A 144,179-nucleotide genomic window follows, 5' to 3' on the forward strand; every position below is an offset into this window, starting at 1 on the left:
TATAGATAGATTACGATTTATTATACAGAATAAGATATTACGTCTTATTCTATCTTATTTTGTGCAGAAAAGTGCAGTATATACATTAAGTGGCCCTTTAGCCCTCCAGAACAGTTGAGGGTTCAACGTGAGATGGCTCAATGAAATATCGAAAGCGTGCTATACGGTTGCTGGTCCATCTTGAGTCAACTGCTTACCACTGTCATTAGAAATTAGATGGAAGCGGATCTCCACTCTGAAGGATCGTTCACTCTCCCCCCCCCCCCACCACCACCACCATTCATAGGTGCTCAAACGGATCGAAATCGAAATCATCACAGTAAGCTAAAGTCATTCTCACGTTCCTGGAGCCAATTTTGTAGACAGGTCTAACAAGTCCAATGGGACTCGTTAGACAAGGCAAGTTTTTGTAATCCGCCACTATCCAATGTTGACGTTCCTAATCCAGCTATAATCGGGTTTTTTTCCTAACAGGAGTGGAACCTTGTTCGTTAATCGGTTTAGATATCCCATCCATGACAAAGTATGACGAGTTGAGAGGTTCTAAAATGTTTGCTACTGTTGAATTGGGTTGTTATTTGACTGACTGTTGCCTTTTTGTTACCCTGAATGTCTTGTCAGCCTCCGTTGATCTCTCGCATCAACGAGGTGTTTCAACCACATGATTTCTGTTGGCTGGATGTTATTTTGGTTATTGGACCAATCTCGATAATTCGGTTATGGTACTAAATTAAAAACTATGGATTTCCTCCCTCCTATATGTGGCATACTGAGGGGCAACTTTATTAGGTGCACAACCCTTTTCATGAAATGGAGCAATCCTTCAATAATACATCACTTGTTCATACCGTGCAAAGAAATAAAACGCCTTCGAAATGCATACAGATTATCCTACCATATATGCAAATATTCTACGAAATACGCAAAACCTCTAAAAAAGAATCAACAATTGGCTAACCAGAGATTCATTTCAAGCGCGTGTGCCGAGCGACAAGCACACGAAAAGCTTACTCCAGCGGTTCCTAAACTGTGTTCCCCAGGGCGCCGCGGGATATTTTAAATTTTCGAGGGAAACACAGTGATACTCGACATCTGTCGGACCCCGCGCTAACTACTAGCTCGAGGTAGTTCACGGTTTCAACATTATCACAGTATCAGTATTACTTATTAAGTTAAACAACTTAATAAGTTGTCTAACTTAAGTTAAGGGCCAACTTAATAAACGGAACTTAGATATTTCTTTTGGCATAGGGGCGCCGTGAACCGAGAAAGTTTGGGAACCTCTGGCTTACTCCATTTCAGAGGGGAATGACAGTCAGATGTATGTTGGGAAAATGTGTGTGCATGCTTACTGTTCGATGATTAAACATTTCCAAGCTGACAACTGACAGTATTCTTTAGAAATGGAAGTGCAGATTCCATGAAACAGGTAGGAGCAAGATATTAGTATTACCCCAGGGGCTCACATCTGGTGAGTATGGGCTTGGCACACCCAGGGTCCTGAGCTGGATATCATCATTCGTCTTTTTCTTGGTGATTCCCTTCTACTTCTGATTCTTGTTTTCTCTCTCTCTCTCTCTCTCTCTCTCGCTCTCTCTCAGGGTAATTCAGAAATTTTTTTTAGCTGGTGCAGCATAAGCCTCAGGCTTCCTTGCGCCGTATGCTAATAATAATAATAATAATTAGTAACAGAAAATTATACAAAAAAAAACAAGCTGATACGTCATCGACAAAAAAAGAAACTCTTCTGATTTAACCCATTCATCCCTCTTATAACTTGTCTAGTTCTTCCTTAAATGTATTCAAACTATCCACTTCAACAACAGAAGGAAGTTTATTCCAGCAATCATCTACCTGCTGGTTGAAGGCAAACATCCGCAATCTGTTTTGTATCCTTCATCAATTTGAATTTATGCCCCCTCGCGTGCAGCCTTAGCAAGAGGAAGAATCCAACAGCATTTGAGCTTACACAGTCCATTCAAAACCTTAAACATCAGAATCAGATCATGTCGCAGGTGCTAATTTCCAGACGCTGCAACTTGAAGAAATGAAGCCTTTCTTGGTAAGAGCACTCATTTGTCCCGCTCACCAATCTCGTTACCCTTCTCTGTACCCATTTCAGCAGCTCTACATCCTTCCTAAAGTGAAGCCTCTATACCGGTATGCAGTATTCAATATGTGGCCCAACTATTGCCTTATACAATGGGAAAAACAATCTATCCTTGCCAGCAAAATTCTTGTATAACACTGAAAAAACCCCATGAGCTGTCCTGGCAACCTGTCTGCACAATTATCCTGTCTTTCTCATTTTCAAATACCCTGATAGTATTTGAAAATGAGAAGTGTAGTACCACACACAGTTGGTACGTTACTCTAGGAATACTGCAACCCATAGGCAGTACTTTGCATTAACTCCAATTGCCATTTCTCAGCCCGTCTGCCTAATTTTTCTAGATCTTGTTGCAATAGCATACCGTCATTACTATCATCAATCACCTTGCAAACTTAAACATTAAGACTGATATACCTTCAATATCATTTATAAACACAGAAAGCAACATGGGCCCAGCACCAAACCATAGAAATTCCATAACATTAGTCCACAAAAAGCAGTATCTATTGATTACCACTGTCTTCTCCCATTCAAAAATATCCATAGCAGTATGTTGCCCTTAATGTCACACAGCTCTAATTTGTACAGCAGTCCTTCATGTTCAACAGTATCAAAAGCTTAACTGAAATCCAAGTACGGGGAGGGGGGTTGATCATTTAATTCGCGGACTGGTGCAACGTATTATGTTTACCGCGCGAACTTTCCATAACGGCCGCTACAGGCGCTCTCCCTGATCGCTACTGAGCAGACTGTGTGCTCATGAAAGTACTTGTCGAGCTAGTGTTGCGTGAAGTTTTTTCAGCCACGTGTCACTGACGATTGTTCTGAAGCAAGTATCATGTTGGACATACAGATTGAACAGCGATATGTGATTCGTTATTGTGTCAGACAGGGCTTAAATGCATCGGAAACAATTAAAGAGATGAATGAAGCGTATGGTAATGGTGTCTTGGTAGGATGGACGTACTCCGGTAAGACCGAACTTTCTGGTGTGAAGTGGTTTCGCCATCAAGACAATGTCAAGCCCCATACGGCTAATATTGTGCAGGTATGTGTGCATACCATGGTGGTGAAAGTGTGTAAAGTTCAAGGGACAGTATTTTGAGGAAAAATCCACAGAAGATTCAGATGATGACAATTACGATAAGATCTTGCACCAGTACACGAATTAAATGATCACCCCTTGTATATGAATATCAAATTTTTTTTTTCAACCAGTTCCTTTGTGACTGCATCATACTATTGAATCACAAGATTTTCCTTTAACCTATGCTGTAAGTGAAGTATAACTGCTCTTCTGTCCAGATTGTCCTGCATTACTGCTTTAAATAGTGACTGTTATTTTGCTGGAACAAAAGTTAGGCTAACAGGTCTGTTAGCCTAACTCATGTCTTTCGTTTTTGACGTGAGGAATTTTTATGGGCCTTTTTCACAAAGTGGCAGAGTTACTTGGTCTCAGGCAATGGTAGCATGTTTTTTTCCTCCTGCAAACCGGGTTTTTCGTCCAGTAAGCAGAAAATCGACCGCAGAAAACAATTTTACAGACAATATACACTGAAAGGACAAAATTCATGGGACAGCTGGTACCTGGGCAACGCGACATTGTAATCTCTCTTGCTAGTGGATGAACCCACCACTTGGCAGGTCTGTGCATTCACATAGATGATAATTTGATAATACACCATTTCCGCAATAACATCTCATCGTGGACAATGCTGGGCAGATAAAGGTGGTGGATGATGTGGCTGTCGATGTCTGTCTCACATTGTTTCAGCCAACTGGAGAGTGACAGTACCACAAATCACCACTGACTTCAACGAGAGAGGTGCAAGAATGTCTCCACCAACAACCATCAGGCGATCATTAGCCGCAATAGGTTATGGGAGCCGCCAACCCACCAGAGTCCTATTGCTAACACCAGGACATAGGACTCTATGCCTCACCTGGCAGTCCTGTGAGAACATCGGCACTGGACCTTGGGTCTCCTGGTCCGATGAGTCCCATTTCCAGTTATTTTGAGTGAACGGCAGGGTGTGTATCTGGTGGAAACCGTGCAAAGCTATGCACCCGTCATGTCAAAAGGAACTGCTCAGGCAGGTAATGGTCTAGGTTCCGTTCAACTTGCACACTTTGGAATCTCTGGTATGTCTAGACACTGTAATCTCTCTCACTGGTGAATGAACCCACCGCTTGGCAGGTATATAGGTACACTGCATTCACACAGATGGTAATTTGATAATTCACCATTTCCAGAATAACATCTCATGGACAGTGCTGTGGGCCATTCAGAGACCCATCTCTGAATGGTTCAGGTTACGTGAACATCATTGCAGACCATCTGCATCCCTTCGTGCACTCATAAGTCAATGGACTCTTCCAGCAGGACAATGCATCTCCCCACAGAGCCATGGTGAGTAGAACATGGTTCGAAGAGCATTCTACAGATTTTACCATGGAATGGCCTCCCCATTCACTATACGTGAATCTTGTGGAGCATCTTTGGGATGCTGTGGAAAGGTCCATTCCAGCATTGGATCCTCTACCCAGCAAGGCGATGGAATTATGGTCAGTGGTACGGCAAGCATGGATGGAAATACCCATGGAAAACTTTTGTGAACTAGCAGACTCAATGCCTCACCATGTGACTGCCCTTATCCAGGCAAAAGTGGGCCTACCCATTAGTAGGTAGATATCCCATGATTTCCGTCCACTCAGTGTGTACAGCTTTAGTAGCTGACGTGCCTAAAATCCTACAACAAAAAAAATTTGTGTCACCCCTTGATCCTCCTTTGTGAATTGGGGTTACATTTGCTCAGCTTCAGTCCACAGGGATTTCCTCTGAATCCAAAGATGCTCTCATAATTATAATAAAAAAAAGGGTTTGGTTACTTCCTTTGTTCCTTCCCTTAACATAATTAAACATAAAGGTACATCCACCACATGTACCTGTTTAATTTCAACAATTTCTATTCCACTTTCCTTTCATTTATTACAAAATCCTTTATCAAACTGCTAGTTTGATAAACTTCTAGCATCCACCTCTCTAGAGAATTTCTCATTTGAATATAGGTGCAAAATATTTATCAGCAACCTGAGCAGGATCAACAGTTGAACCATTGATATCAAGTGGGCCAATGTGATTCATCCCCTTTCTTCTAGTGTTTATAGAGGGAAAGGAGGGTTTGCATCCTTTGCCAAAGATCTCATAATCTACCTTAGCTTGCCTAATCTCCTTTGTGACTTGATTACAGACTAGTTTATATCTACCGTATGCATCTCTATATCACCTGATAATTTATATGCATCGTTAATCAGAAATCTTTAGGTCTAAGCCTAGAACATTATTTGGAAGGACCCAATACTTCTTGAGGTGGACTGTTATTTTATCAACTCATTAACCCTCCAAAAAAACCTGAAATTTACAGCTTCGAGAAGCTACAGGAAAACGCAAATGTATCCACTCTTAGAGGTGAATGCCATGATTTTTATGAAGCTGCAGCTCACATGCCTTTGCATAACAAAAGCGCACACTACATTGACACAGCATAGGACACAATGAACCTGAACGATGGATTAATGGAATATGGTCCTGTGGAGTGAAAACTCACTGTTTTTTTGTTTGATTGACACGTGGGAGTGGAAAGTGCCTGATCATATATCATGCATGTTTTTTCAAAGAGAGGAAATATAAAATTTTCATGCATTATATCTCAGAAATCACACCCTTAATACAAAAATGCACTACCCTATTTGCCTTAATTTTCCTCAAGCATTGAGCCTGTTTTACTGCACACTAGCATGTTTTCTCATCATGTATATATAAAAAATTGATCTTTTATTTTTTTACAAGTTGTACTATTTGCGGTAAAAAAGAACCACTGGGTGAGTGATCACAATGTACTGCTGTGGGAATTACTTAAAAGATGTAACTACCATCAAGATTAAAGGGAAGGGCTTTTGCTTTCGTAAAAGCAAAAAGGGCCTTTGCTTTCTACAGTGGCCTCAGACAGTTTTTAAATTCTGTACAGTGAGATCAACTGATGATGTTACCAATGTTGAATTCTAAATGGTAAGCCTTCAGGGACTTAATTTTGGAGGCTACTAGGCTTTTCATTCCAACTAAGAAATACCGTTCAGGGTTTAGGCATAATTGGATGTCAGATGAATTAAAGAGGCTTGTGGCAGAGAAGAAAAATGTATGGAATGCATATAAATTATCAGGTGACACAGAAGCCAACAGAAGATATAAGATAGTCTGTAATCATCACAAGGGAGGTTAGGCAGATTATAAGAAATCTTTGGCAAAGGATGCAAAGAAAAACAGCAAAAAGATACTTATGTAAACTCTAGAAGGAAAGGGATGAATCGGATTGGACCACTTCACATAGATTGGTTGACTAATGATGATCATGTTGAGATAGCTGATAAATTGAATGAGTATTTTGCATCTACATTCACACATGAGGAGTTATTCAATGAGGGGAGTGCCAGAAGTTTATCAAATGCTAACAGGGAGCTAAGTGATTTATTAATAACTGAGAGTAAAGTGGAGTAGAAATTGTTGACGTTAAACATAAGGAAAGCACCCGGGGTTGACGGCATCTATCCAGTTATATTAAAGGAGGCAGCAAAGGAAGCAAGCAAACCCTTAGCCATAATCATGAGAGCTTCCTTGGACTCAGGGGAAGTCCCCATGGACTGGAGGTGTGCAAATGCATAACCAATTCAAGACTGCAGTAATAGTTAAGACACAGTATGGGTTTGTTAAAGGGAGGTCTTGTCTGACCAATTTGATTGGATACTATGATGTGGTCACAAAGGAACCGAATGCCAAAAATAATTTTGATACCATATACTTGGATTTCAGGAAAGCTGTTGATACTGTTGCACATGGAAGACTGCTCTACAAATTGGAGAGGTATGTCATTAAGGGAAAGTTGCTACAATGGATAAAGGGATGGTTAAGTGGGAGACGACAGAGAGTAGTAATCAATGGACACTGCTTTTCTTGGAAAAATGTTATTAGTAGAGTTCCCCAGGGTTCGGTGTTGGGCCCGTTGTTGTTTTGTATATTTATCAGTAATATTGATGAAGGTATATATCAGGTTTAATGTCCAAGTTTGCAGATGATACAAAGGTTGGCAGGGTTGTTAACAACAGTATGCTACTCCAACTGGATCTAGATAAGTTGGTCAAATGGGCTGAGAAGTGGCAACTGAAGTTTAACATTGACAAATGCAAAGTACTGCATATGGATAGCAAGAACCGAAGAGAAACATACCAACTGTGTGGTACTATACTCAGGGACGTGGAAAAGATCTGGGGGTAATTGTGCAGTGAAATATGAAGTTAGCTGAGCAGTGCAGATGGGCAGGTCATGGAGCCTTGTCAATGATATATAGGAATTTTGCTAGCAGGGACAGGGAAGTGATTGTCCCGTTATACAAGGCAATGGTCAGGCCACAAGTAGAGTACTGTGTACAGGTCTGGAGGCCTCATTTTAAGAAGGATGTAGAGTTGCTAAAATGAGTACAAAGAAGGGCAACAAAGATTGGTGAGGGGAACAAAGGGGTGCTCTTACCAAGAAAGGCTTAAGTTCTGTAAATTGCAGCACCTGGAGAGTGGGCACCTGCGTGGTGATCTGATTGAGGTGTATAAGGCCTTGAATGGGTTGAGCAAGCTGAATGCTGATGGGATTCTTTCTCTTGCTCAGATTAAGAACCCGAGGGGGCAGTTTCAAATTGAGGAAAGACAGTTGTAGAATAGATGTACAGAAATTTGCCTTATCCAGCAGGTAGTTGATTGGTGGAACAAACTTCCATCTTTTGTTGTGGAAGTTGATAGCCTAAATAAATTTAAGGCTGAGCTGGACAGGCATTTGAAATGAACGGAGGGGTGAAATGGGCAGGATTTTTTTTTGGCTGATGCTGCTTTCTTGCATTGTATGCCTCTGCTAATGTTAACTTTGTTTATACTGTGAGTCTTACTGAAATTAATTCAACATACAAATGGCTAAATGTGACAAGATATACAATTTAGGACAGGATGGCAAGTGTGACATGAAAATGTGAAGCCCTTACAGTCCTGCTTACCTTCTGAGGTTCATAAATATACAATTACATAAAACAATATTAAAATAGTTCTTGGATGTAAAATTTTAATTCCAGTGGCTGTTTGGTATCTAAAGAACCACAAAAATATTCACATGGTAACCTATTCTCTTCATAGCCATGCTCAATGTAAATTTTAAGGAGTAAATAAGAGATTGCTGAGAAAAAAACACAATCCACAGAAGAAATGGACTTAAAATTACTTTTATAAATGTCAGAAGTGATGGCTCTAATTTTCTTCACATAGTAATTATACACAGTGATTATAGGGCACTCAATGTAATGTGTTTGTCAACATATAGTCCACTGAATGCTAAATTCCAACCTCCATCTTTTACAGTGAATGAGAGTGATTTTAGTAGTGTACATTAAAAGTCTCCATGAAAAGGTATTAACACCAAAAAGGGATGCAAGTGGCATGAGAATCTCAATTATTTTGCTTAAACATGTTTCATGAAGCAGCTCATTTGTTGAGAAATATTTCATAAATATCTGCTTTACAGCAACATAATGCTGAATGTTTTTGTTTTGTTAAAGAAAGAGCTTTTTGTTTTTATATTGCACATCAGATCACAACCTTTCAGGTTTGCAGAGAGAGAGAGAGAGAGAGATTGAAAGATTTCATCAGAACTGTGTTGCCCATATGCAAGAGTTCTGAGAATGTATACATCCAAGTAAAACTGATTCTTCTGTATAGAACCAATCAGCCAAGTTCTCAGCATTGTGTTCCACAGAACCACAAGCAATACTGGAAACAGCATGTGGTCTTGTGGCAGCAATTCCTATACTACCATCACTTTATATGGATACAAGCAAAATGTTTTCCAGAGCACTTTATGAGCTGAGCTGACAGATATACCATTCCATCCTGGAATGAAGGCTTTCATTACAGATTACTTTTAGTTCGTAATTGCCATAGCATGAATGTACAACTCTCATGTTTGTAAGCATTTTTGGTATTCCAGTTCTGTAATGCATATTATGATACCTCCAGTTTTTTGTAAATTGATTGTACAGGTATTTGTGGTAGATTTTTTTTGAGTATATTCATTGTTGTATTTCTCTACAAACTGTTATTTGGAGTGATAATTCTAACTTCTTATGTACTTCTCCAAATTGGAATGTGCGGAAGTTTGCCTTTAGCCAGCATGTGGTTGATTGCTGGAACAAACTTCCATCTGTCGTAGTTGATAGCTTAAATAGATTCAAGCCAGACTAGACAAAATTTGGAGCGAGTGGATGGGTAAAATTAGATTTTTTTTTTTTTTTTTTTTTGGCTGATGCTATATAAGCTTGCTTTCTTGCATTATGTGCCTTTACTAATGCTAAAATGGATGTGTTGTAGGATGTACACCAATGGGATGTGGTTCTTTTCGAGCACACTGTAGTGTCATTAAAACAGTGGCATCAGTCAAGTGAGAAATTTAATGTTTAGATGAGTCAGCGCATTACTTGAATTTATTTATTTGGTGAATATGACTCTGTGCATATATATATTGAATGCATACAGTTAAAATAATTTTCTATGATGAATATGATGTGATAAATTATTTTATGATAAATGATAATGGCTATGATAAATTTTTTAATGACTTTTAAAAAGTAATTTTTGTTCGTTTGTAGAAAATGCTGAATGGCATTTATTTAAAATCACTTGTAATGTTGATGTCTGTGATACTACTGGTTCAGACTGGGTGTTTTCTAGTAAGATACTATTATGTCAGAAACTGTGGGTAAGCAATTAATTAAGCTTTAGTATCAATTTAAAAATACCCACTTCTCAAAGTAAACCTAGCTTTTCTAATATGAAAATTATCAAATCAAGGTAAAGCTCAGTGCTGATAGATAAACATCTGATTAACAAGTACATACAGTTTTGGCAAAACATGTAACTAGATAAAATTAAATTTAAATTTCTCATTAGGATTCATATTTTATATTATGTAATTGACTCACATGTGCTGACCAATGTAAAGGCTACAAATGTGAAACTTAAGTCCACCCAAGCAAAATTTCTGGATGTGGAACTGCTTAGGTGTAGATGGAAGGCTTGAAATTATGTAACTGAGCTATACTCCATTGTTTGTGTAGTACTGTACTGCATATTGGTTTCTCCACAAATAATGCCTCAAATATGGAATCATGTTTACTATAAGAAACAGTCAAAAGTTTATTTTTTGAGAACTTGAAGAGTAAACCTGAACTATGCAGTATGTGTAATTTAATGCATAAACAGACCATGTGTGAAAACTGCACAATACTAGTGAAATGCAATAAACTATACTATAACATTTGTTTTCTTTTGTTTTAAATGTACTTTTACTCTTTGTTTTGTTTAACTCTTCACTGGACCTTTACAGTTTGTAAGTAGTCACTGTCACTATAGTCAAAAATATGTGATAACATGATGCAAAGGAAACAAGTGCTGCTACTGAATGGCCAACTCAGAATACACTGTATATCTGCCACACACCAATTTAATTAATTTATTCATTTTTCATTTAATTTTTTTTATCTAGGTTATGATGCTATGTGCAGCAAAATTATAAAATATCACCTTCATGGTAATATTTTTTAAATTATATTGTAACCTAACTGATTGCACTAGCTCAGTGTGGGCCTCAATGTTCCAAAATTCATAATGGAACTCTAAGTGGACGTGGTTCATGGAAAAAAAGCCTTTTAAAAATATTTGTTGAGTCATCCCAAATTTCATTAAAATCAGAAAATTATACAAATAAAAAAAAAAAAAAAAAAAGAAATTCATAAAGTGAATATAGGTTTTTAATGCCATACTATTTTAAACAGCCTATGCACATTTTTAATGTATTGCTATGTAAGACTAATGAATGTGGTATTACCTGTGAAGAGATACATATAGAGAGAAAAGAGACAGAATAGGAAAAGAGTAATATTACACAGTTAAAATTAAATTAAACTGCTAACTTTAGAGAATATAAAATTATAGTTTTAAGTGTTCTATACTCTTTAATAGAACACTTTTGTAATTTAAGTAAAATAATCTTATTAATTAAATAAGGAGATAACTACACAGGTAACCATCTTATAACATGGTAGGGTAGTTAGTTCCTATAAAATTTCATGTAGTGCAAAACCATGTTATACGGGACTAAGAAACAGTACAAAGGGGGGGGGGGTTATGTTCTTATAAACAAAGGTTAGCAATACATACCTAGAAAAATTTGAAACGTAAGATCACTCATCGGTGAAGAGAGGATATTAGAGCTGGAAAAGGAATTAGAAAATGTGAATTGGAATATCATCGGTTTGGCTGAAACAAGAAGAAGAAATGAATCACTTATAAGTTTATCAAGTGGAAATCTGCTGTACACCAATGAAAACAGTGAAAGGAGTGAAGGTGGAGTTGGGTTTCTGGTCCATAAAGATTTTAAAAACAACATTTTGGAATTCAAAAGTACATCACCAAGGGTATCAAGACTAATACTCAAGATTTCTAAGAGGTACAAGCTAAAGATTATAATGATATATGCACCAACATCGAGCCATGATGATGAAGACGTTGAAGAAATGTACACCGAATTGAGTCTTCTAGATGAGCAGAAAACCCACTACACTATTGTTATGGGGGACTTCAATGTTAAGGTTGGAAAAAGGCAAAACAGTGCAGAAAGAGGAACTATAGGGAATTTTGGAATTGGTGAAAGAAATAAGAGGTGAAAGACTTGTGGAATTTGCAGAATCTCAAGGACTGTCAGTAATGAACACTTTTTTCCACAAAAGGGTGGACAGAAAGTGGACATGGAAGAGTCCAAATGGATTAACAACTAATGAAATCAACTTCATCCTCACTAACAGAAGATATATTGTGAATGATGTTACCGCCCTGAATAAGGTAAATGTTGGAAGTGATCACAGAATGGTAAGATGTACACTTGATATAGATGTAGGAAAGGAAAAAACTGACTCGAGTAAATAATACAAAAGTCTTTGAGATAACAGAGGAGGAGAAAAAGCAGTATGTACTGGAACTTAAGAACAAGTTTGAGCTTCTGCAGACTGCTCAGGACCAAGATATCGACGAGGAATACTACAACTTTCTGAAAGTGATGAAGCCCAAGAAACCTATAGGGAAAAAGAAATTCAAAGAAGAAAAAATTAGTCAAGAAACACTTGTCATGATGAACCGAAGACAACAAATGAAGAGCAAGAAAAACACTGACAGGGAGAAAATTGAGTATACTGAGTTATGCAAAGCCATTAGAAAGAGACTCAGAGAGGACATAAGAAAAGTAGAACAAACATTAAGGGAAAAAAAAGGATTTAAATTAGCAGCCATAAGCAGTAATACAGAAAGACAAATGATACTGAAATTGAAGAATAGCGATGGTGTACTTATAAACAGCAGAGAAGGCATAATTCAAATAGCAGAAGACTACTGTAGAGAATTATACAAGGAGCGAGGGAATGATGCCAGCAGTGGGGAAGATGAATTGCAAAGTAGCAACACATACGACATACCCGATATTCTTCCTGATGAGGTAGAACATGCAATGAAGAAAATGAAGAATCGGAAAGCCCTGGGGAAGATGAAGTTACTGTAGAGTTGTTAAAGTTGGGAGGAAGAGACATAACACAAAAACTGGCAAGGCTCTTCACAAAGTGCATTAGAAAAGGTGTGACGCCTAAGAAGTGGAATAATGCAATCATAGTTTTGCTGCATAAGAAAGGAGATAAATTAGAAATTATAGACCAATTAGCTTGTTATCCCACATCTACAAGTTGTTCAAAAGGGTCATTACTAACAGATTAGAAAGAATACTTGATGAGAATCAACCGAAAGAGCAAGCTGGCTTTAGGACAGGATTCTCAACTATGGATCACCTTCACGTAATATCACAGCTAATGGAGATAGCAAATGAATATAAAACACCATTATGCCTGGCATTTGTGGATTATGAAAAGGCATTTGACTCCATACAGCATAAGGCAATGTTTCGGGCACTGGAAAGACAAGGCATAGATACCCCATATATTATGATTTTGAAGAAAATATATGAGAGTGCTACCTCCTTTATTAGACTAGACAAAGACAGTAGCAAATTTAAAATCGAGAAAGGAGTTCGACAAGGAGACACAATATCTCCGAAGCTGTTTACTGCTGCCCTTGAGTTTGTGTGTTTGTTTGTTTGTTTGGTTTTATTGGCACATTAGCAGCTAAGGCTATAATGCGCCAAACTCAGGTGATATATAAAAAATTTTAATTTAAATTTACATTTTCACTGACCTAATTACTTAGATCACCATCTCAGTATATAAAATAACAAAAGGTATAAAATGTAGAAAAAATAAATCAATAAAGAAATAACAACATGTAAATATTAAATGCAAGTAAAAACCTTTATTGATTTAAAATAACTAAAAATAGCAGACACATTGTCATTGTCAGATAAAATCTGACTGAGTGTATACGGCTCAGTCAGATGATTAAAAGCGGTAAAACGGATATTGTTAAAATCTGGACAGTCGATTAAAAGGTGTCTGATAGTTAAAATTGTGCCACAGGACTCACACATAGGAGGGTCATCAGCCCTCAGCAAAAACGAATGAGTCAAATGACTATGTCCTATGCGGGTCCGGGCAAGAACAACTTCCTCCTTACGATTCCTGCGCAGACTAGACTGCCACGGTTCAGTTACAGGCTTGATATGATATAATTTATTCGCAGTCTGTCTATTCCACGAATCCTGCCATTGGGAATGAATCTTTTTATGTATTATTTGCCTGTAGTCTGTATAGGGGACTAACAGGCAGCAGTTACTATTGGGAATTGCTGATTTGGCTGCAGCGTCAGCCAAATCATTTCCCCTAATCCCAATGTGGCTGGGAATCCAGCAGAAGCGGATATTGTATTCGCATTCATGGAGAACGTGAATCTTCTGCTGAATGCTAGACAGGACTGGATGAGAATTATATCTCACAGATATTAAAGCCTGTAACACGCTGAGAGCGTCGGAATATAAAATGAACCGTTGGTATTGGCAGTTACTAATGTGTTCCAAGGCTAACTCTATAGCGTGCAGCTCTGCAGTAAATATGCTGCATTCAGAGGGAATCTGCTCCGATGTAGTGCTGTCTGTAAAGACAGCAGCAGATCCCACATATGACTCCGACTTCGAACCGTCTGTGTAGACTGGCACGAAGACAGAATATTCAGTTCGGTGTGCTGAATGAAGCTGCAGGTAGACAGATGATGGAGTGTCCGACTTTCCCCAATTTCTAAGGGAAAGGTCACATGCCGGGACATGAGCATGCCAGGGTGGAAGGGATTGCTTTGGTGTTTGGGCAACCTTGTCTACCTTGATATTAAATTCTTTGAGTAGCTCTTGGAGACGAATACCAAAAGGACGATTGGCAGTCTTACGGGTGTTATACAAATTTTCCCATCGTGGCTCAAAAACGAATGGCCACGTAGGATGGTCTGGCAGGGATTTCAGTTTTAAAGCGTACTTTAGAGACAACTGCTTACGTCGAAGGAATAACGGCGGTTCATTTGCTTCGACGTATAAGCTCTGGACAGGAGATGTTCGAAATGCTCCAATAGCGGTACGGAGAGCCTGATGATGGACAGGGTCCAGCCAACGAAGGACACTGTCTCTGGCTGAGGAATATACCTGGGACCCATAATCTAATTTGGATCGCACAAGTGCACGGTAAAGCCGTAGAAGGGTGCATCGATCTGCTCCCCAAGATGTAGAGGAGAGCGAGCGGAGAATATTAAGCCCTCGAGTGCACTTTGTGCGGAGTTGACGAATGTGAACCAGAAAGGTCAGTTTTTTATCAAATATAAGTCCCAAGAATTTTGTGTCCGCTGCTACTGAAATAGCATTTTGTCCGAGTCTTAATTCAGGTTCAGGATGAAGATTACGCTTACGACAAAAGTGTACGCAAACAGTCTTCTCCGGCGAGAACCTGAAGCCATTAGCAAGTGCCCAGGAATTAAGGCGATCAATGGCTTTCTGCAGTTGTCTTTCAATAACCCTCATGTTGCATGACTGACAAAATATGCTAAAGTCATCAACATAGAGGGCACTGTTTACAGTTGGAGGAAGTTGTTCTGTGATGGAATTTATTTTGATGGCGAAAAGCGTGACACTTAATACTGATCCGTGTGGTACTCCCTCCTCTTGGCTGAAGGAACGAGAGAGTGAGGATCCCACACGAACTTGGAAAGAGCGATTGGCTAAAAAGTTTTGAATAAAAAAGGCGAGATGCCCTCTAAGGCCTAGGCTATGCAAATCTTTTAAGATGCCAAATCTCCAAGTTGTGTCATACGCTTTCTCCATGTCAAAAAACACTGACACCAAGTGTTCGCGTTTTAGGAAAGCATCCCGGATGGATGTTTCCAGTCTAATAAGATGGTCCAACGTAGACTGGTTCCTTCGGAAGCCGCACTGGATGTTGGAGAGAAGGTCATTTGATTCTAAATACCATATTAAAAGAAAATTAACCATTCTCTCCAGAATTTTGCACATACAGCTAGTCAGAGCAATAGGATGGTAATTAGTAGCGATTTTTGGATCCTTTCCTGGCTTAGGAAAGGCTAGAACGATTGCCTTGCGCCAGGAATCCGGAAACTGCCCTTCAGTAAAAATTCTGTTATTATAGAAGGAGCAGATAATCCATAGATTTTGGTGAAAGATGCTTAATCATTTCATAGCTGCCCTTAAAAGCTTTCAGACGATTAGACTGGGTGCAGAAAGGAGTCAATGTGAACGGAGAGTACCTAAACCATTTACGATTTGCAGATGACATTGTGATCATAAGCCACGATCCCAAAGAATTAGAGGAAAATCTTAATCAGTTATGCACAGTTAGTAAGGATTTTGGACTAAAGATGAATATGGCTAAAACAAAAGTAATGATGAACAAGCATGCCACAGAAAGGGAAATAATGATTGAAGGAGCAGTAATTGAAAAGGTGGAGTCATATACTTATCTGGGACAAGTTATTAGCTGTAATAATGATAAATGGCTGGAAGTCAAGAGAAGAATAAATTTTGGATGGATAGCATTCAGGGAATATAGTCACATACTGAAGAGCAATATCCCAGTTTGTCTGAAACGTAAAATAATGAACCAATGTATACTCCCCACCATGACTTATGGAAGTGAAACTTGGGCACTCACCAAAAGAATGGAAGAGAAGCTGAGAACTACACAGCGAAGAATGGAACGAATTATATTGGGAATCAATATAATTGACTGTTAGATAAGAAGAGAAACACATGGAATAGGCAGCAAACTCAAGTAAAGGACATTCTTATCAAAACTAAAGAACTAAAATGGTCTTGGGCAGGACATATAGCTCGAAGACATGATGACAGATGGACTAAGAAAATAACAGAATGGTACCCAAGAGGAGCTAGAAGAAAACCTGGAAAACAAAGGCGGAGATGGATAGATGAAATTCATGAGTTTTTGGGTAGTAAATGGATGGCCAGTGCTCAAAACAGAAGGAACTGGAAAGTTGCTGGAGAGGCCTTCATCCTGCCGTGGATTGAAAATGGCTGATGATGATGACCTAGAAAAATTTATAAACGATCAAATAAAACCATAACCTTACAAAAACCTTAAAGTCACGAACTGCACACTTCGAAGGCACATTTTTTTGTGGTCTTAAAACATGCACAAGTTCAATAGCACAGAACCTAACACTGGAATTTCCCAACAAAATCAAATATGGGGATTTTATTTTTTCCAAAAAATTCCCAATAATTTTTTTTTGCATAACAATTAGTGAGTCAACATTGGGGATTCACAAAAAAGAATGGAAATGTTGAAAAATTACATCCAACATAACAACAAACAGCCCCGCACAAAAGCTCAAAAATACCATGTTATGCGAGGTTTGGCACAATTCTCTAATCATGTGAGTGAAACTGTGTTATGCAAGGATTGCTGCAATTTATCAATCACGTCAGAGTGAAACTTTTCACTTTTATTAATCACAGAAAAGAAAAGTTTTCTTTTCTGTGAAAAAAAATTGAATGCACCTGAAATATAATGTACTGTGTACATTAACTGACTTTTTTCTCTTGTTTCTCAATGCCTATTGGGACACCATAAGATAATTGAGTCCCAATAGGCATTGAGAGTGTTGGGCTGAATCATACCAGAAATTGGAGTTATTCTTAAAGAACTCTTAAATAAGGGCTGTAGTTAGCCAACCTCAGCTGGTGCATACAAGCTTGGACAGAGATAACACATGCCAAACATTATCAAATGGAGTACTAAGAACTAGATCAATTAGTCAATGCACCCAAAATTATCAAAGATAAGCATCTGCATCATAAACTGAAGAGGAATTGCATTAAATTGACAAGGAAGATAGGTCTTCCAAGCCACGTTAAAAGATTTCCTGTGAGGAGTGCAAATATTTCCAGTGAAACTTGCCAAAACCTAGTGGAAAGTTTACTGCTTATGCTAACTGTTGCATTCAAGAAAAAGATGAATTACACTACATTAAAAATTTATCTTTTTAAAATAATTTATTCAAAAGTTATTGTTGCTAAAATAGTCTTCCATACACTGCACATTTTTAAATCCATTCCTATTTTTCAAACATATCATCTGCACTAATGGGAAGGGTTTTAACATACAAACATCCATAACAGAGGTATTGATAAAATTGTTATAATGAGTATTTACATTTGTTGTAAATACTCATTATAAAGTTTATTGCTGACATTTGTATGTCAACAATAAACTTTACTTAATTTCAACAACTTCTTCAGCTAATCTGGAATTACTCCCACCCTGAAAATAGCAAAAATTATTCAAGATTTATGGACATGATCCTTTTGATGAATGTTTCTACTGCTCTAAAATTTTTATTATGTAGCACATTTCATTTATCTTGTAAGAAAATGCAACTGATGTCCAAAAATGTGTGATAACCAAATAATATTAGCATATATAGATTATAATTGTATATAATTTTTAAATGAAAAGCATAATGTACAGGGTTGTTAAAATTAAAGTATCGCTATGTAGAGGACTCTGGAGCGAGTTCTTAAGGCTCGTCCTGAAGAGAAATTTAGACAACAGGTACAACAAAGAATGTGCTTGCCATTTATTGGGAAAAAAAAAAATATATATATAGTTACAAAATTTGTCACTATATGGCGCTGTGGCAATACAAATCACTTGAACAAGCAGTACATTTGTTCATTGTGTCCTCCATTTTGGTCAACAGCAGTTTCCATTCGAAGAACAGCATTTTCTACAGTAGAACTTAACATGTCGACTGGAATAGTCAGCACATGACATCTAATGCCGTCCTTTAGATCTGCCAGAGTTTTGACATCCTTCCTGATACACCTGGTTCTTCAAAAACCCACTACCAGAAGTCGCATGGGGTGGCCAAGATGTCTGGAAACAACGGCTGATGGTGCACCATCTTGCATGAATATGGTATCCTGAAGGCACCTACGTTGTTGCAGCTCTGGTATTGCGAAATTTGCCAACATTTCATATCACTGCCCAGTGATGGAACAGGTGTGGAGGTCCAGTCGGTGTTATATGTTCAAAAAAATATGGCCCAATCATGAATGTTGCCGTACATCCACACCACACTGCCACTTTTGGAGAATGCAATGGGACCTCTTGGATAACTCAAGGGTTTTCTGTTGCCCAAATGCAACAGTTGTACGTATTCACTTCTTCATTTAAGCAGAAGTGGGCTTCATCACCCTGAAGGGTGTTCCATAGCCAAGTGATATCCATTGTCATTCATGCCGGAAACTGAAGTGCCTACATATGCAAAACGAATATCTGCATCACCATGCTTTAGCTGCTGTAGCATATGCATCTTGTAAGGACAGTACCGCAACACCTGATGCATTACTAACCTTACAGTGGAATACAGCATGTCCACTTCATGAGAAACAGCTGGCACACTTGCGCTACCACATGGAGCTTGACTTGATAAATCCATGACAGCCATAGCCACATCTTCAACACGAGAAGAGTCCACTTGTTTTGACCTCTACCTGGTTGAACACCAAGGTGTCCTGTCGCTTCAAATTTTACAATCATTTTGCAGACAGCACAAAACGGTCATAGGTCCATGACTTATGCACTTCTGACGCTGGAATTCTCGGATAGCCACAGCTGCACTGTTGCTGTTCCGATAGTACAGCTTCACTAATAGCACCTTTTCTAGCAATATTGTTGGAATTGCTGCTGTAGTGCAGGCAAACATCTACTGTATGATTTTGAAGAGACTGCTTTGCTTTTATACAGTACAGTAGAGCTGTGGCAATAACTTACGATTATGTAAATAACATAAGTTATTTGCATTATCATAACTAAGATAGTTATGTACCATACAGTGACAAATTTTGTGACTAATTTTTTTTTTTTCCCAATAAATGGCAAGCGCATTCTTTATTGTATCTGTTGTCCAAATTTCTCTTCAGTGTGAGCCTTAGAACTTGCTCCAGAGCCCTCTACATAGGGATACTTTAATTTTAACAACCCTGTATATCTTCATCTGTGATGATTTTTGTTTTTTCTTGTAACTGCAATGAAAAAAAAAAAAAAAAAAACCAAATAAATAAAAACCCAGATATAAAATCAAATTAAACTTGCCCAAAAAGTTGAATATGGCTTAATGTGCTAATTTAGTTGCACAGGGATATTATTATAACCCAACATGCAACAATTTAACAACTCTGATATATGCTGTAAACATAAATCACAATAATATTAACTGATGTAGATTTACACACATACACACACACAAAAAAAAAAAAAAAACCCTTTAAATAATATGCAGAACTGTTACAATTTATAGATCACAAATGGTTTATGGGTAACAGTGGATAAGAAGTACAAATTATTCTTTCTCAAATTGCCAATATGATGTAGCCAGCTTTAGAAAGCCTAATTATTATTATTTTTTTTTGTTAGTTGTTGGCGCATCAGCTTCTGTGGCCATAATGCACCTCCCAAGGTTTTTGCATTTTACTGTGATCCAAGTCCGAGGCAAGATTCAAACCCGTGACCTTTGGGTTGCCAGGTAGGCACATTACCTACCTGGCTAGCCCAGTCGGCTAGAAAGCCTAATAAAGACTTCATTAAACCCAAACATGCACTTTTGTTTTTCCATTTTTAGTCCCTTTGTAACATAGCTATGATATGGAAGTTTCTCATTAATATTATGTTCCTGCTATGTGCTATGTAAAATTAAAGTATCAATTGATTAGTGACACTTTTTTTTTTTCTTATCTATATGGTTATTTTTGTTAATTAAAAAAAAAAAAAAAAGGTAAAGTGCAGCCATTATCAACCCACTGCAGGTTGGAAGCCTCCTCAACAATTCATGCTGAGGGAAATGGACCATAATCTGCCACGCTGGTCCAGTGCGGGTTGGCAGATCGACCGTATTCAGCAGTCAGAGGCTTGAACCCCGGTCTACTCAAGGAGCGTGTGCTACTGCACTCCCGCTCCTGACCACTTGGCTATGGAGGCCGTTTTGTTAATTATTGCACTCCAATTTTAAAAATTTCTAATGCCACAGCAGAGTTTCTATCAAAAAAAAAAAAAAACAAACCCCAATAATTTTAATGAAAATTTTGCCATGACAAAAATATTTCCAGGACCCAGATTACTTCCCTTATTAGTTGTGCTTTGAAAATTTTCAGTAAAACAAATTATTTTCCACATCTACTCAAGCATGAAATGCAATGATTTAACAAAAAAAAAAAAAAAAAAAAAAAAAAAACCAGCAAATCTTCCTTTTTAGTGCATAAATTCTAGTTTGATTTAATCAGCTGTATCTGAAGGCATAGAGTCAAAATAGATATTTTTGTATTAGCTATACAGTACAAGAAAGCCATAGACATCTTTTCATTTTTGCTGCATCAGCCAAAAAATGATAATAATAAAAATTAAATATATATATAAAAAGAGAAAAACCTATGTTATTCCATCCTCAGTAGGTAACTATTCAGCTGACCTCTGAATTTCTCTAAATTGTCAGCCTCAACATGGAGTAAACTTACTACAGTAATTAATAAAAAAAAAAAAAAAAAAAAAAAGCTAAAAGAAAAATTTCCCAAAACTACACCAAACCTCTTTTTATTCTGTAAATTGATCCTCTGCCCTTCCTTCCAGTTCTAAAACCACTTATATTCAAATAAAATAAACTGGAAATTGCTACTTCTGTATATTAGTAAAGCACAATAGAACTTACATGAACAAGTAAAAGTAATGGTTCTTTTAAAATAATTTTGGTTAATATTCATTAGAACTTGATATGTACAATAAAATAATTCATGTTTTCCTGAAAAGTTAGTTGTAACAGGATTTTACTGTACTATAAATAATAAAATATATTTTATAAAAACAATGTTATTTTCGTTTTTAATTTGTGAAAAGTGTATTTCACATTTATATATTATGTTTCTTTTAATATATCCAATTACACATCCAATTTAATAAATTAAACAAACACCTACTATATCTGTAAAAACCTTTCCTTCACCCGATGTCTTGGTATGGAACATTAATTTGCAAAAATAAAACAAATTATTTTATTTTATAAATAATGATCTGAATTCCACTTCGTTCTTTCTAACAAAACTGAAAAATGTACTCATATTTTGTATTACTGTGAGGAACATTTAGGATAGACAAAATTTTAGATTTCTGTCACTTAAATTCCATATATTCTACACAAACACCTAATAACCGAGTCTAATTTAGCATTAATGCTGTCTTCTAATAAATAAAAAGTCATTCATCTGATTAGTTGCAAACTGCTTTTGAATTCAGAACTTCTGCTTATGAATTCTTTCACACATTAAAGAATTATTTATACGGAAGTAGGGTCCTGTTAGCTAATACTTTTGGTGGAACCATACTCAGAGGAAATAAATCAAGTTGTTGAATGTGTGAACAAAATCTGCAATTCATAGAGTATCAATTCAATATTCATAACCTTGAAATATATATTTAATTTCATTAATATACATAATTTTTTTTTCTCTGAAGACAGGGCTACATAACTCTGCTATTTCCAAAATACAAATAAATATAAAAGAACCAATATACAATAACATCAAATTTTAAATGGAAAGAATTTATCCAGAAATCAAAATACATTAAATTTTGTATATACAAAACACTTTCATTCTCTTTCATCTTATACACAGTTTTTCAGTAACAGGTTTCTACCACTGATGTAATCCTCCTCATCGATGTAAACCATCAGTTTCACTTCATCACTACCAACTCTTTGCCTGAGTGACTCATTGATAAAAATACCTGAAAGAATCAATAAAAAGCAATTAATCAAAGAATCTCCTCTTTATACACAGTGTGCCAATTAAATAAGGAGACTGTGTGTGTTCTGCATTTAGTTTGTTGTTGTTTGTTGTTTTGGTTTTTAGGAGCATTAGCAACTAAGGCCATATTGCTCGGGGATATGGGGTGGTCATTCCCTGACCTTTTCGCATCTTTCGTATTTGGTGGTGATGGGTTCGAACCCCGGTCTAATCAAGAAGCGTGTGCTAGGCACTGCTGCTCCTTCCCACCTGGCTACGGAGGCGCCTCTGCGTTTAGTATTAACATAAGAGACCAAAATAGTACATAATTAGGTCCGTTAGAGTGTGCACTTTCCAACGAATACAAGTTGAAACTTGTCTGGGCAATAGTTTGTGATTTATGATGGAAAGAGTAATAGTAGTTTTGTGCATGTCGTCAGAAAATTGAAAATGGAGCAAAGCAGTTATCAAATTTTATTGTAAATTGGGAAAAAGTGCTACGGAAACGTCTGACGATTTAAAAAAAGTTTATGCTGATGAATGTTTGAATGGTTTGCTCATTTTCTTAAAGGACATGAGTTGTTAGAGGATGATCCCTGGCCTAGCTGACCGATCTCTGTTCGAACACCAGAGGTTGTCACAAAGGTTACAAAAATGGTGATTCCAGTCATCAAACACCCCTCATATTCTCCACATTTGACTCCTGTAGATTACTTTTTGTTCCCCAAAATCACAACAGCCACGAAAGGAATGCGATACAGGACATCCAGGCTACAGTGACCGACTAGTTGAAAGCAGTATCAGAAGAGGAGTTCCAGAAGTGTTTTCAAAACTTGTATAAAAGATGTAAACAGTGTGTAGGCATCGGAGGTGATTACTTAGAAAATATATAACCTTACTTTGCCATTAGTGTTAATCTTTTTGTTGCAGTAGCATCAGTCTCTTTATTTAATTGGCACACTGTGTATACTTCTAAAACTTCAGAAATGTAATTTGTACTTTAAACTACTTTTTGCTTGAGTTCAGTTGCTTTAAACCGGGGGTGGGGGGTGACCAATCCATGGCACACATGGAACTTGTGGTTCATGCAGCTCTTGTCAGTGTTCTACCTCCCAGTGTGTAAAATGCAACGTAAACAAAATATACAACCACTTTAAAAAAGTCAGAAATTAAGATAAACACATATAGCAGAGCTTTCCAAATTGCACTACTTCATATATAAAATGGTGTTACCAAATTCTGGCATCATATCAAGCACTGCTCATTCTGTTATTTACTTTCACTACATATATTAATCAATAGATAAGTTTATATTATTTCTTCATATGCTACATAATTGGAGGTTGGTGAGTACCGAATACATTCTCTTTGAAAGCTAAAAATCAACTCAGTCGATTTCAAATACAAAGGAAGTTGTACCATCCAAACTTTGCATGTTGACATAAACAAAGTTTGGAAACACTGACAAACAGTTTAAATTCCCCTTTTATTACCAGTACAGTTGTGCCCCCATATCCACTGATTCAGGTAACTACTCGCGTGTACAATGCGATGTACACAACATTCTGCCAGTGTAACATGTACTACTCGCGTGTCCAATGCGATGCTTCCCTTTATTTATTTAGAGATGCACTGTTTTCAAACTTTTGAATAAGTTGAAGTTTTTGTTTAATTTGAAAGCACAACTCTTACGTTTGCCCATCATTTTTGTGATTTCTAAACAAAAAAAAAAAAAAAAAAAAAAAAAAAATTAGTTACTATAAAAAAAAAAAATTCCGAAATCCCTGACATAAATAACGAAACAAAATTTGTCCTGTCGCACCAAGGTAACACAACAATCGACGCAACGCACTAAATCAAACTAAACATTTGGTCTTGAAGTGTCCCAGTTAATAAATCGAGAGTCTGCTGTACTTTATTATTACCGTATTTAATGTTGGTAATGTTTTACTGTGTGTTTAATTTATCAATTAAACTTTATTATACGTATGTATGTACAAGAAAAGCACGTTATATATGGGGTCAGCAGGTGTTTGCTTATATGCAGGTTTCAGCCATCCACAGTAGGTCTTGGATCATGATTACATGAGTACAGCAAGACCCCCCCCCCCGTGGATACAGGGGGTCTTACTGTACTCATGATTTAGATTGTGGCACGACAGGAACCTTATTTACTGCCTTTAGTTCTGATTTAGTGGGGGTGCTATTGAGTTTCCCATGATATTGATTCTGCAAAGATAAACATTTATTTGCTAATCTATATTAAATCTATTTTATAAACAATTTTTTTTATTATTTTTTTTTTATTACAAGCCCTTAACATAAAATTAAACTGCAAAAACATTCAATAGTACCAGGCACTGATCAGTGGGAAGCAAATATTGATTCCAGTAGCTTCTGGATCCATCCACCCTTAGGTGTCCAATTATGCTTTTTAAACTTATGTGGCATGCTGCAGGAAAGCTCAGACCATCTTCGGTTGGCAACAATGACTGTTTACATTTCCTATGAATATTATATTATCTGAATTATTCTATTTTATGAAAAAACTTGCTGTGTGTATGCCATATCCAGAAATTTCAATAATTCATACATGTACCTTTCCCTCTCTACTTTTATATTATCCATTCACTGCACTATGAATGGTCAAACTAATGGAACAAACTTATTTGTAAAAAGATTTAAATCTCCTAATAACTTCCTTGATCATTTCATAAATATATATGGCCTTAGTTGCAAACTCAATGATGTCAGTTGTTACTTACAATCTGCCAAGCTCCATTTATTATTTCTGATAGAATTATAATATAATTCTATCATAATTACACAGGCCAATAAGTACCTTCATTGGGGAAAGTAGACCAGATAAATTTTTGGACAATGATTCCATTGTTTTCTTTTAGCATGTCTAGTTTTTGTGATGAGACTGATTACACGAACATAACAAGACTGATTATACCACTCACGCCCATTCAGCCAACCTAAATAAATATAATTATTATTTATTTATTATTACTTTTTATACATTCATATTTATGTAACTGTTTGAATTGTCCTTGTTATTTCATAATTTATTTGATTATAAATTGTTTCAAGTAAGATCTGGTGAATTACTGAAACATATTCAGTGTCATGCATTGAAAGTTGTGGTGATTTTTACACTTTCAAGTGTAAAAATCACAACATTCTGCCAGTGTATGCAGCTCTTCCCTACAAAATCACAATGGAGTACAAGCTCATGCTTGTCTAAACCGATAAATTACTGTGACGTTATTGTGTGGTAGTTAGCTGCAAGAGATAACCTTAACTTTAGTAAGGCATCCAACACAGTCCCTCATGAACAATTATTGTTCATGAGGAAATGCACATGCTGAGATTACAGGCAGGATTTTCATGAAGATCAAAGGAGAGTTCAACTATTGGAGACAGAGAATAATTAACCAAATGCTTCACAAATAGTCAAACTAAGAGAACAAACTTATATGTGAAAAGATCTAACCCTCATACAGCTTATTCATTTACCTACCAGAATGCCAGATAATCCTAACTACACACTCAACACTCTTGATCTTTTTCTCATCAACAATCCTTCAAAGTACACATCCAATGCCAGTGGTCCTTTTGGCACCACAGATCACAACTTGGTGATGTTTTCTTCTCCAATGGAATTTCTCTCTCATAGCTATTCTCAGCCATTTAGCATTATATGAATGTAAGATGAGAAGATCTGCATGATTTCTAATGCTCTTTTCATCGGTTGGATTATTGTTTTAAATTTTCCAATCCCAATATTTGCTCAGATCATGTCAGTGAAATTATTCTTGTAAAGATGAAATATACCTTATTCCACATTCCAACTTTATTTTGTCCATTATCTAAACCCTGGTTTTCCAATAAATGCGGTAAGGTTTAACAAGATAAGAATGTAGCATACCACAACTGGCTTGTATCCAAACCTCCAGCTTCATTTTCTGGCTACACTAAAGCTCACGACAATTGTAAAAAAAATTATTAATCAATCCAAACTTGATTCTGAACAGACTAAGAGTAGAAACCTTGCTTCTTGTTCGAATGGTTGTTGAGCACTGTGGTCTCTTGAAAAAGCTATTGGCCATAACTTCTGTCCATTTATATTCTCATCTCTATTACAACCTGATTGTTGTATGACATTGTCAGCTAAAGATAGAGCTGCTTCAGCACCCTAGTTTTCTTCTAACTCTTGCATTGATGATCATGGCAGATTACTTCCTACTGTACCAAATATACCCTGCTCGATGCCTCCTAAGACCTGACAAAAGCAGGTTAGAATTCTGAACACTCTTGATGCCAAGAAAGGTCCTGTTGCCATTTCTCCACCTGTTATTCAAACCTATGCTTCTGAACTTGCTTCTGTGTTCTGTGTGGTCTTTATTAAACTTCAATATTCCACTAACATTTTTCTTCTTGAAAATTTTCTCATATTCAAACAGTTCCTAAATGGAGTGCATTGCATTTATCTCTGCTCTTTCCAAAGTAATAAAGAAATCCAACAACTGCCAACTCCCTAACTATTGTGAAACCTTCCATCTGATCAATGACTAGAAATATGTATTTCTTTGGTGTCAATCTTCAAGTGATATAAGAGAACCGGTATGAAAGTAATGCCACCGGTAGCTTTCAGATGGACAAAGAAAACTTAGTTAACTTCAATCTGCAGAAACATGGTCTACAGAAATTAAACTCTTATGCCAACAAGTATCTTATATCTTCTCAGGTCTAAGCACAAGTACTAAGTACAGTAGAGCATCGATAATCCAAACTATTGGGATCGGTGGTAGTTCAGACTTCTGATTTCTTCGGCTTTTTGAGCTATCAAAAATACTGTTCTCGAGACTAAAAAAAAAATAAAGGTTTAGTAAGTTTAGAAATAAAAACACTAAGTTGTACTTACATATTCATAGGTAACAAAACAAATGGAACTTTCAGCCACAATAACATATCTATAGGCCTTTAACAAACATAATTACTTATTTTTTGCTGTACCATTTTTGAACTTTGTTTCTTTGTTGCCAGATCTCTTTTTTCAGCAAGAGTAGTTGAGAGTTGAATAGCATTCGGTTTGTTGATCGTTTGTCGAATCAGTTTGTAATTTTCACATATCATTTAATTTTGTTAATTGGCAAGGTAATAAAAATGTAAATTTGTGCTTTATATCTTCATTTTTATAGCCTGGGGATAATATTCCTCCGATTTTCACTTATTAGAATTGCCATTTAATAGAATCAAAATTGAATTCACAAACACGATCAAAATAACCGGTGCTTACTGTAATTGTTTTATGGAACAAACATAAAAAAAATAAATAAATGCTGGCTCGTTTGGATTATTGGCATTTCAAATTATTCACATTTGGATTTTCGACACTCTACTGTACTATAAGTTCTAATATCTCTCATGTGTGGGGTTTTCACAAAATAATAAAATAAAATAAATAAAAAAAATTATAAATGGACATTCTTCAGAGTCCACCAGAATCACAAGTGGGCAGTTACTCAGGGATGAGTAATGGAAGACCTGTGAGTTTCTAATTTTCTTAAAAGACATTTATGAAGGCATTGTCAAAGTTGCAAATGACGTAAAAGGAGAGAATTGTAATCTACCACAACTAGACAATGGTTATCTCAATAAATTTATTTCTTCTCCTTTTTATTGTTACTAGTCTTTCTTTTTTTTTTTATTTCAAAACCATCCGGACTGGCTGCTTACACTAAAGGCCAGAAAGATGACATTTACTATTTATTTCTGCAGCTACAAATTACACCCTGCACTTGAAGAATAATGATACAAGGAACACTTATAGAACAGGAAGAGAGAAATTAAAGGCAATAAATGTAGACTTGGGGGGGGGGGCGGTAATGCTAGAGGCAGACACCAAATTCCCCATGTAATACAAAAATGTGGCCAGAAGGTACACAGTATCTTACCAATCATTAATGGACCTCTTTGTTGTATTAAAGGTTGGGAGGAAGGAAATACAGTAGACTCTCGATTTTCTGGGACGGATAGTAAAAAGAAATTGCCGGATAATCGATTTCCCAGTTAATCCAAAAATACAGTAAGCCCCCGACATACGTAAGAGATACGTTTCAGGACTTCTAACATAAGTCGAAATTTACGTAACTCTGGAATGACTAATAAAATATTGCTGCTATATCCCTAATATGCCAAAATTACAAAATCCACAATGTCCTCAGAAGAATGAAGAAAAATAGTTATATATTTATATATTTTTAATTAGTTCAATTAACAACTTTATATGGGGGCAGCGGTGAAGTAGCCAGAGTGGCATATAAGAAAAGAAAACATAAAAGGAAGAAAAAACGCGCCTGTTACTGTACTGTAAAAACTGATATGTATTTCGTAGCCTTCGTTATTACAGTTGACCTTCATTGGTGCCGATCGCTTCACCGCTTCTCATATTCTGTCTTTCTCCTTTATTGTGTTCACCACTGCCACTTACAAATCTGAATTCCGCGTGATACTTGTTAATGTTATAATTTGTTATAATAACTTGTTATAATTTTCTGATCCAAATCGATCGCTTTCCTTTTAATTGGTAGATTTACTAGTACCGCTGTCACTTATTCTCTTAGTAGGCACCATGATAATGATCAAAATTAAATTTTCTGAAAGGAACTTCACAAGGTTATCACCCCACGCGAGCTCACATTTTACTAAAGCACATTTCTGGAGGTCACTGCCAGAAAACAATAAAAACAAATTGTACTTTCCGGTTTGGGCTTGTCTGTAGTGTAACCAATTATAAACGGGTAGTAAACTCAATATTATTGCATTCGCTATAGACAGATAGCTGGAATTCTGTGGGCTTTTACATTATTATGGTGAAATGTGTGTCCCCTTCACTGAAATCTTCAGCCATATAAGTCTGAATCTACATAAGCTGGGGACTTACTGTATTGAAAAATGTTCAGCAACCTATGTAAAATGTATGGCGATAGATAAAAAACGAAAAAAACTTACCATGCACTACTTGCGTGTCCAATGCGTACTACTCGTGTATTGGACACGTATTTAAGTTTTACGTCTAAATTTTGAATAATTTCAAGTTTCTGTTTAATTGAAAGCACAACTCTTGCATTTGCCCATCATTTTCGTGATTTCTAAACAAAAAAAAAAAAAAAAAAAAAAAAATACTATATAAAAAAATTGATATCTCTGACATGAATAAAGAAACAAAATTTGTCCTTTTGCGGTGCGACGGAACACAACAATCGACGTGATTCACTAAATCAAACAACATTTGGTCGTTTTTTTTTTGAGCAGCAGGTGTGAAGACAGCGGGGATTGCAAGAAAATAGGTACACTAATCTCCTAATGACGACTTGTAACGCCATTTATTATTTGAATTTTATGATTTCTGGTTGATCTGTTTTTTTTTTGAGTCTTGAAGTGTCCTGGTTAATCCGATCCCGGTAAATCGAGAGTCTGCTGTATTATCTAGGAATTAAGACACTGAAGTGGATGGGAAAAATGAAAAAGGGTAGCATATTTTCACTGGTATGCTAACAAGAATCACAAATACAAACGGAAGGGGAAATCCAACAGACTGGATCTCACCAAATTTAGCAAAAAAAAAAAAAAAAGGAGGGGGGGGGCCCTCCATTGAAATAAATTACTTGCCAGATGCCAGAGTTGATGAAGTTGAGAGCTTGGGGAAAATTAATCCTTGAACTTTCCCCAAGCTACCAAGCACTGCATTTGGCAGATAGAGCAAAATCTTATCTCTTTTGAATAATTTGGCTATTCTAATACTAATATACAATAACACCACCTTAAGGGGATTGCCTGAAATGCAGTGCTTAAATTACAGATACATGTACAGTTTTAGTAACTTGGACCCAGATATTTTATTAAATGAAAAATATAAACACATCTCAATATAATTCTCAGTTAAACATTCCATTTATTTATTTTTTTTTTTTTGCAAAAAAATTTGAGTTGAGATTTTTCATTGTTATTTTGAACAATTTTTCTAATTTGATAATTGAGGAGAAAAAGAGACCTAATGTACTGTGTGAAAGACTATGTGGGATGAACACTCAAATAAAGAAAAACTGCTTGAAAATTATTCAATATTGAATGATTTATTGAATCCCTAAAGTAGAAATTAATTATACAAAAGACTTCAACCAACCTATTTATTGAGGGGGAGAAGACAGAGAGTGGTAATCAATGGACACTGCTCATCGTGGACTAATGTTATTAGTGGAGTCCCTCAGGGCTCAGTGTTGGGTCCATTATTGTTTTCTGTATTTATAAATGATATTGATGATGGTATATCAAGCTTAATGTCCAAGTTTGCAGATGATACAAAGGTTGGCAGGGTTGTCAAGGACACTACTGACACTATGCTGCTGCAACAGGATCTGGAAAGGTTGAGCAGATGGGCTGAGAGGTGGCAAATGAAGTTTAACATTGACAAATGTAAAGTACTACACATGGGAAACAGCAACCCCAGAGCAACGTATCAACTCTGTGGTACTACACTGACAGTGGTAGAGAATGAAAGGGACTTGGGGGTGATTGTGCAGGCAGATATGAAGTTCTCTGAGCAGTGCAGACGGGCTGCAAGAGTAGCTCATGGAGTATTGTCAATGATATACAGGAATTTTTCCAGCAGGGATAAGGAGGTGATTATTCCATTGTATAAGGCAATGGTTAGGCCACACCTAGAGTACTGTATACAGGTCTGGAGGCCTCATTTCAAGAAGGATGTAGAGCTGCTGGAACGAGTACAGAGAAGGGCAACAAGATTAGTGAATGGAACAAAGGGGTGCTCTTACGAAGAAAGGCTTAAGTTTTGCAAATTACAGTGTCTGGAGACTAGGCACCAGCGAGGTGATCTGATAGAGGTGTATAAAGCCTTGAATGGTTTAAGCATGCTCAATGCTGATGGGATTCTTCCTCTAGCTCAGAAAAATCACCTGAGAGGGCATAAATTCAAATTGAGAAAAGACAGATGTAGGATAGACGTGCGGAAATTTGCCTTTAGCCAGCGGGTGGTTGGTTGGTGGAACAGACTGCCATCCCTTGTGGTGGAGGTTGATAGCCTAAATAAGTTTAAGGCTCAGCTGGACAGGTATTTTGAACGAACAGAGGGGTGAAGTGGAAGTGGGTTTTTTTTTTTTTTTTTTTGGCTGATGCTGCATAAGCTTGCTTTCTTGCATCAAATGCCTCTACTAATGCTAATTTCCTACCAAAAGGGAAAGCCAATATACCAAAGAATACTGCATATTTCAACATTTTGGATCCAAATTTGGGTATCTGTTATCAAGACAAAGTTAAGCAGGTAACAGGATTCTTCAAGTTTGCATACTATGAGGTGTGCCAAAAAAGTTACTGGGCTGGTGCTGTTACGGCCATCCTTGACAAATCTAAAAAATAAACAGGAGCAGTATGTTTTAGTTCAAACCTCCCTCCAACAGATGGTAGTACAGATTGTCCAGTGGGCTGATAGATTGCAAGTAGCAACCAGTTTCACCAGATTAATGTTGCATCACAATTTTGCAATGAACAAATATCAAATGTTGCTTTAAACTGCAAAATACTGCAACATAAATGTTAAAAATTGTTTACAGTGATGCAACGTTAAGTCATACCAGCGTGTTCAAATGGTATAAGTGCTTCAAAAATGTATGTTTGGCTGTTCACAATGACCCAAGAAGTGGGCATCTATCAATCTCTTGAAATGAGGACAGAGTTGCAAAGGTTTGGGAGGTTGCAGATAAAGGTCACTGTTTGACCTTCAGAATGATGGCCGATGAGCTGGAAATGAATAAGGAAATGATTCATCAAATTCTGCATGAAGATTTAAGGAAAAGGAAGGTCAGTGCAAAATTTGTGCTGCATAGCTTCCCAGATAAGCAGAAGCAACAAAGAGTGTTATCACGAGAAGGCGTCATCCAACCTTATCAAGACAATCCTAATTTCCTCAACTGTACTGTTACTGGAAATAAATACTGGGTGTTTCATTATGACCCAGAGACAAAGCGTCAGAGCATGCAGTGGACTTCAAAATCACCACCAAGGCCCAAAAAGTTTAATTTACAGAAGCCCAGAATCAAGACTATGCGGATCATATTTCTTGACAAATACAGTACAATGTGATTTACAAAGGGATTTGTAACTGAAGGGAAGAGAGTCAATGTTGTTATATGTACATATATTCAAAGGCTAATGAAGGCATTACCCAGTGAGACACAATTTTGAGAGAAAGGCAGCTAGTTCTTGTTGCATGATAATGTAATAAGAACCAGCTTTTGGATGCCTATGGATGGCTTTTCAGAAAGTTTTAGCCGTAATACAGTAGACTGTCGAAATAATGACACATTTGAGATTGGATGCATACATACAGTGCAGATGTCTTGCGGTGTCAAAAAAAAGAAAACGGGAAGTCATATGATTACTGTTACTGTATTGTTTACTTTTGCAATTTTGAAAGTGAATTCTCTGTGTATAATCTGTATAATCTGTGATATCTATTGATATCACAGATTATACTGTTGTTTTACATTTATTTTAAATTAAAAACCCTCACTATGGCTCCTAAAGTTAGTAAACCTCATACAAAGAAGAAAAGAAGAACATTAAAGCTTAGCGACAAACTTGATATAATCCAAACTATTACATTAGGGTCACCCGGAATGTTAATTCATTTACCAATATGTATTGTGTCTGTAAATTGTGTGTTCTCTGCTCGATTTGCCTGCTTTGCTACACAAAAAACCCTCAGTTTCTGGGGGAAAAAAAACCTTGCTATCTATGCCTGAGACCCACTAACTCAGTCACTGAGTGAAAAAATGCTATAAAAGTTCCTCACGTCATCCGAACCTGGGCCTTTTCCATCTGGTGTGGAGTGGAGAGTGACAATACCACTGTGCTACCAGCACACACTAAACTTGTTGTAATAAAGAAAACAGAAAGGCACGTAAGCAGAAGTGTATTAATGGCAGAATATAACATTGGATTGTCAACATGTTTATTTTTTTTATGTGCAGTTTAATACAATTGCATTCTTAATCTCTCTATTTCTGCATTAAATACATTAAAAATTAAACTTTCTAGATAACGGAAAAATCAAAATAATGGCACCGTCGGGGATTCAAGGTCTACTGTACATGCATTCAATCAGGTGGTGATTACTTTTAATAAAAATAAAACCATTTTTGAGCTCCTTCAACTTTGTCTTCTTTTTAATTGCACCAGTCCAGGAACTTTATTGTATACGCAAACTTGGAGGAGCAAACTTTTCATAATTTTGAAAAGGCAAAAATAGCATAACTTATTTTACAGTTTCAAAATATAAAGATGTTACTACACTCCTTTAAGGAAAAGCTCATGAAAAACAAAAACACAAAGACAATACACCACTTTTATTGATACATGTATAATTGTCGTTTACAATTAATAAAATTTTCTGTTTATATCCAACAATAGTCACATAGAGCACAGTTTGCAGTTGAGCAATTTCTTAAGCAGTAAATATTACTTAATTTGAAATGGTGTGTATTCTCTATAAGAAATTGAAAATTTTCAAACCTTATTTTAAAAAAAAAAATTTTTCTTTTTTGTAGTATTTTTTTTTTTTTTTTTTTGATTTGGTAGTTGTTGGCGCATCGGCTTCTGTGGCCATATTGCACCTCCCAAGGTTTTTGCAGTACTTTGATCCAAGCCCGAGGTGGGAATCGAACTCGCGACCTTTGGGTTGCCGGGCAGGTACTTTACCCACTCGGCTAGCCCGGTCGGCTTTTGTAGTATTACAATCAGAGTACTGATGAGAATAATCAAAATAACGGATTACAGTCAATAATCAAAATAATCAATTATTGGTCAGAATCAATTAAGATATTTTGAGATATATACATATACCTCAAGAGGTCATAAATAAAATAATCAATTCTGGCTAATAACTGTTGTTATTATTTTGGTTTTTAGGAGCATTAGCAACTAAGGCGATATTGCTCTTGGGATATGTGATGGTCATTCCCTGACCTTTCCGCATCCTCCATATTTGGTGGTCACGGGCTCGAACCCCGGTCTAATCAAGCAAGTGCTACACACTGCGGGCGCCTCCGTAGCCAGGTGGGAAGGAGCAGCAGTGCGTAGCACACGCTTCTTGATTAGACCGGGGTTCGAGCCCGTCTCCACCAAATACGGAGCATGCGGAAAGGTCAGGGAATGACCACCGCACCGGAGCAATATGGCCTTAGTTGTTAATGCTCCTAAAAACCAAATAACAACAATAACAACAACAACAGCTACACACTGCTGCTCCTGCCCACCTGGCTACGGAGGTGCCGGCTAATAACTGAGATGATTATCTTGATTATGGGCCTTAATCAATTATTAGAGAGAGATTGTCCGAGTATCATAAGACATTGCAGGCCTATTATTATGTTTAATACCACTCTATATTACTATATTACAGGGTTCACAAAGTGTGGTCTGTGGCCCAGTACTGGTCCACTAAAAGAAAATACCAGTCCGCAAGCAACTTACAGTCAGTCCTCGTATAACACGTGTTTACACTACACGAATTTGATCATACACGATTTATAAATAGGGGAACGATATCTTATACAACACGAACCGAATTTGCTTATGCACGATTCGCCTTTGTGTTTACAAGAAATGGCAGTCGAACACGGAATCACCCCAACTGAACGCAACACGATAGGAATGAAGAGAAGATTTTGAAAATGTATTTATGTTTTTTTATATTGAAGGGGAAACACATTTCACCATAATAATGTAAAAACCAACACAATTCCAGCTATCGGTATATTTGCAAATGCAATTAGATCGAGTTTACTACCAGTTTATAACAGATTCCACTAGCAGAAACGCAACTGGAAATTGTTTTTATTGTTTTATGGTAGTAACCCCTAGAAATGTGCTTTAGTAAAATGTGAGGTGTTAATAGTGTATCTCTGCCTTTACAGTGTTGTTTATTCAGTTGCTACACGTGCGCAGCAATTGTGCTTTATTAATGTAATTGTGCTTCATTAATGTAGTAATTGTGCCCTACAAATGAGTAAAATACTCAAAAGGTGTGAAAAGGAAGCGTCCTGGTGAAGACACTGCAGATTCAGAGAGAAAAAGAAAAGCAATTTCAATAAACAGAGGCGGACTGGGTCAAAATTTCTTACCCAGGAAAATATATAGTGGCTTATGGCCAAAATCACACCGGCCACCGGCCCACCGGGGTTTCCCCGGTAAGGCTTATGGCCAGTCCGCCTCTGTCGAAAGAGAAAAAATATGAAATTGTGAAATGCTTTGAGCGAAATGAAAGACCATGTGAAATTGCACGTGCTACAGACCTAAATGAGGCAACGCCGAGAATTACAAAGAATGCAGAGAAAATAAAAAACTTTCATAGCAGGAACAACTCAAAGTGTAATTAAAATCCATTAGATTAAGACACAAAGAATTGGAAGAGATGGAACGGCTGTCATCTGTTTGGATAGAAAATCAAACAAAAAACAAGTTTGCTTACGATAGAAGCAAAAGCATTAGCAATATTTTATTACGTAATAGTCGTACTAAAATACGTATTTTATTCATAAAAAATATTTACGTATTTTTTATTATTTTATTTTTTATTATTTATTATATTATAATAAAATATAATATAATAATAAAAAATATTATAAAAAGTATAATATTATTTTTATTACGTATTTTAATCGTTAAAAAATATGTAAGTATTTTATTTATTGTGTTTGGTAATTTTTTGGTTACCAATGTGTGTTCAATCTTTGGTGGTCGGCACCTAACCCTATTTTTCCCATAGGGCCTGTTGTTTATATTGCACGATTTTGCATTGCACGAGGGTTTCTAGGAACACAACTATCGTGCTATACGAGGACTGACTGTATTTGAAATATACCTACATAAAACTATAAGAAAATTTCCTCTCCTAAAATATGTCAATTTTATATAAACTTCTGATAATAAACCAAGAAATGAATTACCCATCTTTTATTTATATTTACTGATGTTAATGAATACCTAATTGCATTATTACTGGCATGTTAAATGTCCTAATGGTAGTGTCATTATTTCCTGAACCTACAAGTATAATTATTAAAAATATATTAATTTGTAGCTATAGGTAGGCTGCAGAAAAAAAAATCTGCAAACACCGGTTTGCACTTGAAAAAGTTTGGGAAACCCTGCTATATTACATTACAGGACTTCAGCTCTAGTTTTGGTAGCATCAGTTCAAATTCTTCAACTGTCATTTCTTTCTTTTTCTAACATTATGAATCAGTCATTAACAATGACTGATTTGCATAATCAATTATTGAAATAATGGATTGTAGAAATCATTTGGTTAATTCCCATCACTAGTTTAGAGTACTGCACTGAATTATACATTTAATTTCTCTGTAAGTAACATCTCATTTGGAAGTGTGTAATCTCTATAAGAATGTGAAATTTTTGAAAGTTTCCTTTCTTTGGTAGTACAGTACTGCCATTTAATATTTTCATGTTAAAGAAAGTGTCGGCAAACCCTCAACATTTAAATTAGTGTGTTAACTCTATTTGTTAGGAAATATGAGGCAATAAAAAATCACTACTTAAGTTTTTTGTTTTATAATATTTCAGTATAAAAATAGTTATTATATACTCTTTGATGAACTTTTCTTGAATAATTGGCAACTATATTAGTATTAAGAATGACAAAATTATGCAAGAAGCTTATATACAGCATCAGCTAAAATCTCCCATTATAAGACATTCTGATTTACTGGCCCACTATTTCTCCATACAGTTGTTTGTTGTACTCATCACAGTCATTTGGCCTATAACACACTCCTACTCTTAAATAATGTCACACCAAACTGACTGAACACTCATGTCAACTGGACATGAGTGGCCAGTGGACTTTATGTGCTTCTCAACTAAGAGCATAACTCCTCCTATCCTGTCTGTCATTTCCTGTATGCAGAGTTGGGAGATCCCTGGTGCCACTTTAAACCTACAATCTGCATTTGATGACTTGACCAGCACTTCATATTCACCAACTGTATTTACAATGCTCCTAACATTGGTGTACATGCAAGTATACCTAAACTTGCTCTTACTCTTAGTTACCCGAACACGGCCCATGTAAATAAATAAATAAATTCTTTATTGCTAATAAGTACAGGACATGTACTAGAGACAATAATACTCAACACGGCGACATGGCCAGGAGTTTTACATTATAAATGAAATTAATTGGCAAAAAGGAAAAAATTATCGTTACATGGAAATTATGAGTTACAAACATGTAAATTATAATAATGAAAAAATGATGGAGGAAATTATCCCAGTTCCACAGATGTAATCCACTCGAGGAGCATGTGACGGTATTTGTAGTCGGTAGCTAATTTCTGAAGGTCGACTCCAAGACGGAGCAGTGCCTGAATTTTGGGGAGTGCCTGGGCAGGTAGGGAACGACTACACAGTTTCAACCGGTTGTATTTGAGGATTAGTGTGGGCTCTGACCTTAAGGATGGCGTAGGATTGTGCCACTGACAGAAATCCCAGATGTTTGGGGCGTTTATCACTCCTGTGTACATTTTTACTGAAGTCATTAAACGCCTGCTGTCAATTAACCTCGGGAGCCTGGGTACATTTAGCTGCTCAGCCATGTCAGTTGTTCTCAATTGAGGGGGTCGGCGATGCTTATTTGTGGCCCATTTCAGGGTCCAGTATTCACACGAGAACACCTGTTTTTGAAGTGAAGGCGACGCAGATGCCCAAATTTCAGCAGCGTATAAAATAGCCGGATAAACAATGGTTCGAAGATATCTGGTAGTGGTTGCGGCATCGTTGGAATGAAGTAAGTGTTGTTTCGCTCTCCAACGTAGGGTGTTAAAACGCTTCCAGAGGTATTCTGTGTGATCATTAAATTTCAGCTTCGGATCAAAAAAGACCCCGAGATCTTTATGGCAGGTAACTACTGGAATTAGAGTACCTAAAACTGAAGGTTGAATTATTGTTGGTTGCTGTTTCAATGAGTAAGTCATTATTGCAGATTTTGACGGGTTAAGGTTTAATCCAAACATCTTCAAGTAAGTTGAAAGAGTGGTCAAGTTCTCTGTGATGGAAGACGTAATTGCCATTGGGTATGCAGACGGTGGGATTAAGGTAAGAAACTTTATATCGTCGGCATATATTAGAGCATCATCACGAGGACTCATGAAAGGAATCAGAATGGCTGAGAAGAGAAGGCCAGACAGGACACCACCTTGTGGGACTCCTGCATTGATTTTTCTTGTAAAGTGGGTTTTATTCAAAGTGAGGTGGACACTTCTATTCCTCAATAAGGCGGTGAGGAGTTCCTTGTCCCATGCTGGCTCGCTGAAATCAGAAATACTTGGCTTTCTGAGCTGCTGCATGTTCTAATAGAAGCACTGCAAGAATCACTTTCACAAATTCCTGTGGCTACTGTTAATCTATTAATTTGTATATCCCCTCCCCCACAAGCTAGCAGTTTTCTGAACCACTTAACAGTGCCTCGATAGCATCAGCAAATATTCTTGCACCCTTTCTATTTAAGTGTATCCCATCGTCATAACAGTCTCTCCTGTTAAAGCACAGACCACACTGTGAAATATTCTACCCCATGAGCTTTGCCCAATCTCTCCAGAGCTGAACTGATTGACAATGCTCCCATGTACTCCCTCCTATCGTTTCTGGGCAGAATTGCAGACACTTTCATATTTAACCCTAACTCACAACGTTTTTTCAACACTGCTTTGTACTTGTTAAGGAAGTCCTAAAATTTCCTATTGTTAATGTCAATAGTACCAACATATATAACATCACCATTTTTGCCCTTAAAAGACTATTCCTGCTCTATAATGTCATCAACTTTTTCTCCTAAATCACATACCCTGGTCCTAATCCACTTGTCATTTTTGCACAATATAATCCCTATTTCCCTGACAATAGTCACTGTCAATAGCCACCCCCAATTGGACCAGCACATTCTGCCTAGGCAGTTGCTATGTTGCTTGATGTGCTAGTGCAAGCAGTGGCATTGAGGTGAGCAGCTGAGACCTTAATGCCCCCCCCCCCCACAATTTAAATGCTTTGAGGGCATCCACCCTCTTCTTCAAGTCAATAACAATTCCAAGATGATGACAAATATCCTGGCATCAAACACACACAAAGATATCCCCCCTAGGCAGTGCTATGTTTTTTGTTTTTTTTTTTAAGAAAATCCCAAACACGAGAGGTATTAGAACCTATAGTAATTAGTACTATGCTTGAGTTGGAGGTTGAGAAGACGAGAGAAGATATTTGTTGACACTAGACTTGAACTTCTGTACACTGTAATTATCAGCAAAGACATATGAAGGAAGGTTGTTCCAGAAAACGGCAGTTGAATGAAACGAGGAAGATGAAAAGTTGGTTCTCTGAGTTTGAAGTTGGACAGTAAATAGATGTTGGCTGGTGGTGGAATGTGATTGGACTGTTTTGAAAGAGAGAGCAGGAATTAGAGAAGCAAATTCAGAAGAACAGTAGAAAAGAAAATATGTAGAAAAGGTATGCAGCAGGAACAGTAAATCTATGAGACAGCGAGTGGAGAGACTCTGTTAGAGATGAGTTATTAATTAACCTAACTGTCATCTTTTGAACGGAATCTAGAAGCCTGAGAGAGGTTTTGGGGGCACTGCCCCAGATGTGAGAACAATATTCCACGGTAGGGCAGATTTGCTATTTGTACAGAGTGAACAGCTATTTGGAAGAAAAGTAACCCTGAGAGCGAAAGAGAAAACCAAATTTTTTAGATGCAGAGGAAACAAAATTTGTAATGTGCTTGTGCCAAGAGAGATTAGAAGTCAGGGTAATCCCCAAAAGTGATATATCAACTTGACTAGAAATTGGAGTGTTACCAAAGATAAGCATAGGAGCAGAAGAATCCTTTTTGCGAGTTATAAGACAAGACTGAGTTTTAGAAGGATCGAAATCAACTAAGTTGTCTTTGCCCCACTGGAGAATTACCTCAAGATCGGAATTTCAGGAATTGGTAGCTGATATTCGAGAAGTTGAAGCTGATTGAGCAGGGCAAGGTTTCTCAAAATGAAAAGTGGAATGCAATGTGCTATTGTCGGCAAAACTATGGATAGGATTTCCAGTTAATGGAAGAAGGTCGTTAATATACAAGAGGAAAAGAGTGGGGGAAAGAACTGAACCTTGGGGAACACCGGCATTAGTGGAGAAGTTAGAAGACAGAGAAACCATCTACCCTCACCCTCAGTGAGCGATCAGAGAGAAAACTGGATAACCGATTACAAAAAACAGTTGGGAAACCATAAGATGGAAGCTTGTTTAGAAGACCTTTATGCCAAACACAATCGAAAGCCACTGAGATGTCAAGAGCAACTGCTTTTGTGTTTCACCGAACCTTTCCATTGAATTAGTGCATAAATAAGCCAGTATATCACAATGGATCAACACTGATGGAATCCATAGTGGCACTCGTTGATCAGACAGAAGGTTTCTAGGTAGTTTAACAGTTGGTGGTTAATTGATTTCTCAATTACTTTAGAAAGAGTAGAAGTAATTGCAATGGGACAATAATTGGATGGAAGGGATTTGTCACCCTTTTAGGAACTAACTGGATATGAACAAATTTCCAAGCAGAAGGAAAAACGCCTTTGGAATAAGAAAGTGAGAAAAGGCAGCAAAGAACAGGAGTAAGTTCAGGAGCACTGGTTTTGAGAACAAGTGGAGAAATACCATTGGGACCCGGAGCTTTCTTACCATCAAGATTCGTCAAAATCCTTCTGACATCCTTTTGACGGAAGGCCACTGTAGGCATTCAATGGAGCATGTTGGGAATGATGGGAGGTGTTTAATCATTAATACATGAGTTGGAAGAAAAATGGAATGCTAGCAGGTCAGCTTTATCCTTGGCCGAAGTGACAACAGAACCATCTGGTTTTGAGAGAGGTGGGAGCAGAGATGGGCAAAAGTTGTGGCCAATAGCTTTGGCAAGAGACCAGAATGCTCAGCTACCATTACGGCAAGAAGCAAGTTTTCTAATCGTAGCCTGTTCAAAATCTAGTTTGGACTGATAACTGCTTTACAACTGTTGCAAGCTTTGGTGTAGGCAGAAAATGAAACTGAAGATTTGAAAACAAGCCAATTACGATATGCAACATTATTCTCCTCAACGGCCTTACCTGATTTATTGGAAAACCAAGGTTTAGATAAAGGACGAGATTTTAAAGTGGTGTGTGGGATAAAGGAAGTTGGACAGTAAATAGATTCGTACAAGAATAATTTCACTGACATGATCTGAGCAAACATTGACATCAGAAGTTTTGAAACAGTAGTCCGACCGAGGAAAAGAAATCTCTCAGGTCATCCCATTTTGCATTCTTGTAATGCCAAACAACACGAGGTTGGGAATAGCCATGACATAAAGGCTCCATTGGAGAAGAGACAATGACCAAGTTGTGATCTGAGGTGCCTAAAGGACTACTCACTTTAACCGTGTACTTAGAAAGGTTGTTTGTGAGAAAACGACCAAGTGTTTTGGCTGTATGGTTAGAATTGTTCCGGTATTCTTGTAGATAAATGAACAATCTGTGTAAGGTCATTAGTAATTGCACAAGCCTCAGCATCTTGGCCAGCTGGGTCGGTGTGACTAGAAAACGGAAGCCAGCTAGAGTTGTGAACATCAAAATCACCAAGGAAAATTACCTCACTGTTAGGAAAGTTGGACTGGAGAAAGTTGCAAAGAGAGGAAGTCGAAGAGCTCCAAGTGATTAGTGGAGTTAGCATTAGTAGGCATATGATGAGTTGGAAGAAAAACATGATGCAAGAAAGTAAAGCTTATGCAGAAGCAGCAAAAAAGAAAAAAAAAAACTGCTCCCATTTCACCCCTCAGCTCATTCCAAATACCTGTCCAGCTCAAGCTTAAATTTATTTAGGCGATCAACTACCACAACGAAAGAAGGAAGTCTGTTCCACCAATCAACTACCCGCTGGCTAAAGGCAAACATCTGCACATCTATCCTGCAACTGTCTTTCCTCAATTTGAACTTATGCCCTCTCAGGTGATTATTCTGAGCAAGAGAAAGAATCCCATCAGCATTGAGCATGCTCAAACAATTCAAGGCTTTATACACCTCAATCAGATCACCTTGAATGTGCTTAGTCTCCATACACAGTAATCTGCAAAACTTAAGCCTTTCTTCTAAGAGGAGTTAGTTAGTTAGTTATTTTGGTTTTTAGGAGCATTAGCAACTAAGGCTATATTGCTCCGGGATATGCGGTGGTCATTCCCCGACCTTTCCGCATCCTCCATATTTGGTGGTGATGGGCTCGAACACCGGTCTAATCAAGAAGCGTGTGCTACGCGCTGCTGCTCCTTCCCACCTGGCTACGGAGGCGCCCTTCTAAGAGGAACCCTTCGTTCCATTCACTAATCTTGTTGCCCTTCCCTGTACTCGTTCTAACAGCTCTACATCCTTCTTAAAATGAGGTCTTCAGACCTGTATACAGTACTCAAGGTGTGGCCTGTAGCGGCCGCCTCCGTAGCCAGGTGGGCAGGAGCAGCAGTGCGTAGCACATGCTTCTTGATTAGACCGGGGTTCGAGCCCATGACCACCAAATACGGAGGATGCGGAAAGGTCAAGGAATGACCACCGCATATCCCCGGAGCAATATGGCCTTAGTTGCTAATGCTCCTATAAACAACAACAACAGTGTGGCCTGACCATTGCCAACAAGGGGATAATCACCTCTCCTTATCCCTGCTAGAAAAATTCCTGTATATCATTGACAAGACACCATGAGCTACTCTTGCAGACCATCTGCAGTGCTCAGAAAAGTTCATATCTACCTGTACAACTCTGCCTGAGTTTGGAGAATGGTAGAGACAACAGATGAATTTGACAGAATGAGGTAGAGAGATTTTAAGCCAGATAAGATCGAAAAGAGGAGATTCCAAATTACCAAGAGTCTGACAGGGAATATCGGAACGGACATATGCACAAAGTACCACCTTTGAGGCGAAAGGAATCATACACCAAATAATTTGGGCAACTTGATATGAGCAGTAGTTGAATCAACTGATAACTGAGATTCTGCCAGAAAAAGTACATGGGGTTTGGCAGACTGCAAGTGGAAATGGACATCATTGAGATTAGAATTGAGACCACATATATTTGTGAAATGAACTAGGAAGTGTACCTCTCCAGGCAGATCTACAAACGTCAAGCAAGCAGTACACTTTGTAAGGCACTGACATGGAGAACAACTGTATATACTCATTCATTCTGTCTACATAGAATAAATGTGTAGATACATGAGTGCTTGAATATAAGCCATTTAACTTACTTGCAGCATGAGCAAAAGCCCTATCACATACTTGGATTTCAGGAAAGATTTTGATACTGTTGCACATGGAAGACTACTGTACAAATTGGAGCAGTATGGCATTAAGGACAAGTTGCTACAATGGAAAAATATATGGTTGATGGGAGAAGACAGAGAGTGGTAGTCAATGGACAGTGCTCTTCGTGGACTAATGCTAATGCTAAATAGAATTTCTCTATAGCTTTTAGCTTAAAGATAAAAAGATACCGGCTGATAAAACTGACTGTTGATTTTTTCTTATAAAGTCATGAATATGTTATCACTTGCTGACACATGCTGTTAGGGACAACTTTCAAGTTATTATCTAAATTGAAACTGGCAGGTTAAAGAGGAAAAAACTTGCATTAATTTAAGTGATATCTTAATTTGGTTACCCTTTTAACTCAAGGAAATTACAGAACAATTTATTCAACATATTTTCCCTTTACTTACACTGAGAAGTTGCTTAACAAAATGCAAGTGTTACTTCCATAGTGTGAAAATTATCACTGTGTTGAGTGCTGTTGTTGTTATTTGGTTTTTAGGAGCATTAGTAACTAAGGCCATATTGCTCCGGGGATATGCGGTGGTCATTCCCTGAACTTTCCGCATCCTCCGCATTTGGTGGTCACGGGCTCGAACCATGGTCTAATCAAGAAGCATGGGCTACGGAGTCGCCGTGTTGAGTGCAAGTTCAATTAAATTGAATAAGAGTCAATTTCCATCAGGTCAAGAGAAGAATACAATAAAGTCTTAGCCTTTTAACATTTATGTTAAAAAAAAGTATTTCTTAAAACTACAGTAACATTACATTTATCATTAAAATGCTAACCTATTTAGCTGGCTGAAATCAAAATAAAGTTTTAAAAATGTATGGAATTTGCTTACAATAAAATGTGTGAGATGAGATGAGATGAGATGATATGTGAGAGATGAGATGAGATGACTATATATGAAAGGTAGGTCAGTGTTTTTACAGTGTATAAGTAAGGGGGACTTAACACATGATATAAATCTATCACTAACAGAAGATAGCACAGTATGGAGAACTGTGATGTTCCTCATACACTGCACCATTCTGTGAATCTCATGTTTCTGCTGTTAGAAACTGAATTATACCGAAACACTCCTTTATGTGTGGCACAAGTATGCATGCACACAACTTCAAAAATTAAGCTTTAATTGTTACGTGTACATGTCAGTTGTTATTGCGAAAGTATATCCTAAAAAGCAAAAGTAAACTACTGTTGTCCTAAAAAGCAAAAAGTAAAACTGCTGTATTCTTGTTTGAAATACACTCAACTACAGAGTACATTTTTATAAACACCAGGAATTATCAAGGTTAACTACTGTAGATTTTCAATTTCTTTACCACCTCACTTCAACTAGATTTAAAAAATATCAGTGAAGCATGTATTTCACATAGGAACTTGCTACTGCAGTTACAGAGTAAATATTTTATAAACAGCAGCACTTGACATCCTTTCTTGGACTATGAAATGCTATTTCATAGTCCAGGAAAGCAAACACTGCAAATGGTTTAACACAGACAAAGTGGTACATGAACTGATTAACCACTTTACATTCTGAAAGTCTGCTACTGGCTACAGTTCGTATTGATTTATAAAACAATTATGCATTGGCTTCATTTATAAAACAATTAACATTTAATATTAGAATGTGTTTCAGTAAACTTTAGATTAAATAATCAAACAATTACAATCAGTAAGTTACCTTTAAGAGCATCAGCTAAAGAGCCATCTAAATAATCTCGCCAAAAGGCATCCAAGTGAGAAGCTTCAGAAAATTTAATGCTGCACACAACGTAGCCAAGGTCTCGAGATCGTAAAATAGCATTAGCTTGACCAAAGCGTTCCAACTGGGATTCCAATGGATCAGGCTTGTTAGAAAACACTGTGCCATTAAGGGCATTTTCCGGATTAATATATTCTGCTCTCACTTGTAGTCGAACATCTGTAAATGTGTATAAATATGAGTTATTTTATAAACTTCACGTACAATAGTCAGAAAGTAGTGGCTGATAGTGCTTTTTATTGTAACTACAACACAGAAGACAAATATATATATATTATTTTTTGTCAAACTGTCCCTCTTTTTGAACAAAATTCACAGTCTATAGGCTTTGGAATATTCTGACATGGTGGGCATATTTGTAAATACTGGACCCAAGGGCAGCACAATTTTCAATCTGTGTTTGTATTTTCAATACAGGCCTCTCCCCATTTATGCCCATCAAGTGCCACACTTTCTGACACTTGCTGGTCATGATGGGGATTTGAAATGCAATGGCGTAGGAGAAAACCATTTCCCAAATGCCTGCATTTTTTATTGATTTCTGGGAAAACATCCACATATGCATTACCAGAAACTGGTATATCTGGGAAAAAGGTACACAAAAATATTCCCAAAACCATCCTAGAAGAATGTATACATTTTTTTAAATTTTTTTATTATTTATTTTTTTTAGCAAATGGCTGAAAAAAAAAGCCTTACTAATTTTTGGTAATTAGCTTGTGGAATGGTTCCATTGTTTTTGACTGTGCTTTTGTACTTGCCACTCTGTGTAACTGAGAAGACACGGGAAATCATATTTTCACTAGGAGAACACTGTGTTTCCATTTGATTGGCATTCAATTCCTTGAACACTCATCTGGGAGATACTTTTGACATCTTCAGGCAGTCATGTAGGATTTCACATGCTAGAATCTTGTGAGATACCAAGAGCTTCTGAAAGGTTCTTAACCGTTGAATGCCTCTCCAACATGACAAGAACTTGCCCATGTTGCACATTATCAAATCACTGGCCTGCTAGAATGTGCTTTATCATTAACACTCCATGGCCCAACTTGAAATTATTCACTCAATAAAGCAGAGGTTTCTCTACACTAATTCATGGTGAATATCAGCAGCAAACTTTCTCACGCAAACAACAAACCTGATCACAGCATGCTGTTCATTTCTATCCTACATCTACCATTCTCTTTAGTATCACAGATGTCATCTGATGAAAAAAGCAGAAAACAAATCACAATGATGTAGAAATTTTGGAATGCTTTCTGCAGGTGTATGGAGGCATCTGCCTGCAAACTAATTGTCTGGTTTCATTCTCTTGCTGCTAGTTTAGGAACAGTTGGCTGCTGATCACTACTTTGACTGAACCTTGTAGTGTAGGAAATGGTTCAACATGATAATGCAAAAGGGTTTCTCATTCATATTTCTTATCTACCATTAATAACCCTTGTTCTAACTTCCAAAAACTACTTTGCTTGCTTTCTTTCTACAATTTTTTTTTACCCTGCCTCTCTAAGTTATTTAAATTAATTTTGTTTCATGTGCAGCACTTGGCAACCATAAAATCCATTCCTGTCAAAAAGAAAAAAATATAATAACTGGAGATTCCAAATCTGGAGAGAAAAGGGGATAAAATGTTATTACCTTTGATAGAAAGATTGAAATATCAATGTTTGAAATAAAACCTCTAAGTGCAATTACTGCGAAAGGCTGATGAATATGCCCTTCATATGTTGCCTGATTCCATATGTCTGGACAAAATCAATTATTGTTTCCTAGAGGAAATTATTTATTCCTTCAAAATTATTTGGTCGCATTGTAGATTAAAATTTTAAGCTACAATGAAAATGAGGACAAAAATATTGCTTACTTTTAAACTGTTCCTTTTTTTTAAATGAAAACCCAAGGCATGAAAGGTATTAGAAACTATGGTACTTAGTACTATAGGTTCTCATAGCACTTAGTACCGTGTAGGGGCTGAAGGTTGAGAAGATGAAAAAAGATACTTCTTAACATTAGACGTGAATTTCTGTAGATTGTAATTTTTAGGAAAACCATTCCAGAAAATGGATTACAGTGTTTGAAGACTACAATGCAGATTACAGTGTTTGGAGACTAGGCACCTGCAAGGTGATCTGATTGAGGTATATAAAGCTTTGAACGATTTGAGCATGCTCAATGCTGATGGGATTCTTTCTCTTGCTCAGAATAATCACCTGAGAGGGCATAAATTCAAATTGAGGCAGTTGTAAGATATATGTGCGGAAGTTTGCCTTTAGCCAGCGGGTAGTTGATTGGTGGAACAGACTTCCACCTTTTGTTGTGGAAGTTGATAGCCTAAATAAATTTAAGGCTGAGCTGGACAGGTATCTGGGATGAACGGAGGGGTGAAATTGGAGCGTTTTTTTTTTTTTTTTTTGGCTGAGGCTGCAGAAGCTTGCTTTCTTGCATCGTATGCCTCTACTAATGCTAATGCTAAAGTCAAATGGCAAAAGGACTATACTGTCATGAAGAGAATGCAGTCCACCCCTCACCCCCACTTCATTATAATGAGAAATAGAGAGCTTATTTGTGTACAACTACTGAAACCCCCCAAAATCTGAAATCCAACATTTGGCACCATCCACCATTTTTTGGCTATACAGTAAACCCCCGCTATTCGCGGTCGCTGATTTAATATAAAATGAAACCTAAAAAAATGTGAATTTTAAATCGCCATGAACATTTTCCGCCATAAAAAAACATGGGCGTGGCTAAAATCATCTTTCCCGGTCAAAACAGCACTCAGTGGGTGGGGGAGGAGAGGGGTGACAAAATCGTGAGCGTGGATGTTTCTCTCTAATCCTTGTTCAGTATGTGTTATGCGCTTGTCATGGAATGTTTTGTCATTTGCTTTTAATTTTATAAATTGATATGCTTACAAAAGTGAAAAATCTACCGTTTTGCAGTGTGTTAGTGTAAACAGACTTTTTTGAGTGTGTTAACGGAAAAAAGTGACTTTATTATGGACAAGTTCTTTTCTAACCCCTACAAAAATATGGCTAGGAATAACAAGGGAATTGTGAAAAAATCAAAGAAGGTGATGACATTAGCGAGTAAAATTCAGTTATTAGACAAAATTTTTAATGGTGAAAGTGTCTCCTCAGTGGAAAAACATTATAAAATCAATTAGTCAACGGTACAATCAATCAAGAAATCGGAAGAAAAAATCCGCCGTAGTGTCCGTGAAAACACGCTAATTGCTTCAAAAATTTGCTCTGTAAGTTGTGATGTTAAATTAGAAAAATGGAAAAAGTTTTAAATCTGTGGATAGAAGACCGAACTCAAAGTAAAATTCCGTTAAGTTCACTCATCATTCGTGAAAAGGCAAAACTCCTTTATCAACACTTTAGCGAAACTGGTGATAGCACTGGCGGTATAAGTTTTTTAGCTATAGCAAAGGCGCTGGATTGAAAGATTTGTTTGAAATTTCTAATAAATATTAGATTTAATATTAAATCGTTTCTTATTTCCATTTTGATGCCTTATGCTTGCATTTCACTATGTACTGTCTATGTACATAGTTATTATGAAGGTACATATAATACATAGACAAAATTTTAGACTAGTTTTTCTTATATATTTCATACTTTGGAACGGAACCCCTTTATTACTATGGGAGCCATAACTCAGTATTCGCGTCATTTCTCAGGAACGTAACCCCTGCGAATAGTGGGGTTTACTGTATTTAGGAAAGTAAGCGAATCTGGCATATAACCTGAGAATTAGCAAATTTTGTTAGATTAGCAATTTCACCATGTCTTAGAGCTGAATGTGCAGTGCCAAGATTTCACTTCAGAACCCAGTTTTTACTGTTCTCCAACTACACAGAAAAATTTATTAGGTTATGGAATTGTCTATTGGTGAACAAGATTAGTGACTCTGATAATAAGCAATGGTTCATTCGGTTTCTCAGTTTCACAATTTGTATAGAAAACATCAGAATGAGGTAACAAGTTACTACATGTAAATGTTTCAGAACTTTGAGAATACCTTTAGCAAGCAACACTGACATAACTTTCTCATATTTGCCATAAGCCACCTTAAAGAAAATTATGTAGTCCAAAGAACTGTGGTTTTTCAAAATACATACACAAGCCTTTACCTATTGGAATTATGACTGTATTGTCTAAAGCATTTTGTTATTCCCTTTAAAAATACATCACACATATATGGTATATTTTGGAAGGAATTTTTTTACCCTTTATTTTTTTCCCTCCGTATATTTGCATGTTATCTTTCTCTCAGGTGGGGTGGGGGTTGAAACTACACTTGTACAGTACTGTGCACAATGAGCTGTAGTATATTTTTTATGATAATAATATGAACACCCAAAATCTGGAAAATTTCAAGATCCAGTAAGGATCAAGTCCAAAAGTTACAAGATTTCAGAGGTTTAACTGTATTAATGTACATAGTATTGCTAATAACATATTCAGATTAGATTTGAACATACAACTGATATTAATTTTTCTTGTTATTTCACATTATAGTCATAGTGTTAATTAACACGTATACCCAAACAACACAGTAATAAAAACAATTACATAAATTGTTTATTCATTAGAAGGCCATAGCCAGAAGAGTATACAGTAAACCCCCGCTATTCGCGGGGGTTACGTTCCTGAGAAATGCCGTGAATACCGAAAACGCGAATACTGAGTTATGGCTCCCATAGTAATAAAGGGGTTCCGTTCCAAAGTAGGAAATATATAAGAAAAACTAGTGTAAAATTTTATCTATGTATGTATTATACGTACCTTCATAATATGACTATGTACATAGACAGTACATAGTGAAATGCAAGCATATGATCGAAATGAAAATAAGAAACAATTTAATATTAAATGTAATATTTATTAGAAATTTCAAACAAATCTTTCAAACCAGAGCCTTTGCTAGCTTATCCCGCCAGTGCTATCACCAGTTTCGCTAAAGTGTTGATAAAGGAATTTTGCCTTTTCACGAATTATGAGGGAACTTTACGGAATTTTATTTTGAGTTCGGTCTTCTATCCACAGATTTAAAGCTTTTTCCATTTTTTCTAATTTAACATCACGAGTTACAGAGCAAATTTTTGAAGCAATTAGCGCGTTTTCACGGACACTACGGCGGATTTTTTCTTCCGATTTCTTGTTTGATCGTACCGTTGACTCATTGATTTTATAATGTTTTGCCACTGAGGAGACACTTTCACCATTAGAAATTTTATCAAATAACTCAATTTTATTCGCTAATGTCATCACCTTCTTTGATCTTTTCACATTTCCCTTGTTATTCGTAGCCATATTTTTGTAGGGGTTAGAAAGAACTTGTCCACAATAAAGTCACTTTCTTCCGTTAACACACTCGAAAAAGTCTGTTTTACACTGCAAAACGGTAGATTTATCACTTTTGTAAGCATATCAGTTTATAAATTGATATGCTTACAAAATCAATTTATCAGTTTATAAATTGATAAATTTATTCAATTTATAAGCATATAAATCAAAAAGCAAACGACGAAACCTTCCATGACAAGCGCGTAACACATACTGAACAAGGATTAGCGAGAAACATCCACGCTCGCGATTTTGTCACCCCTCTCCCCCGACCCACTGAGCGCTGTTTTGACCGGGAAAGATAATTTTAGCCACGCCATGTTTTTTTATGGCGGAAAATGTTCACGGCATTTTAAAATTCACATTTTTTAGGTTTCATTTTATATTAAATCTGCGACCGCGAATACAGATACCGCGAATAGCGGGGGTTTACTGTATATTCATTATGACTGAATGTATATTGAATTTGTGGTGTCCACACCTTAAGCAGTGCCATGATTCACAATGTGCTATGCATTTCTTATGGAAGTGTATGGATTTGAACCTACATACTTGTGACCTTACAAAGACCACAGGAAAGACCTTATAGAGACCACAGTTAACCAAGCTGACTCAAATAATTAACAAAAATTGAATATTATTTTTAAAATTAGAACTTTAAATTATTTACTTAGTGAGGCTCTCACATCAGTAAATGTTTAGAAAAAACAACCCTACAGAACTTAATTTATAAACATTCACAGTTAAATCACAAGTTGCAACATAAGAATAAATGGAAAAGTTACTCTTACATGCTGTTTACTATTTTCTTAAAAATCAGTTTCAGTTTTAAGGAATAATAATATTAACTACTGCCACAAACAAATCAGAATAAAACTATTATATAAAAATTAAGCATTCTGTTACTGAGAAATATCATCTTACCACATGAATATTGAATCTTGTTGTTAAAAGGATTGGAATCCCTAGCGTTTGAAGAATGATTCTGTGCATTTCGTGAACCACTTCTTAATCGTTTTGCAAGAGGCTCCCCAGAATCTTGCTGTCCTTCCCTAAATAAATTATCTGCATTAGCTCTAGAATCCAAAAATCTGCCGTGGGATCTAGAACCTGACGGAATGTTGGCATAGTTACCCTCTTCCAATGTTACATTCTCAACACTGACTTCGTTATGGTGTTCTAAAGAATCAACTTGTGCTGAAACAAAAAGGCACAAAAAGATTTAAATATTTTAATTAAAATTTTTTACAAATATCAAAGGAGGTAACCAACTTTTCATGCAAACTACTTATAAACATTCATTGTTTTCCCTTTTTAATCTTAATAATTAAAACGTCGCAAACATTTGAATAATTGCTTTTTGAACTGAAAGGCAGATTATTATATGAAGTGCAATGACTGCACCAACAAGTCTGTAGCAGATAACTCATCTGCTTTCAAGTGCTTAAATAATCATTATAAGTTGGAAAATGCACCCTAAAAAAAAAAAAAAAAATTTCTGGTGATGTGCATAACCTGAGCTGTTAGAATTTAATGCATTTGCCTAATATCCTATCCCACATGAAATAATTTAAGTGCACTACAGAAGTCTGAATGCCAATCTGAGAAATAAAATATCAGAAACCTAATGCTTGACTGCAATATAAGGTTTACAACTAGTAATATGCAATCGGGAGGGCTACAAAGTGTGTGCACACATGATTCATGACAATAACATATGGCACATGTACTTAACTTCAATTTTAAAATTTTCAAAATAATATATTCAAACAAAATTAAGTTAAAAATATATGTGTACTGTTTAAAGATGAAAGCTATATCCAGAGCCAAATGTTTTTCTCAAAATGTGATTTATTAAGTTAATAATAATAAATAATGGTAAATAAAATTTCAGTCAAGTTTATTTAAAGTAGATAGAAGTAAAATTTGTTACTCTGATGCATAAGTTAAGTGAAGAATGCTAATATACTGTATTTTGAGATATTATTTGAAACTTGCAGAATATGGAAAAATATAAAATTTTATGAAATCTGATGCATTTGCCCATATCTCTGCAAGAATTTGTATCAGAGGAGAGCAGAGTTCATACCTGTGTATTGAAGCAAGTCTCATCAATGTAGATGTGGGACTCCTTGTTCAGGTGCTTATGAAGTTGGCTAACAGATGAGTGATGGATGATATTGCAGAAGACATTTTGGTGAAGTACTGGAGTAAAAGCTTCCTTTCTGATTAATGTGCAGATATGAATACAAAGTTAACAAGTAAACTCTAATAATAATAATTGTTGTTAGGTTGAATTTTAATGTGTAAAAGAAGCAAATTGGTTCAAAAATTTGACACTAAAATGCTGAAGGAATACAATATAAGAAATAATTTAATTTTAGATGATGAAATAATGAATTTCTCAGTTCCTTTTCTTTCTTTGTTTCTTTTCTTTTTTTTTTTTTTTTTTTTGGATTTTTAAACATGATTTTTTGTCAAGTTGTGAGCATTAAAACTTGAAATTAACTAATAAGTGTAGATTCTCTGCAATACTCAAAAGCAGATACTGAAAAAATACTGTCACTCTGAAATAACTTTATAAATAATTAAAATATATGCTATTCATTATTTCTACAAATAAATTGGAGTCATCTTCCATTCTTGTGGTTTGTTTTATTTGCAATCCTCTGCTGGATAGCAGTGAAGGAAAGCACTTAATATTTTCAGCCACTGAAAAAAAGAAAGCATTGAAGAGCCACTTTTAGAAAACTGATAAATATCAAAATGCATAATTTAGCAAAGAGGTGGTATTTTTAACATGCAAGAAAAAATACAAAAAAAAAAAAAAAAAAAATCTTTGCAGTACTTTTAAAGGATCACAAAACTTAGAACTCACTATTTTTCCATTACAGTTCACTTATGATTTATGAATACTGTGATGAAACCAAAAACTTTAAGAGTTTTCTTTGTAGAACCTTCCAGTATCTGTATTGTGAAATTCTCCAAAGGAATCAGCATCTACTGTGATGAACACAGTGAAAAACTTTGATAAAAAGCTATTAAAAAAAATTTATGAAGTCAGTGTATCAATTTTCTTCTATGAACTTTGCATTCAGACTTGATGTTGCATTTGGTTTCCTAAATTTCTCATATTCTTGTATACCATTACACTGTTTCTGCAGGAGTTACCTAAAAGTAAATAACTATGATAGTAACTATATAATGTGGACTAGAGTGAAAAATATAAATTATGAAATTTTCCATGTACATCTTTGCAAAACTGAACATATTAAAGTGCAATACCAAATTTAAGAATATTTTAAACTCTTGGCCTGTATTCAGTTAGTTATTTAAAGTACAAGATGGATATTTTGCAAGCAGAATCTTCTGCTTCAAAACTTTATAGACACCATGTTAAAGATATTATGGGAAAAAAAAAACATTTAATCAAAATAACCTTACCAAAACCTAAGCTCTCATTTTCAGAAGTTTTGTATATCCATTTCATTATCTGAGTGACCTCCAAATTTTGTTTTTTATGGAGTACATAAGCAATAAATAGCTTTATCATTACACCGCTATCACATGAGGAATTCTGAACTGCCTCAAAAACAAAACTAATGCTTTAAAATTTAAATGTTTGATATGCAACAAGAAATAAACAGCACATTTATTATATTTCAGCTTTTCCTCTCCTCTTTGAAAATGTGAAGAGTTTGAATTTGTTACCAAATCTTCCATACTCCATTGAAAGCAATTAATGCAATGAGAACTGATGTAGCCAAGGTTAAATTCTGTATATTCCAATGTATAAGTTAATTCAACATACAAGTAGACTTCTATTTTTAGCTTTGAAGATTCTGCCTATCATATATTCGCCATATAAATCAATCCCTTTTTACAGTCATCTTTCAAATCTTACATATGTTACAGTAAAACCTGCATTAAGAACCACTGCTCTTTCTTTTAAGAGTTTACACTGCGATATTTTATTATACTGTACAGAAAGTGGTAAGCATATACAATATTCCCTTACTTAACTTTTCTTTGTTCTTTTGCCGATTTTATGATTTATTAATAGAATATCCTTTCAAAATAACACTTGTTTTTCTCATTCCCATGGTGGTTCCTATAAAGTGTTTCAACTGTATATGTCACATACAAAGGTAGTTATAATTAGGCTTCAGCTGCTTTGATTCTGATTTCTGAGCAGCAAGTGTCACACTGCACTTATACCCAAACAGATAAAGTACCCAAATTGTAACAATTATTATGCAAAAAAATAATGATGTGAAAGGCATTCACACAGATTATAATAATTATGAGAGAACATAACACTCGTAGAACTTCATTATTTGATTTTACTAGAACTAAATTTAAAGAAAATTCAAAACTTTCTTTATTTTAATTTCCAGTAAAATAAAATTAAAAGTTGTAAGTAGTAGTGTGTTTTCCTATAACAAAAATAATATCCACTGCTCTCCCTCTTGGATAGCTGAATTTATCAGAAAGAATTTACGTGGCAGAGACTACATCAATATCATCATATTTTATGGATTTGAAATTTGAAGAAAACGTGCGGATAACTTCTCACTATCAAACAGACACCACGATCTTGCTATCTATACCCAAGATCATATCTCTGCATCAATAAATGGATCCACACATTTCTAGACACCTCTCACACAATCTTAAAACTGGTTGAATATTTTGCATTTTACTCTGGTAATTAAAGCACAAAAATTATCTTAATTCATCTTTTACACCAAGCAGGCAAGCAGATGGCACCAAGGCTTTTAAAGCATCTGAATATTATTATCATGGTATCTGTATATATTATTATCAGCAAGGAGTTTAGTAAATAAATTTGATGAATTTGAAGTGCTGGTCAAAACATCAAAGGCAAATATTGTTGGGATATCAGAGAAGCAGTGTCACACAGATATAAGGAATGTGGAATTGGAAATTGGGGAATACGATGTGTACAGAAAGGATAGACAGGACATGAAGGGAGGAGGGATTATGCTCTTAGTTAAGAAACACAAAATTTAAGGAAGTATATCCAGTTGACGTAGGTAGATAGTGCAATGTTGAGTCAGTTTAGTGTGACATAAGCACTGGAAACGCAAAATTGAGAGTAGAGGTTTGTTATAGGCCTAATGACTCTGATGAGTACAATGAACAATTATACAGAGAGTGGGCCAGTAAATTAGTGTCTTATAATGGGGGATTTTAACTTCCCAGATATAGACTGGAACTTGTGGGTTGGCCACTCACACACTAGCAAGTCTTTTGTGGATTTATTGGATGATTGTTTTCTACATCAGCATGTTCGGGAGCAACTAGAGGGAGTAATACTCTTGATTTGATTATTAGTAGTGATTCTTCATGCATTAAGATAAAGGAACCACTAGGTGGAGGTGACCACAGTGCGCTGATGTGGGATTTACTCAAAGATGTAACTACAATCGGGGGTAACGGAAAGGGCTTTTGCTTTCGTAAAGGTGACTACAGTGGTCTCAGACAGTTTTTAACTTCTATACAGTGAGACCAACTGATGACGTTACCAACAGCAAATTCTAAATGGGAAGCATTCAAGGAGGTAATCTACTAGATTTTTGTTCCAAATAAGAAATATTGTTCAAGGTTTAGGCCTAAATGGATGTCAGATGAACTAATGAGACTTGTGGCAAAGAAGAAAAATGCATGAGATGCATATAAACTAACAAGTGACGCAGAAGCCTATGGTAGATATAAGCTGGTCTGTATTTAAGTCACAAAGGAAGTTAGATAGGCGAAGGCAGATTAAGAGAGATCCTTGGCAAGAGATGCAAAGAGTTCTTTACTTATATAAACCATAGAAGGAAGGTAATGAATCAGATTGGTCCATTTGATATCGATAGTTCGACTGCTGATGATCCTGCTCAGGTAGCTGACAAAACTGAATGAGTATTTTGCATCTACATTCACACATGAGGAGATATTCTGGGAGGTGAATGCCAGAAGTTTATCAAACTCTGGCACACAGCTAAATAATTTTGTAATAAATGAGAGCAAAGCGGAGGAAAAATTGTTGAAGTTAAACACAAGAAAGGTACCTGGGATGGATGGGATCTATCGAGTTATACTGAGGGAGGCTGCAAAGGAACTAAGCAAATCCTTAGCCATAATTATGAGAGCATCCTTGTATTCAGGGGAGGTCCTCACAGATAGGAGATGTGCAAATGTATCCCCAACTTACAAAGGGTGACAAGTAATTACAGACCTGTTAGTTTAACTTCTGTTCCGGGAAAATAATGGAGTCACCGGTTAAAGAAGCTTTGCAGGATCATCTGGACAAGACTGCAGTAATAAGTCATACGGGATTGGTTTGTTAACCTTATTTTTTTTATGTGAACCCCAAACACGAGAGGTATTAGAACCTATAGTACTTAGTACCATGCTTGGGTTTGAGGTTAAGAAGACGAAAGAAGATATTTGTTGACATTGGACTTGAACTTCTGTAGATTGTAATTTTCAGGAAATACGTATGAAGGTTGTTCCAGAAAACGGCAGTTGAATGAATAAATGAGGAAGATGAAAAGATGAAAAAAGGCGGCAAAGAATAGGAGTAAGTTCAGGAGCACAGGTTTTGAGAACAAGTGGAGAAATACCATCAGGACCTGGAGCTTTCTTAGCATCAAGATTCATCAAAATCCTTCTGATATCCTTTTGACGGAAGACCACAGGAGGCATTGAATGGAGCGTGTTGGGAATGGTGGGAGGTGTTTTACCAAGATCATTAATACATGAGCTGGAAGAAAAATGGAATGCTAGCAGGTCAGCTTTATCCTTGGCTGAAGTGGCAACAGAACCATCTGGTTTGGACAGAGGTGGGAGCAAAGATGGGCAAAAGTTGCAGCCAATAGCTTTGGCAAGAGACCAGAATGCTCGGCTACCATTAGGGCAAGAAGCAAGTTTTCTACTCTTAGCCTGTTCAAACTCTAGTTTGGACTGATTAATAACTGCTTTACAACTGTTGCGAGCTTTGGTGTAGGAAGAAAATGAAACTGAAGAATTAGAAACAAGCCAATTACGATATGCAACATTCTTCTCTTGGACAGCTTTAGCACATTTATTGGAAAACCAAGGTTTAGATAAATTACGAGATTTTAAAGTGGAGTGTGGGATAAGGGATTCCATTCCTGCAAGAATAATTTCACTGACACGATCTGAGCAAACGTTGACATCAGAAGTTTTGAAACAGTAATCCGACCAAGGAAAAGAAGTCTCGCAGGTCATCCCATTTTGCATTCTTGTAATGCCAAACAACACGTGGTTGGGAATAGCCATGAGATAAAGGTTCCATTTAACTGGTTACACTGTGATGTGGTCACAAAGGAACTGGATGTAAAAAATAATTTTGATGTCAAATACTTGGATTTTAGAAAAGCTTTTGATACTGTTGTACATGGAAGACTACTGTACAAATTAGAGCAGTATGGCATTAAGGGCAAGTTGCTGCTATAGTTAGAGCTGTTTGAGTGGAATAAGACAGAGTGGTAATCAACGGACACTGCTCTTTGTGGACCAATGTTATTAGTGGAGCCCCCCCCAGGGTTTGTTGTTGGGCCCACTGTTGTTTTCTGTATTTATTAATGATACTGCTGAAAGCATATCAGGTTTAATTTCCAAGTTTGCAGATGATACAAAGGTTGGCAGTGTTGTTAATGACAGTAGCTACTAAAACAGAATCTAGAAATATTGAGCAGATGTGCTGAGAGGTGGCAACTGAATTTTAACATTGACAGCATATGGATAGCAGTAACCCCATATCAACTGTGTAGTAGAGAATTAAAAAGACCTGGGGGTAATTATGCAGTCTCATATGAAGTTTTCTGAGCAGTGCAGACAATCTGCAAGAGTAGCTCATGGTGTCTTGTCAATGATATAAGGGATTTGATTTTTCTAAAAGGGATATGGAGGTGATTATCCCCTTGTATAAGGCAATGGTCAGGCCACACCTTGAGTACTGTATACAGGTGTGGAGGCCTCATTATAGGAAGGATGTAGAGCTGCTGGAAAGAGTACAGAGAAGGGCAATGAGATTGGTGAATGGAACAAAGGGTTGCTGTTACAAAGAAAGGCTTAAGCTCTGCAAACTACGGTTGCACCTCAATCAGATCCCCTTGCACCTGCAAGGGGATCTGATTGAGGTGCATAAGGCCTTGAATGGTTTGAGCAAGGTCAATGCTGATGGGATTTTTTCTCTTGCGCAGATTAATCGCCTGATGGGACATCAAACTGAGGAAAAACAGTTGTCGAACAGATGTGTGGAAATTTGCCTTTAGCAAGCGGGTGGCTGATTACTGGGACAAACTTCCATCTGTTGTTTTAGAAGATGACAGCTTAAATAACTAGAAAAACATTTAGAGCGAATTGATGGGTGAAATGGGAAGGGTTTCTTTTTGTTTTCTTTTGCCCGATGCTGTATAAGCTTGCTTTCTTGCATCATATGTCTCTACTAATGCTAATGATTTATATCAGCATATTTCCATCTAAGGCCAAACTCCACTGTGTAAAATGTTTGTATAACAGTGTTCGTGGGTCAATTTGCATGTTTTGAAGGTTAAAAATGTGGAATAACTCACAAAGAAAAACCATGCTTTCTCTCTCTCTCTCTCTCTCTCTGCCCAAAATTGGCTGACTAAAGGAGCCTCTATAGCTGGATATGGTCACATTGCCTGCAAGAAATATAATTTATATGCAGAAGTATATTGCACAAATATAGTGTTTAATAAAATAAATTTTCTATTTATACATTGGAATGGCCACATAGGTCAAGAGATATTCACAACTTTAATTCCTGGGTGGGGGGGGAGATAGTACAAGAATACTGCATTTAGCAATCTTGCAGACCAGAACTACGGTAAACTAAAAACCCATGTACTACTGTAGCTTCATGTTTAACCTGTTACACCACAGTATTAGACAGCAGCCTCAAACATCCAAAGCAGTTTATTATAGTGGCAACACACTGACCACATGTAAATTTTCTGAGGTTCAGTCCATCAGTCCCTGTTCAACAGTTTATATTTATGCTCCTTGGTCATTTTGTCCCATTTCAATGTGAAAATTCCACCATCACTTAATTCGCTCTCCTCTCAATCCTTATGCATCTCAGTCAGATCCACTCCCCCCCACGAAATATCTTGCTTCCAATCTCTGTAACACACACCTTTGTGATCTCCCCTCATGCGGATGCTCCTTTGCTATTGACACTAGACAAGTTGCTCATCATTGACCATTTCAAGAAGCTCAGTGTCTTTTCTCAGGTATGGTCTCAAAACGAACACAATATTCCAAATGCAGTCTCACTGTTGACTTAGATAATGGACTGCAACCTCATTTTCTGAGAGAAGTTTCTGTAACCAACAACAAAGCACCATGCTTGATTCTAGCTGCCTTCAGCTCTATATCGCACATAGTGGGATATAGAGCTGAAGGGCATAAATGAGGAAAGAGATGGTTCACAGAGCTGAAGGGCATAAATATCCTAAATGTAAAACCTTACATTTGGCAGCAACACAATGTTCAAATAAACAGAGTTTAAAAAATGATTTCTTTTGACAAGCAACTGATATCCATAGTAAATATCTGCTTTATATTGATAAAACAGATACCAAGTGATGATGGTAAGAATAATTTTTAAACAGATATATATATTTGCTCGCCTTTCAAAGCCCACAATTTTTTTTTACCTTCTTCAAGGAGCATCACTAAGAGCAACATAATGCAGTCCCAAAACCTGTGCTTACAGGTTTTGGGACTGCATCATATTGCTCTCTGTTAGTAAAATAAACCTGTGCTTACAGGTTTTATGACCTTCAGCATACTGTATACACTTACAGCTTCCTTAACCATTTATTCAGAACTGTAATAAAATTACAGTAAAATAAACTTTTAAAAGAAAGAGCAAAAATATAAGAATAAAACATATACAGTGGTTCTTAAAGTAAATTTTATTGATACATGAGATGCAAAAGATAACTATAAAGCAGGGAGGGTTGACCTATGCAAAGAATATATGAATTTAAGACAAAAAACAGGTGACAATATGCTGGTTTATATACTATGTCTATACAAGGGTATGTTCACAGAACAATTTGCATTTGCATAAACTGAAAAACCTGAAGTAACTCAGGAGAAACCCTACTCTCTCACCTGAGATCAGGTATTGCAGTGCCTTTGGGAAATACTCCAGACCCCAAACAGGATTCAAACCAAGACCATTCCAAAGAAGTAATAAGTAGTTCACCACTTGTCACTTCTTGGAGAGGTCTGGGTTGGAATCCTGTTTACTGTCATAGAGGACTTCTTCAGTAGTGAAAACTTGCATGCCATGCCAGGTCCTTGTATCACACATGCACATTACAGTATAACACAGCAGGTCAGACATGTCACCATCTAATCACTTACAGCATTTTTTTAAAAGGCTTTGGTTTTGTTTTAATCTTTCTCTTTCCCTCTCTCACACACACACCCCTAAGAACCAAAACGGATAACTGAAAAATAAAAACGGTAGCAAAAAAATATAGTAAGTAGATGTCTTGCATGGAGTAGCAGAGGAGAAAAAAATAAAAAATAAAAAAATAAAAAAAATATATAAATATATATATATACACACACACACACATAGTCGAACCTCTATATAACGAAATATGACCTTTCCAATAATGAAAAATACTGTAATTCAACATTCAGAAATATAGTAAAAGATGGGAAATAAACGGGAATGAATAAATTTTAAAACAATTAATTTATTAATAGATATATATTAAGAAATGACTACTTACACTGATGTGCACAATATATTAGTATGCTTTTAAAAATTATTTCATAAAATATTCGGTTACTTTTTGTTGTACACTGGATTTTCCTGTACAATGTTCATAAAAATGTTCACATTTGTTTAAACACTCAAATATATTTTCTGACATTTTTTTCACACTGAAGGCCTCGATGCAGTTTCAAATGCTGCCAACATTTCATGTTTGGAAGATTTAACGTTGTCCTCATTGCTCTCATTTCCATCCAACTCATCATTGATATTGTCACTAGTTCTTTGAATACTCTCCAAAATGTTGGAGTCACTCAGATATTCAGCTACTGACATTATCAAATCCTAAACATTTGTCAAGAACAATTTCTCCACTGATCAAACCTCTTGGAATTCTTCCCAATTGCTCGATATCATGTAGTAATTCATCCCTCTCATTGGCATTTCAGCAAAACCTGCTTTTGTGAACAATTTATAATTGTTGTCACATCTTGACTCCACGCTTTTGCCAACTCTGATATGCACATCCACAAATCTATAACAGAATCTATACGTTGGTTGATTTCTATCCTCAGTATAATTTTTTTTCAGATGCACCTTTGGTAGTGCATTTTCAAATTATTGTAACGCCTTGGTCCATTGGCTGCAATTTAGACTAGGTATTCGGAGGGAAGAAAACAAGCTTCACACTTGTAAGTTTAGAAATTACTGAGTGAAGGTGGGCAGGGTAGTTGTCGGCAATCAATGTGATTTTTCTGTTTTCTTTTGTCATCTTTCTATCAAAATTTAAAATCCACCGTTCAAAAATTTCACTTGTCATTCAACTCTAACAACTTTACTCCTTTAAAACATCAGGGTTGTTTACTTTTGCCTATTACCAAATGCTTCAGATTTTCATTACCAGCCATATTTGCACCAATCAAGACTAATTTTCTCCACACTATTTTTTACCACCTAAACATTTATCACTTTTAAAAGTCAGTGTCTCATTCGGCAAACATTAAAAAAATGGACCAGTTTCATCAACGCTGAAAATGTCTTTGGGTACAGTCTAGTTTGCTTACAATTTCACTTTCACCAGAAATAACTTTTTCTAGTAGGCCAAGGCGGTTTTTAAATCTGTCCAGCCAACCAAAACTGACTTGGAATGTATTATGCCCCAGAAAAGATACGTATTCCATAGCTACTTCTTTTATTAATGGTCCTGATATCGGCATGTTTTGGTCTCGAATCAACTTCACCCACTTAAAAACAGCTTCATCTACATCTTCATACAGGCATAATTTTTCACACTTCTGAATGGGTCCCGTTTCCTCAAACAGTTTGAGAATTGAAACATGGTTTTTCAGAATGGTCAGCACACTACTGGCAGGAATACCAAATTTTAAAGTGATTTCTTGTTTTTTAATGCCCTGATGTACACTATTAAGCAGTTCCACTTTTTCCACTACACTCAAGGATTTTAGGATTAATGTTATTTGCATGGCAGCTAAAACAAAACTGATTTAGGGGCCACTTTGTACTTATGTAAACAGAGACAAGTGAAATTTAGTGAAAGTGTGGATGACTCATTTCTGTAAAACAACAGATGAATTTCTGGGATAAAGGAAAATCACTCTATCCTAATTCTCTAATAGGGTGCTTATAGTAGAAAACAGGCTGACCAGAGCCAATGTCCATGTTAGAAATATGCCTTAATCTTTGCCAATGACTGTGGACACATAGATAGCACTTGACCTGTGCGCTCGGTACAGTATAGGCAATTCTATAGGTTTTACGGGGACCACTAAATTGCAGAATGTTTTAGCTCTTAATTCATGCTTTCTACAGCATCAGCTCTATTGCCTAAAAGTCAGAGGTGCAAACAATGCATATCCAGGTCTCTCGAAATCAGTTTATTATATGGAAATTTTCTTTGCTACACAGAAACTAATTTCAATGTAATAACCAAAGGGAAATCAAAAAATTTCACTATATGGAAGTTCGTTAAAGAGAGGTCCGACTGTATATTATTATTTTTATAGTTTTTAAATCAATATATTTTAATTATTAACCAATAAATTTTAATTACTGTTATTAAATATTATTTTGTGCCTGTTTGCACACTGTCAAAACAACAATTTTCCATTGACTTGTTCCCAATCTGATGACTTTCCAGTGTATTCCCATATAAAGGTGACTTGCTTTAACCAGAGATGGTACAGACTTGAGTTTCTGATGGCAGACAGAAGAGGGCTTCATATAAAGTCAACTTCAGAAGTCATATGCTTTTCAATAAATACAACATGGAAACCTAATTGAGAAACCTGATTAATTATGCATATCAAAAGTCAATGAAATTTAACATTTGCATCAGTACTGATCTGAAGTCCCAAATGGGAAAGGCAAACACTGAGGTCACAATGGCAGTAGGCAAATATCAGTTATGAAAAGAACACAATAACCTCAGGTTTATCAGACTTGCAATACAGATACAAAATGTAAAACCAAAGTATGGCAAGATTCATTAAATACTAAGGTACATATGAGGGTCAGTCAAAATGTTATCTACCTTGGTAATAAAGACACAACATAGCCTATTTTTTATTTCCAAAATATCTGTAAAAAGAAAAAAAAAAAATTTTTGTTCAGGTTTTTCAGAAAGCCATCTGCTGATTCCTTGAGATCATCACCTGAAAATGATGCAAGTGTTTCTTCAGATTTCTGAAGAGAAAATAATCACTGTGAGCCAGATTTGGACTATAGGACAGGTGGTTTAATTTCTGTAATCTGTAATCTCTTAAGTCAGCAACTGGTTTATGAGACTTGTATACAAAAACACTTTCATGAAGAAGCACGATATCATGTGTCAATATATCTCTCTTACTGTTCCTTTATGGCCCCCCTCCTTAAATTTTTGATTGTTTTTTTAATGCGGCATATAGTCTATTAAAAGAATTCATTCCATATGCCAAATATATGGTGGCCAATTTCACTGTGAGGAAGATTTGCAGTCAGTGGCAGAAAATGTATTTAACTGCTTAGACCAAAATTTTATCTGATATTCAAAAAAGGACAATATCACCAACTGCAATTTTCATGCATTAATTACTTATATTCATTCCCTCCTTTTGCCAAAATTCTGATGGCTCTGTGCTCCAATTTTCCTACTTTAATTCTCTTGTGTTCTTCCATGCTTCCTTCATCATTATAGTGTACTATACCAGCACATTAATGAGAATATGTTAAAAACTAAGTTTCCCTCATATTGAATCCTAATACATTGAAATAGAAAACTTCCTTATACATGGACAAGGACTTCTTTTCTTTTTTTTTTTTTTTTCAACACATAAGTCACTATGTCACCAAGGGGCAGTTCTTATTTTAACAACTTAACAGTCTTGCATCAGTGGTGCCAAGTTTTGGTTTTTATATTTTATGTTTGTAATGTGAGTGGTAATGCTGGGATTATGACATTCATTTCACAATTACCATTTCAGAGGTAAATGTTACACTGGCCATATACATTCTCATCTTGGTTACGGTATGGTAACCCTTTACTGTGTAAATGTCTCTCAACTAGGACAACTGGATATCAAAAACACAACAAACTAGTAATCTATTTATTAACTTACCCTGAAATCTCAACGATGCATTCATCACAAAATATCGTTTTGTGATGAATGCATCACAAAATGATATTTTGTGATGAATGCATCACAAAATGATATTTTGTGATGAATTGCTCTCAAAATTCCAATTCTTTCACTGCCAAGGCTTCCATAATTCCATTGTGACCACAACCACTTTTGTGCCATTCATAAATATGCACATTTTATCAGTATAACTAAAAATATCATGGAATGTGATTCCAAGCAACTGAATGGTACAGTCCATTGGTGGCTGTTTCAAACCACTTTCAAATATATTTCTAGCCTCTCTGTTGCAAGGAAGCATATATATATATCACTTGTCTATCTGATGAATTCTTCCTTGAATTTATTCGAATAATAAATTATATGAAAGCTTATTTTTTTTCAATGTTTGTGTGTTGGATATCATCATTAATGGGAAACATAAAAATATTAATGAGTTTTGAAAATTGAAATAAGGTGGATGAATGTGAAACCCAACTTCACTTTAATTCATTCTAAGTCTGGTACAACTGTAATTATAATATGCCTTTTTTTTGGATAAATACTGCTGTAAACAGAAGTTAATTTCTTAAAATAAAAAAAAAAAAATGTTGATTGTACTAATTAATTCATGCACTTAATACTAATATATTAAATTAGAAAACCTGTAAGTAAACCAGGGCTCTTTTTGTTACTACATATAACATGTCCACTTAAGCAAGTCATTTAATGGGAGGTAACTAATTAGAGAATCCCCACATCTCCCTCCAAACTCAATGATGGCAAGGTTCTGAGTTCAGGAGATATTTCAAGAAAGTAGCATAGGTGAACTATGAATGCAGAGAAGAGTAGCACTGATGATTTCTAAAATTTATATTAGGAATTGTGGTATGCTATAGTTAGATTAGGTAGTTAAAAATAAGTGAGCAGATAAGCAGCTTATCAGAATTGGGTCAATTCTGATAAGCCGCTTGTTATCAATTCTTGACATGTCTCCTTAAATTGATTTCACATACTCCTATGTGATTTTTCCCATTTCATGTTATAATTTTTGGTTTAATATCTAAGTATTAACTGTCAAATATAACCACAACTGCAGCCTCAGCACATTAAGATTTGTTTCTATAGATGTCACATGGTGAATCACTGTCATGCCAACCAAAACTTTACTGTAAAATTTGTTTAAAACACTAAACTATTTCTTTCCAACACTATTATTGTTACTATGCAGGGAAATCCTGATAGAGATACGCAAATTAGTAATTCATACATAACTGACTACAAAACTAAAGGTAACTGATCTACTGAAATTTATAGGAGTAATTGTTCATTATTATACAGAGTGGCACTAATTTGGATCAACTGCTAAAACATACCTTCACTTACTAAAGTCAACTTGCTACACTGCTGCTGCTCATCTACAAAATAGCAATTGCCTGCTGAATGGAAAGGTCCAAAATTCATCCTTTCAGTCATTATCAATAATTACAAAATTCTTTTTTTAAAACTTCCCAACTTCAGTATACTTATAGCTCAAAAGGTCTCAAGTAAAAGAAGGGTTTTATCCAACCATGCAAGACATAAAATGCTTCAAATATTTACCTTACCTAACCTAACCATCAAATATTATCTAATTATTAAAATTAATTCTTCTTTGTTTGAAACCCATGGTTCAAAATAAATATGTTCATGTTAATGGAATTTTCCAGTATATAAGATGCAACCATATTTAAGCTATGCTCATTATTATCAAGGTGGAAAAACAGTTGTACTTACTAGAAATTATTTCTTTTTAATTATATACATTAAGTAGAAAATCATTTTCTATTTTTAAAGTTGTGATACTGGACTAGCATATAATATATGCACCATTGCTAAAACAATTTGAGAGGCAATTTAATGTGATCTAGTAGGCCCTTACTACAGTTCAGTATATCCACCATATGAAAATGGTCATCGATTTTCACAAGCCTTGGCTTGCGTAATCAGATGGCTACACTGTCCACTGAGCATGAAAGAATGCCTCAGGAAATGACCTAATTCACTTCTCAGATAGTGTTCTTCAATTATCAACAGTTGTTGGCTTTTATGCTGTAAATGTTTTCCTCTGCCCATCTCCAGCAAGCCCATTGTGAAGTAGGGCAACAGAATGGATGCAGGGTGAAATTGGACTTTCGATGGCCACTCTGTTTGTCCACATCTGTCTAACCATTTGTTGGGAAAAGTAACATCCAGTCATATGTGTACAAAGCAATTTAAAGTGAGGTGCGCACAATGTCTAACCATTTGTTGGGAAAAGTAACATCCATTCATGTGTACAAAGGAATGTAAAGTCAGGTGGGAGCAGTCATGCACTTCTCAGATAGTGTTCTTCAATTATCAACAGTTGTTGGCTTTTATGCTGTAAATGTTTTCCTCTGCCCATCTCCAGCAAACCCATTGTGAAGTAGGGCAACAGAATGGATGCAGGGTGAAACTAGACTCTTAGCTGGCCACTCTGTTTGTCCACATCAGTCTAACCATTTGTTGGGAAAAGTAACATCCAGCCATATGTGTACAACGGAATGTAAAGTGAGTTGGGTGCAAGCATGCACAATGTAAAGCTGCTGTAAATTTGGCCAATTTCTCACAGAAAACAAACGTCTATACTATACAGTGGGGAGAAACCATCACTGAGGGAGACCCAACAGCCAGTTTGTTAATGGTTGTTGAAGATCACATGGGGTGCTTGGAATTCTGGCGGGGAATGACCAGAATTTTTAGTTTTGCTACTGGTAGTATATCAAGATATCTTTCAACGTATCATGCAAAATGAATGGTCCAATTACTCAGAAGTCATTCCACACAACAGTGTAATTTTTTGGACAACTCAAGACTTTTTTCAACTGTTTTCTTCAGATTGTGCAGATCCCAGTAATAGCTGATGTGGAATGACTAGTCTTCTATCCATCCAAGCATACCATCACTAAACTCCAATCCTCTATCACAGTTCTGTATTGTCAGTTCCTGGATGTAATGTGGTTTCAAATGTTTTTTGGTTCTAATATTTCACATCCACACTTTTGCAACGACCCCAAACTGCATTTTACATTAGAACATTCTGCATGGCTTTATTCCACTTTCCAGAACACATCATTATGGATTTTCTAGGGCTTTGTCCAACTTGCCTTGACTCTTTAACTGCCTGAATATTTTATGTGGATAGGCTTCCACTATGCTCAGCATCAATGACTGTTCCTGTTGCCATTAATTACTTGAAACATATCTTAATGGTTTTTGGTTCTAATGTTTCATACCATCCACACTTTTGCAAATCTGTGTAGTTACCACAGAATCCTACACCTCATGCCTTGCTACAACTTCGATTATATCATTTATTTTCAGTTTATTTGGCATTATTTATCTGGATTGAAAGAGAAAAGGGAGTTAGCATTGTACTGTATAGCATAAAATTCCCTTTTTTAATGCATATTCAATGATGGTTATATACCCCGTATACTAATTAAAGTTTCAACAGAAGTGACCCAATCTGTACCATAGCTGAATCACCATACATAATAAAAGGAGCGCACAGAAAAAAAAAAAAAAAAAAAAACTTTCCAACTTAATTTTTTGTTAAAATCTGCACAAATTTTAGCATCTTGACATTTTCTGAGATTATAAAATATTATAAGCTAATTAACTACTATATTAGGTTCAGATCTGAGAAAATTTTCCCTAAAATGTATTTCAGTTTATATTATGGAAGTACTGTATACATAAAAGCATGTTTCACTTAATTTGTAACTTTTTCTGGAACAAAGTGGATTTAGGTCAGGTTGGTCTTGTATGGACAATGTTTGTTCTACAACAGCTAGCGCAGAAAAGAAAAGCAAGGAATAAAGTTGGGAATACTTTATCTAACCCAATCTATACAACAAAGGGACTGAGACAAGGATGTAGCCTATCATCTTTATTGTTTAATGCTTCCTTGGAATGTGCTTTACAAGAATGGAAAAGAAGCAGTTATGGAATGGGAGTACCAATTAATGACAGATATCTTTGGAGTCTAAATTTTGCCGATGATCATTGCACAAGAAGCTAATGAATACATGTTGAGAAAATTGCATCTTACATATGACCAATGGGGCTTCAATATCAATTTTACAAAGGCAGAATACCTATTCACAGCAGAACATCCTGATGAATTGGAAGTTACACAGTCTATACATTTAAAACCCATTGACTTTTTCAAATAACTTGAATGTAGATTAATTAAGGAAGGACTGGGGAAAGAGGAAGTTTACACACGAATTCATCAAAGTATGAAGATTCTTACTGCCCTCAACTCTATATGGTAGGACAACAATATTTCCTGTAGAACTAAAAAACATACTGGACAGTGTTTAGTGGAACCGGTACTTTGCTACAGCTGTGGACACTGAAAGAGTCCACAGCTGTAGCAAACATGGACAACCTATCCACATAAAAGAGGATGAAAGAGGGTGACAAAAAGAAGATTAGGGCCCTAGAGATGGACTACCTACACTAGGGTTTCTAGGCTAGAGTTGATAATGAATGAGGATATAGGATGTATGCACACAGATGAGGAATGAATACAAAATAGGACATTGAGATGGTTTGGACATCCTGCTGTGCATGAATGAAGAGAGATGGCCTTAAATATTATACCAGTGGATAACCCCAAGAGAAGAGAAGGTAAGGATGCCTTAGAAAAAAATGGAAGGAAGGTGCACTATAAGCCATGAGAAAGAGAAAATTGAAAGCTGAAGATGCCCAGGTCTGGCAATTTTGAAAAAAAGGGAACAACAAGCTGGCAATCTGCTGATAAAGTTGAACATAGAAAGACTCTGATAAAGTTGAACATAGAAAGACTTTTAGCATTAGCATTAGTAGAGACATATGATGCAAGAAAGCAAGCTTATTCAACATTAGGAAAAAAAAAAAAAAAAAAAAACACAACCACTACTCCCATTTCACCCCTCCGTTCGTTCGAAATACCTGTCCAGCTGAGCCTTAAATTTGTTTAGGCTATCAACTTCAACAACAAGTGATGGAAGTCTATTCCACAAACCAACTGCCCGCTGGCTAAAGGCAAATTTCCGCACATCTATCCGACATCCGTCCTTCCTCAATTTGAATTTATGCCCTCTCAGGTGATTATTCTGAGCAAGAGAAAGAATCCCATCGGCATTGAGCATGCTCAAGCCATTCAAAGACTTATACACCTCTATCAGATCACCTCGCCGATGCCTAGTCTCCAGACTCTGTAATTTGCAAAACTTAAGCCTTTCTTCGTAAGAGCAACCCTTTGTTCCATTCACTAATCTTGTAGTAGTAGTAGTAGTAGTGGCATGTGATGCAAGAAAACAAATGTATGAGCTTATGCAGCATCAGCCAAAAAAAAAAAAAAAAAAAAAAAAATCACACCATTCCCTCCAAATGCCTGTCCAGTTCCTCCTTAAATTTATTCAACCTATCAACTTCCACAACGACAGATGGAAGTTTGTTCCAGCAATTAACCACCCGCTGGCTAAAGGCAAATTTCCGCACATCTATTCTACATCTGTCTTTTCTTAATTTGAATTTATGCCCCCTTAGGTTCGTAACCTGAACAAGTGGAAGGATCCCATCAGAATTCAGCGTGCTCAACCCATTCAAGGCCTTATATACCTCAATCAGATCACCGCGCAGGTGCCTAATCTCCAGCCACTGCAATTGTTGCCCTTCTCTGTACTCGTTCCAGCAGCTCTACATCCTTCTTGAAATGAGGCCTCCAGACCTGTATACAGTACTCAAGGTGTGGCCTGACCAATGCCTTATACAAGGGAATAATCACATCCCTGTCCCTGCTAGAAAAATTCCTGTATATCATTGACAAGACACCATGAGCTACTCTTGCAGCTCGTCTGCACTGCTCAGAGAACTTCATATCTGCCTGCACAATTACCCCCAGGTCCTTTTCATTCTCTACCACTGTCAGCGTAGTACCACAGAGTTGAAAAGTTGATCTGGGGTTACTGTTTCCCATATGTAGTACTTTACATTTGTCAATGTTAAACTTCATTTGCCACCTCTCAGCCCATCTGCTCAACCTTTCCAGATCCTGTTGCAGCAGCACAGCATCAGTAGTGTCCTTAACAACCCTGCCAACCTTTGTATCGTCTGCAAACTTGGACATTCAGCTTGATATACCATCATCAATATCATTTATAAATACAGAAAACAACAATGGACCCAACACTGAACCCTGAGGAACTCCACTAATAACATTAGTCCACGTTGAGCAGTGTCCATTGATTACCACTCTCTGTCTTCTGCCACTCAACCATCCCTTTAACCATAGCAGAAATTTGCCTCCAATGCCACACTGCTCCAATTTGTGCAGCAGTCTTCCATGTGCAACAGTATCAAAAGCCTTTCTAAGATCCAATATAATATCAAAGTTATTCCCTGCATCCAGTTCTTTTGTGACTACATCATAGTATCCAATCAAATTGGTCAGACAAGACCTGCCCTTAACAAAACCATGCTGTGTCTGAGCTATAACTGAATTCTTGTCCAGATGATCCTGCAGTGCTTCTTTAACCAATGCTTCCATTAATTTTCCTGGAACCGAAGTTAAACTAACAGGTCTATAATTACTTGTGTCAGCCTTTGATCCTCCTTTGTGAATTGGGGTTACATTTGCACATCTCCAGTCTATGGGTACCTCCCCTGAGTCCAAAGAAGCTCTCATAATTATGGCTAGGGGTTTGCTTACTTCCTTTGCTGCCTCCTTTAATATAACTGGATAGATCCCATCCACCCCGGGTGCCTTTTTTATGTTTATCCTCAACAATTTCTCCTCCACTTTCCTCTCAGTTATTAGAAAATCATCTAGCTCACTGCCAATGTTTACTTCACCTACGACATTCCCCTTCCTGAATAACTCATGTGTAAATGTAGATGCAAAATACTCGTTTAGATTGTTAGCCACCTGAGCAGGATCCTCAACTGTTGAACCATCAACATCCAGTGGACCAATCTGATTCATCCCTTTCCTTCTTGAGTTTAAATAGGTAAAGAACTCTTTTCTGTTTTTCTTCGCATCCTTTGCCAAGGATTTCTCATAATCTGCCTTTGCCTGCCTAATCTCCTTTGTGACTTGGTTACAGACCAACTTATATCTATCATAGGCTTCCATATCACCCATTACTTTGTATGCATCCCATGCATTTTTCTTCTCTGCCATATGTCTCATTAGTTCATCTGACAACCATTTAGGCCTGAACCTTGAACAATATTTCTTGGTTGGTATGTAAAGCCTGGTAGCTTCCAAGATTAGTTCCTTGAATGCTTCCCATTTTGAATTTGCTGTTGGTAACATCATCAGTTGGTCCCACTGTATAGAATTTAAATACTGTCTCAGACCATCATAGTCGCCTTTACGAAATCAAAAACCCTTCCCTTTACCTCTGATGGTAGTTACCTCCTTGAGTAAATCCCACTTCAGCACACTGTGATCACTGCCACCTAGTGGTTCCTTTATCTGCAGATTCTTAATGCATGAAGAATCACTACTGATAATCAGATCAAGAGTATTACTCCCTCTAGTTGCCTCCCGAACATGCTGGTGTAGAAAACAATCATCCAATAAATCCACAAAAGCCTTGCTAGTGTGTGAGTGACCAACCCACAAATTCCAGTCAATATCTGGGAAATTAAAATCCCCCATTATAAGACTCTCTGATTTACTGGCCCATTCTATTTCCCTGTACAGTATCTTATTATACTCATCAGAGTCATTAGGCCTATAGCACACTCCTACTCTCAATTTTGATTTACCTATGCTTATGTCACACCAAACTGACTCGACACTGCCCTGTCCATCGATGTCAACTGGCTTCACTTCCTTGGATTTTATGCGTTTTTTTTAACTAATAGCATAACCCCTCCTCCCTTCCTATCCTGTCTATCCTTTCTGTAGACGTTGTACTCCCCAAATTCCAGTTCTGCATTCCTTATATCTGTGTGACACCACGTCTCTGATATCCCAACAATATCTGCCTTCTGATACAACACTTCTGATACATTATGTGAGATACAACCGTTTATTGCATGAATGCCCATATTACTGAATTAACTAGGTAAGCTCCCTTCCTCCCACCTTGTTTAACCTTGAACATCTGTTAGATGAGCTGCAGTAAAATTTTAGGATCTGTTTTTAACCCATTTCTGTGAGAAATAAGAAAATAGAAAAAGTAAGAGACAAGAGTGAAGGAAAGAAGGAAGGAATTAGCAAGGCAAGCTTATATAGCATCAGCCAACAAAAAAAAAAAAAAAAACCCTTATTTCACCAATCCACTCGCTCCAAATGTTTGTCTGCCTTGAATCTATTTAAGCTATCAACTTCTACAATGACAGATGGAAGTTTGTTCCGGCAATCAACCACCCGCTGGCTAAAGGCAAACTTCCGTACATCTATCCTACAACCGTCTTTCCTCAATTTGAATTTATGCCCTCTCAGGTGATTATTCTGAGCAAGAGGAAGAATCCCATCAGCATTGAGCATGCTCAAACCATTCAAGGCTTTATTATTATACACCTCAATCAGATCACCTGTCTCCAGACACTGTAATTTGCAAAACTTAAGCCTTCTTTGTAAGAGCAACCCTTTTCCATTCACTAATCTTGTTGCCCTTCTCTGTACTCGTTCCAACAGCTCTACATCCTTCTTAAAATGAGGACTCCAGACCTGTATACAGTACTCAAGGTGTGGTCTGACCATTGCCTTATACAAGGGGATAATCACCTCCTTATCCCTGCTAGAAAAATTCCTGTATATCATTGACAAGACACCATGAGCTACTCTTGCAGATTATCTGCACTGCTCAGAAAACTTCATATCTGCCTGCACAAGTACCCCCAGGTCCTTTTCATTCTCTACCATTGTCAGTGTGGTAACACAAAGTAGAAATGTTACCCTGGGATTACTGCTTCCCATATGTAGTACTTTACATTTATCGATGTTTCATTCACGAATGTAAATTTGTCAATTTACATTTGTGAATGAAAATGAATGAAAGAATAATCATGGACTAGGTCTAATGATAAACAAAGAAGCCCAAACAACATGAGTATTAGTCAGTTAACAAGGATGGAATAGATTATAGCGAGAGGAACACACACACACACACACACACACACACACACACACACACACACACACACACACACACACAAATGGTATTATCCTAAAGAAAAAGATACTGTTGCATAATTAACCTTGTGTTTCTTTTCAAGAATTAATCACCAAAATTGTAAGAAAAAACAGCAATATTAAGCCACTGTCTCTGTTTCGGACATAAAAGTACAAGCCAAAAAAGGTTTTAGTTAAAAAAAATAAATAAAACTATATGACAAAAATAATTTAGAATTTATATATAAAATAAAAGTAAGGGGGGGGGATTATGTATTGTTGTGTGGATTTTAACTGGCTCTACAAAAACCTTAAAAACATGATAAAAGACAAGAACTTACTGGTACTATACCATAAACCATTAATACTAAACATGGCTAAGCAAGTAATGGAATATAACAAAAACTCATAATGTAAGAATGTAAGAATATAAAATTACAAGAAATTGCACCAGACAGAATTTGAAACCAAAAGTAAATACTACACCAGCTAGGGTCATCTAGAAAGAAGAGGAGAAAGAGTTAAATTCGAGATTCATACAGCTCAGCATAGGAAAGGAATCATATAAAACTAAACAAAGTAGTCAGAAAGAGGGGGCTGTGTAGGTAAATAAAAAAAGTAAATATAGGAAGAATATAGCATCTTGTTACATGTTTGGTAACCTAATGGCTCGTGAAACATAAGAGTAAAAAAAAAAAAAAAGGACAGACAACAAAATGGAAAGGAAAAATAGAAAATTAGTGATGCTCAGGTATTTCAAGTTTATAAATCCTGGTCCTATAAAGAGGACAGAGTTCTGAGCTCATGAATCACAAATTTAAAGAAAGAATGCAGTAAAATACAGAGACCTTAAAAACAAGGTAAAAAAAAAAGAAAACATGAGAACTTACTAGTACCATAAAGTGCTAATACTAAATTAAAATATTAGAATGCAAGATATAAAACTGTTACAAGAGAGTACACCAGACAGAATTAGAAACCAAAATTATACCCTACAGCAGCTAGCTTCATCTAGTAGCTTCTAGAAACAAGAGGAGAAAGAATTCAATTAGTTTTTTTTTCCTATTTAGTTCCTCTTATGTCCATGAGCCATTAATTTATCAAACTTCCTATATTTACTTTTTTTGCCTACACAAAAGGTTTTAGCCTCCATTTCTAGCTACTTTGTTTAGTTTAGCTTCATAATTCCTTTCCTATGGTGTACTATATGTATCTCAAATGAATTCTCTCTCCTCTTCTTCTTTCTAGATGATACTAGCTGGTGTAGTGTTTACTTTTGGTTTCAAATACTGTGTGGTGCAAATCCTTGTAACATTTTACATTCTTATATATGGTTTTTTTTTACATTCCATTACTTGCTTTGCTGTGTTTAGTTTGTTATTTGGTTTTTAGGAGCATTAGCAACTAAGGCCACATTGCTCTGGGGATATGCGGTGGTCATTCCCTGACCTTTCCGCATCCTCCGTATTTGGTGGTCACGGGCTCGAACCCCGGTCTAATCAAGAAGCGTGTGCTACGCACTGCCACTCTTGCCCACCTGGCTACGGAGGCGCCGCTGTGTTTGGTACTAGCACTTTATGGTACTAGTAAGTTCTCATCTTGTCTTGTCTTGTCTTTTATTTTGTTTATAAGATCTTTGTAGAGCCAATTATAATCTACAAGCCAATAACATAATTTACTCCCTTTTTTCTTACTTTTGGTTTACACCTTTTTATATATATCTATATATACACATTTTAAATTATTTTTGTTATATAGTTGGTTTTCTTAAAATAAAACCTTTTTTTGGCTTGTACTTTATGTTCGAAACAGACAAGTGGCTAGATATTGCTATTTTTTCCTTGCAACTTTGGTGATTGAGAAGACATCAAGGTTGTTTGTTATGCAACAATAGCTTTTTCTTTGGGATAACATCATTGTCCTCCCCCCCCTCTCTCTCTCTCTCTCTCTCTCTCTCTCTCTCTCTCTCTCTCTCTCTCTCTCTCTCTCTCTCATCTACTCCATCCTTATTACCTTGCTAACAAACTAATATATATAGGTTTTTTTAAGATTGTTTCAAATAAATAAACAAATTTTCTGTTCTTTATTTCTATTTCTATAAAGAAATCTCCTGGATAGGCACAATAGGTCAGAGAAGTTCACAGGGTAGGAAGAATAAAAGAATGTCACCATATTTAGCAGTTAAAATCAAGTGATATATAAATGGACATAGAGGATGGCATTACATCAAAAATGAAGTAAAAATGAGTTTTTCCACAATTTTTTTTTCAAATTCAAATTTTTTGATGTTTTAAGAATTTTGATCTAATACTGGGCAGCAAACAAAATAAGAACAAATTAAATTAAGTTAAAAGAATTACAGATAAAGTTTATGGAAACACAGGAAATGCTCTAAAAACATTAAATAGGAAAAATAATAAGATACATTATTATGGTGCATCCCTAGTTAAGAAAGAGCTCAAATTACTGTTCATCCATTGGTAGAATCAAGGAAAATGAGTAGTCATTTCCTAACATACATCAACAAGAGCATATAAATCAGAACTGTTGAAAGATTAAAACTTGTAATGAGTTTTATTTACAAATAACTAGATGATTAAAATTACAACATGCAGGAAAACCTATGAAACAACTGATTGATATAAATTAATTTCCATGCAACTTTCTGATGTATTCTTATTTGTCATCACAATTTCAGTGTTGATGTTGTTCATATCATTCTCCCCACTATACTTCACACATTTTGCTGCTTAAGCAAAATAATATGTGAAGCAATATTTGTCTGTCTTGACATTAAAATAAATATATCTACTTATAAATACCTTATGCATGTGTGAGTTAAAGTTACTCTTCGATAATTCCCTGTATACATAGTTATATGCAGTAATATCAAATGTATTAATATCATGATTCAGTAATGAATAAATTTTGCAGTTTATAATAATAAAGACATGTAGGTTAAATTTTTTTTATTACAAAATCAGTTGAATAGCGTGAGACAAGAAAAAAGTGACGACACAGAACATATTGTACAACTAACAATATTACAATCTGGAATTTTTTTTTTTTTTTTTTTTTTGTTTATCTGACAAAATAAATTTTCAACAAGTCGAACTTCATGAAAAAATTTGTATATTACAAGAAAAAAATATGATCCAGATTAATATCTTGAATACTTTTTTCAATATTTTTCAGTATATTATAAAATACAGGCATCCCATATTCATGTTCCAAGAAAGAAGACAACATCTAACCACATTCCAAAGCATTTCGTTTTACTTCATGCTGAATATAAATAGCATACATACTTTTTCTATTAATTAAATGTTCCCATAAGTTTATATTGCTGCTGTTTCATTATCCTAATCTCAATATTATCTGTTATAATACCATAATGAAATTACACAGGAACTGTTAACTCCAGAATTAACATAGCATAACATTACATGATACCAAATTACTAATGTGATGTTTCAAGAATTACATTTCTGATAATATATTTATTCACAATTTATATTTATTTATTTATAATCTACATCATGATGCTTGAAGCAATAATTCATCAAAATAGCTATCCCACATAACACATACCGTGTGAATTTTTAAAGTTAATTACTCAATATTACAAAACTGTTTTTTTTTTTGTTTTTTTTTGCTTTATGAAAATACACCGATGAGCCAAAACACCATGACCACCTACCTAATATGATGTTGGTCCTCCACATGCAACCAAAACAGCTCGTACCCGGAGAGGCATAAATGCTACAAGATTTCTAAATGTGTCTTGTGGTATCTGGTATCAACATGTAACCGGCTGATCCTTTAACTCCTGTAAGGTCCGTAAGATCGGAGTTGCTGTTCCAACACAAACTCCGATCTGCATTCCACAGATGCTCGATGAGATTGATGTCTGGGGAATTTGGAGGCCAGGGCAATACCTGGAAGTCTTTCTCATGTTCCACGAACCAGTATTGTACAATAAGGGCAGTGTGGCATGGCGCATTATCCTGCTGAAAGACGGCACGGCAAGAAGGTTGTTGTTGTTATTTGGTTTTTAGGAGCATTAGCAACTAAGGCCATATTGCTCCGGGGATATGCGGTGGTCATTCCCTGACCTTTCCGCATCCTCTGTATTTGGTGGTCACGGGCTCGAACCCCAGTCTAATCAAGAAGCGTGTGCTACGCACTGCCACTCCTGCCCACCTGGCTACGGAGGTGCCAAAGCAAGAAGGGAAGACCGTTGCCACGAAAGGGTGTACCTGGTCAGCAATGTTTAGGCAGGGGGGTAGACATCGGAGTGCCTGACACATGGATGACTGGACCCAGGGTATCCCACCAGAACATCGCCCAAAGCATGATGCTGCCGCCACTGGCTTTTTTTCGTCCCACGGTGCATCTAGGTGCCATCACTTCCCCAGGTAAACGACGCACACGTACCCGGCCATCCACATGGTGCAACAGGAAACATGATTCTTCAGACCTGTGGTTAGCATGGGCACTCAGAGCAGCCTGTGGCTACGCAGCCCCATTATCAGCAGGGTTCGATGTAGTGTGTTGTGACACATTACTCCCACCACCACCATTCCAATTACTGGCGAGTTGCGCCACAGTCACCCTTCTGTTGCCACATACCATCTGGGAGAGCCTTCACTCACCTCGAGCATTGATGAGCTGTGGTCGTCCAACACCTTGCCAGCAGTTCGTGGGTTTTCCCTCCTCAGACCACTTTTGGTATATACTAACCACAGCTGACCGTGAGCACGCCACCAGCCGTGCTGTTTCGGATATGCTCTGACCCAGTCGTCTGGCCATTACAATTTGGCCTTTGTCAAACTCGCTTAAGCCTTTTCCATCTAAAGAACAAGAGTAACACTGATTAACAGAGCTCAGTATCAGGTGTTTTTTATACATCCCGATCCGCGCTGTAGTTCACCTGCAGTTGCTTCGATTTGCATAACAACTCGCTGGTCATAATGTTTTGGCTCATCGGTGTATAGTTTACCTCGGTGTACATAATTGCAAACTATCAACATTAGCAGTTCACATATCCAATGAATGTGAACATGATGGACAGGGATGGCTTTTTTACAAGCAAATGATAATCCTGATTAATGTCTTGAAAATACTTTTTTCAATAAATACCTTTCCATATATTACAAAATACAGGAATCCCATATTCATGTTCCAAGAATGAAGGCAACACCTAACCACATTCCAAAGAATTTCCTTTCACTTTGTGCTGAATATAAACAGCATACATACATAATTTTCCATGTAATTAAATGTTCATAAGTATTTGTTCATTGGGGTGGGGGGGGGGAGAGATAACAACTAATGCAAAATTTTATGAAATGATATCATACATACTTGTCACACACTCAATTTGTGATACTACAGAATACATTTATATTTGAATATATCTAATTATAAATGAGAAGACAAACTCTGCAACATATGTGCATACAGGCTGTTTCTTCTCCCCACCCCCCCACCCAAGAAGGGAAAGGTTCTGCTGCCACTGTAAATAAATATTCAGAGATAACAATTTACTAAATAATTCAATAAAAAATATATTTTTTAAAAATTATATACTGCATTATCCAAAAGTCAACTGTCATTTAGCAGAATTGCTTAAAACATGCAATGTGTAATTTTTCATTCAGATGCCAGTATATAATAAACACTCAAAATAAAATGAGTAGAGTTTGTGTTGCTTTGTGGTAGAACCCAAACGATAACAAAGGTTTCTGTGAAAGAGGTGTAATCTGTGACACAGTGAATTGAAAGACTGAATTAGTGCAATTACTCCTTCAATATACTGGCAGTAATCTAAGATGAACTTAACATAGGTGAAGAATTGTAGAACAGTTAAGGGAAGGTCTATAAGCATCTCTGCTAATTCACATTTGGCAACCAATTTTTGGAATGCATGGTATACATAAATGACTAAAAATACGGAAGCACAGTAAAATAAACAAACTTAAATTGGTATTCAAATAACAAACTTAAATTGGTATTCTCAAAATAAAATAAAAATCAGATGTACAAATAAAATGAAACAATTGAATACAATACATTACAATTGGCTTCTGAAATTCAGGAACTTCTAACAAAATATTTACAATTCACAGATAACATATATCAGTGTCCAAATTATAATCCCTACACTACGAGTCTATTGCATTACTGCATAAGCAGGCTTAGAGTTTTCAGTAGGGCAAGTGCACTGATAAAAATATTTAATAACGACCATGTTTATTGTGCATGCATATAGTTGAACTGTTAACGTCTTTACAAGCTGTGTGCTGATCACGAAAACAAAATCTGTTACAAGTGTAGCAAAATTACATATGACAGAATTTATCTAAAACAAAAGGTGCATTCATTGAATACAACACTGCAACACGTTTTTTTTAAACATTTCTGATTACATGCATACAAGATTTGAACTAGACATCAGTTTAAATCTTGTATGCATGCAATCATAACTGGGGGATTTGCTATCCTATACCAAATCACAGTAAGGATGGCCTAGCACAGGTATGAACAAAATGATTTTTACAATGACTACAAGCTGATGTTCTAACAAGTCACAATCCATATCAGCAGTAACATTCATTGGCTTAGCAGCACAATATGGCTCAAAGAACTCACATTATGCTTAGAAACATGAGGTGAAGTCTTAAGATCGATGTGTGATGTATCATAAAATGCAATGGGATCAAAAGGCTGCTTAATTAATGGCGAAAACCAATATGCCTCCTAGAATTTCCAGAGTTTCTTCCCAATCTATGGAAAGTCAACACTTCGCTAATATTATAGAAATTGTCTTGACACAGGCACTACTTAATTTTATTTAAGTTTAATTTTTCCTTCAAATGGAAAGCTTGGTTGTGATATCTTGCCAATTTCACTACTCAGTTATAGTACATAAGTTTTTAATAGATGCCAATTTTATTCATTTATTATGATTGTACAAGGGTGTGATCATGGACAAAAGCATTTAAATAATTGTGATTACACACTTGGTGTTTGTGAACAAATCTTCTTGAAGATTAATTATTTTATTATTTTGGTAGAAAATTGATTGTGGGCTATAAAACCAGAAATAACTCCTGCAGCAAAACCCTATTTTCCATCCATTTGAGATCAGCTAACTACCCCAATGAAATCAGAATTCCCCCAGTCTCTGAGGATTCAAATCCAAATCTCTCCAAGCAGGGTATTAAACCCACTTCACTGTCACAGACAACAATGTACAAAGGAAGGTTCCAAAAAACAGGATTTCATCACATACACACACAATGACATTTAAATCAATGTTTATACAAAAAAAAAAAGGTAAACATACATGGCGAAAGCATCTAAAATAATTGCAATTACACACTTGGTGTTTGTGATCTTCAAAATAATCTTCATGAAGATTATTTTGGTAGAAAATTAGCATAAATATAGGCGTAGTTAAAAATTTAACCAAACAGATAATCTTGTTTTCCAACAGTAGTCATCTGGAATCTTTAGCCGAGGATTTGAGTTCCAGGGAATTTTTACTGAGATAAAATGATCAATTCAGTTACAGAGTCGAAGCTCTTTATAGTGATCCCCAGGGGAATGAGAAAATTATACTGACAGTTCACTAATCGGCAAAACAATAGAGAAAAGTTTGAATGTTTAATGTTATTTACTAATAATAGTATAGTTAAGGAATCTAATTAAGAATATGTACTATGGTATTAAACAAGAAAATGAAAATTGTACATTTTGCATTGATTGTATGGTGCAGTAAGATCATTTTGTAATTTATATATGAACAGTAATTACTGTATACACTCTTCTGCATACAGTAATTATGGTATCTATGATGTGCACTCACAGGTAAATGCAGAATTGTGTACATCATCATATATACTGTAATACATATATAACAAGGCCAACCACTGAGGGGGAATTGGTTTCTTACTTCAAAATAATCTGTCAAAATGTGCTGTTTTAGCGATAGAGCATGTTATAAAAGGCAATCATAAAGGAACATGATAGCAGTGAATTCTCTTTCAGTCAGGATGTACTTGCAAAAAATAATGTACAAGTTTCTAATCCTCGATGAACTTCCTTCTACGGAACTTCTTGTTCAATCACAACAGTTTCCCAAACATCACTACAAATTCCATTACATCTGAACCACAATGTTTGCATCCACCATGGGAAAAGTTTTCAAAACATTTCTCTTCAAGCTTAAGCAATGATGCAGTCCTCAAAAATTTCTTCACTATTATCAGATTGTTCTTCATGATTAATGGATGAAGCAGCATGCAAAGCTTCATTTGTTGCATCATTCAAGGCAACAAAATCCAGCATGGATTTTGTGGCAGTTGGCAATCACTTTGTCAATCTCACTCCATGCTGAAACACAAATGCATTGTCTGCAGACTTTGATTTCGCACTGTGCTTAGCTTTCTAGACTGAACAATACCATTAGTCAACGGTTTTTCTTCGAAGCACTGGATTAAACCTTAAACAATTCACTGAAGAAGGATGTCATAATATATGGCAGGTAGTCAACAGTGATTGCACTTTCACCATTTACTTGACAAGAAGGGGTGCAGTTATCAACAAACAGCAAAATTTTTCTATTTTCCATGTTCATCGTGCAATCTAAGTCTGATCCATTCTTCACAGATGTTCAATGACATCCAAGAGCTTGATACACAGTTGGTAAGTGTCTTGTAACCTTTAAAGCATCAGAGCTACTGGGCTTTCCCAATGATCAGAGAGGAAGCTTCTCTGGATCAGACATGTGTGCCGCTAGGGAAGTGGAAATTCACTGTTTTGATTTTTTTTTTTTTTGCACCTAAATTTTTTCCCATCTTTACATGAGCATTTTATCTGGTAGCAACTTAAAAAAAAAAAAAAAAAAGGTCTGGTTTCACTGGAGGTCATTCTAGTTGTATGGCAGAAAAACATTTTTTAAACAATTCCTACATTCTTTTGAAGCTTCAGTGTCAACACCTGCACTTTCACTCCAAACGTTTTGAAGGTGGCCCATGACGAGTCAAATTTCTGGAAACATTCATGGGAAGACAAAATATTCAATATTCATCCAAAGAAAATGATTCATCCTTAGTTTTTAAAATATACCAGAATGTTCCTGCATGCATGCTGGGTAGGAGATGCACTTTCATGCAGATCCTACCCAGCGCAGCAGATTTCTTTAAGCTTTAATTTTTTTTTTTTTAGAATGTGCATATTGGAGCAATGTACTTTTAAGAATCCCAAAATGTTAAGTGACATGAGTCTCAGAATGCACACCATTATCTACAGTTTGTAAAATCTTAATTTTGTCTGTGATTGGCATACCGGCAAACATACATATGACAATATGTATGTTTAGTAAACATACAATAGACATACAATATATAATACTATATAATAAAATGAACATCTATTCAAAGTTAATTTCATTATGCCAACAAAAGTGAGAATTGCCAATGAGTGTAGGAAATCACCGAGTGATTTCTCACAGTCAGCCGCCAGCAAGCTCATCATCAGCTTCAATAAAATTAGCATTTTTTTTTTTTTTTCATTTTGAAATGCAAATGCTGTAATAAAAAATTATTAAAACAAAACAGTGGTGGAAATTTTTGTGTTGTTACAGAGAATTTGTTTGTCTTTCAATGTTGTTATAATGAACATAAAATAGCATTAAGTATATGGATAATTGGCCAGAACATACTACTTAATGTGCTAACATGTCAATGTGTTGGGACATTAAAAAGAGGGTTGCTATAAAGAGCTTCAAATGTATATATAAAATTCAGACAGATATACAGATTACAAATTCCTAAATATTCTCTGGATAGTCAGGTATTTACATATGTACAGTGTTTTCTTAAATCAACCTCTCATGCTTTTCATAAATTCTGGTTAGATGAAGTTTGATGGTGAAGCAAAAATATTTAGGACTGCTTTGTTATAAGGAGAATGCAGGTTCTAAAACTAGGATAGAATTGGTTCTGGCTTGATCAGTCAAAAATATGCAAGGGCTGAGTGATCTGAAGGACAATTAAGTCAGTGAGTGAAGATGATATGAAACTGTAAGAGCAGCCCACTCTTTTACCACATAGATAATGCAAAATTTGTTTATTAATTAAGTGTTGTGACCTAATTCCTAACTGTATTACAAAAGTGACATTTCAGAATCCCATCATCAGATCATACAGGACTAATAATGAGACTCACCCTGGCTTGTTTAACTAAGACTGCTGTGTCTAGAACCATTGCCAGGTGACATCAGAAAAACTAGGCTGGTTGGTTTTTTTTATCTGCAATTTTTGGTTTTGTATATTCATGCCACTTAAGAGATTTAATTTTCATTTCAATAAAGTGGTATCAGTTTCAATTACTAGTGATTATATTTTGAAGTTGAATGGTATTCTATTTGCCTCAGCATAAAATTCAAGCAATAGGTTTAGATACACCTGAAAGAATACAATACACGAATAAATAAAGTATGATGTGATAAATATTCCTCACAGCCACACCTACAATTGTATGCATAGTTCTATGTTCATTTGCAACTAACGTAGCCATAAGCTTTGGTTTTTAAAAAAATTACTGCAATGGAATTCAGTCGATACTGTAAATTTAACCAAACTCTTTATCTGTCATGGATTTAAGGGTGAGGGGGGAAACTTTATTCCAGAAAAAGGTTTTTACAAATGAATTTTCATAATGAACTTTTATTAAAAATAATAAACATATAAAATTTCAACAAAATAAAAAATATACAGTATATATATAATATATTGAAAGAACAAAGAGTGGTTGGTCTACTCGAAATGCCAAAATAATAAACACAATTACGTTTCATCTAAGAAATTGATGGCAATCTTCCTTAAAAACCAGTCTTATTCTATCTTCTGGGAATCTTGTGAAGCTAGATATATGTGCTGACTATCACTTCCTGCTAGCAGTAAAATTGTTCGTTGGGCTAAAGGCAAAGGTATAAAAACCAAACAAAGTGACACTGGACACCAGGCAGGCATTTCAGTTCAGTTCAGTTCAGTTCAGTTCACACTACCTAAAGTCTAAATGCAACATGTAATAATTTTTTAAACAGATTGCAGTGCTTGATGCAAGTCATATCCATGATGCTGAAATAGCAAAAGATTCTTCTGATTAAATTTAGCATTCCCAGATCATGTAATTTGTAATTTGTGAGCTCTTGAAAATTTGAAAAATTTTGCAGATGTTTTCTGTGTTTATGAATGGAATGAGATGATTACACATTTCCACAAATTCAGTTGGCGTGCATTAAACAATAACTAATTGATAATATGAATGAGCAGGAAGAGGAAGAGAAAGAGAATTCGACAATCGGGGTAAAATGTTCCATAAATCTGAAGGCCACAGGTATAAGCAAGGGGCTACACTTCAAAAGTACCAACTATATCTGAAAGTGATTAAAGAAAAGATACTGAGTAAATGGAGGGCCCAGGAAAGGGCCCTGAAGAAAGTCCCTTTCAGGATAAAATAACTAGGAGAGGCAATTTCCCAGATGTGGTAATATATCATGAGACTATCAGTTCAATTAAGGGTATCTCCCATGATTGCATAGTGCTTGCATTTAGCAATAAGCAGATGGTCCTCAACCTTTGACAAACAAAAGTATATGATGCCGGCAGCTGGCATACATGTTTTTTTTTGGCCCCACAGTCTACAACAAGATTTCTGGTGTTTGGCTGATTATCCCTTTAGAGAAAAGAGATTATCAAAAACAACAGCTTCAACAATTTTGGCTGAAATGTTTATGAGCCTGACTGGTTAATAAAGAGGGCATTAAATGTATTTTATTTCTCGAAAAATAGTTTGAGGTAGAATTTATTAAGGTTATTAGGAAAGTAGTTTAAATAGTACCTGCATGAAGACACATTCCTAAGGGTGGTAAACCAAATAAAAGCTGTGTTTATTTGGATATGTTAGAGCTGTATGTAATATCACAACTGCAGAATCTGCCCAAGAATTATTTATCAACACCATGAGACCATGCCACATTGGAGTGTAAACATCTGCAAAGTTTCTTACAAATATGTGCCAATACCTTTGTTGCATTTTGATACTGTCTACACCAGTGGTTACCAACCTTTTTGCATATACAGGCCACACTGAATGGTCAAATTGTGTGATGAGGGCTGCACCTTGAAACAGAAATGTGAATATATTTAGTTAACTTAATCAGTAATTAAAATAAATTTAATGAGAAATATCACACCTCAATGTAAGAATCTAAATCAGTATATCTCTTACAGAAATCACTCAAATTGAGACTTATTTCTTATGAAGAATCATAATAAGAAGCTCTTCCTTTTGATGAATATACAAGTGAAACACCTCACTTTTTCACTTAAATTTTATTATCAAGATGAAGAATGCTATACAGGAAAATTGCACTGCCTCTGAATAAAACTCATGCTTCATTGAGGTTGAGGGCTTTATTGCAAGCATTCTTTTTAAAGAGCATTGTGTTGCTATCATTTTTTAAATTAGTTTAAATATTATATTATTTAAAATTATGTTTGCTAGATTAACTAATTCCATGCAATCTACAGTTAAGTCCTTCTTTCACAAAAATTTTAAAAAAATCATAGCCAATAAAATCTAATTATGCAGTACAGAAGTAACTTTTTTTCTGTTTTTTTTTTTTAACTGCACACAAAATCCATGGATCTCATGAGCCCATTTTGCAAGTGCCTAAAGGTACCTACATGATTTTAAGGTGAATATACTGTTTTTGAAAATTGCTCTTCACCCTGGTGAAAATCACAAGTTACTAAACAAACTATTTAAATGCCACAAATTATCAAAATAAGGAATATGATTTTTTTTGATTTGCCTATGCTAACACTACCTTTTGGGAAAAAAAACAGGATCAATCGGTATTAATATGATGGTTAACTTGTGCAGTTTAAGGCAGCTGAGTTTAAATAATTTGATATGTATTTTTATATTTATAAACGTAACAGAGTTTGGAATGCTCTGGCATCAATTCCAACACATAAGAGATAGGCATTACTGTCACATTTTCCAAAAAAATAATAATAATAAATAAAGTAAAAAAAAAAAATAATAATAGTAAAAATAAAATAAAAAAATCAACCAACAAAAGATGAAAATGAGCATATAGACACAATGAATTAGCCATGGATATTTTGCATATTAACAAAACATTGTTTCAAAGATCCCCAATGCCAAATTATTCTTACTACTCCTATATATAAAGAATAGAATATGCTGAAACCAGAAAAAAATTAAAATGACATAAAAGGTTAAGGACTCCAAACTTCTACATGGGAATTATGAGAAGTGATTGTTGATATATATGTGTTGCCACAAACCTATTACTACCAGTGAACACTAGAAGCACTATTTAATTAGAAAGAAATGGGAATCAAAAATTTTGATAAAATCCAAATTCATAATGCAATTCCTGATATGTGATAAAGTCTATATGGTAACAATTAGGCCTTACTATGTCTCTTAGTAAAAACCAAAAACAAAAATTAAATGAAATGGAAGAAAACGTTTCCATATGAATTTTTTTTTTACAAAGCTTTTATTTACTAATACTTTAAAACTGAACATTTTTATCAAGCAAATTATTAATTGAAAACAAAGTTATTGAAATTAATACAAATATAAAATGTGTTAATTTTTACTTTCTGATGAAAAAACATGGTACACTATGTTTTACGATCATAATTTAATTAATTTAACACATATGTTAAATAGCCATAACTTGGGTCTCATTCTGTGGTGGTGAAAAAAAAAAAACTTGCTCTATTCACTGTGTGTGTGTGTGTGTGTGTGTGTGTGTGTGTGTGTGTGTGTGTGTGTGTGTGTGTGTGTGTGTGTGTGTGTGCACATGCACTTGGCTGTTTATTGTTTGTGTTCAGGAGACTTCTTTGGGTATACTAATGGAGGTGATCTAGGGCTAGCTATATACAGTATTAGTAACAGTAGCGGCAAATGACGCTAAAAAGCAAGCTTAGAGAGCATCAGCCAAACAAAAAAACCCACCTCATCTGTCCGTCCTCTCCAAGAATTTGTCTAGTTCTTCCTCCCTTGAATTAATTCAAACTACCCACTTCCACAACACATGGAAGTTTGTTCCAACAATCAACCACCCACTGGCTGAAGGCAAACTTCAACACATCTATCCTGCAACCATCTTTAATTTGAATTTATGCCTTCTCATGTGTATAGTCTCAGCAACAGGAAGGATGCCATCAAAGCTTAGTCAATCCATTCAAGACCTTAAACACCTCAATCAGATCTCCTCACAGATGCCTAGTCTCCAGATGTTGCAATTTGCAGAACTAGAACTTTTCTTGGTAAGAGCACCCTTTTATTCCCTTCACCAATCTTGTTGCCCTTCTCTTCACCTGTTACAGCAGATCTACATCCTCCTTAAAATGGAGGCCTTCATTATATTTACAAGATATTGCAAATACCTCCATATTTGAAAAATCCCAAGTTACTCTGGGATCTTCTCTGGAACAGGATGAGCAAAACTGGTGGGATGGTCATCCTCCCAATATTTCCATTAACAGTATTTATGAAGTTTCCATGTGTGAAGAGCCTCCATAAATTCCTATCTCTTCTGGCAGTACACTATAGTTTTACCCTTGGTAATGTTAAAGCTATGGTTTTCTTTAGATAAACAGTGGAGTTATTTCAAGTTTTTTTACAACCTGTGAAATGAAAGATGTGCTATTCTGCATCATAATAATGATGTTATCAATACCGAGATGAAATTAGGACTCCTTGGGAGGATTAAAATTAGCGAAGCTGATGATGACTTGTCTGTAAAATGTTGATAAAAGTTTAAAATGAAAATAATATGGTGCTAACCAGTCTTTTCTGGATACAAGCTGATCTTTCTTATGAATGGATCTCACTGTTTTAAGTTCATGATCCAGAGTGTAGGAAGTATATTCCCCATGCCCTGAAGCTAAGCCCTTAATTTTCTTATTTTTACTGCTAGTGAATGACTGGTTTGTTATTTTGGTTTTTTTAGGAGCATTAGCAACTAAGGCCATATTGCTCCGGGGATATGCTGTGGTCATTCCCTGACCTTTCCGCATCCTCCGTATTCGGTGGTCATGGGCTCGAACCCCGGTCTAATCAAGAAGCATGTGCTACGCACTGCTGCTCCTGCCCACCTGGCTACGGAAGCACAGGGGAATAACTGGATGGAAGCTTAACTGGAATGTCCATCTGTAAACCAAAGTGCTTAGTCTACTGCTCATGTTGTTAGTGATTTTGAAGGCAAGAAGGGGAGCATTTTATTATTGATGTCCATTTCCACAGAAAATTTAATGTTAATGTCAGTGGTATTGACAGTTATAATAGATAGAGAGGGCCCTGTGATGGCCCCAAACCACAAAAACGTCACCGATGAACTGGGTGACAGAGCATTCATTGACTGTTCAATGTCTGCCAAAGAGTCTGGCAGTAAGGAGTTTTAGCCTCATACTGCAGCTTCTTTTTAATGTAAACAATTTGTTCCCAAGTTTAAAATAAGCATATGGTTCCAGTGCTTCTTTGATGTCTTCACCACTGAAGGACTAGATCAATAATTCAGGACTATATTATTTCAAAACAATTTACATTACATACAAGCTTTCCTGTGTTGCAATCCTAAATATTTATTATTATTATAACATGTCCGACAATCTATTCTACATGTCTTATTAGTTTCATGTGATGTTCTTCCTTTTGCAAGCAATGGTTTCTTTTTCTCATGAGTCAAGTCCTTGCTGTTCAAGTTATAAGCAGAAAAGTGAAAATAAACATCAACGAAATTGAATAACATTTTGAACAGAACTGCATCCACAGGTTCAACACCTGTTTTCTTTTTTTTAGTGATATTCAAGTAAGTTTTATTTCTGGACTGTAGAAATTTCATACTATAATATGGAACTACATTCATTTTACTTGTGTAACATGTTCAGCATGCTTCATGGTATACTAGGTAATATAGTATTTTTGTACTGTCAGTACCTATTTATCTGCTCAACATAGTCAAAAATGTCAAGAAAATAAAATAAACACCCATTTCCCAGGCATTCCTGTTGGAAAAAAAAAAAAAAAAAGTGGCTGATTTTTAATATTTACTGATTGATAAGTACCTAATTATCTGTAAAATTTGTGATTTTTGTTATTTTATAATTTCTTAAATATAATGTTTAATGTTTTCACAAATTGGACTTTTCTTTGCCATCAGTTGTTCTTTATCTGAAATTTCTCCATTGCACTTTTTCTTTAAAATGTCATACTGTTGTTGTAGGACATTAGAAATTTCTTGCAAAAGCAGTGCAAAGTAAGAAATTATTTATAATAATGCTACTGATAAACTCAAGAACAGCACATAAGTAGAAGTATTATTTATAATAATACTATATTGCAACCAAGAAAATAAACAAAAAATAAAACAAATTATAAGAAACCATAGTAGAAACACTGGGCAATTCACAGCTATGATAAATCATCAGCTAGAATGAATTTAATGCATCTATGCATGGTACGAAGGAAAACCACAATGAAGATTACAGTTACTCAAACAACAAATTTACTTTAATCCTCCAGGACATAAGTGGTGTGTGACAAACTCCATATGAAGTGTTTTATCATGCAGAAACTAGGTTATATGCTTTGCAGGCTTATCGTGTTCCTAGTACCACTAAATGAGGTCTAGTGAAAGTGATGCAGTCTAGTTCTTTAGCTGCAGATAATCATCCATTAAGGCTGGTTAAAATTTAAAGTTGACTGGGATGGGTTGCAAATATTACCTGAGTTTTCATGTTATGTTTCTTGGAGATCAGATCAGAGTGAGAGAAATTCCACAATTTTACATATATGTTGATGACAACAAGACATTTAATTAAGGAGTGAATTACAGACAATTGATTAAATGCACCTTTTAATTCAACTGGAATGAGACAGAATAAAAATAAAGTTATGGATAGAATTGCAAGAGGAGAATAAAATGAAGCAGGTGTAGGTTATTCCAATGATGATGCAGCAGACCATATTAGAAAGAGAAAACGTGACAGAGAGAAGGTGACTGAAGACCCAGATGAAACTTTCAGAGTTGTCAAATCAGTTTTAAGTCTGAGTCCTGAAATATCATAGTGGAGAGGACAAAAAATTCCACTAATGTACATACTAGGACACAAAAATCACAACTTGACTTCCTGTAGTAAAATGTACTGTGAAGAAGAATGTTTCTGCATCCTTTGTTTACAGTTACGCATTTTTATTATTATTAGTGACATGGTGCAAGGAAGCCTGAGGCTTATGCTGCACCAGCAAAAAAAAAAAAAAAAAATTTCCATCAAGTAGTTATGAAAAATTAAAGAGCCTGTGCTTTCAAAATTACACCATTTATCAGTACGACTTCACTATGCTTCTGTAGAAACCACTTGTGAACATTGGTCCACATCACTGTTTTCACAAAGTCTAGTTTTCTTTCTTTCTCTTTCATCTAACTGCAGATCGTTCCTTTTGGAATTCCATGCTCACAAAATATACTGCATTTTGTTTTGCCACTCTTAACTCTTTTAATAATCTTTAATTTTTCTTCAACTGTATAATATTTTATTTGGTGGACATTACTTCAGTTCTTAATGATTTACTAAGCAAAAATCTATTCAAAAATCCCATCCATTTTGCTGTGTATTTATTTCTGGTGCCCTGGAATTTACCGTGTTTTGGGAAATTCTAAAAAATTCTTTACAAAACCAAACTGTCGGTTGGTTGGTTGATTTGCTGCTTAATAGTGCATTGGCATCTGAGGCCATAACATGACAAGTCAAAATCAAACTGTCTGGCCTATCATACTGCCAAAGTGAAATCACTTGATTTCTCCACAAATTACTTGTCAGTTCATCATTATTATTACTTGTCACTCTTGTCTATTTTAACCCTTAGCCATTTTTGCTATCCTAAGTGTAACTTCTAGTCAAAGAAAGGATGTCATGTGCTGTTGTTTACAAAAAATGTACTTTGTAACTAATGAAATGCACTTAATGAACAGTAGCCATATTCCCCTCCAAAGGTAGCCGTTTGTAATTAGCATTCCACTGATATAATCTTTTATTGCATCCTAGCTGAGCAGAAAAACAGGATGTCTACAGTAACTAGTCTCTGACAAGTCCTGTTGTTTATAAAAGTTACTCTGCAACTGAGTACTGAAAATATCAAAGCAAATATACAGCCAATATTTAGCTAATTTCCCCTGTTGGAAATACGGTAGTAAGATGTTGAGTAGGTATGAGTACATACAGTATTAGAATGGTAGATGACTCTCATCGACCGGTGCAATTCCACCACTTTGCTTATTGGAGGCTTGAAATGGTGAAACCCATGTTTAGTCTCTAGAGCAAAGTTTCCGGCATCCCCCCCCCCCCATACTTTACTTTCAACCCATGCACGGTACTAAGTACTATAGGTTTTGATACCTTTCGTGTTTGGGATTTCCATTAAAAAAAAAAAAATTTTTCAATATGAAATTGCTAGTTCTTCGAACACACTACTCTTTTCATAATTCATTTTGGAGTACATGGTCATGCCTGCAGTATATCCAAAACTGCAGGCATGAAGAGGCACATTATATAGAGACTGCACTGAATTTACACTTTATGGACAGCTCAGATTGGTGCAATACAACAAATATATGGAAACATTACTTAACCCATTGGCAGATGTAGAGGGGTCATTTTGACCTCAACTTCTATTTCACTATTGCTCTGTCACTGTTCACTCAGAAAGAATTCACAGTGCTTTTCAAAGTTTTCTGCCACAGTTTATTAAAAATTCACAACTCTTTCAACATATTGCATTAAACCATTAACATCATCCCAATTAAAATATACAGTATTTCAAAGATATTAAAAAGAACTTAATATGAATACCAAAAATATAGCTGCCCTTTGCTTGCAATACTGAGTGCATTATTCTAAGTTCTCAGAAGGGGAAGGCAACAAGAAACATTTTTCCCCAAGTTTCCCCCAAACAGAATATCAAGCACAGTCAAACATTTTCCCAGGCATATACAGTAGAAGCTCTTTATAGCGACCCTCATTTTAATGTCACGGCATAGTATAACCATGTGGTAAGTCTCAGCCAATTTTCCATAAACCTAATGCTATTTTACATTACAACACCCTTGAAATAGAAATTCTCTATGATGGCCCAAAATTTTCCACCACTCATGTTTCTTACTTTTTTTTTTTTTTTTTTTTATTACAGTAATCACATTTCAAAATGAAAAGATGCTAATTTACTGAAGCTAATGACAATGCCGCAAGCTGACTGTGAGAAATCACTTGTTGGCAATTTTCTATGCTCACTAGCATTATGAAATTAACTTCAACTAGACATTTAATTCATTATATAGTATGTATAGATGATATGCTTATCAACATATAAGCTAAAGATATACTATTTGCAAACAAAAGTAAGATTTTAAAGATATACTATTTGCAGACAAAAGTAAGATTTTACAAGCCGTAGATAATGGCATACATTCTAAAACCAATATTGCTAAATATTCTAATATTCCTAAAGGAGGAATGCTGATCACCATTCCAAAAGATCAAAAAAAGGTTTGAATGTTAAAAGAAACCTGCTACACCAGACAGGATCAGGGCACTAAAGCTGAAGTATCCAGATACTTCAACTTTCATGTTCTGATCCTACCTGGTGGACACAAGCTACAAATGAATGGAAGAAGAATTGTTTAAAAATGTGTGGTAACATACAACCAGATTGAAATCTTCAATACAGATGAAAATGAATGTGGACTTTTTTTTTTTTTTAATTGCTACTGGTTAAAACATTTAAAGGTGAGAAATGTAGTGGCAGGGGAGAGAGGGGGGCAAAGGAAAAACGACAGATTACTGTTTTCCTAGCAGCAAACATGCCTGGCACAGAGAAGCTTCAGAAGCTTCCTCTTTAATCACTGGGAAAGCCTAGAAGCCCTAATGCTTTAAAGTTTGAAAGCATTGCCAACTATGCATTGAGTGATTAAAGGGCTCTTAGATGTTATTAAAAATTGACAAATAATGAATCAGAATTAGATCATAAGAACAGAAAAATTTTGCTGTTTGTAGATAACTGCACCCCTCACTGCCAAGTGAATGGCCTACGTGCAATCACAGTTGAATACCTGCCACCTAATATGACATCAGTTTTCCAGCCACTTAAGGTGTAATACAGAGCTTCAAGTAAAAACTGTTTATGAATGCCATTAAACAAAATTGTGCTCCATCTCGAAAGCAAAACACAATGTGAAATTGACATGCTACAGCAACATATTTTGTTTTAGTATGCAATGAAACTGATGAAAAAGTGATCGTCAACTGTTTTAACTATGCTGGATTTGTTGCCTTGAGTGAAGCAACAAATGAAGCTTCACATGCTCCTTTGTCTATTAATCACAAAGAATAGTCTGATAATAGTGAAAAAATTTTTGGGATTCATCATCACTTTAAACTTATAGGGAAGCATGTTTTGAAGATGAACACCAAAGTGAATGCAGACATCGCATGTTTCAGGACATGCACAAATGAAAAGGAACTCATTACAGATAAACGGAACCTGAAATTTGTAGTGATGTAGAAGAGGAACTACAGTAGTTGGGCAAGGAGTTTCACTGAAGGATGCTCATCAATGATTAGAACTGGTACAGTTTTTTCAAGTGCAACAAAACTGTGAAAGCAAATTAACTGCTAGCATGCACCTTCATAATTCTCTTTTAAAATGTCTGCATTGAAACCAATTCCACTGTCTATGGTTAGGCCTTGATATATATATATGTACACATCACAGATACCATACGTATGTACTAACTGTACACAGTAATAATAATAAAACTACAATCAATGCAAAATGTACAATCTTCATTTTCTTGAAATATATTATATTGATTTAGTAGAATTACATTAAAAGTTTTAACTTTTCTTTGGTCTTTTGTTGATTTTGTGAACTATCCGATATAATGACCTTTTGATATAATGACTTTTTCTTATTACCATGTGGGGTCGCTATAAAGGCAACTGTATAAATAAGTGTACAAAAGCAGAAACTGAAACTAAACTTACTTCACACTATTTCAAAAACAATTACATAATTTTTATAAGATAATGAAACCACTTCCCATTTGTATTTGGCAGTTGATATTGCTAAATGAAAACAAGTATGCTATACAGCCTTCTTTCTCATCAATTGTAAATTAAATTTGCCTTATTGTAAAAATATTTTACCTAATATAAAATAAAGTAGGTGACACTATCTGCAGCTTTCCTTGATTAGTCTGGATAATTATTTTGATCCAATTTTGGATAATTATGGTCCCACTGTGTTGAAAAAAATCATGTTTGGCAACGGATCAATTTTTCATGTCAGTTTTACCTTTTTAAATACAAGCAATCTCCAGCTGTGCAGCAAAGGGAGAAGGCATTTCTTGCTGACCCTCATAAAAGAGAGGAGACAATTTTCAAATAAAATGGATCCATTAGGAACCTAACTGGAATTTTATACTACTAAAAAAAAATATTAATGATACTTGGAAATGAGGCAGTTAAACACAAATATATGAAACAAATGTAAAAAAGAGGGATAAGAATAATGAAAGTAGTTCATATGGCACAGATAGAGAAAGCTGGTTGAATCATTTAAACAAATGTAAACATACCAAATGATTTTTGCTATTTTAGTGAAAGGATAATAAGGAATACAGATCTAGAATGACATAAATGGCATGGAGCTCACATAGAAACAAATGTTCTACGTATACCAGGAGTATCATATTATTTGGTATGAAGAGAGACTGCAGACTGCAAGATGAAACCCACAGCCACTAATAAGAGTCCAATATCATTTGATAGTAAAATTTATCTTTTTTGCCACATTTTTCCTAATCATGGCCAACAAAGCTATGAGTACCTAAAAAGGAAATTCATTCCTACATTTAAATTCAAATAAACTGAAATCAGTGTACCTACTCAGTACTTTTTCCATCAAGAAATACAAATGTAGTTAAATGAAAATATATTGGCCTTTCTTTCAAATGTACATCACTTTTTTTTTTTAAACATGATTAAAACCTTATTCATATTGAACCTTGTGCAACAACTACTGATTATGTTACTGTGCAAACCTCCAAATATGAATATTTTCTGTTCATCTTCTGTGTAATGTCAGCAGGTCCTATGTCTTGCAACTACATATGAAGCACAAAAAAAAAATTTTAACAGGATATTCAGAACTTCCATGAAATGAATATTATGAATATGAATGAATGATATACAAAACTAATTCTTCAATAAAACTTATAGGAAGTATTTAATTTATCTCTATTGAAAAAAAGCACTTCCTGAATGTTCATGCATTCTTCCACTACTGATATAAGTTCTGTTTCATTCTGTCTAAAATGATTGCTTTTTTTCTTTTCATTTTTTTTTTGTAGCTTTTGCATTAGTTTAATCTCTAAAAATAAAGGCTCTGATTGTGAGCTGATCTAAATATAAGATTATTTCTGAAATACAATAGAAAACAATGCATCATCCATGTAGTAAAATTAAATGAACTGAAACTATGTAAACCTTTAAAAGTGATATGTGCACTATAAATGAAAAGATCGTAGTATGTACAGCACATTTAAATGTGTGTTCCAAAGCTGGAGATTTCTTTCAAAAAACTGGCCACACAAATCTTCCTGTTGTTAACACTAAACATATACTTGGTATAAATGAACACTGAGGTATGTGTCTGCTTATTGTTATTGTTTTCACCACTGCCATATTTTAAAATTAAAACCACCATTAATTAAAATTAAAAACACAAAAATAGCACTATAACCATAAGAACTGGACACATGTTTATATATTATATAAACTTTATTTTCTTCATTTTTTCTAATACTGAAAGTACATATACAGGGTGTTTCACAAAACACCTATATATCCAGAATGAGCAAAATAATGAGACCAAAACAAAATCCTGAAAATTCTCATTCAGATCACATTATTTCCATTATTAACTTGAAAAGCAATATATCTATCTATCTAATCACAAACAACCTGTCCTAAAATTGCTATAGCTATTTCTTCAGAAATGAATCAAGGAGCCAGAGCAGTTGCAAATAAAATGTAAGCTGTTCAAGGTTATATATATATATATATGGTCATCAAGTGCAGAATTTTTCAGCAAGGTCTAGTTGTTCTGTAGCAAAACAAAAAATCCTCTAACAGACAAGGTCAAGTCCAGACTTTCAAGTCCTCAGATGCAAACAAGAAAGAGTTACCCCACTATATGAAAAAAGTAAAACTTGTTTTTCTGTCCCTGTCCTAATATGGGGCAATTTTCACCTTTCTTCTGATGGAATCATTATACACACATTATATACAGTGGACACCACTTATTGTGATCACTTTGAAACAAAGCTTAATCGATAACAACAATCGCAGAAAACAAGAATGCATCTGTTCAGTATCGTTTATTGATGCAAAGCAAAAATGTGTACATAAAGTGGAAGTGAGCAAAAAAGAAAACATTAAAGTAGTCTGTAATCAAGTCACAAAGGAGATTAGGCAGGCGAAGGCAGTTTACGAGAAATCTTCGGCAAAGGATGCAAACAGTTCTTTACTTATGTAAACTCTAGAAGGAAACGGATGAATCACATTGGACCGCTTAACATAGATGGGTTGACTATTGATGATCATGCTCAGATAGCTGATAAACCGAATGAGTATTTTGCATCTACATTCACACGAGGAGTCATTCAATGAGGGGAGTGCCAGAAGTTTATCAAACACTAACAGGAGCTAAGTGATTTTGTAATAACTGAGAGCAAAGTGATGAGAAATTGTTGAAGTTAAACTTAGGGGAGGCACCTAGGGTGGACGAGATCTATCCAGTTATATTAAAGGAGACAGCAAATTAAGTAAGCAAACCCTTATCCATAATTATCAGAGCTTCCTTGGACTCAGGGTAGGTCCCCATGGACTGGAGGTATGCAAATGTATCACCAATTCACAAAGGGGGTTCAAAAAGTGACAAGTAACTACAGACCTGTTAGTTTTAACTTGTGTTCCGGGGAAAATAATGGAATCACTGGTTAAAAAAGCATTACAGGATCATCTAGATAAGACTGCAGTAATAGTTAAAACAAAGCATGGCTTTGTTAAAAAGGAGGCCTTGTCTATCCAATTTGATTGGATACTATGATGTGGTCACAAAGGAACTGAATGCCAAAAATAATTTTGATATTATATACTTAGATTTCAGGAAAGCTTTTGTTACTGTTGCACATGGAATACTGCTGTACAAATTGGAGAGGTATCCCATTAAGGGTAAGTTGCTACAATGGATAAAGGGATGGTTGAGTGGGAGACGACAGTGAGTGGTAATCAATGGACACTGCTCTTTGTGGACAAATGTTATTAGTGGAGTTCCCCATGGTTCGGTGTTGGGCCCATTGTTGTTCTGTATATTTATCAATGATATTGATGAAAGTATATCAGGTTTAATGTCCAAGTTTGCAGATGATACAAAGGTTGGCATGGTTCTTAACGAAAGTAAAGACAGTATGCTACTCCAACTGGATCTAGATAAGCTGGGAAAATGGGCTGACAAGTGGCAACTGAAGTTTAACATTGACAAATGCAAAGTATTGATTATGGATAGCAATAACCGAAGAGAAATGTACCAACTGTGTGGTACTACACTCAGGGAAATGGAAAGTGAAAAAGACCTGGGGGTAATTATGCAGTCAAATATGAAGTTCGCTGAGCAGTGCAGATGGGCTGCCAGGGCAGGTCATGGAGTCTTGTCAATGATATATAGGAATTTTGCTACCAGGGACAGGGAGGTGATTATCCCATTATACAAGGCAATGGTCAGGCCACACCTACAGTACTGTGTACTGTAATGAGGTCTCCAGGCCTCATTTTAGGAAGGATGTAGAGTTGCTAGAACGAGTACAAAGAAGGGTAACAAGATTGGTGAGGGGAACAAATGGGTGCTCTTACCAAGAAAGGCTTAAGTTCTGCAAATTGCAGTGCCTGGAGATAGGCACCTGCGGGGTGATCTGATTGAGGTGTATAAGGCCTTGAATGGGTTCTGCAAGCTGAATGCTGATGGGATTCTTCCTCTTGCTCAGACTAAGAACCTGAGGGAACAGTTTCAAATTGAGGAAAGATAGTTGAGGTTGCCACAGACATTCTCTCAGATATGCCAGACAAGCTGTACTTGCTACCTGGGAGTCTAAAATGCTGATGGAACACTGATATTCAGGTGACATTCATGTGGACACAATTTCGGCGAAGTCAGGACGGTCTGTGTCAGTCAAATCCTCTCTGCTTGCACCTTCATGATGGTGGGACTGTTAGTAATCCTGGGTATAACCTCCATGCACAAGCACATGGTGGGTGACCACTCAGGTGTGAACCAACGTAAGCAGGGATCGAGGTGTGGCACCCACACCACATGGAGGAATGCTGCCCCTCTGTGTTACCAGACAGTACTAGGTGGTAGATGACTCTCATCAACTGGTGCAATACCACCACTTTGCTTATTGGAGGCTTGAAGTGGTGGAACCCATGTTTAGTCTCCAAAGCTAAGGTCTGGTCAACCCTTCCCCATCTCTTCCATCATGCAGTATGATTGATGACTTTTGAGGTTATGATGAACATCGTGGCGAGATCCAATCTTCCTGACATTTCGAGGGTACAGCTCTAAAACGGGGTTCGCAGGCAGGCTGCTAGTTAGTACATCGGACCGAACCTATTGGTAACTCTCTAGGACGCTTCCAGATCAGCTAGTGCTACCTCTGCTCTGCCAGATAGTGACTGGAGGGGTATTGTCGAGGCCATGTTACGTCAAGGATCTGGGTACATTCTTACCACGTGTATGCCATATCCAAATATTTTATCACTTCATACAGCATGTCCCACCTACTTTTTCTTACTATTAAATACACCATGAATTGTCAAACTAATAGAGTAAGCTTATCTGCAAAAAGATCTAATCCTCCCAATCACATCCTAATTCATTTCACAAATATACGTGGGCTGAATTCTAATCTCAACGATGTCCATTTCCACTTGCAGTCTGCCAAACCCCATGTACTTTTTCTGACAGAATCTCAGTTATCCGTTGATTCAATTACTGCTCATCTCAGTTGCCCAAATTATTCGCTGTATCATTCCTTTTGCCTCAAAGGTTTACTTGTGCATATGTCCGTTCCGATATTCCCTGTCAGAGACTTGCTAATGTGGAATCTCCTCTTTTCGATCTTCTCTGGCTTAAAATCTCTCTACCTCATTGTGTCAGATTCATCTGTTGTCTCTACCATTCTCCCAACTCCACTAATCACTTGGAGCTCTTTGATTTCCTCTCTTTGCAACTTGACTTTTTCCAGTCCAACTTTTCTAGCAGTGAGGTAATTTTCCTTGGTGATTTTAATGTTCACAACTCCTGCTGGCTTCCGTTTTTTAGTCAAACCGACCCAGCTGGTCGAGATGATGAGGCTTTTGCAATTACTAATGACCTTGCACAGATTGTTAATTTACCTACAAGAATACCAGACAATCCTAGCCATACAGCCAACACGCTTGATCTTTTTCTCACAAACAACCCTTCTAAGTACATGGTCGAAGTGAGAGGTCCTTTAGGCACCTCAGATCACAACTTGGTGATTGTCTCTTCTCCAATGGAGCCTTTATCTTAGGGCTATTCCCAACCTCGTATTGTTTGGCATTACAAGAATGCAAAATGGGATGACCTGCGAGATTTCTTTTCTTCTTTTCCTTGGTCGGATTACTGTTTCAAAACTTCTGAAGTCAACGTTTGCTCAGATCGTGTCAGTGAAATTATTCTTGCAGGAATGGAATCCTTTATCCCACACTCCACTTTAAAATCTTGTCCTTTATCGAAACCTTGGTTTTCCAATAAATGTACTAAAGCTTTTCAAAAGAAGAAAGTTGCATATTGTAATTGGCTTGTTTCTAATTCTTTAGTTTCATTTTCTGCCTACACCAAAGCTCACAACAATTGTAAAGCAGTTATTAATCAGTCCAAACTAGAGTTTGAACAGGCTAAGAGTAGAAAACTTGCTTTTGCCCTAATGGTAGCTGAGCATTCTGGTCTTTTGCCAAAGCTATTGGCTGCAACTTTTGCCCATCTCTGCTCCCACCTCTGTCCAAACCAGATGGTTCTGTTGTCACTTCAGTCACGGATAAAGCTAACCTGCTACCATCCCATTTATCTTCCATCTCGTGTATTAATGATCTTGGTAAAACACCTCACACCATTCCCAACACGCTGCATTCAATGCCTCCTGTGATCGTTCGTCAAAAGGATGTCAGAAGGATTTTGATGAATCTTGATGCTATGAAAGCCCCAGGTCCCGGGTAGTATTTCTCCACTTGTTCTCAAAACCTGTGATCCTGAACTTACTCCTGTTTTGTGTCATCTTGTTTCACTTTCTTATTCCAAAGGTGTTTTTCCTTCTGCTTGGAAATTTGCTCATATCCAGCCAGTTCCTAAAAAGGGTTACAAATCCCTCCAAACGAATTATCGTCCCATTGCAATTACTTCTACTCTTTCTAAAGTAATGGAGAAATCAATTAACCGCCAATTCAAACTACCTAGAAACTTTCCATCTGATCAACAATCACCAGTATGGATTCCATCAGTGTCGATCCACTGGTGATATTCTGGCTTATGTTACCCATTTATGGACTAATTCAATGGAAAAGTTCGGTGAAACACAGTTGTCTTGACATCTCAAAGGCTTTCAATCGTGTTTGTCATAAAGGTCTTCTAAACAAGCTTCCATCTTATGGTTTGCCAATTGTTTTTTGTAATTGGTTATCCAGTTTTCTCTCGGATCGCTCACTGAGGGTGAATGCCTCTCTGTCTTCTAACTTCTCCACTAATGCGGGGTGCCCCAAGGTTCAGTTCTTTCCTCCACTCTTTTCCTCTTGTATATTTTGCCGATGACAGCACATTGCATTCCACTTTCCATTTTGAGAAACCTTGCGCTGCTCAATCAGCTTCAACTTCTCGAAAATCTGCTACCAATTCCTTAAATGCCGATCTCCACGTAATTCTCCATTGGGGCAAAGACAACTTAGTTGATTTCAATCCTTCTAAAATTCAGTCTTGTCTTATATCTCGCAAAAAGGATTCTTCTGCTCCTATGCTTATTTTTGGTGACACTCCGATTTCTAGGCAAAATGATATATCTCTTTTGGGGATTACCCTGACTTCTAATCTCTCTTGGCACAAGCATATTAGAAATATTGCTTCCTCTGCATCTAAAAAACTTGCTTTTCTCTTTCGCTCTTGGCATTACATTTCTTCCAAACAGCTGTTCACTCTTTAAAAATCGCAAATCCCTCCTACCATGGTTTAGTTTAGTTTTAGTTTTTTTTTTTTTTTTTAAGGAGCATTAGCAACTAAGGCCATATTGCTCCGAGATATGCGGTGGTCATTCCCTGACCTTTCCGCATCCTCCGTATTTGGTGGTGACGGGCTCGAACCCCGGTCTAATCAAGAAGCGTGTGCTACGCACTGCTGCTCCTTCCCACCTGGCTATGGAGGCGCCCTTCCTACCGTGGAATATTGTTCCCACAACTGGGGTGGTTCTCCCAAAACTTCTCTCAGGCTTCTTGATTCCATTCAGAAGAGGGCAGTTAGTTTAATTAATGATTCATCTCTAACAGAGTCTCTCCACTCGCTGTCTCATAGACGTACTGTTTCTGTTGCATGCCTCTTCTACAGATATTTCCATGGGCACTGTTTTTCTGAATTGGCTTCTATAATTCCCGCTCTCTCTTTGAAAACAGTCCGAACACGTGCTGTAACCAGCCAACATCCATTTACTGTCCAACTTCAAACTCACAGAACCAACTTTTCATCTTCCTCGTTTATTCATTCAACTGCCATTTTCTGGAACAACCTTCCTTCATACGTATTTCCTGAAAATTACAGTCTACAGAAGTTCAAGTCCAATGTCAACAAATATTTTCTTTTGTCTTCTCAACCTCCAACCCAAGCACGGTACTAAGTACTATAGGTTCTAATACCTCTTGTGTTTGGCGTTTACATAAAAAAAAAAAAAAGAATAGATGTGCGGAAATTTGCCTTTAGCCAGCAGGTAGTTGATTGGTGGAACAGGCTTCCATCTTTTGTTGTGGAAGCTAATAGCCTAAATAAATTTAAGGCTGGGCTAGACAGGCATTTGAAACGAATGGGAGGGGTGAAATGGGAGGTTTTTTTTTTTTTTTTTTTTTTGGCTGATGCTGCATAAGCTAGCTTTCTTGCATTGTATGCCTCTTCTAATGCTAATACTAATGCTAACAACAGATGGAAGTTTGTTCCAGCAATCAATCACTTGCTGGCTAAAGGCAAACTTCTCCACATCTATTCTGCAACTGTCATTCCTCAATTTGAATTTATGCTCCATCATGTGCACAGTCTGAGCAAGAGGAAGAATCCCATCAATGCTGAGCTTGTTCAATCCTGTCAGATCCTTAAATGCCTCAATCAGATCACCTTTCATGAGTCTAGCCTCCAGGCGATGCAATTTGCAGAACTGAAGCCTTTGTTCTCCTCACTCATTGCCCTTCTCTGTACTCATTCACACAAGTATTTGGAAAAGTATCACCCAGTTATACTACTGTTGCAAGGTGGTTGGCAGAGTTCAAAAGAGGATGGGAGTTAGTTGAGGATAATCCAATGGATGGTCAGGCACCTGAAACAATTGCCAGTTAAAGAAAAACAATTTAGAAAATAGAAGAAATAAAGTGCCTGAACTTGAAAAGGTATTTAACATTTTCCAATGGAGGCATTTTAACAATGATACATGGGCATTTGTGACTGTCCAAAGTTTGTGCAAGGTGAGTTCTCAGATACCTTTCCATTCATAGCAAATATTGGACGGTGGAGTCATCAAAAGAGAATTTAAAATTAATCCTTCCTAATCCAGATAGATTTTTATCCAATTTGGTGACTGATGAAATTTGGCTACATTTTTATGATCCTAAATCCAAAATCATGCAGTGGAAGCAGAAGGGATCTTAAATCATAAAAGTTTCAAACCAAACCGTCATCTGGAAAAAGCATTAGGCTCAATTTTTGGGACACAGTTTTTGTTAATTAATGTTAGTTTATACAAAAGGTTTTTTGTGCATGGATTGTGAACAAATATCTGTGTACAAAACCCAAGTTGCACAGGTTAAAATTCGTGATTATGGTTTAGAACAATTATTCCCACCCATTAATAGTCAACCCAAATCTGAATATTCTGGAATTTGTCCAGAAAACTCATTTCATCTTGGTTTAACTCATTTTTAAGATGAAGAGCTAAAATAAGCTGAAACCATATTTTGATGTCCAACCTGAAGAATTTTTTTGAAAGATTACACTCTTTGCCCAGATTAAATACAATAAGTGTATTGGACTTTAATTTTTCACACTGAAAATAAAAATAAAAAAAAACATGGAATTTTACACCTGTCTTTCATACTCCATTCTCAGGACTTTGTGACCACACCTTGTATAATAGCACCTCTGAATGATTCTGAGGTGCTATAAATGCTTTGGTGGTGACTGGGAAGTGAACATCAGTCAATCAATGCAAACAGGGGACAGGATGTGGTGCCTGACTCTCACTGAAAAACAGGACAATTGCTGGAATGCTATCACCTTGCACAATGAAGACCTGAAGTGGCAAAAACATAGTTTGCACTTTAGAACTAAGCTGCCACTTTTTCCCATCTCAACTATGTAATCTAAGTCATGTGTTTTGGGAGATTATGATGGACATTATAGTGTGGCTCAACATTCCTCACAATGAGAATTGTTAACACAAAATCGGTACAGAATCAAAAAACGGGCAGTTAGCAATTACAGTGGACCAAACCTACTGGTAACATTTTAGAAAATCATAGATCTGAATACTGGCTTGATATTAATTCAATTCTGATCTCCAACAAAGTTCTTTCCACCTACACACATATCCATTTCATTTTTCAGTTGGAAACTATCATCAGTCTCATCAACATTCAACTTACCTTCTCCAATTACTTAAAGATCACAATTTTCTGTTCTATGTCTCATCTAATATTCTTTCTGATAACTTCCTTATTTAGAATCCTTATTTTACAACCTCCTTTGCTCAAAATCAGTTTATACAATTCTATCAAACATATTTGCTTACCTCCATCTCTTGCACATCCTGATCATTCTACAGGGCATCCATAGAGTCTGGAATAAATGTATTTTATCTTTTAAAACCTGGTTACAATATCCGTTCAAAATGGCCACTGCCAATTTTCAAACATTTTTCTATAAACGGTACAGCATGTTTCTCTGATTATTTTTCAACATATCAATATTAATAGATGCAATTGCCAGAACAATCCTATGCTTGAAGAATATTGTACATTTGCAATTTTTTGAGAATAAACTTTCAACTTGAAATAACCACTAGTAGCAAAATCCACAAGATCCAAATTGGGCAATCTCTCAGCCCATTCCATTAACCCTCTTTTGAATATTCATTCAACCAGTATGAAACAGGAAGTGCATTATGTAGTGTAGCAGTCATACAACTAACTAATTTTTTTAGAATGTTAACAAACTTTCCCATGATTACCTCTTGAATTTCTTCTGCTATGCCAGATCAACCATGAGATTATTTATCAGTAACTAAACCTGTTCCCTTAATTTTTTTTTTAAGTTTTGCCACCACAGATTGAAATGCTGTATGCTTTTTCTGGATGGATTGCTATTTGTATCCATCCTTATGTCCGCACAACAGGATAATTTCTATAAGCTTTTGGAAGCTAACAGACATGATTATCATGCATGCCCAACACAAACGTGCAAAAAAAGAAAAAGGAAAAAATAAATAAAATTTTAAACCAGACTGTGCTGATTCCAGACTATGCACATATTGTACTGAATCTTCAATGAAAAATAATTCTGCCCTCCTAGTATCCTTTTTCCCTCAAATGTCTAAATATTACCCCTTGATGGAAATAATATAATATACACTTCTTAATAATACAGACATTGCATATTTAGAATGACACAGTCTTTAGATTTGTATAAACTGGAACAATGTGCCAATGGTAGGAAGGTATATACACAAGGGGCACTGAAAAAACCCTAATGAAACACCCACATACCTAGGAAAAGAATTTAACCTCCCAAAATGGTCAAAATTTTCCTGATTCACTTTACAAATATATGTGGTCTCAGTTCTAATATCAATGTTATTTGTTTGAATCTTTAATGGGATAAATAAACAATATTATTATCTCCAACCTACAAAGTTCCACTTAGTCTTAGTTAGGGTGTTTATCCCCACCTCCCTTGGGCTGTTTTAAAATCAGAAAATAAGTTACCAATTTTAAAACAGTGGCAAGGAGGGAATAAACACTCTAGGCATGTCAGTCACTGCTACTTGCAACAATCAATCGGAATGAGTAGCAGATTGTAAAGGCTAACCAAATCTCTTTACAGAATTCTGTCCAGTCCACTGCCTCTATCATTCTATTAACTCTACAAATCACTCAGAACTTTTTGACCTTTCTTTCTTTGAAACTTCAGTATCTCTAATCAACTTTCCGAAAATAAAAGTATTTTTCCCTCATTATTTAATATTCGCAGGTGTAGATGGATTAAATTTTCTAGATGAACAGATGCAGCTGGTGAAGCTTCTGCTATTAATAATGATTTTGTGCAACTTATTCATTTATATATAAAATATGAGAATTATTTGCAAGGCACATTATGCTATTATAACTTATAAAAAACAATATCTGTACATGTCAAAATTCTCACCTTGTATATGACAGATTGTCTCCCTCAAAATTAAGCATTCAAATAACAGAAAGCAATCATGCAAAGGTGAAGATTAGTTACCAGTAAAATAAGCTTAATGTGCTTAATTATGCATCACATAATGAAGAATATTAAATTTAACAAGTTTTTAACTTTATAAACTTGATATACTAAACTATATATGCACTATTAATATTTACAATAAATAATTAACCTTTTCGTTTTGATATTATCAAAATGTCATAGCATTAGTTAAAAATCATGACACATATGCTTTATTTTCTTGCAAATATTTATTCTCATGTGTCCTGAAAATATATGTAATCTAACCAAAATGATGAATTCAGCATTTTGGTTAGATTACATATATCTAAAGGTACTCATACCAATTAAAGCAAACCAAGACCCTCACCAAATCTCAGAAGAGCTAACCTCCACTCTCTCCTCAATATGTACCTAACTCAAACAATTTGATCTGCGTATCAATCCTGAGAAGTCAGAAATCATGGTCTTCTCGTTAAAGCAACGGCCAACAAAAATCTATCCAACCCTCAATGGAACCCCCATCGCACTTGTTCAAAATCACACTGACCTTGGAATCAGATTTGACCCAAAGCTTCTCTTCAGCCAGCATGTAGACATACTCCTCACAAAAGCTACCAGACAGATGGATATGCAAGCAACATGTAACAAACAAATCCACCATGGTCAGATATATTTCAACAACAGCAAGCAACATGTAACAAACAAATCCACCATGGTCAGATATATTTCAACAACAGTGTATCCTCCACTTCTCTATGCTGCAGATTTGGGCATCTGCATCTCCCTCTACCACCTAACCAGTGTTATCATCTGAGTGTGTGTGCCACAAGTGGCTTCTCAAGTGGGTGTGCCACAAGCTTAGCCTGCCTCCCCAGCTCTGGACCACTGTTATGGCCAACACACTTAATATCCCAAGGCTCATGTGGCTCGTTAATGAAAGGAAGCTCATCACAAAAGTCAAACTATGACTAGTCTCATCTCCTCTGCCTCCTTCTGGGACAACTGTGCATAGGAGGATCCCAGTGGCACATCTACGAGCAACTCCCCAGCTATGCCCTCTGCAAAGATGCCTTCATCTGTCGGACCAATTTCTTCCTCAGCAAATGCTATCTCGAGTCCAGGACTTTGATGTCGACTTCAACGAGTTCTATCAAGATCGACAATATAGGAAAAGAATACTCAGTGGGGTGGCCAAGGCTACTACTATTATATGACTCTTGAGCAATGTATAATCTTAATCCAACCATGTATATATTTATGCACTTGAATCCTTATAGTATTTGTAAAATAATTATTATTAACGTAGAACGTATTGAGTATTACAGCTCTGATTCATACTATCCTTATAATATGCATTTTTGAAACAAATGTGATTGTACACACAATTAATATTATATATACGTAGTATACTCAAGTCATTTCTCCATTTTCCTATATTTTATTACATTTATTTATTATTCTATTATTTATTTAAGTATTTTTGGCTTATTGAGGCAATAATGTCTCTGTAGTACATTAACCCCTGGCAACTGTGCCCTGATGGGCTGTTGCAACTACTATTATGTAAATTATTGTTCTAAGCATTGCAACAAAGATTCTTATTTTTTTATTATTAGCCATACGGTGCAAGGAAGCCTGAGGATTTTGCCGCACCAGTCAAAAAATAAAAATAAATTCTGAGTGACCCCTGAGAGTGAGAGTGAGACAGAAATAGAAGGAAATCACCAAGAAAGAGAAGAATGATGATATCCAGCTCAGAACCCTGGGTGTGCCAAGCCCATACTCACCAGATGTGAGCCCCCTGGGGGTAATTTTTATCAGATAAAAATAGCTTTTAAATCATAATTGGTAACTCTTTTGATTCTGTCCTTATGAAAAAAAAAAAAAAAATATATATATATATATATATATATATCGACGAAATGTTTATAATAATGTATATTACATATCTGAGTGGAAATATATTTATCTTAAATGTTGCATAACAATCAAATATTCATTATACGTTAATATTGTTTCACACTGCAGTTGAATTGCTTAATTGAAATTATGGAATTAATTTGGAATATGTGTAAATCGCGCAACATGAAAACGATCGTATACTGTTTTCTCTGCAAGGAAAGAAACACCTGTTTCAATGACAAATTCTTTTTCACACAACTTAACAGATACAACACGATAAAAATCTTTGCAACATATTACGAAACAGCGTATTAAGTTACATACATGTAATAGGCTAACGCCATCTAATTATGAGGGCCAAGTTGAATTTCTCCTACTAACCTAATTTTGTTAACGAAATCTCCAACCTTGGTTCTCAACTACTCCTAAAAGACTTTTTTTTTCTTTTTTTTGATGAACCTATTAATTTCGTGACATACTTTCCTAAACTGCACAAAACAAAGTTCTGATTTTATTTAATCGACACTTACCCTTACGCTTTCTCTTCAAGTTTACCATATGCAAAAGGTCATGACGCTTAATATGCTTTAGCAGACATCTGACTTTGGAAAAATTCGTTTCATCGCAAGATCCAGATTTCATCAGCTGCAAAAATGGATCGCCATTTATGTTGGATTTCGACGTACAACAGCTCAAATTGAGGTCGCAGTCTAATGCAGATACACTGTCGTGAAGATTGTTTAATTTTCCAGCAAGTGATGATAATATGGTGATCTCCTCGTCCCTCAGATGGTTTCGTATAGCTTTTAACATCTCAAACAAATAAGTAAATGGTTTATAAAGACCCACTTGATCCGTAACGTTCGAAGCAGCCATTATGGTAAATTATATATTTACGTTAGAAGGAAAAATTCCGATATCTTCTAGAATTCCTCACTCGCCACAAGGTGGCAGCGCGACAGAAATGTTATTAACACAAAATATTCTGAAATAGCAATCATTTTCTAGAAGTGTTATTTATTAAACGTACATTGATTTCAAACACCTAAACAACATCGCGCAATCGAACCTCGCAAATCTGCCAACCTCGGGACCCAATCCTTGCAAGGCGTTGGCATTTTCCGTGTTTCGAGAGAGAAATTATAATCATACAAATAAACAAAAAAAAAGTAAATACATAAATAGTAAAAAGTAAGTGCAGCCATTATCAACCCACTGCAGGATGGAAGCCTCCTCAACAATTCATGCTGAGGGAAATGGACCATAATCTGCCACGCTGGTCCAGTGCGGGTTGGCAGATCGACCGTATTCAGCAGTCAGGGGCTTGAACCCCAGTCTACTCAAAGAGCGTGTGCTACTGCACTCCCGCTCCTGCCCACTCGGCTACGGAGGCCGTTTTCTGTAGTTTAGAAGTTTGGTCATTTCTGAAGTATGTGTGAGGGGGTGGAAGCTTGTGCTTGAAGAGCACCCGCCGAAGAAGCCAGTACTCATCCGATGAGATGGCTTTTAGCGTAGTTTTCGCTACCGACGCCCATATTTCAGATCCATAGGTAATGACTGGCTGAAGAAATAAATAAATAAAATAGTACAACTTATACGGTCCTCATGATATATAATATCTTTATTGCAACCAACAAAAATAAGTAAATTTTTACATGGATGCCTGATGCAATGCCCATAACAGCAAAAATGCTAGGGGTTTAACATAGAAAGGAACTAAAACTCTAAAAACAACAACAAAAAAAAGTTGTAAACACGAGAAAACAGTTTTTTTTTTCTTTCACAATATCAACAAACTGGTCAAGGAAAAACAGTGACAGTCACTCGGTTGAAGACGAGAGCTGCTCCCTGATGCGTCTTCTGTAGGCTTTGTCCTCCATGAATTTCTTGTTTTATGAATCTTGGACGTTTTGGAGCATCTCCATTGGCAAGAATCTGTCACCCTTCCTGAGCCTCCTCGCCACGGACTGTAAAGAAGGGGGTCCTTAAGGGTTTGGGGGGGGGGGGATTCTCCAATTACGAATCTGCCAAAAACTTGGCGCACTGATTTCACCCGCTATCATTTTAATGGTGACCAGTAAGCGGAGGGTGAAGATCCGTTCTGAGACTTTTCTGTAGTTTAGAAGTTTGGTCATTTCTGAAGTATGTGTGAGGGGGTGGAAGCTTGTGCTTGAAGAGCACCCGCCGAAGAAGCCAGTACTCATCCGATGAGATGGTTTTTAGCGTAGTTTTCGCTACCGACGCCCATATTTCAGATCCATAGGTAATGACTGGCTGAAGAAACCGGTAAATATATTGAAGGGTGTACTGAGACTCTGTGACATGAAGGAGATGTTGTTTAGCAAGACATCTGGATCGGTAGACCTTGTGAATATCTGCGACATGGTGTTTAAATCTGAGCTTAGGGTCAAAGATGACCCCGAGATCTCTGTGCTTGGTTACTGGAGGGATAGAGGTTCCATGGATTTTCAGGTTTAGTTGAGTTGGGTGTGATTTGAGTGAGAACACCATTTGTGCGGATTTGTTTTGTGCTAAGTATGTAACAAGAGTTTTTAGGCTGTTGATGATGTCGGAAGCAATCTCAGGTTGGTCGGTCCCATGAATTCGATAGAGGAATTTCAAGTCATCTGCATAGCTGAGAAAATCCGTTTCTTGGCAGAGAAATGGGTGGATGGTAACAGTAAAGAGGAGCCCAGAAAGAACACCTAACAGAAATAAATCTAAAGCCTTTCCTAGTGAATGATTTTTTATTCACCGTCAGGTGAAGAACCCTGGTTGTAAGAAGCGAGTTTAAGAATTCAAGGATATTTCCTTTAATCTGGTATCCGTCCTCACATAGCTGAAGGAGGGGCTGGAGGTCAATGCGGTCGAAGACAGACTGTATGTCTAGATACACAATTGCCATCTCCTCTCTGTCTTGTAGAGCCGCCAGAATGGAGTTAGTGGTTTTTTTTTTTTTTTTTAATATGAAAACCACAAACACGAAAGGTATCAAAACCTATAGTACTTCGTGCATGGGTTGAAGGGGAAGAATGGGGGATGCCGGAAACTTTAGAAAATACAGCTGCGAGTTACAGGCTCCGAAAAAAAAACGATAAGTGTTGCTTTTTATTTACATAATTGTTATTTTATATTGTACTTAATACGTAGTCTTATAGTTATAATTACGCTGGTTATTTTTATTTTAATTTATATAAACAGTTTTTGTAGATATACGTAATACTTTATAAAACTGTTATTTCGTTCGAATCTTGCAGGCATTGTTTTTGTATATAGTGATAGGGAATTAAAATTTTTAATTGAGGTAGCTAGGTAGCTCTAACGTATAATTATAGAAACAGTAATACGCTTCACTGTTTCTATTAGATAGCGTAGTATTGACATTTAATTAATTTAATTTATTGATCTTAATAATTTAAAATATCATGCCCCAAACTAGAGCAGCAAGGCAACGGGCGCAAAGTGGCAGGAGTGTTGGGACTCGGGGGAGAACTGAGGGGGGCGATTCTCCAACGCATCACAGCCTAAAAAAATGTGCAACTTGTGAAATGTTTGCCGAACTATCTGGAACGGAACATGATATTGCCATGGGGGATGTCTTTGTGTGTGCGCGATGTAAGGAGTGTAAGGAAATCAGGCGACAACTCAGCGTTGTTATGGGCCTATATGAGAGTTTGAAGAACAGGGTGGATGCCCTCGAAAGATCTAAATTGAGGGGCCCATCAGGCTCTCAGCTGCCCACATCAACGCCAGAGCTTGCACTTGGTCATCACGCAACACAGCGGCAACCCCCAAGGCAGATTGCGCTGGTCCCACAAGAACTAGTAGTTATTGGTGACTCTATTGTCAGGGAAACGGGGAACATCCTTTGTAAAAAGGATAGGTGGAACAGGACCAGGGTATGTCTGCCAGGGGCAAAGGTTGATGACGTTGTAGAGCAGATATCGTCTTTTAAGGGCACAAAAGCTGATATAGTTGTACACGTTGGCACTAATGATATTAAGAGTTGGAGACCGGCAGAATTACTTAACAAGTACAGGTCACTGATGAAAAAAAGCCGTGAATTAGGGTTGAATTTGAAAGTGTCTGCAATTCTGACCAGACACGATAGGAGGGAGTATATGATGAGAGCCTTGTCGATCAATTCGGCCCTGGAAAGATTGTGCAAGGCTCAAGGGATAGAATTTTTTTCAGCCTGGACTGTACTTGTTAACAGGAGAGACTGCTTCTACAGGGATGGGATACACTTAAATAAAAAGGGTGCAAGAATATTTGCTGATGCAATCGAGGCAGTGTTAGTTGGGTCGGAAAACTGATAGCTTGGGGGGATACAAGGACTAATAGTTCAACAGTAGCCGCAGGCAGAGGTGAAGGTGATTCTTGCACAACTTCTATTAGAATAAGTAGCGACCTGGAGCGAGGGGTGTTCGGGGTTTTAGGGACGGATGGCAGTCATCGTGAAACAGGTGGGTATATGGGATGTGTTAGAGTAACTAAAAATAAGAATAGGTGCATGTATACTTGCATGTATACTTGCATGTATACCAATGCTAGAAGTATAGTAAATAAATTTGATGAATTTGAAGTGTTGGTGAAGACATCAAAGGCGGATATTGTTGGGATATCAGAGACGTGGTGTCACACAGATATAAGGAATGCCGAACTGGAATTTGGGGAGTACAATGTGTACAGAAAGGATAGACAGGATAGGAAGGGAGGAGGTGTTCTGCTGTTAATTAAGAAAAACGTAAAATCAAAAGAAGTGCATCCAGTTGATATAGATGGACAGTGCACTGTTGAGTCAGTTTGGTGTGACATAAGCACTGCAAAAGCAAAAATAAGAGTAGGAGTGTGTTATAGGCCTAATGACTTGAATGAGTACAATGAACAATTGTACAGAGAAATAGAGTGGGCTAGTAATGGTGGTGACTTTCATCAACCGGTGAAATACCACCACTTTGCTTATTGGAGGCTTGAAGTGGTGAAACCCATGTTTAGTCTCTAGAGCAAAGTTTCCGGCATCCCCCTCCCCCCATACTTCTCCTTTAACCCATGCACGGTACTAAGTACTATAGGTTTTGATACCTTTCGTGTTTGGGGTTTTCATAAAAAAAAAAAAAAAAAAAAAAGTAAATCGGAATGTCATATAATGGGGGATTTTAACTTCCCAGATATTGACTGGAACTTGTGGGTTGGTCACTCACACACACTAGTCAGACTTTTGTGGATTTATTGGATGATTGTTTTTTGCAGCAGCATGTTCGAGAGGCAACCAGAGAAAGTAATACTCTTGATCTGGTTATCAGCAGTGATCATTCATGTATTTAATTACCATCAGGGGTAAAGGAAAGGGTTTTTGCTTCCGTAAAGGCGAGTACAGTGGTCTCCGACAGTTTTTAAATTCTGTACAGTGGGATCAACTGACGATGTTACCAGCAGTAAATTCTAAGTGGGAAGCATTCAAGGAATTAATCGTGGATGCTACTAAAAGTTTCATACCCATTAAGAAATATTGTTCAAGGTTTAGGCCTAAATGGTTGTCAAATGAACTGATGAGACTCGTAACAGAGAAGAAAAATGCATGCGATGCATATAAATTATCAAGCGACTCAGAAGCGACTTTGGCAGATATAAGTTAATCTGTAATCAGGTCACAAAGGAGGTTCGGCAGGCGAAGGCAGATTACGAGAAATCCTTGGCAAAAGATGCTAAGAAAAACAGCAAGGATTTCTTTACTTATATAAACTCTAAAAGGAAGGGGATGAATCTGATTGGTCCACTTGACATCGATGGTTCGACTGTTGATGATCCTGCTCAGATAGCAAACAAACTGAATGAGTATTTTGCACAACATTCACACGTGAGGAATTATTCAGGTTTGAAAATGAGAGAAGGTTATCAAATTGTAGCAGGATACTTAATGATTTTGTAATAGCTGAAAGCAAAGTGGAGGAGAAATTGTTGAAGTTAAACGTAAGAAAAGCACCTGGGGTGGATGGGATCTATCCAGTTATATTAAAGGAGGCGGCAAAGCAACTAAGCAAACCCTTAGCCATAATTATGAGAGCGTCCTTGGACTCAGGGGAGGTTCCCACGGACTGGAGATGTGCAAATGTATCCCCAATTCACAAAGGGGGATCGAAGGGTGACACGAGTAATTACAGACCAGTTAGTTTAACTTCTGTTCCTGGTAAAATAATGGAGTCACTGGTTAAAGATGCATTGCAGGATCATCTAGACAAGACTGCAGCACATAGCATGGGTTTGTTAAGGGAAAGTCTTTTCTGACAAATTTGATAGGATATTATGATGTGGTTACAAAGGAACTGGATGCAAAAAATAATTTTGATATCATATATTTGGATTTCAGGAAAGCTTTTGACACTGTTGCGCATGGAAGACTATTGTACAAATTGGAGCAGAATGGTATGAAGGGTAAGTTGCTACAATGGATAAAAGGATGGTTAAGTGGGAGAAGACAGAGGGTGGTAATCAATGGGTGCTGCTCTTCTTGGACTAATGTTATTAGTGGGGTCCCACAGGGTTCGGTGTTAGGTCCACTGTTGTTTTGTATATTTATCAATGATATTGATGAAGGTATATCAGGGTTAATGTCGAAGTTTGCAGATGATACAAAGGTTGGCAGGGTTGTTAATGACAGTAATGGCAGTGTGCTACTGCAACAGGATCTAGATAATTTGGGCAGATGGGCTAAGAAGTGGCAACTGAAGTTTAACCTTGACAAATGCAAAGTACTGCATATGGGTAGAAGTAACCCCAGAGAAACATACCAACTGTGTGGTACTACACTTAAGGTGGTAGAAAATGAAAAAGACCTGGGAGTAATTGTGCAGTCAGATATGAAGTTTTCTGAGCAATGCAGACAGGCTGCCAGGGCAGGTCATGGGGTTTTGTCAATGATATATAAGAGTTTTGCTAGCAGGGAAAAGGAGGTGATTATCCCTCTGTATAAGGCAATGGTCAGGCCACGCCTTGAGTACTGCGTACAGGTCTGGAGGCCTCATTTTAGGAAGGATGTAGATTTACTTGAGCGTTTACAGAGAAGGGCAACAAGATTGGTGAGGGGAATGAAGGGATCCTCTTACCAAGAGAGGCTCAAGTTCTGCAAATTGCAGTGGCTGGAGAATAGGCACCTGCGCGTTGATCTGATTGAGGTGTATAAGGCCTTGAATGGGTTCAGCACGCTGAATTCTGATGGGATCCTTCCACTTGTTCAGATTACGAACCTAAGGGGGCATAAATTCAAATTAAGAAAGGACAGATGTGCGGAAATTTGCCTTTAGCCAGCGGGTGGTTAATTGCTGGAACAACCTTCCATCTGTCGTTGTGGAAGTTGATAGGTTGAATAAATTTAAGGAGGAACTGGACAGGCATTTGGAGGGAATGGTGTGATTTTTTTTTATTTATTATTTTTTTTTGGCTGATGCTGCATAAGCTCATACACTTGCTTTCTTGCATCACATGCCACTACTACTACTACTACTACTACTACTACTACTTTGCTCTAGAGACTAAACATGGGTTTCACCACTTCAAGCCTCCAATAAGCAAAGTGGTGGTATTTCACCGGTTGATGAAAGTCATCTGCCACCTACAGATTGGTGATGGTGGACCTGCGTTTCTGTGCATATTCCGCCCAGTGACTCATATCTGGTGAGTATGGGCTTGGCACACCCAGGGTTCTGAGCTGGATATCATCATTCTTCTCTTTCTTGGTGATTCCTTTCTACTTCTCTCTCTCTCTCTCTCTCTCTCTCTCTCTCTCTCTCTCTCTCTCTCTCTCTCTCTCTCTCTCTCTCTCTCACAGGATAACTTGGGTATTTTTTTTGGCTGGTGCAGCATAAGCCTCTAGCTTTCTTGCACCATATGCCTAATAATAATAATAATAATAATAATAACCTCAAAGAAGGAAGGAAGAACCTGTACACCCTCACCCACCTGATGTATATGGATGACATCAAGCTCTACGCGGGAACCGAAAAGCACCTTCAGCAATTACTCAAGATTACCGAAGAATTCAGTAATGATATTAGGATGTATTTGGTCTAGACAAATGGAAGACCCACGGATTGCGTCAGGGAAAATTAGTCAACCGAAACTACCAGCTGCAGGGTGGTAAAGAGATATAAGCCATGGCAGAGGAAGGAAGCCTACAAATATTTGGGGATGATGCTGGCTCAGCAGTTACAGCACAAGGAAATTGGGGCCTGCCTGACCAAAAATACCATCAGAGACTCAGAAGCCTGCTGAAAGCAAAGCTGAAGGGAGGGAACACAGATAAAGCCATAAACATCTATGCAGTCTCAGTGCTAACATACTCCTTCGGGGTCATAGATTGGACTAACACCGAGCTGGAGGATATCATGAGAAAGACCAGGACAATAATGACAAAGAGCCGCCAACACCACCCGAGATCTGCCGTGGAGAGACTGACAATTGCCCGGGAAGAAGGAGGAAGGGACTGATAGACCTCATTGAGCAACAGAAGACAGCGATAGTTAACCTGAAGGATTACTTCCAGAAACACACAGCAGCACTCCACCAGGCCATAAGGAAGATAGACAAGAGGTATACCCCACTCAACCTAAGCGAAGAGCCTCCCCCAACCAGGAGGTACAAACGAAGCTAGAAAGATGGGCAGAGAAGACACTCCATGGCAGACACTACAATGTTCTCGAATGCAAAGCATATCGTCTTGGATTCTAGCTGCTGGCCGGTAGGCACCCTTATAAAGCCGTTCCAAGAGAGGAACAGATCGATCGCTTACAGCGGATCCAGGCGAGATAAACAGCCATAGCTACAAAAGGATGACTTGCTACCAGGTTCACACGAAGGAGAGATTCTTTGGTTTATGCAGAATGTACGCAGCCTAAAAAACAAGCTTCATTGTCTCCAGACTCTCCTATTGCTTAATGAGTTTGATGTCATCTGCCTTACAGAAACATGGTTAGCGGCAGATAGACAGCTTGATCTTACCCATTTCAACACCCCTTACAAACACATTGGGAATCACAGAATTAACGGGCGAGGCGGAGGTGTTGAAATCTTGTTCAACGATCGCTTCCAGCCAATAAGGACACGAGTGAGCCAGTCTAACAACTTTGAGGCAGTCTCCCTGACGCTGAGGAGTCCTCTTCTTCAAATCCAATGCTGCCTGGTTTACCTTCCTCTGGACCACAATGATGACTCTAGAGCGGAGCTGCTCACGTGGTTAGCAACCAACTTAATGATTAAAATTCCAACTGTTGTAGCAGGTGGTTTTAACTTGCCACTGCCCAGGCATGGGAATGCTCTTGAGGGCCTTGAGGCCACTCTTCGGGCCTTTAACCTTACACGGTTAGTGACGCAACCAACTAGAGCGTGTCAAGCGCTGGACCTAATCTTCCACAACTTGCAAGATATTAAACTCCTACCTAGCAACTTTCGATTCCAATCTGATCACTCGCCAATTGCATGTAAACTATCCTTACAGAGCAATTCTCTTGGGTTACCTGACGAGTACTCTGCTGAATTGCCTAAGATAGCCTTCTCTACCAAATATCTGAAGCCAGAGATCATTCTCCAATGCTTGATTGGGTTTGACTGGGGGCGTCTCTATTCTGAGCCGTTGGAGGATGCCATTATGCTCTTGTCGGAACAACTGAAGTTAATTGCACTACATGGTGCAGCCAGAATCACCAGGAGTGGTAACAGGTCGAATCGGAGTTTCAATAAGGAAACTAAGATGGCTTTCATCAAGAAGCAGAAGGCCTACCAGAAATGGCAGAAAACTCAACTTCCCTCAGACCATTCCATCTTTAAGAAAGAAAGAGCTTGCTTCTTGAAAAAGAAAAGGCTGGTCCTTAACCAAGCTGTTCTCAATAGGTTGAAGAGTGGTAGAAGGATCCTTTCGCATCATCATCATCATCATCATCTAGCCATTGACAAAAAGCTTGTCCAGGAATGGGCACAGTTCAGCTTACAGCAGGCAGATTTTCCTGACTCTGATTCCTTTCTTTCGCAGGACTAGTTACGTAGGGCACACTTGTCTGAAATAGAAATAACTAGAGAGACCCTAATAGATGTCATCAATAAACTATCCAACAAAGCCACTGTAGGTCCGGATGGTTTCCCACTCTTTATTATCAAAATTTGCAGCCCATATATAGTCGACCTTCTCCTTCACCTTTTCAGACAAATCCTGCAATCTGGAATAGTTCCTTCAATTTGGAAAACTTACCATGTTAAGCCCATTCCAAAGATCAAGAAACCCAAATCTCCTAAAGACCTGAGACCAATATCCATCAGTTGTTCTTTACTCAAAATTTTCGAAAAAGTAATTCAGCCAACAATTGCCCAGCATTGCTTTGCACATAGGCCCGAGTACCTCCATACCGTTCTACAAAGGAGATCGACAACTACCAATCTTCTTGATACCCTCTTCAGAATTCAGCACACCCTTAACAACAAATCACAGATTGATATCATTTTCCTCGACATAAAATCGGCTTATGACAGAATACACCTCCCAGCTCTTTTTACCATTCTGAAACATTACTTCGGCCTGGCGGATACCTTACTTCAAATTTTGAAGTCTATTTTACTCCCTAGACATCTATCTGTGACCCACAATGACTTTCAAGTAACTATTGACGTCTCAAGAGGCATCCCACAAGGAAGCGTACTGTCAGCTATCCTGTTTGCAGCAGTTTTGGAGCCTTTCCTTGCTCAGAATCCGAACTTTGTTTCTTATGCCGACGATCTGAAGTTCTACGTGAGCTCAGATCATAATCATCAGATTCATGATATCAACCAACAAGCTTCTAGGCAGATATTGAGCTTGGAAAGTTATCTTGCCACAATAGGCCTGCATCTGAGTCCTTCTAAATCAGCACAACTGACGATAACCAAGAAGAAAGCCAAAAATGATATCCAAATCTTTGAGTGGGGAACCGGTGCAAAAGGTGACCTCTCATACTGATCTTGGCCTCACTTGGGACGTTGGGCTCACATTTCAGCCTCACTTTGCCAGGATGAGGCAGAAGACGTACGCTGCTCTTTGGGCAGTGCGTCAAGAGCTCGTTGGTGTGCATCAGCCAGCGCTGCTTGTTCGGCACATCCTGAGGTGTATTACGCCGATTCCTCTCTATGCTTCAGAAATTTGGTCATCTGCCCCTGCCTCATACCTTCAGAAGTATCTTAGTTTAGAGTAGCTTAGATGGATGAACAGGGTTGTATGCCACCCCCTAACTATCTCCAGATCTATCCTACAAGCAAATCTAGGCACCACTCCCTGGAGACATATCGTCATGACAAAAAATGTCCTCACGCTTGCACGGCTTATAACGAGGCGAATTGATGCTCCATCAGTGTTCACATTAATCTCTGGCCCGAGGAGGGCAAGAGGGAAGCACCCCGACTCCTGTCTCCCTCTACGTCTTTCGCTGTCAAGCATTGATTCCCTGAGGAACATGTTTCCAGCCAATTGTCTTCGGATCTTCAATAAATTTAGGATCCACCCTGATAAGTTCTGTGAAGACAAGCCCTACAGGAAGGAAATCCTCAAGAACTGTTACCAGATTATGAACCTATAATACTCACCTGCTCCTGGACAGACCTTTTTTTTAACTTGCCTATTTGTATATGACAAAGACTTTCTGTCTTCATGTAATCATGTATATTACTGTATATTTTGTACATTATTGTTTATTTAATCCTGTAAACAGTCTCGGGTCGAGCACGCATGTACCCTTGTTTATTGTACATTGTGTTCCTCGCACCTTAGTCTGTACTCACACCCTTCTGGCACAAAGCCGTCCCGGGGTGACCCAAGGTTTCTTGGGAAATAAACTGATTTTAATAATAATAATAATCTTCATCAGGATCATATAGATAAAATTTCTTCTAATGCATGACTCACGAGCAGGACGCTCTTCCCTGAGACTGAAGGATTCATGCTCGCCATCCAGGACCAGGTTATCCCCAGGGGGTCACATCTGGTGAGTATGGGCTTGGCACACCTAGGATCCTGAGCTGGATATCATCATTCTTCTCTTTCTTGGTGATTCCTTTCTACTTTGGGCTCCCCCCCCCTCTCTCTCTCTCTCTCTCTCTCTCTCTCTCTCTCTCTCTCTCTCTCTCTCTCTCTCTCTCAGGGTAACTTGTGAATTTTTTTTGGCTGGTGCAGCATAAGCCTCAGGCTTCCTTGCACCATATGGCTAATAATAATAATAATAATCAACACCAGGAACAATAGAAAATACATCGCCAAGGAGCCGGAGTGTTAGATGACTCATGTCGACGAGGCCACCTGGCCTCGGAAACGATCCAACACATCGCCGCGGGATGCAAGGTGATCACCGAGACTGAGTACACTCATAGACACAAACAGGTAGCCAGGATAATACATCAGACGCTAGCAAGGAAATACCAGTTGGTCGAAGAAAGTGTACCATACTACAAGTACGAACCCCAGGCAGTACTAGAACCCCAACCCACAAGCTGTACTGGGATCGGGCCATAATAACGGATAGCACAATCCCGCACAACAGACCGCACATAACCCTTGTGAACAAGAAGGAAAAGGCTACCTATCTGATTGACACAGCGGTACCCAACAGTAGTAACCTGCAGAAAACCCACGGGGAAAAAATCAGGAAGTACACGAACCTAAGACAGGAGATCAAAGAGATGTGGCATATGCAACAAGTAACGACCATCCCGATCATCGTGTCAACCACAGATATGGTGCCAAACACCATACATAACAGCCTAGCAGCAATAGGAAAGACCCTACATAACAGCCTACCAGAAAGTCGCAATTCTGAAAACTTGTAGGATTGTCAGAGAGTTCCTCGACCAACAGTAACACCAGACATAACAACAACCACTCTGTGTACTTGGTAGCAATACCCGTCACGAGGGTGGAACCCCCAACAGGGAGAAATAATATAAGAGCAATAATAATAATAATAATAATAATAATAATAATAATAATGCATAAATTGTGAATTACATGGGAGAACCTGGTTGGTTAAGATGGGAAGAAGGCACTTCTCCATAACTTTGAGAATGCATGATGCTTTCATAATTGGCCTGAACTGTGATACTGAGGTGTCTCCGTGTGTTTTGGAATTGCCCAAACTATATATTGGTTCCAGGCTGTTGGAAAACTTTGAGTTGTGAGAATTCCATTTAGGATTCCTAGAAGCGCATCTATGATGCGCTTCTAGGAATCCTTAGGATTTCTAGCGCATCTAGAAGCGCACTTACGCTCTTAAGGATAAATTGTGGGATCCCATCAAATCCAGCACATGACGTTGGTGGGATACTATTGATGGCTTGGATGAACTCTCCTTTTGTAATGACGATGGATGCGAGGGTATCTCGCTGACAACTGTAGTGAAAGTTTTTACGGTCTGGGCTTAAATCTTGTAACGTAGGCGAGCCATTCGATTGGATTAATATGTTGAGGGAAATCACCATGTCCTGCCTTCTCTACCTTGAGTGTTTTATCAATGTAGGCTTTCGTGGCTTTAGATTTACTTCTGTTAAACTGAGCATGGGTTTTGAGTATGCTGTCCTGTCTATTGGGTCTGATGGAGCTTTCCATTTTGCATGAAGCCCTTGCTTATTCGAGGCTGAGCTGTTTGTTCCGCCATGCTTTGCTCCAGCGAAAAATTGACACGGTTTTTGGCGCCCGAGCTGTGGATGACATTGGTTTAGGGCATCCCAAGGAAAGTGAATGCTGCAAAGCAGCATTTCTGTGGACGTAGAGTGTTAAGAAAATCACAGTTTTCTTAACACTGGTATCTGATATTGCCATGGTGTCTTGGATGCAATTAGGAGAGAGAAGGCTTCTGGTAAGTGTTCTGACATGAAGTCTGTTTCGGGCTGTCTATCTAAGGTGAGGGTGTCTGTTGCAAAGGTTAGGTCTAACAGGTTAGTGCCTCTAGTAGGGGCAAAATTCTGGAGGGTCAGTCCTACTGCAGCCAGAGTAGAGGATAACAATCTGCGAAGACTGTGCTGTTCTGAGGTAATATTGAATTCTTCACACACAGAGAAAAGTTGCTTTGGGTTGGCATTGATTAATGATCCAGTTAGAGACCTCTTGTATAATGTTCTTAACTGAGGGTGGGGGGAATGTAGACTATGCACACGTCAAGTCTGTTGTCTTGTCTTCTTTTCTTGGACACTGAGTGAGACTCTTGCAGCTTCAAACAGTTCTGTCTTCAAAGTGGCTGAGCTAGTCAGTGAGAATTTCTGTGTTGAAGAGAATGCCTACACTGCTGCCATTCCTCTGCTCTCTTGAGGCAAAAATATCAGAGAAATAAGCAGGTTGAAAGAAGGCAAGGTCCTCTTCATTAATGGAGAGCCAAGTCTCTGTAATGCAAATCACGTCATACAACCTTGATAGGAGAAGAATTTCCATTGTCTGAAGCTTATTGTGCGGCTAAAAAATCATCTGTCAAAATTGTTCTTTTGTTTATTTACATTTGTCAATGTGTAACTGTTCTGCGATTAGTTGAATGCTCATTCGACGGTGTTGGGAAACGATCTCTCGAATGTTTTCAACATTCTCGTCTGTCGTTGAAGTTTGCAGTCTTCTTGTCGTCATGGACATCTTCCAGTCACTCTCTCTCTCTCTGAACCGTTTCTGCCATTCGTACACACGTGGCTGACTAATGGTGTCATCAATGTACACTTTTTCCATAACATCTATAACGTTTCTTCACCATTTTTACCCAGTTTCGCTAAAAATTTGATAACAATTCCTTGCTCTTAATTTCGATCACTCATTTTCCATCGAAGTGTTTACACTGATTCACTAAACAGGAACAACGCAATCAAAACTTAACTGACTGCAAAGAAACAAAAATTGATTTCTACAGGAAAAATACAGCATATGTTGTTGATTTTCGCAATGGTAGGCAACGATTCTCGTTTCATTTTAGCCACAGATTGTATGCCTGAAGCATATCATCTGTTTTCGACAACGTTTCAATCTGACACTGGAGGCTGTTAGTGTTGCTGAGATTGACTACATAGTCGGTGCATTCTTGATACTTTTATATTGGCTATTTGACAGTGGTCGATTATTTGCAGATGTATGAGGCTATTTCGGCCGTTCATGTTAGGAGGAGTTGATATTACTCAGCCATAAACAGTTTTTAAATTCTATACAGTGGGATCAACTGATGATGTTACCGATGGTGAATTCTAAATGAGAAGCCTTCAGGGACTTAATCTTGGAGGCTACTAGGCTTTTCATGCCAACTAAGAAATACTGTTCAAGGTTCAGGCCTAAATGGATGTCGGATGAATTAATGAGGCTGGTAGCAGAGAAGAAAAATACATGGGATGCATATAAATTATCAGGCGACAGAGAAGTGTATGGCAGATATAAGCTAGTCTGTAATCAAGTCAAAAAGGAGGTTAGGCAGGTAAAGCCAGATTAGAAGAAATCTTTGGAAAAGAATGCAGAGTTCTTTACTTATGTATGTAAACTCTAGAAGGAAGGGGGTGAATCAGATTGGTCCACTTAACATAGATGGTTCGACTATTGATGATCCTGCTCAAGTAGCTGATAAATTGAATAAGTATTTTGCATCTACATTCACACATGAGGAGTTATTCAAGGAGGGGAATGCCAGAAATTTATCAAACTCTAACAGGGAGCTAAGCGATTTTGTAATAAGTAAGAGCAATATGTAGGAGAAATTGTTGAAGTTAACCATAAAAAAGGCACCTGGGGTGGATGGAATCTATCCAGTTATATTGAAGGAAGCAGCAAGGGAAGTTAGCAAACCCTTAGCCATAATTATGAGAGCATCCTTAGATTCGGGGGAGGTCCACAAGGACTGGAGATGTGAAATGTATATCCAATTCACAAAGGGAGTTCAAAGGGTAACACAAATAATTATAGACCTGTTAGTTTAACTTCAGTTCCGGAGAAAATAGCGGGGCCACTGGTTAAAGAGGATACCACGATGTAGTCACAAAGGAACTGGATGCAGAAAAATAATTTTGATATCATATACTTCGATTTCAGGAAAACCTTTGATAGTGTTGCACATGTAGGCCTACTGTACAAATTGGAACGGTATGGCATTAAGGGCAAGTTGTTGCAATGGATAAAGGGATGGTTGAGTGGGAGACGGCAGAGAGTGGTAATAAACGGACACTGCACGACCTGGACAAATGTTATTAGCGGAGTCCCCCAGGGTTCGGGGCTGGGCCCATTGTTGTTTTGTGTACTTATCAATGATATCGATGAAGGTATATCAGGCTTAATGTCCAAGTTTGCAGATGATACAACGGTTGGCAAGGTTGTTAATTACAGAAAAAACAGTATGCTACTGCAACAGGATCTAGACAAGTTAAGCAGATGGGCTGAGAAGTGACAACTGAAGTTTAACATTAACAAATGCAAAGTACTCTATATGGGTAGCAGTAACCCAAGAGAAACATACCAACGGTGTGGTACTACACTCAGGGAGGTGGAGAATGAAAAAGTCCTGGGGTAATCGTGCAGTTAGATGTGAAGTTCTCTGAGCAGTGCACACGGGCTGCCAGGGAAGTTTTTGGAGTTTTGTCAATGATATATAGGAATTTTTCTAGCAGAGACAAGGAGGTGATTATTCCTTTGTATAAGGCAATGGTCAGGCTACACCTTGAGTAATGTATACAGGTCTGGAATCTTCATTTAGGAAGGATGTAGAGTTGATAGAATGAGTACAGGGAAGAGCAATAAGATTAGTGGGTTGATCAAAGGGGTACGCTTACGAAGAAAGGCTTAAGTTCTGCAAATTGCAGCATGTGGAGACTAGGCACCTACGATGTGATCTGATCGATGTGTATAAGGCCTTGAATGGTTTGAGCAGGCACAATGTTGACAGGATAATTCCGCTTGCTCAGATTAAGAACCTAAAGGGGCATAGATTCAAATTGAGGAAAGACAATTGAAGAATAGATGTGTGGAAGTCTGCCTTTAGCCAGCGGGTAGTTGATTGATGGAACAGACTTCCATCTGTTGTTGTGGAAGTTGATAGTTTAAATAAATTTAAGGCTGAATAAAACAAATATTTGCAGTGACCAGATGGGTGTAATGGGAAGGTTTTTTTTTTTTTTTTTTGCTGATGCTGCATAAGCTTGCTTTCTTGCATCATGTGGCTCAACTAATGCTAATCCTATCAATCGTTTTATTGCTGCTAGTTGAGTTTTCCAGGGATGAAAGCCCACTAATATGCGGCAGATAATGGCAGGGCACCTGTATGTGAGGCAGATCAGGTTACGGAACACAGTTAACGACATTATGCATTATGGTGACATTAGCTAGATAACTGAGGATTTTCCTATCAGGCTCGTACTTAAAAGTATAATGAGAAAAGAATTTTGGGATACGTTTATAATATTTTAATTAAACTTTCGTTGGAATTAGGTGAACAAGTAGTATGCTGGATGTTGTTTTGATATCAATGGGTGTCCTTTCGGCAGTGATTGCAGAAAGCTCATTGCAGACGGTGATTAAAAGGATCCAAAGTCCTCTCGCCCAGCACATGCGATACAATTGCAGATTCATGGTCAGGTTTAACCTGCATTTTCTTGAAATTCTTTTTCAATTTAAATTAAACTGAGTTATTGAATGAAGTGCGAAAATTTAGTATTGCTACTTTTGTATTAATGACTTAGATTAGTCAATATAGTGTTTCTCTGTGCTCTTTTGTGAAGGGGATAATTTTTTTCAGCAACGAATTAACTTCCCCAGTACTAGGGCTTTCCTTCATATGAATATCGCAAAAGCTAGACAGTGCTATGATCTTGACAAGGTAAGAAAGCATTGTTCGCTATGAAACCCTGAACTGGTCTTCGGTTTCACATATCAGTATAATACGTGCTTATTAGTTATGGAAATCTAATAAATGCATAGTGGTTTGTTATTGATTATAGTGTTTCATTCATCTGAAGGACAAATTTTGACGAATTTGAAGTAATGATTAAATCAACAAATGCAGACATTGTAGTGATAGCTGAGACATGGTGTCACTCAAACGTACACCGATGAGCCAAAACATTCTGACCAGCGAGTCGTTATGCAAATCGAAGCAAGTGCAGGTGAACTACGGCGCGTGCGCGGGCCAGGAGCTCCGTTATTCAGTGTTACTCTTGTACTTCAGATGGGAAAGGCAACAGACTTAAGCTAGTTTGACAAAGGCCAAATTGTAATGGCCAGACAACTGGATCAGAGCATTTCCGAAACGGCACGGCTGGTGGGATGCTCACGGTCAGCCGAGGTTAGAACCTACCAAAAGTGGTCCAAGGAGGGGAAACCCACGAATCGCAGGGGATGTGTTCGACGACCACGGCTCATCGATGCTCGAGGTAAGCGAAGGCTCTCCCGGATGGTATGTGGCAACAGAAGGGCGACTTTAGCGCAACTCGCTAGTAATTGGAATGCTGGTGACGAGAGTAATGTGTCACAACACACAATACATCGAACCCTGCTGAAAATGGGGCTGTGTGACCGCAGGTCGCTCCGCGTGCCCATGTTAATCATGGTTCACCGGCGACAGCGCCTACAATGGACACGCGAGCATCGTAACTAGACCTTGAGTGATTGAAAGAAGGTCGTCTGATCCGATGAATCACGTTCCCTGTTGTACCATGTGGATTTTTTCACTCCGTGGCTGAGTTAGTCGGTCTCAGGCGTAGATAGCAAGGTTTTTCTCCCCAGTAACTGGGGTTTTTTCGTCCAGCAAAACAGGCAAATCGACCATAGAACATACGCAATTTACAGACACAAATACGGGTTAATGTATTTAATTACGGGTAACCCTAAAATAATAATAATAATGTACCATGTGGATGGTCTGCGCGGGTAACACAATGGTATCATCACTGTCCTCCCCACACCAGGTGGAAAAGGCCCGGGTTGGAAAACTCCGTCGATGACGCGAGGAACTTTAATGGGCTTTTTTCACTCCGTGGCTGAGTATGTCGGTCTAAGGCAAAGATGGCAAGGTTTTTTCCCCCAGAACCTGGAGTTTTTTGTCCAGCAAAACAGAAAAATCGCCCATAGAACACGCAATTAACAGACATAAGACACACAGCATGGCAGATGAATTTAATTATTCAGGTGACCTAAAAATAATAGTTTTAGTTTGTTTTTTTTGCACCATGTGGACGGCTGGGAACCTGTGCGTCGTTTACCTGGGGAAGTGATGGTGCCTGGATGCACCGTAGGTTGAACCAAGCTGGTGGTGGCGGTGTCATGCTTTGGGCGATGTTCTGCTGGGATACCCTGGGTCCAGCCATCCATGGGGAATAGACTTCCATCTTTTGTTGTGGAAGTTGATAGCCTAAATAAATTTAAGGCTGAGCTGGACAGTTAATTGGAACGAACGAAGGGGTCAAGTGGGAATGGGTTGTTTTTTGGCTGATGCTGCATAAGCTTGCTTTTTTTTTTTTTTTGCATCATATGCCTCTGCTAATGCTAATGTGCCAGGCACTCTAACACCTACCACCTACGTAAACATTAGAATACTTAGTCAGTTACCCCACTGTTTGCTGCGAGATCGCCAATATGGCCGCCGTTACGTGTGGACACGTTATTTCGCGCTGCTGATTTTTAGTTCTAAAATGTGCATTTTTTACAGTCTACAGCTAAAGTTTTCTGCACACAGCAAGTTATCAACATGTGGAAAATTGTGGTGAGCATAGTTTTGTGAAATTCCTGGGGTATTTACCATATTTCAGCGTTTTTCTCTATTTCCTTTGTGGGATCCCACGGTCACATGAAGCTCACAGCGAGTACATAGACAAATGCAGCGAAATAACGTGGCTGCCGCGCTGAAGTCTGGATCTTGACTGGGGTGCTTCCGAACTGTGAGTAATCTTGGACCAAGTCAGAGTCCCATTTTTCGCCGATCTAAGCTCGAAACTGCCAAGTAATGGCGATATTTGTGTTCCCCCCTCCATCATAAACTTTCCATGGTGTTACGCAAACTTTCCCCAGTTTCAATACAACATATTAGATGTCACCATCCTTTCTTGCGACTCCTAGAAACGTCACGGGGAATTAGTCCCACTCCTCTAGGTGAATTTTAACTGTTGGCTCTTCCCCCCCCCCAACACTGAATACAGTGGGGGTCTGCCCAAATTTTTGCTGACAGACTGCTCAGCCCCTACTTCACTTAGAAATACACGACAGCTGTCAATCTCCACCGACTTACGAGTTCTATAATAGGAAACCCACGAAACCTCGCTAAACCGGGCAGTCTCGAAAATCCGGATTTTATTCAACATGGAGGGAAATCCTGAATACACCCAAGACATTACGTACCTCAATCCCAACGATGAACCCATAATCATAGAAAAACCAGGATGAAGCAGAGTACCCCCGCACTGGAGCTCCACAGACTGGCAAGAGGAAATATAGCATTAACATTAGTAGAGGCATACGATGCAAGAAAGCAAGATTATGCAGCATCAGCCAAAAAAAACGCTCCCATTTCACCCCTCCATTAATTCCAAATGCCTGTCCAGCTCAGCCTTGAATTTGTTTAGGCTATTAGCTTCCACAACAAAAGATGGAAGTCTGTTCCTCCAATCGACTACCCGCTGGGCAAATTTCCGCACATCTATTCTTCATCTGTCTTTCCTCAATTTGAATTTATGCCCTCTCAGGCGATTATTCTGAGCAAGAGGAAGAATCCCATCAGCATTGAGCATACTCAAACCATTCAAGGCCTTATACACCTCAATCATATCACCTCGTAGGTGCCTACTCTCCAGGCGCTGCAATTTGCAGAACTTATGCTTTTCTTCGTAAGAGCACCCCTTTGTTCCCCTCATCAATCTTGTTGCCCTTCTTTGTACTCGTTCTAGCAACTCTACATCCTTCTTAAAATGAGGCCTCCAGACCTGTATACAGTACTCTAGGTGTGGCCTGACCATTGCCTTGTAGAACGGGTAATCACCTCCCTGTCCCTGCTAGCAAAATTCCTATATATCATTGACAAGACTCCATGTCCTGGCAGTGTACGTAGGTGATCACATACGGAAATGAAATTTCACATGTTAGTTATTGAATATATAGACAACTAGTATTAAAAACGCATCTTCCTACTTGTGTTTTATCTAGGTCAGGGTACGAACTTTATGATACCCCCTCGTATACTCGGAAAATGGGTGGTGTCAGCTAATAGACTGCTGGATTTCGTTAGTATAACAATAAATGTAAATTAGGGTTCAGAACTATGAGATTTGTCGCAATTACATAATGCAAGATTTTAATTCTTTGTGTCCCTTCTTCCCTAATATTCGTAACCATTTTGACTCCTTCCACTGTTGCTTTAATTTCATGTAATCTGATAAATGAAAGTTATTTGGATTTGTATGAAACACCAGAAACTATCCTGTCAGATGCGTTAGTAAAAAATAATAATACTTGATTTATTTAAAAAAAATAAACAAGCTAGAAGCAGCGACTTTAATGGGACATTTCGTTTCTCCGTATCCACCATATTTCCCATTCATTTCTCCAATCGGACAAGTGAACAAAATAATATCCAGTGCTTCAGCTACAATAAAAAGTAAACACTGCCCTACCATTAATATCTGGATACCCCTCCATGGATGGGGAAACAGGTCCTATGCATGCGACACGTCATAGAACCTGCTATAAATATGCACATTGGGCTTCGAACAGACAATTGCAAAAGTGGGCATGCAAGATGACACGTTCGACAGAATTAACAGACTTCCAACGTGGAATGATAGTAGGATGCCACATAAGCAAGCGTTCTGTACGAGACATCGCAGTCACTATGGAGATTCCTAAGTCAAAGGTTAGTAACGTCATATGCAAATGACAGAGGAATGGGTCTGAATATGTCAAAAAAACGGCTGGGTAAACCCTGAAAACTAACAAAACGGGACAAGAGAATTCTGCCAAGAACTGTGGGCGCAAATCATAATTTGCCATTCTTTCAAGTCATACAAACCCTTTGTGAGATTATTGGGACTAATGTCAGTACAGTCCATATGGGTTACAATGGTCGTGCAGCTGTTCACAAGCTACCGATCACCTCAACAAATGCTAGATGCCGATTAACGTGATGTAAGGAGAACGACTCCTAGACTATAGAGCAGTGCAAAACAGTCCTATAGATAAGACCAGTGAAAGTTCGCACTCTACCAGTCTGATGGCCGTTCTGGGGGCTAATGCCAGGGGAACAGTTCCTTCCTGATTGTATCCTCCCAGTAATGAAGTTTTGTGGAGGCAGTGTCATGGTATGGGGCTCCTTTCATGGTTTGGCTTGGGCCCATTAGTCGATATCGCCAAAACCATGAATCCGGTGCAATACCAGGACAACCTGGTATTGCACTTTCAACATTATGGCAATACTTTGGGGAAGGCCCATACCTGCATTAGCAATACAACGCGCCGTGCCATACTGCTCGGGTCGTAACAGAGTACTTTGAGGACATGGGTGTGGAAAAGTTGGATTGGCCAGCCCAGAGTACTGATCTGAACCCTATCGAGCATCTTTGGGATGTATTGGATCGTTGGGTACGTGCACGTCGAGATCGCCCGAAGAACAAGGCCGAACTGGTAGCTGCGTTAAAGGCTGAGTGGAGGAACATGTCTCCTGACATTTATAAAAATCTGGTTGAGAGTATTCCGTGAAGATTGAAGACTAAAGGTTTCAGCACAAAATATTAAACGACACAATAAAAGCTTTTTTATTTTTGTCTAAAGGCAGGTGTCCGGATATTAATGGTAGGTATTAATTAATCGCATAAGCTATGTAGTGTTTACATAGCTTATGCGATATGTTTACAAAATAATAACAATTTAAGGAATTCTATTGATCTCCGTTTAATCAAATTTAAATAAAAAGTTTAATCAAATTTCCGAAAGCTCAAGAAACCGTTTGATAAGAGCCAAATATAAAATTCAAAGAAATCCATCCGCTGGTGATGATGATCATCATAAAAACTATAAAACGTTGCGATTACCCCAGTGGTCAGAGTGCCGGACCAACCAATTTGTGATGGACCCAAGTTCAAAAACAGCCGGGGAAAAAAAAAATCAGAAGCGTGTAAAAAAAAAAACAAAATTCGCGAAAGTCACTTCATCGGACATATCTCACCAAGTTGGTAGGATCGTCATCCTCTCCACACTCCACAAAGAAATCTAATACCAAATTATGATATTAGGTTCCCATGTAAATGATTACATCTACCCATATATTTATTTTGTCTGTAAATTGCGTGTGTTCTCTAGTCGATTTGTCTGTTTGCTGGACGAAAAAACCTGAGATTCTGGGGGATAAAACCTTGCCATCTACGCCTGAGACCGACTAACTCAGCCACGGAGTGAAAAAAGCCCATTAAAGTTCCTTGCGTCATCGACGGGATTCGAACCCGGCTCTTTTCCACCCGTTATGGGGAGGACAGTGGCGTTCCCACTGTGCTACCGAGCTGACGGCGAGGGTAGCATAGTTTTTCGTTCAGCAAAACAGAAAATCGACCTTAGAACACACGCAGTTTTAGAGACAGTATACGTGGAGCAATATGGCTTTAATCGCTGATGCTCCTAAAACCTTACTACAACAACAATGACCACATACCACTGGACACAAAAGCCACAGGGAAACAGGCCCATCTTCATAGCTGGACGAAGATGAGAAGTAGAAATATTGAACATACTGCATCGAGTATGGCACAGGTAAAAGTCACTCCCATTCTCAGTTCGAACCTTTCTTCATCAGGCAGGAAGGCAGGTTCGAACAGTCGAAAACAGTACTGAGAAAGACAGTGGAGCATCGCACGTCACCCAATTGGCTTCCACCAAGACAGTCCAGCCCAATGGGAAGTGCTTCCTGCACAACTGCACTAGTGACTATCCCTCCTGGGTGATCACTAGCATAGTTTCTCCTCCAGGCAACTCGTGAAGTAGCACATCGAAAGGAATACGTCCGTCACGCGAGCATACTACGAAATAAGCAATCTCGAGAATGATATCACAATGTAGTGGATGAAACTACATAACAAATTATCGGTATGGTTCTCGATAGTTCAAGTCAAACAGCAAATTGCAGACCAGCGATGGACCATCGTCATGAAGAACCTGATAGCACCTATAATCATGGAAAAAATGAAGATATGTGAGGAACCAAATACAAAGAACAAAACAGAACCAGTAGTACAACCTCAAGCACCCAAAGCGGAAACAGATGAGGTCGCGATATCCAAAAGAGAAGAGTGGAAGAAGGCTTAGCAGAATTCAAGGGGAGGGTGTACAACATAAAGACCCACACCATACCGAAAAAGAGACCCAACAGAATCGTGTGGCAAGTCGCATACAACTCAATCCACGAATAATACTGAATTACCTCACTACCATGGGCAAATGTAGCCACTACAGAGATTCCCCAGGAGTTATAGAGTTATTGAATGTTGTTATGGGGGTTTGATGGCGCATAAGCTGCTTTAGCTATAATGCGCCTAGTTATTGAATGCTCTACAGATACTCCCTGGGCTACCATCATTGTTTGGAACATCCATCTCACAGTCACCATGGCAAACTCCCTATGCACTCAACTTGGTGTTTGCACACACATCTCTCCTCTGAGCTTGATCTGCTCCACTTCATGTCGCTCTATGGAAAACCACATGAGGACATTAATACCTCAATACATTACAAACTTTTTTAACTTTGCCTCCGCAGCTAAATTGCTCATTGGCGTGAATGCCAATTGTTCTTCCCTTTGGCACACCATAGACGCCATACAGCTCTTCGAATCAGTAGCAAGTTCAGAACGTACACACAAAGTTCTTTCAAGTTCTGTCTGTAGTAGCAAAACGTCCAGACCTAAGACACTTCAATAATCAGCTTCCTTAGCTTATACATATTTCTTTTAGCAATAACCACAGGAACACCAACTGCTCAGCCCGCTAGCCTACCATGATAGCCTAATCTGCCAGCAGCGTCCCCTTAATTTCTCATGTGCCAGCACGCAGACAAAGCAGCAGCCATTCACATTCACTATATTACAACCAGATCCACTGAACTCGTCCAAACAGCGACATGCTCTTCACTGAGCTAAACATTGAAGACCATTGAAGGTTAAACATTTAAGCCAACATGAACATCTTCCCAGAGGAATCAATTACGTCGATTTCCGAACTATAGTGCCACCAAACGACCAAGGATGATATCTCATTCTGCCAGATTTAACACAATGTAATTCCATGTTCCTGGAACTGTTCTCAACTTGCGAATCGTCAAGGGTCATGAGGATTGCAGATTCACATCAGAAATAGAAAAAAGGAATCCTGGAGCTTCCTGGTCTCTATCTCCAGCAATTATGCTCCCTGGGGACTGGATTAGTCTATCTCATTGTGACTGACAAACACCCCAGAGATAAAATACTTATCTCTACTCTCGTTTCTGATGGTACAATAACCCTTACCTAGTAAGGGTTATTGTACCATCTATTCAGTCTCCAATATATTGGACTCCTTGTTCCCATCAAACCTCTACCAATAGCAACAGTAAGAAGATACCAAAGAAGTATCTTCTTGCCATTACAGACTTCTGTGTTAATGAGATTTCTGGTCTCTTTCTCAGCGAATGAGTTCAAATATCACATTTATAAAGTACGAAAAAGAATGGAACCTGGAGAGCATAACAGTTACATGGGATGCAGAACGTTCATTGTAGTTTCTTCTTTAGGAAGTTTTTGCGGATGGAAAAAATAAGCCAAGGAAGATTTGTGTAAATTGGATGGAAGGATAAAAGTACTCTTTAGGTTGGTTTTAAGTTAAGATAGGGGTGGTAGGTTATAAATTGATACAACTTTATTTCATTTTAAAATAGTAGATTTTAGTCAGCAGGGTTCATTTTTTTATGTGGTTGAAGGCAAACTAAAAGCGTCATGATCTCTGCTCAACTAAGGAGGGTGCTCACCAATTAAGGTACCACCCAATGAAAGGAAGGATGAAGAGGCATGGCAGGCCTACTTCAGGTAACCTCTTGGGGTTTTCCCAGCAACTCTCTCCACGGGAATGAGTGACGGTTGGCTATAAGAATTGAACATAGCCAAAGTATGAAAGAAACTTGAATGAGAATAGTGTGAAAACTCCCCTTCTTATTTCTAACCTTTCATTAACTATTTCTTTTCCTCTCATCCTGTCTCTCTTCTTTTCTTCAGTCTATCGGTGTTTTAAAAAATTAAACAAAGATTAAGATAAATCTGATACAATCTCCAGTACTCAGGATGGAAGGTCATAATCGTTTAGATGATTCTTTAAGATGACGGGCTGTTGAACAACTGGAAGCCAGGCAGGTGTAAGTGGCAAGTTGGCTTAATGTATCATGCAGTGTCGTCTCGGCACTGCGGAAGCAGTTTCAGCACGAAGAGCTAGCCAAAGTCACTCGAGGGCTGCGCCAACCAGAACAGACCGTTGTCTGGCTCTAAAAGCAAAACGGTACCCTACGGTGTGTCATAAATTGTCTCTTGAGGTTGCTGCGGCCACGGGTGAAAACGTTTCCAACCGGATTGTAAGAAGGCTCAACGCAAGAAAATCAGTGATTTGTATCTCATTAACCCTAAATCACCGCAGAGTTCGTCGAAACTGGTGCTATGAACTGGACTTGGAGCCCTGACAAACGGTGTACAGTTATGGCCTCTGAGTCCTGTTTTAGCCTACAAAGGGATTCTAGGAGCTATGCCATCTGGAGACAACGAGAATGAGGTAAAAAAGGGACACTTGCGGTGGAGGCAGCGTTCTCGTGTGTTGGCATTATAATGATCAACGGCCGCACCCCTTCATGTTTTTTATAGATGTATCGTAACTGTACAGATGTACCGAGAACAGATCCTCGAACCTATGTACAACTTCTTAGGAGTGCGGTTGGCCCAGACTTTTTTTCCTGCACGACAACTCCAATGCACACAGAACCCAAGTGGTGGAGCAATATTTTGAAACTGAAGATATCCAACGACTGCCTTGTCCAGAACGATCACCAGACTTAAATCAGATGTGTGCAATCGGTTTTAAGTCTGGTGATCATTCAAGGTTCGATCGCCCTTGGGCGTCGCATTGTGCTCAGACAGCTACCTCCTCGGTCACTTTGCGCGAAGGTGTGGGAAGGCAAACACCCCAGCTCACACTTTCTTAATGATGTCAGGCCTGTTGATTCGTTGGAGGGGATCATAAGCCATACTGATGTCATGTGGCCATATTTTTGAGCATCATGTATCGATTGTAATGTGTCCTTTTGGTAATTCTTATACAACCCCTATAAGTGATCCGTTTACCTTTTCGCGGTTTCTCGCTGTATCCTCATTTCATCGTTATTATGTGATACATCATCATCAGCCATTTTCAGTCCACTACAGGGTAAAGGCCTCTCCAGCAACTTTCCAGTTCCTTCTGTTTTGAGCACTGGCCATCCACTTACTACCCAAAAACTCATGAATTTCATCTATCCATCTCCGACTTTGTCTTCCAGGTTTTCTTTTAGCTCCTCTTGGGTACCATTCTGTTATTTTCTTAGTCCATCTGTCATCATGTCTTCGAGCTATGTGTCCTGCCCAAGACCATTTTAGTTCTTTAGTTTTGATAAGAATGTCCTTTACTTGAGTTTGCTGCCTAATACATGTGTTTCTCTTCTTATCTAACAGTCTGATTCCCAATATAATTCGTTCCATTCTTCGCTGTGTAGTTCTCAGCTTCTCTTCCATTCTTTTGGTGAGTGCCCAAGTTTCACTTCCATAAGTCATGGTGGGGAGTATACATTGGTTCATTATTTTACGTTTCAGACAAACTGGGATATTGCTCTTCAGTATGTGACTATATTTCCTGAATGCTATCCATCCAAAATTTATTCTTCTCTTGACTTCCAGCCATTTATCATGATTACAGCTAATAACTTGTCCCAGATAAGTATATGACTCCACCTTTTCAATTACTGCTCCTTCAATCATTATTTCCCTTTCCGTGGCATACTTGTTCATCATTACTTTTGTTTTAGCCATATTCATCTTTAGTCCAAAATCCTTACTAACTGTGCATAACTGATTAAGATTTTCCTCTAATTCTTTGGGATCGTGGCTTATGACCACAATGTCATCTGCAAATCGTAAATGGTTTAGGTACTCTCCATTCACATTGACTCCTTTCTGCGACCACTCTAATCTTCTGAAAGCTTCCTCAAGGGCAGCAGTAAACAGCTTCGGAGATATTGTGTCTCCTTGTCGAACTCCTTTCTCGATTTTAAATTTCCTACTGTCTTTGTCTAGTCTAATAAAGGAGGTAGCACTCTCATATATTTTCTTCAAAATCATAATATATGGGGTATCTATGCCTTGTCCTTCCAGTGCCCGAAACATTTCCTTATGCTGTATGGAGTCAAATGCCTTTTCATAATCCACAAATGCCAGGCATAATGGTGTTTTATATTCATTTGCTTTCTCCATTAGCTGTGATATTACGTGAAGGTGATCCATAGTTGAGAATCCTGTCCCAAAGCCAGCTTGCTCTTTCGGTTGATTCTCATCAAGTATTCTTTCTAATCTGTTAGTAATGACCCTTGTGAACAACTTGTAGATGTGGGATAACAAGCTAATTGGTCTATAATTTCCAATTTCTGATTTATCTCCTTTCTTATGCAGCAAAACTATGATTGCATTATTCCACTGCTTAGGCGTCACACCTTTTCTAATGCACTTTGTGAAGAGCCTTGCCAGTTTTTGTGTTATGTCTCTTCCTCCCAATTTTAACAACTCTACAGTAACTTCATCTTCCCCCGGGGCTTTCCGATTCTTCATTTTCTTCAATGCATGTTCTACCTCATCAGGAAGAATATCAGGTATGTCGTATGTGTTGCTACTTTGCAATCCATCTTCCCCACTGCTGGCATCATTCCCCTGCTCCTTGTATAATTCTCTATAGTAGTCTTCTGCTATTTGAATTATGCCTTCTCTGCTGTTTATAAGTACACCATCGCTATTCTTCAGTTTCAGTATCATTTGTCTTTCTGTATTACTGCTCATGGCTGCTGATTTAAATCCTTTGTTTTCCCTTAATGCCTGTTCTACTTTTCTTGTGTTAAATCTTCTTATGTCCTCTCTGAGTCTCCTTCTAATGGCTTTACATAACTCAGTATAATCAATTTTCTCTCTGTCAGTGTTTATCTTGCTCTTCATTTGTCGTCTTCGGCTCATCATGACAAGTGTTTCTTGACTGATTTTTTTTTCTTTGGATGTCTTTTTCCCTATAGGTTTCTTGGGCTTTATCACTTTCCGAAAGTTGTAATATTCCTCGTCGATATCTTGGTCCTGAGCAGTCTGCAGAAGCTCAAACTTGTTCTTAAGTTCCAGTGCATACTGGTTTTTCTCCTCCTCTGTTATCTCAAAGATCTTTGTATTATTTACTCGAGTCAGTTTTTTTCCTTTCTTTTCTTACATCTATATGAAGTATGCATCTTACCATTATGTGATCACTTCCAACATTTACCTTGTTCAGGACAGTAACATCGTTCACGCTATATCTTCTGTTAGTGAGGATGAAGTCGATTTCATTAGTGGTTAATCCATTTGGGCTCTTCCATGTCCACTTTCTGTTCATCCTCATTTTGAAAAAAGTGTTCATTACTGACAGTATTAGCATTAGCATTAGCATTAGTAGAGGTATTTGATGCAAGAAAGCAAGCTTATGCAGCATCAGCCAAAAAAAAAAAAAACCACTTCCACTTCACCCCTCTGTTCGTTCGAAATACCTGTCCAGCTGAGCCTTAAACTTATTTAGGCTATCAACTTCCACGACAAGGGATGGAAGCCTGTTCCACCAACTCGACCCTGTTCACCAACCGTTCACCAACCCTGTTCACCAACCAACCACCCGCTGGCTAAAGGCAAATTTCCGCGCGTCTATCCTACATCTGTCTTTCCTCAATTTGAATTTTTGCCCTCTCAGGTGATTATTCTGAGCGAGAGGAAAAATCCCATCAGCATTGAGCATGCTCAAACCATTCAAGGCTTTATACACCTCTATCAGATCACCTCGCTGGTGCCTAGTCTCCAGACACTGTAATTTGCAAAACTTAAGCCTATCTTCATAAGAGCACCCCTTTGTTCCATTCACTAATCTTGTTGCCCTTCTCTGCACTCGTTCCAGCAGCTCTACATCCTTCTTGAAATGAGGCCTCCAGACCTGTATACAGTACTCAAGGTGTGGCCTGACCAATGCCTTATACAAGGGAATAATCACCTCCTTATCCCTGCTAGAAAAATTCCCATATATCATTGACAATACACCATGAGCTACTCTCGCAGCCCGTCTGCACTGTCAGAGAATTTCATATCTGCCTGCACAACCACCCCCAGGTCCCTTACATTCTCTACCACTGTCAGTGTAGTACCACAGAGTTGATACGTTGCTCTGGGGTTGCTGTTTCCCATGTGTAGTACTTTACATTTGTCAATGTTAAACTTCATTTGCCACCTCTCAGCCCATCTGCTCAACCTTTCCAGATCCTGTTGCAGCAGCATAGTGTCAGTAGTGTCCTTGACAACCCTGCCAACCTTCGTATCGTCTGCAAACTTGGACATTAAGCTTGATATACCATCATCAATATCATTTATAAATACAGAAAACAATAATGGACCCAACACTGAGCCCTGAGGGACTCCACTAATAACATTAGTCCACGACGAGCAGTGTCCATTGATTACCACTCTCTGTCTTCTCCCCCTCAGCCACCCCTTTATCCACAGCAGCAATTTGCCTCCAATGTCACACTACTCCAATTTGTGCAGCAGTCTTCCATGTGCAACAGTATCAAAAGCCTTTCTAAGATCCAAGTATATAATATCAAAGTTATTCCCTGCATCCAGTTCCTTTGTGAGTGCATCATAGTATCCAATCAAATTGGTCAGGCAAGACTTCCCCTTAACAAAACCATGCTGTATCCGAGCTATAACTTGAGTCTTGTCCAAATGATCCTGCAGTGCTTCTTTAACTAGTGCCTCCATTAATTTTCTTGGAACAGAAGTTGAACTCACAGGTCTATAATTACTTGTGTCAGCCTTTGGTCCTCCTTTGTGAATTCAGGTCACATTTGCACATCTCCAGTCTGTGGGTACCTCCCCTGAATCGAAGGAAGCTCTCATAATTATGGCTAAGGGTTTGCTTACTTCCTTTGCTGCCTCCTTTAATATAACCCAAGATAGATCCCATCCACCCCGGGTGCCTTTCTTGTGTTTACCTTCAACAATTTCTCCTCCACTTTACTCCCAGTTATTTCAAGATTCTGTAGCTTACTGCTAGAGTTGAATACACCTCTGGCATTCCCCTTGCTGAATAACTCCTCATGTGTGAATGTCGATGCAAAATATTCATTTAGTTTGTTAGCTACCTGAGCAGGATCATCAACAGTTGATCCATCGATATCAAGTGGACCAATCTGATTCATCCCCTTCCTTCTAGAGTTTACATAAGTAAAGAACTCTTTGCTGTTTTTCTTTGCATCCCTTGCCAAAGATTTCTCGTAATCTGCCTTCGCCTGCCTAACCTCCTTTGTGACTTGGTTGCATATCAACTTGTATCTATCATAGGCTTCTGTGTCATGTGTTAATTTGTAAGTATCCCATGCATTTTTCTTCTCTGCCATATGCCTCATTAGTTCATCTGACATCCATTTTGGCCTAAACCTTGAACAATATTTCTTAGTTGGTATGGAAAGCCTAGTAGCTTCGAAGATAAGTTCTTTGAATGCTTCCCATTTTGCATTTGCTGTTGGTAACATCATCAGTTGGTCCCACTGTATAGAATTTAAATACTGTCTCAGTCCATTGTAGTCGCCTTTACGAAAGCAATAACCCTTCCCTTTACCCCTAATGGTAGTTACCTCTTTGAGTAAATCCCACTTCAGCACACTGTGATCACTTCCACCTAGTGGTTCATTTATCTGCAGATTCTTAATGCATGAAGAATCGCTACTGATAATCAGATCAAGTGTATTCCTCCCTCTAGTTGCCTCCCGAACAATGCTGGTGTAGAAAACAATCATCCAATAAATCCACCAATTTCCAGTCAATATCTGGGAAATTAAAATCCCCCATTATAAGACTGATTTACTGGCCCAGTCTATTTCCCTGTACAATTTCTTATTATACTCATCAGAGTCATTAGGCCTATAGCACACTCCTACTCTCAATTTTGATCTCCCAATGCTTATGTCACACCAAACTGACTCGACACTGCACTGTCCAGCGATGTCCACTGGCTTCACTTCCTTGGATTTTATGTATTTCTTAATAATAGCATGACCCCTCCTCCCTTCCTATCCAGTCTATCCTTTCTGTAGACGTTGTACTCCCCAAATTCCAGTTCTGCATTCCTTATATCTGTGTGACACCACGTCTCTGAAATCCCCACAATATCTGCCTTTGATGTTTTGAGCAGTACCTCAAATTCATCAAATTTATTTACTAAACTCCTAGCATTGGTGTACACGCAAGTATACATGCACCTATTTCTATTCTTAGCTACCCTAACACAACCCATGTGTTTACTTGTACCCCAATGATTCCCAGCAGTCTCTGAAATATCCTGCATCTTGTTTTCCAGGCTTCTGCTCATTCCAATAGAAGCAGTGCAAGAATCTCTTTCACCTCTGCCAGTGGCTACTGTTAATCTATTCGTCTTTGTCTCCCCCCCCCCAAGCTAGCAGTTTTCCGACCCACCTAACACTGCCTCGATAGCATCAGCAAATATTCTTGCAAGTCCTCGAGATTCTTCAAATTCCACAAATCTTTCACCTCTTTCAGTTTTTTCACCAATTCCAAAATTTCCTATAGTTCCCTTTTCTGTACTGTTTTGTCTTTTTCCAACCTTAGCATTGAAGTCCCCCATAATAATAGTGTAGTGGGTTTTCTGCTCATCTAGAAGACTCTCAATTTCGGTGTACATTTCTTCAACCTCTTCATCATCATGGCTCGATGTTGATGCATAAATCATTATAAGCTTATACCTCTTAGAAATCCTGAGTAGTAGTCTTAACACCCTTTCTGATGTACTTTTGAATTCCAAAATGTTGTTTTTTATATCTTTATGGACCAGAAAGTCAACTCCACCTTCACTCCTTATGTGGTACACCACATACCAAAAATTTTGTCCCCGTTCATCGCGAGCTGCACGAGTTACAGCACGTTTTAAGTGTTCTGTTAATTTAATTGAGCAGTATAATTGCAGGTCAAGAACCGCAAAAGATTTTTTGCTATGGTGAGTAAATTTTAATTTCAAATTTCAATAGTTTTAAAAATTCTAAAGATTTTCTTGACTAAATGTCCAAGAGTATGAAAAAGGTTATTTATGCACGTGTAATGCACTTCCATCATTTCTACTACCCAAGTAGTATGCATGCATCTTTTAATTATCTCATATTTTGAATACGTTCACAACGAGTTACCAAATGTTCAACTGCTTTGAATATTTCTTTAAATATTCAAAAATATTTCTAGACTGAAATGTTTAAGAGTATGAGCAACCTTTTTCTTACTCTTAGACATTTAGTCAAGAAATATTTTTAGATTAAACCGTGCACACCATCAAACATCTCATTTTGTGGAGTTATACTGCATAACCGGGTTGTCACTATTGCAACAACAGGGTACCTGCCCACCCACCGATGAGTAAGCCAACAAGCTTCGAAACGGTGCTGTCTGGGTGGTGGTGCCCGCCGAGAATAAGCAACATGTCTTCTCCACTGGTGAAGCGTTATTTATTCAAAGCAGTCCAGTGCAGTGCAATACCTCGGCAACTCGTTGTAAAGGTGTTCACTATGAGATATATAATTAAAAGATACATGAATACTACTTGGGTAACAGAAATGATGGAAGTGCATTTGTTTCAAACAACAGCAAGGATGGATGAAGGTGTTTTAGTGAGTGTAGGATTGAAATCAATTGAATGTGCGGGCCAGAGAAGATGGTGGAAATCTGTGTCATATTCGCTAAACTATTCTTGAACGATGCGCTCTCGCATTTGTCATCCACACAGCGGCCATCACCTTCGGGATAAAAGTGTAACATTGCAGGGTATAGTAGTTCTGATACAAAATTCAGATGCTCCCTGGATGACATTCGACCTTTCTGTATCAGTGGACCCAGTCCATGCCAAAGAAAAAAAAATATTCCCATACCATGCTACTACCTCCAGATACTTGGCTTGGCTTAAGGTAAGCAGGATCCACTGCTTCGTGAGGTTCTCGCCACACTCCTACCATCAGTGTACTGAAAAATTGTTTCCGTGGATCTGTTTGTCCATACTCGTCTTCCTTCGAGTACAACAGCTTCGCTCTTTGAAGTATTGTTTTTTTTGCCACATTTACGCCTTTGAGATGTGAAAGGACCCTCCCCCCCTTGTTTCCATCATTTCTACTACCCAAGTAGTATGAGAACGATGCTTTTTGAGAACGATGAGAACGATGCCTTTGAGAACGATGCTTTTTGAGAAACTAGTTATCTTTCGTTTCTGGAATCGTGGCTCCTGCTAAACGTGCAT

The 144,179-nt window shown here is 37.5% G+C and overlaps 1 protein-coding gene across 1 annotated transcript; it reads right to left on the reverse strand.

Moving 5' to 3' along the window:
• Positions 1 to 22,399: 22,399 nt before the first annotated feature.
• Positions 22,400 to 110,481, reverse strand: LOC150074996 (death effector domain-containing protein-like). Its single transcript, XM_090389283.1, has 4 exons — positions 110,129 to 110,481; positions 52,061 to 52,333; positions 45,699 to 45,938; positions 22,400 to 22,536 (listed from the first exon to the last, which is right to left on the reverse strand). The coding sequence occupies exons 1-4, from the start codon at positions 110,472 to 110,474 to the stop codon at positions 22,415 to 22,417; spliced, it is 981 nt and encodes a 326-aa protein (XP_090245409.1). The 5' UTR covers positions 110,475 to 110,481; the 3' UTR covers positions 22,400 to 22,414.
• Positions 110,482 to 144,179: the final 33,698 nt, after the last annotated feature.

This window comes from Mastigoproctus giganteus, chromosome 14, assembly GCF_048544385.1.
Source record: "Mastigoproctus giganteus isolate SK-2022 chromosome 14, ASM4854438v1, whole genome shotgun sequence".
In the NCBI taxonomy this organism is placed as follows: domain Eukaryota; kingdom Metazoa; phylum Arthropoda; class Arachnida; order Uropygi; family Thelyphonidae; genus Mastigoproctus; species Mastigoproctus giganteus.

Coding starts and splice junctions, on each gene's coding strand:
- LOC150074996 (XM_090389283.1), bottom strand. CDS start 110,474: ATGGCTGCTTCGAACGTTACGGATCAAGTGGGTCTTTATAAACCATTT. Junction 45,939..52,060: donor CAAGATTCAATATTCATGTG/GTAAGATGATAT, acceptor ACACATTTACAG/ATGTTCGACTACAAGTGAGA. Junction 22,537..45,698: donor TTTAGCTGATGCTCTTAAAG/GTAACTTACTGA, acceptor TGATTCTTTCAG/GTATTTTTATCAATGAGTCA.